Source organism: Bos mutus, chromosome 2 (assembly GCF_027580195.1).
Source record: "Bos mutus isolate GX-2022 chromosome 2, NWIPB_WYAK_1.1, whole genome shotgun sequence".
NCBI classification, from domain to species: domain Eukaryota; kingdom Metazoa; phylum Chordata; class Mammalia; order Artiodactyla; family Bovidae; genus Bos; species Bos mutus.
The window spans coordinates 124328483-124472661 of NC_091618.1; the positions used below are offsets into that span (position 1 = coordinate 124328483).

At 36.6% G+C, this 144179-nt stretch overlaps 1 protein-coding gene and 1 pseudogene across 1 annotated transcript; both read left to right on the forward strand.

Moving 5' to 3' along the window:
• Positions 1-16216: 16216 nt before the first annotated feature.
• ZNF804A (zinc finger protein 804A) lies at positions 16217-97972 on the forward strand. The gene is made up of 4 exons (XM_070360799.1): positions 16217-16444; positions 29724-29867; positions 92517-92647; positions 94346-97972. Exons 1-4 carry the CDS (start codon positions 16217-16219, stop codon positions 97584-97586), a joined length of 3744 nt encoding a protein of 1247 aa, XP_070216900.1. The 3' UTR covers positions 97587-97972.
• Positions 97973-142242: 44270 nt separating this feature from the next.
• On the forward strand, positions 142243-143142 carry LOC102277507 (non-homologous end-joining factor 1 pseudogene; annotated as a pseudogene).
• The last annotated feature ends 1037 nt before the right edge of the window (positions 143143-144179 follow it).

Here is a 144179-nt window from a genome sequence, read left to right on the forward strand (position 1 = left end):
AGTCTGACACAACTTAGTTCTGTTTCGCAGCATTATGAAAATATTTATTACTGAAAAAAGTAGTGGCCCTGTAAAAAAAAGAAAATACCGTCTTAAGTCACTAAAACTATGTTTCTTAAAGGAACATTAATGTAAACATTAGATTCAAACAAATTTGCTTTTCTTCAGTTCAGTCACTCAGTCGTGTCTGACTCTTTGCGACCCCATGAATCGCAGCATGCCAGGCCTCCCTGTCCATCACCAACTCCCGGAGTTCACTCAGACTCACATCCATCGAGTCAGTGATGCCATCCAGCCACCTCATCCTCTGTTGTCCCCTTCTCCTCCTGTCCCCAATCCCTCCCAGCATCAGAGTCTTTTCCAATGAGTCAATTGTATAACATGTGTGCTTAATTATCACAGAATGCTTTCTATACATACTGTCTATAAAACAAAATTTACTGATGGTAATTTTTTATTAAGAAATATTTGAATGCAAAAATAATGATAATAAAACTTAAGTTCACTAGCTCTAAGTAAACTGTAAACAAAATTATATTATAAGCTATAATACTGTATATAATAAATGGAGAAGCTATATAAATTCCACATTTCTAACATATTTTATTTCACTTTGGATTGTTTGTCCATGACATGATCTAATTAAGTAGCTACAATAAAATTAAAATCCTTTATATAATATTTTCAATAATGTGAAATATATTTTAAAATAAAGCATTTTAAAAGATTTAAGTATCACAAAACTCTCATATTAATAAACATAGAGACTTTAAATCACCTTTTGAATTTTGTACTGATCTTGTCACTGTATTTTTAAGATAAAAGTATAAGAACTGTCATATTGGATTTTTCAAGGAACATATTCCATCTATCAGAAGGCATTTCCTGAGATAGTTGGGACAGTGCCATACGAAATATCTACTCTCTCTTCTAAGATAATACTTATTTTTAGTTTGCTTCCAAAAGAGTTTCAGTTGGCTACCATTCGAATTGCAATTAAAAGAAAATCTAGATTTATATCTGACATAGACAAAAAAACAAGTTTTAAGGGACAAATTATTTTAGTGAAGTTTAGTTTTATTAGGCAATTCGTAGATAATCTTTTAATCTCTGGAAGTTAACTAATTAGACTTTTTCTTATTTTTAACTTTACAAAATAAGAAAAACATTTTTAATCCACTTGACAAAATTTTATATTTTGCAAATATTAATTATGTAGAATATAACTGTAAGTCTGTGGAGCTAATATATATTTTCAGAATTTACTTTCTGATAAAATGTGTCAGTTTATGATTTTTATCAATTTAATAGATAATTTTTGCAATCTACCTGTTTTTTTTATTGTGAGAATTCTATATTGAAACAAGCTTTAAAATATTTATAAACCAATTGTATACCTGGAGAATTATATCATACGTTTGCTTAACTCACAAGTCTAAAGTTTAATAATAGAAAATTTTTTCCAAGCATAAAGCCTGCAGATTCTTTTCACAAAGTGTTGGTTCCAAGTTTAACTGTTAGCTATTGGCTACCCACTCCAATAATTCTTGCCTGGCAAATTCCATGGACAGAGGAGCCATTGGGCTACAGTCTATGGTGTCACAAAGAATCAGACACGACTGAGCGACTAACACACAGACACATGATTAAAGAGAGAGGTTATTTCATTAATGTTAACTTGAATATTTTGTCCTTTGAGACAGACTTATTTCTTTGTGAGGTGATTAAGGTGAGAAATTTATGTGCATCAGTGATGCCATGAACTACTAAGATGGGCCTTCTGTTTTAGTTAGCAGTGACTAACTAAAGTAACTAAACTAAAGACAAGTAACTCTGATCCATCTGGCAATTCATGAGTAGTGAACTGAATTTAAAAAGAAAACTGTTAGTATACCATTGACAGCACCTTGCAGCATCTAGTCACTTTAATATGAGTCTTGTATGGACAGTCACTTTCTATCCTCTGTCCTCTCCTAAAGAACTAAATTGAGTCTCTGAGGGACTGAAAAGATTTCCATTGGAATGAACCTTTTTACTAGATGGAATGGAATCCAGTTTAGGTGGACAAATGGCTATAAATTTTACTAGATGCTCCTGAAAAACTTACATGACACAGTACAATATAAATTATCTTTAGTGGTAGCCTCAATTTGTAGGAGTAAGTTAGGAGGTAAAGAAGCAAATATGTAGTTATTCTGCTAGAATAAAACTCTGCTACAAAGTATGTTTTACAATCTTCAGAGTACATCTACAGGAAAAAGTGGTGTATTTCATACATTTTTGAAAGCTACTTTCAAAATGAAAAAGGACTGTAGAGTGTATTTGATTTTAAAAGTTGAGAAGTAAGAAACCAGATTTTCCTTTAAAGGTACAGCACCACCTATTTATATACCTGCATATTCGTGTATGCAAATTATTGACAAGTAAACTTGTATTCATCTTAATGGTTAGTGTTATGCTAATAACCCCTTTTGTTTAAATTTGGGGGCTAATATTAATTTAAAAATATTTTACTGTGTTATACTTTTAAAATTTAGAAAAACATCTGATTATTCAATTAATTGCTCTTTCTCTGAATGGAACTGACTACTGGTTATGCATGGGTTTCAGCTAAGGGAGATATTGATGTTATATTTGAAGCATTAATTTTTGGGTAATTTAAATTTCCACTCAAATTGCATTACAGTCACATTAGTGTTGCTTGAGAATGTCTTAACTATTCTGAATCCCAAGCCTCAACTAAACCTATTGAATCGAAGTCTGGACTTTGATAGGTGTTTCAAATGCATATTATTGAGATTTGAAGTACATATATTTGGTAGCCTCTCTGGAAAATCCCATGGACGGAGGAGCCTGGTAGACTGCAGTCCATGGGATTGCTAAGAGTCGGACACGACTTAGCGACTTCACTTTCACTTTTCACTTTCATGCATTGGAGAAGGAAATGGCAACCACTCCAGTGTTCTTGCCTGGAGAATCCCAGGGACAGGGGAGCCAGGTGGGCTGCCGTCTATGGGGTCGCAGAGAGTCATACACGACTGAAGCAACTTAGCAGCAGCAGCAGCAGCCCTAGCAGTTAGCTTAATAACTGCTATCTGAAGAAAAGGGATATCTCCATATGTGAAGTTTCCATTACCAAAACACTAAACAACCACCATGCCAGCAAAAAGACAGTGAGGGGGATGGGAAGAATCCATTTTGGAAACATTTTGCTTCCCAATGATAATATCCTATCTGTTTCAGATTCCTGAATAATGCCATGAACAAAAGCAGAATCTTGATATCTCACTGTAGAAGTCAATAACTCTTTCTAAACTTTTGACACTGACGGCTACACTTGACTGGAGAGAAACCTCAGTTTTTTAATCTTACATATAGAAAAATAACCAATTTCAGGGATACAATGTCAGTCAAGAATTCATTATACTCTTAAGGCTTTTAAGCAGCCTCTGTTATTTCAATGACCTATCAATTAATCAAAGTATACTGGGCTATGCCAATTAATTATGCAGTTTGTCCCTCTCTGTTATCCACATCATAATCATTACATCCATTCCTTCAGTCCATAAGAAATTATTGACAGTCTATCACAAACTGGTACTTTGGCTAGTGGGGGGTCCTACTAGCCAAAGAGCTCCTATTTTGGTAATTATTGACACAGCAGGACTTTACTGTGTGCTTAAAAACAAGTAGACTTATATGGTTCCTTTAGGATTCAACCCTATTTTAAGTCTGTACAGTACAAAAGATCAGTAGGAAAAATATAATTAGAACTTAATTTAGAGAAATGTCAAGTTCTTTCCAGAAGTTATTATACCGTCTTACTTAAATGCTCATTTTTACTGCATATTTCTGTCAGTAAAATAAATACTTTTTCTTTTTATTGTGACCACAGACTCTAATAAAATCAGTTAATACAGATAGCATGTAGGTTGTTTAGTCTTTACAGAGATTTTGGCCTAAATATTGAATCTAATTATTTTCTTTTTTATAATTTTGAGACTAGATGTCAATAAATGAGTTAATCATACTCCTGATTCATAGCACATTTTTAATCCTTCATTTATTTAATAGTTCACTGTTTTGTTCCATTGTTTTTATCTTTGATCCTAATTCCAAAAGGCATCTAATTCTAACTCCTTTAATTAATGTTCTTAAATGTGCATGTGTGCACAATACAGGTACATTTTCATAACTTATTTTGTTGCACTTTTCAGACATTGAAGTTTTTACAAATTGAGGGTTTATGGCAACCCTGAAGCAAGCAGGTCTAACAGCACCATTTTTCCAAGAGCATATGCTCACTTTATGTCTCTGCATCACATTTTGAAATTCTTACAGTATTTCAAACTTTTCCATTGTCATATTGTTACACTTGCTTATGATCAGTGATTTTGATGATACTATTGTAATTGTTTTGAGGTTTCACAAACCATGCCCATATAAGATGGCAAAATTGATTGGTAAATGCAAGTGTTCTGACTGTTTCAGTGACCAATCATTTCTTTCCCTCTTCTTAGACCTTCCTCTTCCTTGAGACACAACAATGTTGATATTAGGCCAGTTAATAACCCTAAAGTTGCATCTAAACGTTCAAATAAAAAGTGTCTCTCACTTTGAATCAAAACCTAGAAATGACTAAGCTTAGTGAAGGCATGTCAGAAGGTGAGATAGGCTGAAGGTTAGACCTTTTGCACCAGTTAACTGAGTTGTAAAGGCAAAGGGAAGATTTTGAAGGAAATTAAAAGTGCTACTCCAGTAAACACATGAAATATCAGACAGAGAAGGAAGCTTACTGTTGTTATGGAGAAAGTTTCAGTGGTCTGGATAGAAGATGAAACCCCCCACAACATTCCCTTAAGCCATAGTCTAATCCAGGGCAAGACTTTAACAGTCTTCAATTCTATGAAAGCTGAGAGATGGGAAAGAAGAAAGGTTTCTAGTTTACCATCTATTAATTTTAAATCATTCTCTTTTAAGTAGAAATCCCTTATTTTGATAATCCTGGAATCTTTCACAGGAGTGTCATGGAAGTGATGGAATGTTCTTTTCATTGCATCATATCAGGAGACACATGAGCCCAGTTGGTCCCATTATTGTGTATCCTAGTTCTAATCACATTTTCACTAATGTTTCATCGCCTTATTTTAGCATCTGTAAGTAATTCTTGCCTAAACCAATTATCACTGTGATGTTTGTGAAGTGGTGATTTTCCTGATTCCAAAATCATATTCCTCATCTAGCAGTCAGCATCACACTATCTAAAAACACTTTTCTCTTCTCAAACATTTTATAATCATATACCTATTTATATTAATATATAGTTATGGATTCCTAATTTATATACTGCTTACTATTAAATTTTTAATGCTAAATGTGTTTAATATTTAGCCAGTGGGTGACTGTTCAATTTGGCTCTGTTTATTCTGATGTGTCCCATAATTCTTCAGGCAGTTCCTCTCTGGCCAACTCCACATGATTTTCCCATCTTATCTTTCCTTTTCTTCTCTCAATCCTAGATCCTTCATTTACTCAAGACACTCTGGTGATCAATAAAGGCACAAATATCTGGGATCTAAGTGTGTTGTTTTCTACTGGAATGTCATTGCTTCTAAGCGTTCTCAGTGAACAGAGCTAGAAAATGCATGCTTTCTATCTCTATTTCTTTCTCTTTGTTTCTAATGTCTCTATCTCTCTTCAGTTCCTACAGATATATTGAACTCTAGTCCAGTATCCTGCAAGAGAGTGCTCAGTCATGTCTTAGTCCATGTTCTTTATTTTTTTAATTTTTTAATTTTATTTTATTTTAAAAATTTACAATATTGTATTAGTTTTGCCAAATATCGAAATGAATCTGCCACAGGTATACCTGTGTTCCCCATCCTGAACCCTCCTCTCTCCTCCCTCCCCATACCCTCCCTCTGGGTCGTCCAAGTGCACCAGCCCCAAGCATCCAGTATCGTGCATCGAACTTGGACTGGCGCCTTGTGTCATACATGATATTATACATGTTTCAATGCCATTCTCCCAAATCTCCCCACCCTATCCCTCTCCCATAGAGTCCATAAGACTGATCTATACATCAGTGTCTCTTTTGCTGTCTCGTACACAGGGTTATTGTTACCATCTTTCTAAATTCCATATATATGCATTAGTATACTGTATTGGTGTTTTTCTTTCTGGCTTACTTCACTCTGTATAACAGGCTCCAGTTTCATCCATCTCATTAGAACTGATTCAAATGTATTCTTTTTAATGGCTGAGTAATACTCCATTGTGTATATGTACTACTGCTTTCTTATCCATTCATCTGCTGATGGGCATCTAGGTTGCTTCCATGTCCTGGCTATTATACACAGTGCTGCGATGAACATTGGGGTACACATGTCTCTTTCCCTTCTGGTTTCCTCAGTGTGTATGCCCAGCAGTGGGATTGCTGGATCATAAGGCAGTTCTATTTCCAGTTTTTAAAGGAATCTCCACACTGTTCTCCATAGTGGCTGTACTAGTTTGCATTCCCACCAACAGTGTTAGAGAGTTCCCTTTTCTCCACACCCTCTCCAGCATTTATTGCTTGTAGACTTTTGGATCGCAGCCATTCTGACTGGCGTGAAATGGTACCTCATAGTCGTTTTGATTTGCATTTCTCTGGTAATGAATGATGTTGAGCATCTTTTCATGTGTTTGTTAGCCCTCTGTATGTCTTCTTTGGAGAAATGTCTATTTAGTTCTTTGGCCCATTTTTTGATTGGGTCATTTATTTTTCTGGAGTTGAGCTGTAGGAGTTGCTTGTATATTTTTGAGATTAGTTGTTTGTCAGTTGCTTCATTTGCTATTATTTTCTCCCATTCTGAAGGCTGCCTTTTCACCTTGCTAATAGTTTCCTTTGTTGTGCAGAAGCTTTTAAGTTTAATTAGGTCCCATTTGTTTATTTTTGCTGTTATTTCCAATATTCTAGGAGGTGGGTCATAGAGGATCCTGCTGTGATGTATGTCGGAGAGTGTTTTGCCTATGTTCTCCTCTAGGAGTTTTATAGTTTCTGGTCTTACGTTGAGATCTTTAATCCATTTTGAGTTTATTTTTGTGTATGGTGTTAGAAAGTGTTCTAGTTTCATTCTTTTACAAGTGGTTGACCAGTTTTCCCAGCACCACTTGTTAAAGAGATTGTCTTTAATCCATTGTATATTCTTGCCTCCTTTGTCAAAGATAAGGTGTCCATATGTGCGTGGATTTATCTCTGGGCTTTCTATTTTGTTCCATTGATCAATATTTCTGTCTTTTTGCCAGTACCATACTGTCTTGATAACTGTGGCTTTGTAATAGAGCCTGAAGTCAGGTAGGTTGATTCCTCCAGTTCCATTATTCTTTCTCAAGATAGCTTTGGCTATTCAAGGCTTTTTGTATTTCTATAAAAATTGTGAAATTATTTGTTCTAGCTCTGTGAAGAATACCGTTGGTAGCTTGATAGGGATTGCATTGAATCTATAAATTGCTTTGGGTAGTATACTCATTTTCACTATATTGATTCTTCCAATCCATGAACATGGTATATTTCTCAATCTATTAGTGTCCTCTTTGATTTCTTTCACCAGTGTTTTATAGTTTTCTATATATAGGTCTTTAGTTTCTTTAAGTAGATACATTCCTAAGTATTTTATTCTTTCCATTGCAATGGTGAATGAAATTTTTTCCTTAATTTCTCTTTCTGTTTTCTCATTATTAGTGTATAGGAATGCAAGGGATTTCTGTGTGTTGATTTTATATCCTGCAACTTTACTATAATCATTGATTAGTTCTAGTAATTTTCTGGTGGAGTCTTTAGGGTTTTCTATGTAGAGGATCATGTCATCTGCAAACAGTGAGAGTTTTACTTCTTCTTTTCCAGTTTGGATTCCTTTTATTTCTTTTTCTGCTCTGATTGCTGTGGCCAAAACTTCCAAAACTATGTTGAATAGTAGTGGTGAAAGTGGGCACCCTTGTCTTGTTCCTGACTTTAGAGGAAATGCTTTCAATTTTTCACCATTGAGGATAATGTTTGCTGTGGGTTTGTCATATATAGCTTTTATTATGTTGAGGTATGTTCCTTCTATTCCTGCTTTCTGGAGAGTTCTTATCATAAATGGATGTTGAATTTTGTCAAAGGTTTTCTCTGCATCTATTGAGATAATCATATGGTTTTTATTTTTCAATTTGTTAATGTGGTGTATCACATTGATTGATTTGCGGATATTGAAGAATCCTTGCATCCCTGGGATAAAGCCCACTTGGTCATGGTGTATGATCTTTTTAATGTGTTGTTGGATTCTGATTGTTAGAATTTTGTTAAGGATTTTTGCATCTATGTTCATCAGTGATATTGGCCTGTAGTTTTCTTTTTTTGTGGGATCTTTGTCAGATTTTGGTATTAGGGTGATGGTGGCCTCATAGAATGAGTTTGGAAGTTTACCTTCCTCTGCAATTTTCTGGAAGAGTTTGAGCAGGATAGGTGTTAGCTCTTCTCTAAATTTTTGGTAGAATTCAGCTGTGAAGCCATCTGGACCTGGGCTTTTGTTTGCTGGAAGATTTTTGATTACAGTTTCAATTTCCGTGCTTGTGATGGGTCTGTTAAGATTTTCTATTTCTTCCTGGTCCAGTTTTAGAAAGTTGTACTTTTCTAGGAATTTGTCCATTTCTTCCACGTTGTCCATTTTATTGGCATATAATTGTTGATAGTAGTCTCTTATGATCCTTTGTATTTCTGTGTTGTCTGTTGTGATCTCTCCATTTTCATTTCTAATTTTATTGATTTGATTTTTCTCCCTTTGTTTCTTGATGAGTCTGGCTAATGGTTTGTCAATTTTATTTATCCTTTCAAAGATTAAAATTCAGTCCTGCTTTATGTTAATGATTTTTCTTTTCTTTATTGGTGTCAAGACTAAGATAACCTCTGATTTACTCTGATACTGATGATAAAACTTGTTTGAATCCAGTCTTTGTGGGTGGTGGGTAACCTGTGAGACTTTAAACTAGGCAGACCCAGAGTGGTGATTTCTAGCTGAATACCTTGCTGAGGGGTCAGAGACTAAATCCAAGTTCATGAAATACCAAGAAATCACTCACAGTAAAAGTAGCTTTTTGCATTTACTTCCTCTCTGGGTTCTCAAGTTATTTTTCTGGAGATTTCTTATCATCCTATCAGCCCTGCAATGCTTCTGAGAGGAGATTTTGATATTTTATTCACCTTTTTAATTCATTTCCATTGGAAGCACTAGCCCTAATAATTTGATAGTCTTACTCATAGAAATAAAAGTTTTGATCTTAATTCTCCTATATGAAATTTTCTTGAAAGAAATTCTATTTACATAAGCCTATTCTATTTCCATGATTAAAAAATTACCTCTGAATGAAACTGGATTCTTACATAATCCAAGACAATATTTGGCTGTACTTTAATTTTCATCTTATACAATAAAGTTTTTATCAGCAGAACCAAAGTGATACTTTAAAGTTTGTTGTTGTTGTTGCTCAGTCACTTAATTGTGTCTGACTGTTTGTGACCCCATAGACTGCAGCACTCCAGGCTTCCCTGTCCATAAGTAACTACTGCAGTTTGCTCAAACTCATGTCCATTGAATCGGTGAGGCCATCCAACCATCTCCTACTCTGTAACCCCCTTCTCCTTTTGCCATCCATCTTTCCCAGCATCAGGGTCTTTTCCAGTGAGTTGGATCTTCACATCAGGTAGCCAAATTATTGGAGCTTCAGCATCGATCCTTCCAATGAATATTTAGGATTGATTTTCTTTAGCATTGACTGGTTTGATCTCCCTGCTGTCTAAGGGACTCTCAAGAATCTTCTCTAGCACCACAGTTCAAATGCATCAAATCTGTGGCACTCAACCAACTCTTTATGGTTCAACTCTCATATCTGTACATGACAGACGGGAAAAACCATAGCTAAAACTATATTGTCATATTAATAGTTTCATTGAGTAATACTTTGTATACTGTGCAAAGTTTGGTATTGTATATGCTTTGTATGCCATACAAAGTATGGATTGTATACAATCAATCCATACATTTATACATATATAGTTTATATTGAGTGGTTTTTAGTCTATTCATGGTGTTGTACAACCATCACTATAATCAAATTTTAGTACTTTTGATTCACCTCCAAAAAAGAAATTATATTAGCAGGTATCCCCTCTCACCAGTTACCCAGTCCTCAGCAATAACAGCACAATTTTTTTCTCTGTAAATTTGTCTATTCTAGACTTTTCATATAAATGGAATTATACAATATGTCATTTTTGTTGACATTTCACTTAGTAAATATTTTCTTCTATTTTGTAGGCTATCTTTTCACATTTATACTTATGGTTTAATTTTTGCAATAAAAAAGGAATTTTTAAAAATTCTGCTTATATCCAGCTTACCTATTTTTTTCTTGTTACTTGCGTTTTTACTGTTATAACTAAAAAAGCTTTAATCATGGTCATAGAGATCTAGTACCTGCTGGTTTTTTTACTAATATGTTATAAACTATGGGGTCACAAAGAGTTGGACATGACTGAGCGACTGAACTGAACTGAAATGATAGTTTTAAATCTTACATTATTGTCTATGATCTATTTCTAGTTTATTATTGTGTATGATATAACATAGCAGTACTGCTTCACTGATTTGCACATGAATGTCTGGTGGTTCCATTTCTTGAAAAACCTTTTTTTTCCACAATGAATTGTTTCTGCACTCTTGTAGAAAATCAAGATGAGGAATGTACTTATGATGAAGTATGAAATTTTGTCAAATCTTTGTTCCACATTTATTGAGATGATCTTGTGATTTTTGTCATTCATTCTATTAAAACTGATGCATTAAATTGATTGGTTTTATGATGTTAAACCAATCTTACATTGCTGAGATAAAGCCTACTTGGTCATAGTGTCCCATGCATTTTATATATTTGATTCTGTTTATTTCTACATAGTTTGTTGGGGAATTTTACATCTCTATTCCTAAGAAACATTGAGTTAACTTCAGTTCAGTTCAGTCAGTCAGTCATGTCTGACTCTTTGCAACCCCGTGAACCGCAGCATGCCAGGCCTCCCTGTCCATCACCAACTCCTGAAGTCCACCCAAACCCATAATGTCCATAATGTCCATTATAGTCCACCCGTGTCCATTGAGTCAGTGATGCCATCCAACCATCTCATCCTCTGTTATCCCCTTCTCCTCCTGCCTTCAATCTTTCGCAGCATCAGGGTCTTTTCAAATGAGTTAGCTCTTCGCATCAGGTGGCCAAAGTATTGGAGTTTCAGCTTCAACATCAGTCCTTCCAACGAACACCCAGGACTGATCTCCTTTAGGATGGATTGGTTGGATCTCCTTGTAGTCAAAGGGACTCTCAGGAGTCTTCTCCAACAACAAAGTTCAACAGCATCAATTCTTCGGTCCTCAGCTTTCTTTATAGTCCAACTCTCACATCCATACATGACCACTGGAAAAACCACAGCCTTGACTAGGCGGACCTTTGTTGGCCAATGTCTCTGCTTTTAACAAGCTGTCTAGGTTAGGATGTATTTTTCTTTGATGTCTTTCTCTGCCATGGGGTCAGAGTAATACTGGCCTCATGAAGTAAGTTGGGAAATTTTCATTTCTATTTTCTGGAAGAATTTGTGAAGTGGTGTAACTACATCAACGTCGTATAGCCTTCACCAGTGAAACCATCTGGGTCTGAGTTTTTATTTGCTTATTGTTTGAAAATTACTAATTAATCTCTTTATGTTTTACATATATTCAAATTTTCTATTTATTCTTGAATAAGGTGCAGCAGTTTGTGTCATCACAAGATTTTTTTTCATTTCAACGATGTTACCTAATATACTGGCAATTTTGTTTGTTGTATGAGTTTATAAGTGTTGATGTTTCTATAAACTTGGTAGTGATGTCTTCTCTTTCATTCCTCTCCATTGTCTTTGTAAATCTAGCTAAACATTTGCCAATTTCTTTTTTTTTTTTTTCCAAAGAACCACTTTTGGGGGATTTTGTTTATGATTTATCTATTTTCTATTCACTTAATTCTGCATTAATCTTTACTGTTTCCTCATATCTGTCTTGTTTAACATTTTTCTTCCTTACAAACTCTTGTTTTAGAAAACATAACAGTTTGTAATTATTTTCTTCTTGCAATTTTGAGCTTATTTTCTTCTTTTTCATTCATTCAGCCTCATTAGATTGTAAGCTCCATAAAGACAAGGACCATGTGTAACTTTTTCTCTATTTTTTTTTTTTCATCATTTCAGTGAGGGGGAAATTCAGAATACTACGGCACAGACTGGCCTAAAAGATTTCATCACCCTTTTCTTATGACAAATGTAATACTAGGCAGTATTTGTTAATTAATCTGCTTCTCTGATGGTTTGTGGCCTCAAGATCTCATTTCTACTTGGCAAATAAAAGCTGGCAAAAAGAATGTTACCTATGCCTTGCAGTTCAGCTCCCACAGTCAAAATGGGGAGAAGTTCAGAGTCTTCCGTTACACAGGTCAAAAACTGTGTCTTTGATAACACAGTCGTATCTCTCTTAACTCACTGGGGACATTCTTGGGTAAGTGTCCTATTTTTCTAAGATGGAGACCTAGCAATAAGCTAGCAGAATTTCTTTAAAAAAAATTTAAAAAAAATACTTTATCAAGAAATTTTCAGGCATTTCATACCTTATTTCTGCTTTATAACTATTTTCTCTTTTTTAAAACTTCTTTATAACTATTATGTAGTTTATTGCCTGGATAAAAAGTCATCATTTTCTTGTTTACTTTTCTTGTAAGTTGACAAGAGGCAAAGTTTATTGGTTCTCTCTGCTTCACTTTAAGAGGAAAAGTTATTACTTGTGGTTTTTGGAATATTGAAGGGTGCTGTTGAGGAGGAGACCTCATAGTATAGGCATTTAGTAAATACTTGTTTAATGGATAAATAACTGAGAACCGTTTAGAACTCTGTAACAAGAAACAAATAATAACCTTTGCAAAATCCTTTTACATGTCTAGATTTATGTTTTTCTCTTTATAATAAAGAGATTGGGTCATGTAATAGTCATATCACAATGATTTGCTTGTCAAAAATTGCTTTTAGTGATTTCCCTTCTAATTTAAAGACATAAAACTGTAAAATCATGCTGTACTGAGAACAACACATGAAGAATATTTTAAAATGATACATTGATATAAAAGGAAGATAGAACTTAAGCATATGAGCTATCCATTCATTCTGCAGAAAAGATTGAGTGCAACTGAACCCAAAGCAGAGGAAGCAGTTAGCTCCTCTCTGTTACTTTCCCTTCCTTTGAACTACAATTATTATGAAACATTTTCTGTCAGTTGGCAACAGAATCAAATTAAACCTGAAACCATCATGAAAAAATTATTTTATATAATATGTATGTATGTATGCGTGCATGTGTGTGTGTGTGTATATATATATATATGATTATCAAGGATACTTATGCATTTTAAAAATTACCTTGAAGAAAGAGGTGTTGAGAGTTATATTACCCACCCAGGTAGTTGTAATCATTTCTTTTTGCCGGTTTAAAACTTCTGAAGTTTTCCCTTTGTCTATAGGACAAAGATCTATATTATCAAGACATACAGCCCTTCCAAACCTTAGAGCAGGGTTGTCCCCAATTTTGTTTTCTGAGTATATCTTCACAAACTCTCTGGCAACTCTGAACAACTTGCTGTTTCCAGAAAACTCCAGGAATTTTCAACTCCATGTCATAATTCCTACTGTTCCTTCTGACAAATGTTCTCTTTCTGAGTTGGAGTCTCTTCTTCATTCTTTAGAATTCTGTTTAAAGCCATCTCCTCTTCATTCTTCCCTTATTTTCTTTCCTTGTTGAGTTAAGTAAGTGATTTCTCTCTCACTTGTGGTCTAATCGCAGTTGTGCCACAGCATTATAGCCATCTCTTTGGACTGTCTCCTACCCTACTAGTTTGCTGAGGAGAGAACAATTTGGTTTTATGTTTCCATTCCACACCTTCTTTTGGTCTCACACATAGCAGGTACCCGAGGATTTTTTTGGTATTAAATTGAATTGCATACCTTCAGGCTTACATATTAATGATCAGGGCTTCAAAGCTGAGATAACCAGGTGTGGTTTTAAATATTAATGCTGCGACCCAGTACCTCTGAAATTTGGAAGAGCTGCTTAATCTCTGGGCCTCCTTCCCCTTATCTATAAATTAAGATTAAGAATATCAATCTTGTAGAATTTTCATAAAGAATAATTCAGAAATGCCTAGCATGGCTCTTAGCACCCTGTAGCTGTTCTTTACAATGGAATTGTTTAGTAACAGTGAAATATCTCCTAAGGAAAAGAGAACAAAGCTAGACAATGATTGACAGTGTGGCAGAGCCTGTACTTCCTGGGATGCCTATTACTGAACACAAGGAACTTCTTAACCAAAAGTAGCCACCCAGGCCTGAAATCCACCCATGTTCACGAAGCTTGGAGAGTTGCTTGTGCACACGTACAGTTACAGACACTGGGAGTGACTCATGGCCAGCGGGATGCAGAGTCAGTACTTTAGAGAGAAAAGTAATGTGGAGTTGATTGATAGTGGGACTTCATGATTAAAACCAGTGACTGTGTACATTAAATCTATAGAACTATTAGATGGAGTCCTCAAAGTAAGATTTGATAAACTCATTGTTTATAAATTGTTTAGGTATAAATATATGATAGAATTGTATTATTAAAATCAATGTGACTTTTGATCTTAGAATCGAACAGTTTTTTACCTATAGGTTTTGTAACACAGGCTCTCACCATCTCTTGCTTGAGCAATTGTAAAAGTGTGTTACCAAGCTTCCCTATTCCCAATTTCTCTTCTTAATTATCATGAGTAACCCAAACAGCTGCCTGGTCCTTCCTGTGCCACAGACTTTGTGGTCACACTTTTACTTACTCTCCATGCTGTTTCTTTTAAGCGCTCTGCCTAGTGCTTTAAACCCTGTTAATAATACCCTGCTTTTGTTCCCTGACCTCATCAAGTTTGTTCAAACCTCTGTGACTATGTACACTGTATCTCGTTTTCTGGGAACCTATTCAGACATTTCTTTTCTTGGATAATTGCTACTGCTTCTTTACAGCTCAGTTCACTTGTCACCTTCCCCAGAAGCCTCACTTGACCCTAAAGTACTCCAAAGGGTCCTATGAAATCTTTACCATAGCACTTAATGTTACCAGGTTGACACCATCTCTTTATGTGGCCCTCTAGCTCACTAGCTCTTGTATTCCTCTACTCCAGGAACCCTGTTTATCCTTCTTCATAAGCAAAGAATCCATCTAGCATACTGCTTGGTCAACAATAGGTCACGCACAGAACTGGGTACTTGTGTGTCACGAGTAGTATAGCTTCTGAGGTAACATACCTAATTTAGTCTCCAAATTATAACATATTTTCCAGCCTTGTGGAAATTTTCCAGTTGCTCAGTAGTGTCTAACACTTTGTAACCCTTTGGACTGTAGCTCGCAAGGCTCCTCTGTCTATGGAATTATCGAGGCAAGAATACTGGAGTGGGTTACCATTTCCTCCTCCAAGGGGTCTTCTTGACTCAGGGAATGAACCCATGTCTCCTGTGTCTCCTGCATTGCAGGCAGATTCTTTACCACTGAGCCAGCAGTGCTTCCATTTCCAGCCTTAGTTTGACTTATTTTAATACTTTTTATAGTTACATCAGAAATGATAGTTTATTTTCTTTTAGAAATAGTTTTCACATTTCATATTTACTATCATTCTCATATTTTTTTCAGACTTTTATGGTTTTCCAGTCTGATAGTCTTGATATTTAAAAAGAGAAGGTTAAAATTGTTTGTGGCACATACTGATATAATAAAAGATACAATCTTCTTAGTGATTTGTTCCTAAAGACAGAGAGAGACAGACAGAGCAAAGTTGTTAGCAGTTCTCTACAGAAAGATTTAAATGCTGTAGATTAGAAAAAAAAAGACAAAAATAGTCTGAAGAAAAATATTATGTACTTTTCATGCTGAATTTATTTGTAAATACTTAATTGTACTTAAATGTCATCTCTGTGTTAAAAAAAAGCTGTAGATGAAAGCTCAGATCATATTTTACAAGGTATGAAAACATTTCTACACTTCCTACGTACTTGGAACATCAGACTCTGCTCTAACCCACAGCATTGGAGGCCTCCACAGTGGCTTTGATCATGACAGGAGTTATTACCCTTAGTATGATCACTAGGGCCTTTGGGAACCTGCCTGGGGAAGAACAGCAGGAAAAAGCTGGTCACACGGCTCAGTGGGCAGAGGAGCCCTGGCAGCAGACATTTCTGGAGGCAGGACTTCGTAAAGGAGAAAAAGAGCATGCCTGGGCACATAGGAGTTTCTCTCTGGGGAGTATTTGCAGGGAGGGACTCAGGCTACTGAAACAGCAGGTAGGAAATGCTTTTTTATTGTTGTCCTTATGATCCCAATTTTAGCTCTAAAGCACAGTCATTTGGACAATCATGAATTGTGCTGTGTTTTTGTTTTTATAGCTCATTGTCATCAGCTTCTATCATTATAATACAACAGTGAAGCCAAGCTTCCTACGTACAGATTTCCTATGTACTGATTTTGCCACCCACTAACTATCTGACCTAGGGCAGGTTCTTAAATTCTCTGTGTCCCTGTGACTTTATCTGTGAGTTGACAATAATAAGAGGACCGACCACATTAAGTTGTGAGAATTACATGATGTGAAATACATGCAGTATCCTGAAATGAGGCTGGCATGCAATTTGTACTATAGAAATATTCAGTTATGAGTATTGTCATTACTTATTCTGAAGATATCTCCAGAAAGTTTCTTTTTTTTTTTGGTAATAGAATTTTTCTTCCAGTTCCAGAATATATAGGTTCATTTCCTCATCAAATATAATTTAGAACATTTTCATATTTTTTCTCTTTGCCTTACTCAAATCTTTTGTCGTAGCATGAGTATGAACCCTATAGATATCTTTATCAAATTACAGCCATAAATAGCAGCCTGGGATTTTTAAAATAAAAAGCAGGGATATCATCTCAATGGTAGAAAATTTTCAATATTAACTAGCGAGTTCACTATTTATTCTTAAAATGCACTTGTATTATGTTTTCTAGAAACTGAATATATCAAAAACTTTGTTTGCATAGTATTTCCCTTATATTAGAAAACTAGAGTATAAATTTTATCCAGTGATGTGATCAAGTCACCTGGTTATGGTTTCATGTAGGTTACATGGTCACTTCCTTCCCCATTCCTTACATTGTTCAGAGCCTCAATCACTGAAGAATCATATCTTGCTCATTTTGTTATTCAAACTAGCATTGTCATAGTTTTAAGTATATATGTTCACTAAGTAATCCTAGTAGTATTAAATGTTTTACATCATCATATGTTTAAATTTTAACTAAATTTATATTTTAACAAAATATACTTTCTTTTTAAAATTTTAATGTTTTTAAAAATCTGTATCTCTTATGTATCTTTTTTGCTGGGTTAATTCTTTAGGCCACTATTGATTTATCCTAAAAGAAAACAATGTCAGGCATGGAAAGAGAGTTCATGGGTAGCTCAGCAAGAGTAAACAAAATGTCAGACTCCCCATCACATTGTATAGGATTGTGGGCCAATTATTCTTTCCTTCTAGTTTTGTTTTCATCATATGTAAAATGGGGCTAATAGTTTTCACCTGAGGATTAATATTGTCAAGCCTGAGATAATTTACGTGTAGTGCTCTTTTGAGGTAGTCAATATGTGTTAATGTTCTTACCTTCTTCATTGTGTCTTCTCCACCCAAATTTTAGTTCTAAGTTTTTCAAGTTAAAATGCTGTTCTTTGCAAAATGTCCCTTTTCTTTCGGATACCTGAAACATATGATTATTTTCAAACGGGCTTTCCCTGCTGTGCTAACAATATATCAAACACACAGAATATCACTCCCATTTGGAGTTCAAGACAAAGCAGAATTAACCGCAGGGGCAGAGCCTGCAGGCACTAATGGGAGGGACAGCAGGTCTCCATGTATTATTCCTCTTATTATGGAAGCTATGGTTGCATTATGATCTTCGCAAGGCATCTGGGGAACTCCTCCAATGCGACACCTACAGTGTCATGCTTGCTTTTGGGGAAAATATTTTCTAAAAATGCATAAGGCTAAAAGTTTGAGAACTATTATTTTACCTTATTTTCTTCTCAGCAAGACAATTTCATTTTGTAGCCAGGAAATGAAAAGAAAAGGGGGAAAAGGAGAGAAAACTGTTTGACTTTAGGAAGAAGTAGAACTAGTCTAAAATTAATTAACAATTCACCTTTCCTTCCAAAAATCTGCAGTTTATACATATCTGTATGCAATATACACATACACTCTCAGGTGCTCTTATCTCCTCTTTTCCATGTGGCCATCTTTTAAAGTAATACATACATTAACAAATATGCAAAACTTCTTAGATCTTCTATTCTCAAAATGCAGTATGAGAAAATACACAAATTTCTCATCTAATCCAAAAGAATTAATCTTGGCCTCTAAATAGCCTTGTTGAATGTTGTCGTGAACCCTTCCAGTTCAAGTTATTAGAGGGAAAATGGATATCTGTATTGCTATTATAAGCTTCAGAGCACTTGGAATTTTAAAATGTTTATTATTTCCTTTTAATTTTATTATTATGTAATAAAATCATATTTCTGACCTTTTTGATCTATTGTATAATGCTATGTTTAAAGTAGCTAACAATGAAAATAGAATAAACTGTTGTATAAGAAAACATAATTGGATGAAATTATGTCTAAGTAACAGAAAATATTAAATAACTAAGAAGGCAATGGTACCCTACTCCAGTACTCTTGCCTGGAAAATCCCATGGATGGAGGAGCCTGGTAGGCTGCAGTCCATGGAGTCGCTAAGAGTCGGACACGACTGAAATGACTTAGCAGCAATATCTAGCTTTAGGGAATCTAGATTGCAATCTTACAAATTATCCTTCAGAAAATTATAGTATAAGAAGCATTGAATTTTGCACAGGTACTTAGATAGCAAGAGTTATAAGTATTAATTATATTAGAAAAATAATATGTGTATTTTGGGTATTTCAAACATATTTTTTCCATCTACTCAAATAGTACACACCACCAAAATCATGATTCAAGTCTATAAACAATAAATGATATGTACAACCTCCAAAAATATAGTTAGTTTATTCACTTATTTATTAAACAACCTTTTTTAATATCTATTTGTTCTAGTCATTCTTCAGGCATTGGGGATATAGCAATAATCAGACTATAAGTACCTTGCTTTCATAGAATGTATAATAGTGAGAAATTACAACAGATGTTTCATGTAATTATAAGTAGTGAGTATATACATATATGTGTGTGTGTGTGTGTGTGTTTTCTATTTGCATCAGATCAGATCAGTCGCTCAGTCGTGTCTGACTCTTTGCGACCCCATGAATTGCAGCACACCAGGCCTCCCTGTCCATCACCAACTCCCGGAGTTCACTGAGACTCACATCCATAGAGTCAGTGTAACATGTGTTTATAATATAGGTACAGTGTTTTCTGTATATAGTGTCAGGTGTAAATGCCCTCCAAAAACTGCCATGGGCCAATACTTAAGGGGATTTGTTGGATAAATAGCTTTGGTCCCTGACCCTATAAATACAAAACTCCTAGGTTTTTGCTCTCCATTAGGGTCCAGGGTGCATTGGAGAAAGAAATGACAACCCACTCCAGTGTTCTTGCCTGGAGAATCCCAGGGACGGGGTAGCCTGGTGGGCTGCCGTCTATGGGGTCGCACAGAGTCGGACACGACTGAAGCAACTTAGCAGCAGCAGCAGCAGGGTCCAGGGTTTCCAACATGAACAAGCTTCATTTGCCCTTGTAGCAACTTCCTTCATAACAGTCTTTACTTTTATCCTGGGTCTTTAGAGCAGATTTCTTGTACATGATAGTTAGCCTGTTTTTTATGCAGTTTTTTCTTTTAATTGATGTAATTAAAGTGAGTTTTTTATGCAGTTGATGTAATAACTACCATGTTTGTCTTTGTTTTCTATTTGTTAAATTTATTCTTTGTTTCTCTCTCTTTTGGCCTTTTTTTTCTGCCTTCTCAAGTTTTAATTAAGCAATTAAACAATGTATATTATTCAATTTTATCTCTTCCCTTAGTTTAATACCTTTTTAGTGGTCTGTCTGGAGTTTATAACATGCGTTCTTACTAATCTAAGTCCAGTGTCACATAACACTCTACCATTTCACAGGCAGTGCAGGTGCCCTTTAGGAGACTCTTCCTTTACCCCAGTGCTTTCTTTTTTTTTTTTTTTATTAAGGTTTATTGGAATATAGCTGCTTTACAATGTTGTGTTAGTACCTATTGTACAGAAAAATGAGTCAGCTCTATGTATACATGTATCCCCTCTTTTTTGGATTTCCTTCCCACTTTGGTCACCACAGATCACTGAGTGCCTTGTTCTATACAGTAGGCTTCCCCAATGACTGCAATGCAGGATTTGATCCCCGGATCTGGAAGATCCCCTAGAGGAGGAATTGGCAACCCACTCCAGTATTCTTGCCTGAAAAATCCTATGGACAGAGGAGCCTGGTGGGCTACAGTCCAAAGGGTTGCAAAGAGTCAGACCTGACTGAGCAACTGAGCACACACTTTCCTTTCTGACATTGCTGTGACTCATTTTGCTTACTTATATGTTGTAACTACCCAATTCATTGATGGTATTGTTGTTTTAAACAAAGTTAACTTTTTAAATGTTTGGACATATCTATTTTGCATTAATTTGTTCCTTCTCCAACTTTTCCTATATTCTTTTCTTCTTGAAGAAAAAAAGAATTACTTACAGGCAAGATCTATTGATGATGATTTGGTTAGTATATCTGATAGAGGCTGAATCTGAAGATTTTCTCTTTGTCTTTCTGTTGTATAAATATGATATGTCTAGGTGTTTGTCGTTGTACTATTTATATCCTTTTAATGTTCTCTGAGCTTCCTAGGTCTGTTATTTGGCATCTCTATTAATAAGGAAACTTTTCAGCCAATTTTCTTCAAATATTTCTTCCACTGCATTCTCTTTTCTCCTTCTGGTATTTAAAAAAAAGTTAATTATACCTTGTGATATTATCCCATATTTCTTATACATTCCTGTGTTCTGGCTTCTTCTTTCTTTCCTTCCTCCTTAAATTTTAGTTTGTTTAAGATTTTGTTGGCACATCTTCAATTTCATTTTCCTCAGCTGTACCATGTCTATTGATGAGTCCCCTGAAAGTATTCATTTCAATTAGAATTTTTTTTTAATTCTTGCATTTTTAAAAAATTCCTTCTTGGAATTTCCATTTCTTTGTTTACATAACCTGTTTACTCTTGCATGTACCCTGTCTCTCCCATGCTGTTAATATAGCCTTCAGTCTCCAATGCCAAATGGTGTTCTATAACTGTTCTCTTTCTGAGTAAACTTTCTCATCCTAAATTTAAAGCTAAAGATAAAACAAGGAAAGAACTGAATAAAGTGTTCCTCTTATAGAAGGATGATAAGGGAAGTCATCTTTGAGGAAAGAACATTTTAGCAGAGATCAGCAAGAAGTGAATGAGTATTTCATGCAAGCACCTGGTATGAGAACATTCAAGGGAAAATAAATGATAAGTCCAAGTGTCAAAGTGACTGTATAATTAAAGTTTCAAAAACCTTAAGGAAATAAGAGTAGGTAAAGCAAAGTACCTACATCCATGAAATTAAAAGATGCTTGCTGCCTGGAAGAAAAGCTATGACCAAACTAGAGAGCATATGATAAAGCAGAGACATTACTTTGCCAACAAAGGTCCATCTAGTCAAAGCTATGGTTTTCCCAGTAGTCATGTAGGGATGTGAGAGTTGGACTATAAAGAAAGCTGAGCGCCAAAGAATTGATGTTTTGAACTGTGGTGTTGGAGAAGACTCTTGAGAGTCCCTTCGACTGCAAGGAGATCCAACCAGTCAATCCTAAAGGAAATCAGTCCTGAATATTCATTGGAAGGACTGATGATGAAGCTGACACTCTTATACTTTGGCCACCTGATGCGAAGAACTGACTCATTTGAAAAGACCCTGATGCTGAAAAGATTGAGGGCAGGAGGAGAAGGGGAAGGAAGGTGGAAGGAGAAGGGGATGACAAAGGATGAGATGGTTGGATGGCATCTCTGACTCGATGGACATGAGTATGAGCAAGCTGCAGGACTTGGTGATTGACAGGGAAGCCTGGTGTGCTGAAGTTCATGGGTCACAAAGAGTCGGACATGCCTGAATGACTGAACTGAAGTGAACTGAAAGCAAAGTAAAAGAGAGAGTGATAGAAATTGATGACAAAGACGTAGTACAAGTAACAGGTGGAGGAGGACGTGTGGGTCATTATAAAAGCATTTATTCTAATAATGATGATGGGCTATTAGGGAATTTTGAGCTGAAATATGGTATCATCTTATTTTATTCTAGAAAACGTGTCTTGTCAGAAAGACACTCATAGAAAATACCAGAAAACTGATAGTCTTCTCCCAGTTCATCTTAAAATCAAACCCAAGACAAAGGCTTCTATGCAACCAGTTATTTATTTTTTATTTGAACTTTTTATTTTATATTGGAGTATAGCCAATTAGCTATGTTCTGATAGTTTCAGTGAAGAGCAAAGGGACTCAGTCATACACACACACACACACACACACACACACACACACACACATATATATATATATATATATATATATATATATATATATGTATTCTCCTGAGAGTTGGACTATAAAGATAGCTGAGCACTGAAGAATTGATGCTTTTGAACTGTCATGTTGGAGAAGACTCTTGAGAGTCCCTTGGACTGCAAAAATATCCAACCAGTCCCTCCTAAAGGAAATCAGTCCTGATTATTCATTGGAAGGACTGATGCTGAAGCTGAAACTCCAATACTTTGGCCAGCTGATGCGAAGAACTGACTCCTTTGAAAGGACCCTGATGCTTGGAAAGATTGAGGGCAGGAGGAGAAGGGGATATGACAAAGGATGAGATAGTTGGATGGCATCACCAACTCAATGGACATGAGTTTGGGTAAACTCCGGGAGTTGGTGACGGACAGGGAGGCCTGGCATGCTGCAGTCCATGGGGTTGCAAAGAGTCAGACATGACTGAGTGACTGAACTAAACTGAACTGAACTGATTCTCCCGTAAACCCTCCCCCCATCCAGGCTATCATGTAACATTGAGCAGAGTTCCCTGTGGTATACAGTAAGCTCTTGTTGGTTATCCATTTCGAATATAGCAGTGTATACATGTCGATCTCCAACTTCTTAAGTCCCCTTTCCCCCTATCCTTCTCCCCTGAGACAAGTACTTATTTACTTGGGACATGAGCCCAGGAAGCAGAAATGAAGTTCCACAGAAATAGAAAAGGTAAGAAAAGCTAATATAAGGATACAGTTACTGTTTGTCACTAGTACAAGTAACTGGTGCTCCTTCCCACTGGGAATCTCTGTGGAATCTTAGAAATGTGTCTCAAAATTATCTGTCTGGTAGGTAAAAGGGGAAATAGTTTATCCTTGAGTTCTTACTGTCCATGAAGGTCAAGGGTGGACCTGTATGGTGTTAACTGCTCAACATTCCTGGGTTGCATATTTGTTAGTGCTAAGAAGGAATCTGCAAGCTCCTATATCATGAGTCAGAGAAGCCACTGGATGGGATGTGATGCCTCAACGCAGCCTGGGGACAACTGCAGCCAAGTGGTACTACAGAAGGCTGCTGGAGACTGTTTCAGAACCTGTCACTTTGATACTAACTGGGACAAGAGATATGGCCCAGAAGATGTGCAGTATTTTACAGAATGTGTAGACTATGGATTTTCTGATGAAATGCCTTCTATCAAATATCCTCTTAAACTAGAACAGTTTTGTGACCTCTTCCTTGGTTAATATTTTCATTACAATCAAATTTTAGCAAAGACTTTTTCTCTGTTTAGAGAACCTATAGTGAAATTTATGCTGGGTATAAATCACAAGGATACTTTTATTCTTGATAGGAGCAATAAGAGAGATAGAGACAGAGAAGAGAGATTTTTCCAAAGTATTTAAGTGTTAATTACATACAAATATTTTTTAGTATTGAAAATAATTATATACTGACAGTGCCTGATCTATTTATACCTTCACAACTTTAGCTACTTTAAATAGAGCATTCCTGGCAGAAATCTTGGATGTAATATATAATCACAACTATTATTTAGCAGTGATAATTTATATATTATTTGCTGTTAGCTCTAAAGATGTCCCCCAAATGACTGGATACTGAAAGCCCAAACATGAACATGGCTACTTTAATAACATTGTATCTCTTAGTGCTGCTCGTTTTTGTCATATTTGTTTTTTATACACATGTTAATTAAAAAGGACAGTTCTGGTATTCCTTATTATTATTTGTCAAGTGTCTGCTAGTGCTGGGCTCTGTTATAAGCTCTTGAGATACCACAGTCAACAAAGCAGGAGTGAATCCCTGCTCTCCTGGAGCTCATGTTCCTCAGGGAAGGTTACTGATGGCATTGAGTTACGGTTGACTCTTGCTGCTGCTGCTGCTGCTAAGTCGCTTCAGTCCTGTCCGACTCTGTGCAACCCCATAGACGGCAGCCCACCAGGCTCCCCCATCCCTAGGATTCTCCAGGCAAGAATAGTGGAGTGGGTAGCCATTTCCTTCTCCAGTGCATGAAAGTGAAAAGTCAAAGTGAAGTCGCTCAGTTGTATCCAATTCCTAGAAACCCCATGGACTGCAGCCTACCAGTCCATGGGATTTTCCAGGCAAGAGTACCGGAGTGGGTTGCCATTGCCTTCTCCAACGGTTGACTCTCAAGAGGGGCTGAATAGCATTTGATGCCATGTGTTATGCTGAAGCCAACATAAGTTGCATCATTTTGGAAAAGAGAGGTTTTCCCTTCAAAGTCCTACTGGGTGCTATAGGAGAAGGTAATGGCACCCCACTCCAGTACTCTTGCCTGGAAAATCCCATGGACAGAGGAGCCTGGTAGGCTGCAGCCCATGGGGTTGCTAAGAGTCGGACACGACTGAGCAACTTCACTTTCACTTTTCACTTTCATGCATTAGAGAAGGAAATGTCAACCCACTCCAGTGTTCTTGCCTGGAGAATCCCAGGGATGGTGGAGCCTGGTGGGCTGCCGTCTGTGGGGTCGCACAGAGTCGAACACGACTGAAGCGACTTAGCAGCAGCAGCATAGAATAGATGGAATGACCCTTCGACCCTAGATAAACTGTTAACTTGTATCAATTTGCTATTCTGCAAAAACTCTTGCCCTGAAGAATTGCTATAGTTGCATGTGAAAAGATTATTGACTTTGTAACTTGGGGATAAGGCTGAGCACCGAAGAATTGATGCTTTTGAACTGTGGTGTTGGAGAAGACTCTTGAGGGTCCCTAGGACTGCAAGGAGATCCAACCAGTCCATTCTGAAGGAGATCAGCCCTGGGATTTCTTTGGAAGGAATGATGCTGAAGCTGAAACTCCAGTACTTTGGCCAACTCATGTGAAGAGTTGACTCATTGGAAAAGACTCTGATACTGGGAGGGATTGGGGGCAGGAAGAGAAAGGGACAACAGAGGATGAGATGGCTGGATGGCATCACTGACTCGATGGACGTGAGTCTGAGTGAACTCCAGGAGTTGGTGATGGACAGGGAGGCCTGGCGTGCTGCCATTCATGGGGTCGCAAAGAGTCGGACACGACTGAGCGACTGATCTGATCTGATCCCTGAAAATAAGGATTCAACTTTTACTGGTTTTAGGTATATGTAAACTGTGTTCGGAGAAGGCAATGGCACCCGACTCCAGTACTCTTGCCTGGAGAGTCCCATGGATGGAGGAGCCTGGTGGGCTGCAGTCCATAGGGTCGCTGAGGGTCGAACATGACTGAATGACTTCACTTTCACTTTTTACTTTCATGCATTGGAGAAGGAAATGGCAACCCACTCCAGTGTTCTTGCCTGGAGAATCCCAGGGACAGGGGAGCCTGGTGGGCTGCGGTCTATACACAGAGTCGGACACGACTGAAGTGACTTAGCAGCAGCAGCAAACTTTGAAGAGTTTGGATGACTTAATAGCTACAAGAATTCATCCTTTCTTCACTTTCTACCATCGTACTTAGTGGGGCAATGGGAAATGTGTACATTATTGAACAGAATGTGTTTGCCAGATAGAGGGGAGAGTTTGAGTTTGAGGAGGAAATATGAGCAGCTGCGTTACTCTTTCATTTTATTCAATGCATTTCTTAACTTATGCAAGGAGGTAGCTGTGTTGAATGTCTGTATACTATGCTTTATGATACCAGTCAAGGCCTCTTTCGATACCATCCGCACTGGAGAAGGAGAGGGGTCATGGGCACTGGGCATGTCAACCTAATGAGGGCTGATTTTATCTACATACATACTTAAATTTTTTTTCTAGATACTAGAAGCCTTGTTCTCCATGCTGCTTCTCCCCATTTGCACACACAGCAGCTACCCTTTCCTCATCTTCCAGGATCCATCAGTTTACACACATTTTTAAAAATGTATAATCAATGAAAGTACATACGACTCTTTTCCCTTATGACACATTCAATAACCAGTCGTTCTGTTCTACTGATTTTTTATAAGACACAGCCCTGACTTCTTCCAGCAGTTTATATCAAGTTGAAAGTTCTAGCCTAAAAATATTTCTTACTGTGAAACCATTTGCAACCTTAACTGCAGCTATGCCATGCTGCTTTTAACATCTTCTAGGAAGATATAGAGAGAAAGCAAGAGAACAAACACATGCCAAAATATTAACAATTATTTTATTAAAGAGAAGGCCTTATAAAATTTATTGTCATCTTCTTGTAATGTTTCTATAGTTCTGAATGCTTTACAAAATGTAAGGTATAATCAAAAAAAAAAAATCTGAAAACTAAAATACCATGAAGAATAAAACAAAGAGTGGCAGCACCTATAGCATGAAAGAGACTGAGAATCATATCAGATGAAGGTAATGAAGGGCCTTATTTGAATCTTGTTTTGAACAACTATTTTAAAATATTAGATAATTGCAGTTATGTGAACAAACTGACTGGCTATTTGATGATAGTAAGAATTGAATGTAGTTTTTTCGTTTGTTTTTTTAGATCTGATATTGGTTTTCTGATTTAAAAAAAAAAATCTTCTATTTTAGAAATACACACTGAAAGATTAACAGGTAACATAATATGAATTTAGGACTGTCTTTAAAAATTATCTGAGGCAGGGGAAAGGATATGAGGTAGGAGTGGATAAAATGAAACAAGGTTGGCCCTAAGTTAAAGATAATTGTTGAAGCCAAGTGATGGGTATGTGGGAGCTCTTATATTGTTCTCTCTACTTTATTTTCTGCTTAAAAGTTTAAACATAATGAAGTGTTATGGATCAAATTATTTGTGCTCAAATATTAGCTGCACATTTATTTATTATATATCATTAAGCTAGATATTTACCTTTGCTTTGGTACTCTCACCTGTAAAATGAGGAAATGTCTAGAATGCATGTTTTTATCATTTTGATCATGATTGAATGAGTTAATATATGAATGAGTTAATATATACAAACCCTAATCAGCAACTGATCCTAAAAAAGTACTGAATAAATCTTGACTATTATTTTCAGATTTGTTTTCCTCTTTCAAATCTAGGCTAAGGCTTATACTTTTGAAGAATGCAATTTAGCCTAAGAATCTCGGTTTGCTTTACTCAAAAATTTCCCACATTTGAGGAAAGAAAAATTAGGAAAAATTATTGCTTCTCTGGAAAAAGATCAGTCTTAGGAAGGAAAAAACAACACCATAATAAGAAATAACCAAAAATTTAGAGAGAGGAAGTCGCTTAACTGTAATTATAATTAATAAGGAAAATCAACTAGTTTGCAAAGAAATTGCTGTTCAAAAATATTGTTTTGAAAGTTAATTCTGCTTTGAACCAGACTGTTGCCATTATAATATTAATGCAACTCATATTGATTAGAATTTTATCTCTTCTTTGCACACTTTTGCCATGAAATCATGGTACTTAATTTTTGTTTCATTTAAATTGGATGATCTACAAAGTATTATTTTGAAGATTTTGTAAAAATTCAGTAAGCAGTTTAGATCTGTATGAGTCATTTTCATCATTTTAAACTAACTTTTTAAAAAAACATATTGGATGCAAGCAAAAAGAATAATGGGGAATATTTCTGAAATCTGCTGCAAAATGGTAAATTATTCAAATTGACAACTCATATATGAACAATTTGAGTAATTTTTGCAATTTGTTACCTCTTTCTGTGAAGTTGATAAAATTAATCAAACATAATGACAAATCACTGTCTTTAAAGTAAGAAAGAGGACTATGCACATACAGATTATGCAGATGTATTATGCATTGCTACAAGACATACTACAAGTTTTACCAAGAATGATGGTGAACACTATGAAATGATGCATATACAAATATATAGCAAAATAAGGTAACAAACATATTAATCACTCATGAAATTACAGTTAGTAAATCACTTTCAAATTTTTTCGAATTTAAATATTCAAACTATGAGTTTTTCTAGCCTGTATATTTAGTGAGAGGATTACTGCCATTGACATAGAAAAGATTCGGTCGTTTCATCTCCACGTTCTAGTGCCTGAGGGAGTGTAGCACGTAAGAGGCTTGAATGTATAGTTGTTTTGAATTTAAATAAATTGAACATGAGACAATCTGTAAATTAGAAACAAATATATTCTATGGTAGGGACTGAAATGTAGGTCTTTATATCAGTACTTCAGTGAAAGGCCTGGACAGTGTTTCAAGCATTCAGTGTTTATTCATGTCTGACATCATTAACATTTAAGGAAGCATGAAATAGCAATTAAATTTAGATTTAAGGAAACCTAAGTGCTACACACATTTTCCTGTTTTATGCTTTGTAAATGAAAGCTAATGATAACTCACTGCATTTTTCATATTTTCAGGAGTTTGATTGTATAGTGATATTTATTTACTATCAGCATGATGAAAGCAATCTGTTTATACAGTTTAATTCTTTTCAGTTTAGGTAAATAGCTTGCAGGAATGAATTTCATTTTCCAAAGACTACTGAATTTTAAAAGTGCAACCTAAACAGATGTGGGTCAAGATGAAAACATTAGTCAAATGAAATCTACTTGGGATGAATAAATTGCTGTACAGATATTTTGGGGAAGCAAACAAAAATACCAAGTTTGAATATTTGCACACCAATATGGAGGACATATTTAGATGTTCATAATTTAGAAGTTTTATGTTAACTAAACATAGACAGTGTAGCTAGAAATTGACAGTTGAATTAACAGTTGTATGAGTTTCATATTTCTTCTGTGCTAACATAGCATAGGAACTTGTTCAAGCAAGGGCTTCTATTTCTTCTGCGATTTTTTTTTTCTTCTCCATATTTCTATATTCTTTCCATTATTTATTTTGATCTCTTCTGTTAATCTTTAATTTTCTTTAACTGATAATTTCTTCTAATTTGCTTTGCTTGTATTTGCTTTATATATCTCTTTGTCTGTGATATTCTTTTTAATTCTAATGACTATACTAAGCTGTCAACTGTCAGAAGGAAGGAACCTTAGAGGAAAACTAATTGCTTCCTTCTTCAAAATTTTATTTTTCAGGATTATGCTGAGAAGGAGAACACCATAGCCAAAGCGCTGGAAGATCTGAAGGCCAATTTTTACTGTGAACTCTGTGACAAGCAGTACTACAAGCATCAGGAATTTGATAATCATATTAATTCATATGACCACGCTCACAAGCAGGTAAGAAAGAGGTGTGAAAAAACCTCTAATATTTCTGAACTTTTGTAATAATTTTAATTATGTAGACTGTATGAATATAATATATTTATCTTGCTATGCAATTTTTAAAGATGCCAGTCTGGGGTGATAATTTAATGACTTATATAAAAGACATTAAAAAAAAAAAACCACCAAAAGTCAAGTCTGAAATAAATAACCAATATCAAGAAATGCTATTCAGTTGCCTTTTAGTGATTGACAGCAGTTTGAAAATTGTATTCTTCAGGTGGTGATCCTTTAAATAATTTAAAATTTATTAATTTCTAAATATGTCAATCAACTAAAGACATTTATCAAATATAAATGAATTTATTTATAATTCTTTAGAGAAGGCATTTCTCATTTAAGCTACCATTAACAAATGAAAGAAGTTTCGCTATGGTTAAAAATAATCTAGGGTTACTAGTTAAATAAATACATAATAAGTATATGATTTAGTTTATTTTAATACTATTCCATTTCTCTACTTTTTAATGGAAGGAACATAAATTTTATGACTTAAGTTTAAAAAACAAAGTACAGAATACCATTAACAATGTGAAATGAAACAATATTACCAAAAATGAATAAAAGCAACAACAGGGTGAGGGAAGCCAATTTTGACTGGGGGAGCACATTGATAGTGTATATCAGGGGTGGTGGCTGCAGACTTGGCTCTGCCCTTGGGCATTCTGCTTCCAGAAATGGCTCTGAGTCTCCTGTAAAATCAGATTCAGGTTCTCCATGCAGGGGTGTTTTAATCATTTCCCTATTGATAGAAAATCAAAGGTTATTTTTTGTTGTTGTTATTTTTTCAACACTCTATGTATAAAGTTCAGTTTAAAATAGATAGTGACATCAGAAATGACATTCATAATATAGATTCTGTTTTCCTCATATGCTTTACCTCTATCAATGCAATAGCATATGCTGTTTAGCTTACTTGATATGATACAGTGGGCTTAGTTATCAACTTAAAAATACTTTCCTTTTTAGCTATCACTCACAAATATCATCCAAATGTCATTTTGGTATTAATAAAAAGTACATTTTGACCCTTGAATTTGCACTAACTTTCCATTAACATTTACTGTAAATGTGAAAAGGGTAGGGAGAAATGATCACATAAAGTGCTTATGGACCAATGACATGTATTTTCTATTGTTGTCAATTCTTTCATTTCTCATAGCAACAAATCTGTGCTTGGGGAAACTATTGCACGGAGAACATTAGCCTCTATTTACATCTGTCACTAATTAATGCAGACTAAACTTAATGAGCTGCCCCTGTCTTTCTTTCCCTGGTAGTAGATCCACTGGCACACTAGTTAAGGAAAAGGTTTTGATGGAAATATCATTCCTCTTATATAAAAATGCATACATATAAGTATATCATTGCTTGATTTGAACATTAAAATCCATCAGCAAATGGCATGGATTTCATTCTACTGTAACTTGCATTTGTTTTATAAAAAGGTTCTGGAACATGGTTCCTGATGTGGTAAATTGAAGGCAGTTATTCCTCTGATTTTTCCTAATATCTTCCTGTATTCCTTACAAGAGTACAAAGTTAGAATGTTATATTATTATCAGGGTATTGAAATGTGTTTACAAATTCTTTTTGGCTTCATTCATGAATTAACATTTGATGTTAGCAATTAAGAGCAAACCTGTGTATATTTCATGGTTTAAACTAGGTATTTCAGAATGTATGTGTTTATGTATACATGTATTTTAAGAATATCTTACCGACTATGTATTAAATCCTTTACCAAAGAATACTTCATTCAGCCACAGGTTGTCTGGAAAATCAAATTCACTTAGATTATCAAGAGGACCTTTCTATCTCCATATTCTTAATGAAGTTAAGATACTATACACTGTACACAGATAAGGGAATTCAGGATAAACCTGGTTTGTTCTTTTGATGGTCGGGTCACTTGATACTTCTCAGGGACATAAGGCTCTAGAGACAGACTATCTAAATGACCATGAATTCTGGCAGATAGCAGAAACTTAACTGATTGATTTAACATTAGGTTATGTAACAGTAGCAGAAAATACTTAAAATCTATATGATGATCATATCCCTTCCCCATATGATAGTGGTACATGTTTGAGACAATCTTCCTAGACAATGCACTCTCTTTTCTGAACAGAGACCTCATCCCATCACAGCTAGCTCTGTTTTTACCACAGGATTCCCAAATCTTGGCCACTTCAAATTGAGTAGAGGGGGAACAACATTTAGGGATGAGCAATTCAGATTCTTTTTTTCTCTTGAAAACTGAAATCAAGATAAAACAAAACAAAAAATCTTTCTATTCTTTGATTATGACTGGACCTCACACTTGAAAAATGTAATCCTGTGCTATGGCTAAATGCATTAAAAAGTTGAGAAAACAGGTTTGCTTAAAGAAAGAACAAAACAAGCACACGGAAAATGAGATCTGTGTGGCCATGTGACAATTGAAGGAAACTTAGTATGGAAATAGCAGTTTTGATTTTGAAAGGCATTCAGAAAAAAAAAAAAAAAACAGTCTTTACAGTAACTTATATGCAGATCCTTTCCTTCGATTCAGAGAGATACTTCAGCTTGCTATTAATAAATGAACTTAAAAGGAAACCCTAAAACCAAACCCTAGCTTAATACTTACTATTAATTGTGACCTAAAAAGCAAAAAAAAAAAAAAAAACTCTTAGTAAAATATTTACCTGTCTCAGTGGCAGAGCAACATTTTTTATCTCCTGCTGTAGAAAACACTCACATAAGAAATATTTATATTCAAGGTCCATGTAACTTAACTTTCAGGTAAGAAAACCTACGCATGACTAGGACACTTCTTCAATGGAATTAGAAACAGACAAAGAGACCTCATATGTGATACATTCTCTTCCTCCAGAGATGTTTCTGCAGGGCCACCTGATGCAGGGTGAAAGGTAGAATGAGTCCTAGCCCTGCTACTCACTGCCTTGGGTAAAATAAACAAAGCCTCAGTTAACTCGATTGTTCATTCTTAGGAAGAATAAATGAGAGAATCACATGAACACACTTTTCAAAGTGTAAAAGAATAGTAAACATTAAATTAGTTTTTATTATACAACTTACCAAAATTTCATTTCCCCTAAAATGTTTGTTGGAGAAGACTCTTGAGAGTCCCTTGGACTGCAAGGAGATCCAACCAATCCATTCTAAAGGACATCAGCCCTGGGTGTTCTTTGGAAGGAATGATGCTAAAGCTGAAACTTCAGTACTTTGGCCACCTCATGCGAAGAGTTGATTCATTGGAAAAGACTCATGCTGGGAGGGATTGGGGGCAGGAGGAAGAGGGGACGACAGAGAATGAGATGGATGGATGACATCACCGACTCGATGGACGTGAGTCTGAGTGAACTCCGGGAGTTGGTGATGGACAGGGAGGCCTGGCGTGCTGAGATTCATGGGGTCGCAAAGAGTCGGACACGACTGAGCGACTGAACTGAATTAAACTGAAAATGTTTGAGACACTGATAGTTCGCCTTTGAGACTTTTCTTTATATAGGCTTCCCCAAGGATCTATTTTTACTTCATAAAGGTTAATAGAGTCTGAAACATAGGCAGACAATCTTGACCTCAGAGCTGTTTTGCCTGCCTCACGTATATTGATTTGCAAATTAATGTTATGGCAGGATGTTTTGCATTAGAATTCTAAGCTTCATAGAAAAATCTGTTTGTCTCATCCACATAATCTTTGGATAACTTTCAGGATTATTCTTGTGCTCTTACCACTAAGACTCACTAACAGGGAGTTAGAGAAAGGAAGAGGCACGGGTGTATGGAGATGATCACAGTAGCTCACGAATTAGAGTTCATTTTTGAAATATTTTCTCTTTACCTTAAAACTTGAAAGCCTTTGGATTGTTACCCTTTAATGGCAAGGATTGTTTCCCTTATATATTTATTCTTCACAGCATCTATTGCAGCATTTGGTACAGTTTACACACTGAATCAATGCTTCCCATATAAATAAATGTAAAAAAGGCTCAACTCAAATTCCTTTTGAGGTTTTGTACTAAACCACAGCTTTGAGGTAGGTAAGAGTTTCAAAAGAATAAAATTACTTATTTATAGATTTATACTTAGGTGAAACTAATTGTAAGGAGTATGTTATATAGGAGGATGAAGTGACTTGTAAATTGGATGAGTATTTTGAACTCTTCCTCATTTATGAGTATTTTTCCTTTATAAAAGTAATGTTGCTGATTATAATATAGCAACAACTTAAATAGCATATATTGTATATATTCTCTAAAGTTTTCCTATATTTAAAGCTTTTTTACTATCAATGTATTTTGGATTTGTATTGTATTTTTTTATGTGAAAAAATTATCAAAAGCAAGTAATACTTTTAGAACCACCTCAGAGGTTTCACTTTCAATAGGATAACACAAAATGCTTCAACGGACTCTTGTACCCTTGTACATGAAACAAATAGATCCTCTACATTATAAAATTTTTATTGAATTGCTGAGTTTCTAGGAAAGATGGTGCCTCTAAAAAGTTATTCCACCACCACAGGGTGGGGGATTGCTGAAGGGGAAGCTACTGGCTGAAACCTGGGCATATAGTAATAATAACCTACAAAAGGTGAAACTCAGTGAAGAGAAACTCCCACTATGAACTCTGCACTCTGGAAATGAACCACAGACAGCAGTTGGTAAACTTTGAGACTTCTGAATGAAAATGAATACTTCCCATAGTTCTTGATTGAAACATATAAAACCCTTGAAAAAAAGCAAATTTAAAATAGACTGTCCACTGAATACGATTATAAAATCAGGGATCATAATCAAACATCAGAAACTCTAATCAAAACCTCAAATTTTTAATACTGAACTTTACAAACTGATTGTACAATTTATATGTAAGAATGAATACAATCCTAAAAAATCAACTAAAAGTGGGAAGATTTGTCTTGGATACCAAGATTATATACATCTCTATTGGTACAGAGATGGAAAGATTGATTAATGGAACAGAATCTAAAGCTGTGATACAAAAATCCATTTATGTTTGGAAATTTGCTAAATAACAAAGGCAGGAAGAACTGGAGGTTAAAAATATGTACTTTTCAAAAAATAGTATGTGATGATTTATTATATTTCCTTAAAAAAGAGATTGATTCCTTCTTCACATAACAAGCAAAATCAATGTCAGTGAATTAAAGAGTTAAAATACAAATAAAAACTAAAAATTTAGAAGTGTTGAAAATATTTTTATGATTTCAGAGCAGTATACAATTATATATTAAATAAGACATTGAAAGCACAAAATTTATAGAAAAGATTGATTAGTTTAACTACACTGAAATATTTTATTATAAGAAATTTTCAGTAAAGAAATTGGGAAAATATATTTGTAATACATATACTAATAAAAACTTGGCATTCAAATCTTATTAAAAATATGAATGCAAAAGAAAAATGAAAACAACTCAGAGAAAACTGGACCAAAATAAGGGGGAAATTTGCAAAAAAAGAAAAGCTTAAGGCCACAAATATATTACAAGTTGTTCAACATGAGGAATAATTTTGCACCCACCAAATTTGATAAAGTAAGTTTAATGATATCAAGTAATAATGATGTATATCAATGGAAAACCTTATACATCATTTGTGCAAGTGTGAATTGACTTGGCTGCTCAGGAAAACAATCTTTCAAATTTGTATTAACATAGCGAAACAAAAAAGCCTTTTATTAATAACAATAATAATATAAGTGGACTACAAAATTTGTAAAAAAATTGTGATATATTCATGCAATGCAAAATTATTCTGCAGCACAAATAAACTAACTATAGTAAATAAAACATGAAACAAACTTAGAAATGTAATATTGGTTGAACAAAACAGTGTGAAAGACTACACATTTTTTATTTTATTCAGAGAAAAAGCAAAACTTGCTGTCATTATTTTTAAGATTTTAACTGTGATTTATTCCTCTTTGGGAAATGGAAAATGGTGACTATGAAACTCAGGATGGTGGTTCCTTTAAAGAGTATAAGGATTCCAAAGGATTCAGTTTAGTTCAGTTGCTCAGTCATGTCTGACTCTTTGAGACTCCATGAACCACAGCCCACCAGGCCTCCCTGTCTATCACCAACTCCCGGAGTCCACCCAAACCCATGTCCATTGAGTCGGTGATGCCATCCAACCATCTTATCCTCTGTCATCCCCTTCTCCTCCTGCCCTCAATCTTTCCCAGCATCAGGTTCCTTTCCAATGAGTCAGCTCTTTGCATCAGGTGACCAATGTACTGGAGTTTCAGCTTCAACATCAGTCCTTCCAATGAACACCCAGGACTGATCTCCTTTAGGATGGACTGGTTGGATCTCCTTGCAGTCCAAGGGACTCTCAAGAGTCTTCTCCAACAAGAAAGTTCAAAAGCATCAATTCTTCTGCGCTCACCCTTCTTCACAGTCCAACTCTCACATCCATACATGACTACAGAAAAAACCATAGCCTTGACTAGATGGACCTTTGTTAACAAAGTAAGGTCTCTGCTTTTTAATATGCTATCTAGGTTGGTCATAACTTTCCTTCCAAGGAGTAAGCATCTTTTAATTTCATGGCTGCAATTATCATCTGTAGTGATTTTGGAGCTCCCAAAAATAAAAGTCTGACACTGTTTCCACTGTTTCCCCATCTATTTGCCATGAAGTGATGGGACTGGATGCCATGGTCTTATTTTTCTAAATATGGGCATTAAGCCAACTTTTTCACTCTCCTCTTTCACTTTCATCAAGAGGCTTTTTAGTTCTTCTTCACCTTTCTGCCATAAAGGTGGCTTCATCTGCATATCTGAAGTTACTGATATTTCTCTTGGCAATCTTGATTCCAGCTTGCGCTTCTTCCAGCCCAACATTTCTCATGATGTACTGCAGAATGTACATCTGTACTTATGTACTGCAGTACACATTTAACTTACTGCAGAGTGTACATCTGTACATATGTACTGCATAAGTTAAATAAGCAGAGTGACAATATACAGACTTGACGTACTCCTTTTCCTATTTGGAACCAGTCTGTTGTTCCATGTCCAGTTCTAACTGTTGCGTCCTGACCTGCATACAGGTTTCTCAAGAGGCAGGTCAGGTGGTCTCTTATTCCCATCTCCTTCAGAATTTTCCACAGTTTATTGTGATCCACGCATGAGTATATTACATGAGTATATTAAGTATTAACATGTTCTAATTCTTAAACTGAATAATGGGATCATTATTATTCAACTTAGTATTATGTTTCATATAATTGCACATATGAAATACTACAGGCTAAATCATTTAAAAAAGAAATATCATAGTCAAACAAATATTATTAAAGTCTCTGAAATTATTCTATCATATTTACAGAACTGTTTTAATTGCAATGAAATCATCCAATATTAAATAGAGAATTATAATTGAAGTAAATTTTAGCTTTTCCAGGTGCCATTCAAATATTTCACCATTTTTTTTAAGTAAGCACAGATCTCCTTTAGTAATTTATCAGAATCTTCTTGTTTGTTAAACTTCAAACAGTATCAGAATTTCCAGGAGAAGATAAATAAGGTAAAGATACATTTCCATTGCTCTTTCTTATTATCATTTGACCAGATCACACCTTAATATTAATGTATAAAGTGCACACATTTTTAATTATACTTATGTTTTTATTGAATGCTTTACTCAAAAGCCCAGAGAAGCACAGGATTTTATTAGCATACATAAAACCTTATTATATACAGATATGTGACAGTTCAAATGCAAATCATTTTTTAAGCTACATAAACAAACAAAATAATAGTTAATTTATTATTTTAAAAACATAGAAATTAGTTTTTCATAACAGAAAATAGAGTGGTTAAGTAGAATTAACATCCCACTATCCTAGGACTGTCTCACTTTATATCTGTCATCCTAGTTGAATTTTTAATAAAGTCCTTATTTAAATAATAAATAACATGATTACAATAGATATGTTTATTGAACAGCAGTAACATTTTTGGCTACATTTTAGAAAGATGAAAGTTTAAAGGAAGTGCCATAGAAAGCCTGATCCTCCATGTTAGTTATATATTTACCCAAACTCAGAAATGTCAAACAGAACTTTTTAAAAAATCTAAAAGATCACATACTTAGCATGTCCATTTTATGCTTGAGGAAATCATATAAACATACGTTTGATTATGTAGCAAGTGCACTTAAGAGTCAAGAGGCCAGGCAAGCTCTATCATGAACTTCTGGTAAGGACAACGTTTTTTACCTTTTTTTAATCATCCCAGCCCTCTATTTCTGCATCTATATACAGACAGTTTAAACCAGATGACTTCATTGGCCTTTCTGGATCTAAATTTTGAGGATTCTGTATCAAATACAACACATAGTTAAAACGTATGTGTTCGTCATAAATAACCGTACATACTTCTTTCTCACTTCCACATTTTTCTAAGTGATTCTCTCATGTAAAAAGATTATTAGAATATTTTCACTGAAGTTGTTATTCTGAATTCTAGTCATTGAGTTTTTTTTTTTTTTTTTTTTTTAGTGTAAAACTCACTATCTGGTAAAAAAGAAACGTTTTCCTATAAACCCTTTTACCTGTTCATCCGCCGGAAACCAAAGCTGCACTCTCTGTCTTCTCACCTGGCGTCTGTGGGCAATTCAGAGTTATTTTCACTGTAAGAGATTTGTCACGCTGATGCTATGAAAAGATAGAAAAGGGAATGATTGCCCTATTGCTGCTGCCCCTCAAACATTTTGATTTTTACTTTACCGGTTTTAGTGTGGTTGAAATATCTCCCAAAAGGCATCGAAGTGACCTTCACCCAGCAAGTCAAGACTCTGTGCTTTATGGCCTGCTGTTTCATTCTGCTCCAGAGGAAGTCACTGTGAGGCCAGGTTGTTGGAATTCACTGTCCTGCAGGGACTTAAGAATGCTATAGCAATAGAGCCGCTTTGTTCTCAAATCTGAACGTTTACTAATCATTTAAGCTTCTGTTCGGTAATGTGACACTTGAAAAAAAAAATCACTTCTTGATATTTGGGTGTCAATTTTTGCTTGCAAAATAATATTGAAAGGTTAGTAAGAAGATATAAGATACAGGTAAAGCAATTCATGATTCAATCCTTTCACGCATCCTTCCTGGAATTTTTCCTGTGGGGTGTTTTCAATATAACTGCACTTATTTTTAACCATTTGGAGTATCAGAACAAAGGAAAAATTTTAAAGTTCCTTCTACAGAGCACCTTCACTGCCCAAAATGACTGCCCCAAGAGAAGGACACACATATGTCTTCATCTTCATTGAACTGTACTGTCTTGACATGTCATATTCAAAGCCATGATTTGAATAGAATTAAACTGAAAGTTTTGTCCTTTCTTGAGTCTGTGCCAGACTGGATAAAATACTCATTTCTAGTATCTGAACTAATGCCACTGTCCTACACTTTCCCTAGTGGAGCTCAGTCTCTTTCTCTCCTGTCTTCCACGATCTACTAGGTTGCTGCTCTCTATTGAGTCAGTTAATGTTCAGGGTAGGTGAAAAATACTACAACTTTAAGCAAAGGTTTCTGCTCCATGTCACCTAGATATAATTATGCCAAAAAGAGTAAAAGAAAAAGTAGGATACAGTAGAGAAATGCACCAAAAAAAAAAAAAAATCACACATTTATAAGCAGTGATTTCTATCATGTTTAAAACCTAAAATGTACCTAAATATTAACTTTCATACATACCTATATTTAAGGATAAAATGAACTATTACATTTAGAAATTACCAAATAGTATCTTGAACATAAGTCAATTTCAATATATCGATAATCTGTGTAAGAATGAATTATTTCTGTATTGCACAAATCAACCCACTCCAGTATTCTTGCCTGGAGAAACCCATGGACAGAGGAGCCTGATAGGCTATGGTCCACATGATTTCAGAGATTCAGACACAACTGAAGTGACTTAGCACAGAAATAGAGAACTATTAAAGAGACACAAAAATACTACTGCTAAGTCACTTCAGTCATGTCCGACTCTGTGCGACCCCATAGACAGCAGCCCATCAGGCTTCCCTGCCCCTGGGATTCTCCAGGCAAGAACACTGGAGTGGGTTGCCATTTCCTTCTCCAATGCATTAAAGTGAAAAGTGAAAGTGAAGTTGCTCAGTTGTGTCTGACCCTCAGCGACCCCATGGACTGCAGCCCACCAGGCTCCTCCATCCATGGGATTTTCCAGGCAAGAGTACTGGAGTGGGGTGCCATTGCCGTCTCCGAGACACAAAAATATTTATATACATATATATTTGTGTATATATGGTGAAAGTTGAAAGAAGTGAAAGTTGCTCTGTTGTGTCTGACTCTTTGCAACCCCATGGACTGTACAGTCCACGGAATTCTCTAGGCCAGAATACTGGAGTGGGTAGCCTTTTCCTTCTCCAGGGTATCTTCCCAACCCAGGGATCGAACCCAGGTCTCTCGCATTGCAGCCGGATTGTTTACCAGCTGAGCCACAAAGGAAGCCCAAGAATACTGGAGTTGGTAGTCTATCCTTTCTCCAGTGGATCTTCCCAGCCCGGAATCGACCAGGGTCTCCTGCATTGCAGGTGGATTCTTTACCAACTGAGCTATCAGGGTAGTTGTATATATTTCAATTCATCTTCATTCTTCCATTATCCAGGAATATAAATATTTGCTATCTTGGTTGTTTGAGGTTGGTAACAGTATGAGTAATTAATATCTATAGTTATTTATACCTATAAGTAATTAAAATCTCTTTGACGAAGAAGAATTCTGGCAATCTTTAACTCACTGAATTTTTGTAAGATTGGTTTTTATTATGATTATACCTTCTGATAGCAGAACATGGTGATGTTTGCAACCTTATCTCTAAGAAATATTTCCTCTTTTGAAACAAATGGCTCTTATTTTAATGCATATATGGATCATCTCTGCTTTATCAAGTTGCCAAAATTATGGCACCTTTTTCTTTTAAAATATGAACTTTGGAGAAGTCATATTATTGGCCAAGACAAGTTATTATGTAAGCTGGTATCCTCAGTTCTTCATATGCTGAAATTCTATTGTGTCACTGTGCTCATTCTATGGACAGACAACTTCTGAGATGTCATGTATGATTATGGTAACATAGTTATATAGACTTTACAGTAACTCTAATAGAAGTGTTTATTCCAAGAAAGACAAGAAACAGGCTAAAATAATATATATTGTCCATGATTGCATCTCAGAATGCTGCTGCTGCTGCTAAGTCGCTTCAGTCGTGTCCGACTCTGTGCAACCCCATAGATGCTAGAAACTTTCAAATGACCATGACTTGCAAATAGTAGTCACTCTTTTCATACTCCATAAGACAAGTTTCTAGTCATTTTCCCACTATTTTATTCTGAGCATTTAAGTAGATCCTTTCCTTCTAAAACACACAGTCATTGGGAATTTTAACACTTTGTATTTTCCAATATTCCCCCTTCTAATTTCAATATTATCTAATCTATTGGAAAATAGTACGTTTTCCTAATGATGATGTCCTGTTCCTAGTGTTGTAGAGAAGGACTTTTTTTTAACAGCTCCTTATTCTGTACTGTGTGTGTCACCATGGCTTTGCCTTCGTTTCTCTGAGTGCAATCAGGAGTATTCAAAATCTATTTTCCGAGTATGTAAAAAATTGTCTAAAGACAACTTAAAAATAGTTGATGCTATGTAAAGCTAGATCTGCATAAAATGTACCTTGGAATATATCCAGATACCATTATTTAACATTGCATTATGATAATTAGCACATAAAAGTAATGCTGAAATTTGCTCTAAGTGAAGTGAAATTATTCATGAATTCCCCCCAGCCTCCACCCTATATCCTACCTTTCATCTCCATCTCCTACCCAGATGTTGAATAGCAAATGCATAAGAAATATTATGTGCGTGTCCACTGGAGAATATATGCAGAACCCATTTTAAGATAGAGTCTGCTATCCTCTGAGCCCCACTACAGCAAGTTGCTCTTTCAAATCTTTTGCTCAATTTTTTTGTTTGTTGATTCTCTGCTTTTCTGTTTTCGGATCTGTATTATGACCATAAACACCTAAACCCAAAATGAGGTACACAAATTTTCAAGAGGTTAACCTCAAACTGTGCTGTTTTGCTTTAAATTTGGAGTAGCATTGTGTCAAAATCTTGGGGTCCAGAGTTTCTTACAGGTAAAACGAGCTGCCTTACAAATAGAGATCAATGTCATATACATATATGTGTGTATATATATACACATTTCCTTCTCCATTTAAGTATAGATAGATAGATATCACTGTAGGTGTGCAGTTTCCCTGGTGGCTCAGTGGTAAAGAATCTGCCTGCCAATGCATGAGATGCAGGTTCAGTCCCTGGATTGGAAAGATCCCCTGGAGAAGGAAATGGTTCTTGCCTGGGAAATCCCATGTACAGAGGAACCTGGTGGGCTACAGTCCATGGAGCAGCAAGAGAGTCAGACATGACTTAGTTACTAAACAACACAACAATACTAAAAGTATACACACACAAATATGTATGTCTATATGTTTTGCTTTTTTGTGTTGATGAGAAAAACACTGTCACTGTTATTTAATGTTGTTTCACATTCAGTTTCATGCCTAACTAAATGCATTGTATCTAATAGGCATTACAATGCATATAAAATATGTTTAATTAAAAAATCTGTCAAAATAAATATATTAATCCCCAAATCATTTTCTTTATACAGATTTTACTCTTTAGGAAACTTTGATATGATATGGTGCAATACCCCCTGATCTTTACTCCTGTTCAAAAGTTATCTTGGTGTTTTTGTAGCTATTTGGAAGAGTCCGCCTATGTACTCAGACAACTGCTTTATTTGTAGGATAAACAGGGATATTAATGGGGAAACAGTTGACACCTCTTATTGATATTTCCCCAAGGGCAACCGAAGCTAAAGTTCAAATCATCAGCATGATATTTTCAAACCAGGGAAGCATGATCCATGGCACAAAATCTGCTAAGAAAACCCTCTACACAATATTAAAAACTGCTTTTCTCAGCAGATCAGTGTATTTATTTAATATAAAAATAAGTCACTGTTGTCTTATATCAACAAATATCCATGTTAAAAGCTTAAGTGGTTCCTGATAAAAGAGAATATGCTAGATGTTAACCCCAACTTTGTTTTTACCCAATATTTCTGTGGGCTAAAGAAACTCGTTAGCCCTTGAATCTGTAATAAAAGTTATTACCAATGTTGCAATCTAAATGTGATTCACATAAAGGGAACTATAAAAAAAAATAAGGCATGATGTCAAAAAGTGTCAAGACAAAATATTTTAAACAAAACACCACACAGCTTTTATTTAGCTTATCGTTGGCCCCAATGTTTTTATAGAGATAAGACAAAGAAATACAACAAGCAAAATTACAAAAATTTTATTTGGAAAGTGTCATATATAAATTAACATATGCATGTATATGTGTATAGAAGTCTGGATATCTGCTACCTTCTTTCCCTCAAAAAGTAAAATTGTGACCATCATAAAATATAAAATGATGTGTTTAAATATTTTATTTATTAATTTAAAAAGCAGTAAGAAACTAAGACTTGTTCAAAGAATCATTTAAAGAACAAATCATTTAAAATTTTTCTGTATAGTTGAATACTACATAATTAGGCAGGAATGCTGATATTAATATTTTAATATATCTAAACTGGTTTATATCTGGTAGGAAAATAAAATATATTGGGGTTATCTTTTCTAGATGACAAAAATTAATTGTGTTTTTATTGCATAAAATATATTTGCATTTAAATGGACAATAATAATTGACATTTCTCTCCATTATCTACAACTAACTTCATAAGTTCTAAAATAGCCTTATCAATGGAAACAAAAACAAAGATGACCATTATAGATATCAGATTATCCCTGAAAGGTTCCTTAGATAATGACCAGCATTTAACTGAAAATACTGTATATACTCTTTTGACTTTCCAAGTTTTGGAAATCATAACTTTTAATGCAAGAGTGACAGTAACACCCACATTATAGGATTTTCAAGTAATTGAAAGAAAAATTTACTGTGAGTTTTTACAATGCTCCTTGGTTATGGTATGTGCAATGTCTCTCAAATCAGTAGCATGATATATCACAAAGCATCACTGTAATGAAAGCTGTGCTATAATTCAGGAAACTTCATTTTGAAATTGAGCTTTTATAATTTTACACTGTGATAGCTATTAAGGGAATTATCTTTTCTTTTTCTTTCCTGTGAGAACAATAATATTAAGACTGTCACTGGGGGATAAGAGAAGGGGATATATAATTTATATATGATTTTATTTAATTTCGGAGAAAGCAATGGCACCCCACTCCAGTACTCTTGCTTGGAAAATCCCATGGACGGAGGAGCCTGTTAGGCTGCAATCCATGGTGTCGCTGAGTCGGACACGACTGAGCGACTTCCCTTTCACTTTTCACTTTCATGCATTGGAGAAGGAAATGGCAACCCACTCCAGTGTTCTTGCCTGGAGAATCCCAGGGACAGGGGAGCCTGGTGGGCTGCCGTCTATGGGGTGGCACAGAGTCGGACACGACTGAAGTGACTTAGCATAGCATTATTTAATTTGCTGTAAATATAATGCACGTGTCTAATAAATTTATTGTAGCTGTATTGATTATGTGTATTTTCTAAAATTATAAAATTAACTGGCAAGGGAAAACAGGAACCAGGCAATGATTAAATCATAACTGGTTCAGATCTTAACTGTACATACATATGTGCAACTAATCTAGGTGAATACCAATAGTAAAAAAAGATTTTTCTTTCATAGAATTAAATTTTGGTGAGTCAAGAAGCAGACTCGAAACTCACTATTTAAGTTTAGATATTTACATCTTGGGAGAAAAATAAAAATATAGGAGTTAAATGAGGTATAGCTATTATTTTAGATAAGTAAATGAGTAAAGACCTCTCTGAGGAGATGACAGTCAAGTAGAAATTTAAAGTGAGTGAACAAGTGAGAGAGAGATGCTTATGAATACTTCCCAAAATAAACTGGGGCATGATTGTGTTTGGCTTCTTTCAATAAAAAATGGAAGTTATGTGACTGGCAAAAAGTGTAATCTAAGGAAATCTATAAGAGATGAATTTGGAAAAGATGCTTGGGGCCAGATTAGGTAAATTTTGGTAGGCCATTTGCTGTGACATTGACGATCTAGAGATTGTCACACTGAATGAAGTCAGACAAAGACAAATATATGATATTACTTATATGTGGAATCTAAAAAAAAATAAAAAGATACAAATCAACTTATTTAAAAAATAGAGTCACAGATGTAGAAAACAAATTTATGGTTTCCAAAGGGAAAAGGGGGAGGAGGAATAAATTAAGAGATTGGAACTGAAATATACACACCACTATACATGAAATAGATAACTAATAACCTCTATTTAATACTCTTTAATGACTTCTGTGGGAAAAAGAATTTTGAAAAGAGTGGTACATAAGCCTATATGTACAACTGAACACTTTCTATATAGAAGAAACTAACACAGCATTGTAAATAAACTATATTCTAATAAAAATTAATTTAAAAGAGAAAAAAAATGGTAGGCCATAGTGTGGATTATGGGATATACTTTTAATGCTCTAGGATGGTAAGTTTCTTTCTGGAAAGTCAGATCATGTGATCTGCTTTTTTAAAAAGAAATCCCTCTGGTTATTATGTGTAAAATAAACTGGGAGAACAAAAGTAAAAGTGGTAGAAAGGAAACCCTCAAATTGGCATGCTCAGACATGTCTGACTCTTTGAGACCTGTGGACTGTATGTAGCCTGTCAGGCTCCTCTATCCATGGGATTCTCCAGGCAAGAATACTGGAGTGGGTTGCCATTTCCTTCTACAGAGGATCTTCCCGACCCAGGGATCAAACCCACATCTCCTGCCTTGCCAGGTGATTTCTTTACTACTGAGCCACTTAGGAAACCCAGAAAGGAAATTAGTGGGAGGCTAATGCTACAAGTGAGGATACAGATGGCAGTTGCTTGAGTTAGGGAATAGTGATATTCACTGTGAGGAGTGGTCAGAATCTGAATATTAAATGTCATGGAAGTGCCAACAAATATGCTGATGCATTAGATTTTGAGTTTAAAAGAAAGGAGCTCAAGAAAGCCCTCAAGATTCTTATGAGAACATTTAAGTGAATGGTGCTGAAGAAAAGTGAAAGTGAAGTCGCTCAGTCATGTCCGACTCTTTGTGACCCCATGGCCTGTAGCCTACAAGGCTCCTCCGGCCATGGGATTCTCCAGGCAAGAATACCGGAATGGGTTACCATTTCCTTCTCCAGGGGATCTTCCTGATCCAGGGATCGAACCTGGGTCTCCCACATTACAGGCAGACGCTTTAACCTCTGAGCCACCACGGACCTAACCAAAAAATAGTGCAGGGTCAGAGTCAGGCATTTCATTGTGGGTATATCAGGTTTGAGATCCCTACTAAGCATCTAAATGGAGATAATGATTATGTCGCTAGACATAGTAATCTAGAGTTTAAAACTATAAAACTGATAGGTAGGTAGGGAATAAATAGAGAGGGATGAAACGTGGTAAGAATGAGTCCTTGGTATGTATTTACAAGTTGAGAAAATAAAGAAGACCTAGCTTTGGGGCTTGAACAACTGTGGCAGTGGGGCCAAAGGAAAACAAGACAGTCAAGAGCAGAGATGAACAATTGAGTCAAAAAGAGATGACTAATTGATTTTTCAATTTGGAAATGTGGAAAACTTGACAAGAGAGGTTTCATGGAATGGTTGAAGGCAAATGCCTGACTATAGCAGGTTTAAGTAGGAGTACAGTAAGTTCAGTTTCTGCTGTTCAAATACTTCTTAGAACTGAATGGCCTGCAGAATATATTAGCAGTAAAGAAAGAGAATGAAAGCAGATAGAGCTTTTATAAGATTTAGTGCAGTGTGAGATTTCACTAGCTTTGCAATAGAGTAATATAAGTCACTTTTTTTGTGAGTTCTCATATATCTCATATATTTATTTGACACATAATTCCTGATGTCTATAAGTCATTATCCTCTACAGGGACCTCCTATTGTTTTTTGTTTTTTTCTTGATTTCTGTTTTCAGGAAAGGGGTCCATTTTATTTCTCTGATTTCAAGGCAGTTTCCCATGTTTTTTGTTCCCAGAATCTAGGTACTGAAATCAAATGGATGGAAAAAAATTTTTTTCTTATTTATTTGTTCTGTCCAGGTTTTACATTTTCCTAACAATCTTCAAAGGTATACCTAAGATTAATAATTACATTGATATGCAGAATAGTATCCTTTTTGGTTGTATAGAAGCTGACTAATTCAAAGTTATACGTTGTATGACTTTGGCAAAACACATGCCAAACTGCAGTGCTTTTCCTAAAATAAAAAATGACTTGAAATCAATACCTCCAGGAAAACTCAAACTGCTGACAGATGAAAAATTTGCTGAAATTCTGGGCAGAACAGAAATAAGGAGAACAAACAATATTTGACAGATTACTCATGAATTCTCAGTAGGTCATCTTTATCTGAAGAAAGTTCTTTATTCTTTTCATCAGTTTATTTCATAATCATTTGTTTTGGACATCAAAGCAGGGTTTTCACACAAATTTTGTCTTTTACTAAGATTCTATTCCAAAGAATATTGGCATTTGACATGAAAGGGCATTTTTGATCAAATGTCCTTCACATTATAATTAGTGAAGCCAAATCACATGGTGTGCCTGTAGCTAGAGTCAGAGAAAAACAAGGTTAATACACAGTTCTTTGTTGATCAAAAAGCTGTATGGATTGAATGAAAGAAGATGCGAAATGATGCAAAAGGAAAGACGCTGTAAGAATATTTTTTTCTCCACCTTCTGCTTTTCATATGTTTCTTTGAAAACAAACCTGGAATTCTTGTCTCAAATATTTGTCTGCCACCATAAGGGGACTTTAATTCCACCTGGTTTTATTTCTCATTATATTTAATTCACTATTGCCTATGTTGTAATTGATAATGATGGCTTCATTCTTTCCTTATAAAGTGAAAATGACCAACAGGAATGCGATAGATGAACCTATTAAGTTAACACAACTAGGACATTATTTTTCATTTTAATTGAATAAATATAATTATAAGACTTTATTTTCATTAGTTTTAGATTTACAGTAAAACTGAGAGCAAAGTATGAAGATTTCTCATATATTGCTGTCCATGCACACGGCACCTTCCCTATATCAATGTTGCTCATCAGAATGGTACCTTTTTTACCAAGGACTGATACATCATCAACACTCACAGTCCATAATTCACATTAGGGTTTACTATTGGTGTTGTGCATTCTATGAGTTTGGAAAAAAGTGAATAACGTATATTCATCCTTATATATAACATAGAATATTTTCACTGCCCTAAACTTTCTCTGTGCTCTGCATATTCATCTTGCATTCCATCCTAACAACCATTTATCTTTTTAATGCCTCAGTAACTTTGCCTTTTCCAAAATATCACATAGTTGGAATCACACATTATGAAGGCTTCTCAGATTAGCTTCTTTCACTTCAGTTCAGTTCACTTCAGTTGCTCAGTTATGTTCGACTCTTTGCGACCCCATGGACTGCAGCATGCCAGGCCTCCCTGTCCATCACAAACCTAGGACTTTAGTCAAATTCATGTCCATTGAGTTGGCGATGTCATCCAACCATCTCATCCTCTGTTGCCCCTTTCTCATCCTGTCTTCAATCTTTCCCACCATCAAGGTCTTTTCAAATGAGTCAGTTCTTTGCATCAGGTGGCCAAAGTATCAGAGCTTCAGCTTCAGCATCAGTCCTTCCAATGAATATTCAGGACTGATCTCCTTTAGGATGGACTGCTTGGATCTCCTTGCAGTCCAAGGGACTCTCAAGAGTCTTCTCCAACACCACAGTTCAAAAGCATCAATTCTTCAGTGCTCAGCTTTCTTTATAGTCCAACTCTCGCATCCATAGATGACTACTGGAAAAACCATAGCTTTTACTAGATGGACCTTTGTTGGCAAAGTAATGTCTGTTTTTTTTAATATGGTCTCTAGGTTGGTCATAACTTTTCTTTCAAGGAGTAAGCGTCTTTTAATTTCATGGCTGCAGGCACCATCTGCAGTGATTTTAGAGCCCCCCCAAATAAAGTCTGACACTGTTTCCACTGTTCCCCCATCTATTTGCTATGAAGTGATGAGATCAGATGCCATGATCTTTGTCTTCCGAATGTTGGGCTTTAATCCAACCTTTTCACTCTCCTCTTTCACTTTCACCAAGAGGCTCTTTAGTTTTCTTCTCTTTCTGCCATAAGTGTTGTGTCATCTGCATATCTGAGGTTATTGATGTTTCTCCCAGTAATCTTGATTCCAACTTGTGCTTCCTCCAGCCCAGCATTTCTCATGATGTACTCTGCATATAAGTGAAATAAGCAAGGTGACAATATACAGCTTTGATGTACTCCTTTCCTGATTTGGAACCAGTCTGTTGTTTCACATCCAGGTCTAACTGTTGCTTCCTGACCTGCATACAGATTTTGCAGGAGGCAGATAAGGTGGTCTAATATTCCAATCTGTTTAAGAATTTTCCAAGTTTGCTGTGATCCACATAGTCAAAGGCTTTGGCATAGTCAATAAAGCAGAAATGGATGTTTTTCTGGAACTCTCTTGCTTTTTCAATGATCCAACAGATGTTGGCGATTTGATCTCTGATTCCTCTGCCTTTCCTAAATCCAGCTTGAACTGGATTTAGAATCTGGAAGTTCACAATTCACATATTGTTTAAGCCTGGCTTGGAGAATTTTGAGCATTACTTTACTAGTGTGAGATGAGTGCAATTGTGTGGTAGTTTGAGCATTCTTTGGCACTGTCTTTCTTTGGGATTGGAATGAAAAGTGACATTTTCTTGTCCTGTGGCCATTGCTGAGTTTTCCAAATTTGCTGGCATATTGAATGCAGCACTTTGACAGCATTGTCTTTTAGGATTTGAAATAGCTCACTGGAATTCCATCACCTCCTCTAGCTTTGCATTTATGTTTCCTCCATACCTTTCTATGGTTTCATAGCTCTTTTCTTTTCAGCATTGAATAATATCCCATTGTCTGGTTGTATTACAGTTTATTTATCCATTCACTCACAGAAAGATATCTTTGTTACTTCCAAGTTTTGGCAAGTATGAAAAAGTGGCTATATATTTGTGTAGGCAGATTTCCCTGTGAGTACGTTTTCAACTTCTTTGAGTAATTAATAGGGAGTGTTTCATTGCTAGATTTTATGGTAAGAATATACTTAATTTTGTAGAAAACTAGCAAACTGTCTTCCAAAGTGGCTTTGCCATTTTGCATTCACACCAGCAATGAATGTAAATTCCCTTTGCTCCATATCCTCACCACCATTTGGTATTGTCAATATTATGGGTCTTGGCCATTCTAATGGTTATGAGGTTCTCTCTCTCTCTTTGTTTCAGTTTGCATTGCTATGATGATACAGGATGTAGAGCATCTTTAATATGCTTATCTGCCATCTATATATCTCTGGTGGGGTGTCTATTAATATCTTTGGTTGATTGGTTGTATTCATATTGTTGAGTTTTAAGAATTATTTGTATATTTTTGATAACAATCATTTATTAGCTATGTTGTATTTTCCAAATATTTTCTCCTAGTCTGAGATTTGCTGTCTAATTCTCTTTTAATTTTAATAAAGTCCAGCTTATCAATGAGTTATTGCATAAATTGTGTTTTTGATGTTGTATCTAAAAAGGCATTACCAAAATCCTCTTGATTTTCTTTTATGTTATCTTCTAGGAGTTTTCTCTTATATGTGTTATGGTTAGGTCTGTGTTTTATCTTGGATGAATTTTTGTAAAAGGTCTGTGTCTGGAGTTTTCTTTTTTGCATGTGGGTGTCCAGTTGTTTCAGCATCATTTATTAAATAGATTATCTTTGTTCCACAGTGCTATCTTTCCTTTGTCAAAGAGCAGTTGACTATGTTTTGGGGCTTCCCTGGTGGCTCTGATGGCAAAGAATCTGCCTGCAGTGCAGGATACTTGGGTTCAATCCCTGGGTTGGGAAGATCCCCTGGAGAAGGGCATGGCAACCCACTCTATGTTCTTACCTGAAGTAACACCATAGAAAGAGGTGCCCAGCGGGCTACAGTCCATGGGGTCGCAAAGAGTCAGACACGACTGAATGACTAAGCAGAGCACAGCACAGGAGGCCCTGTTTCTGGACTCTCTCCTATGCTCTATTGATCTATTTGTCTTATTTTTTCACCAATACCACACTGTTATTATAACTGTATCTTTACTAAGTATAATTTTTCAAACCTAGTTTAAAGTTCAGAAACACTTTTTAAAAGTGCCCCAATAGGCAGTTAAGGATACATTTTCATTTTTTATTTGTTTTCATTTTAATATGTAAGGTACAGCATCAACAATTGTTTCTTAAAATAATCCAACATAATACTACATATTGTTAAATAGTAAGTGTATTTATCTAATAATATGTGTTATTTTTCCAGAAAATGTGAAAAAATTTGGCAATAATGTAACATACTTTGACATTAGAAATAATGTACTCAAAGTTACTTGTTACTTTTTTACATACTCAGTTGTTAGTGTTATAGTTTAAATATTTAGATTAAAATCTCTAAACTTTACATCCTAAACTTTCAAACACTGAGATTATATGCTCTTTTTGTATAGAAGTATACTATATAATGGTTTTTATTGTCTATAAATTGCCAAGTTGAGTTAAATCCTAGACTTGTCTAAAAGCGAATCATGTATCATGTTAAATTTTTCAAATGCATATTAATTACTTATAAACTCATGCTTTTCTAAACCTTTGCCCAACATGGCTTATAAAACCCTGAAGGAACAAGTTTTATCAACAATAGATACAGGAATTAAGATATTCTTGACTATCTAGTAACTTCATTATAGTTTTATTTTAAAACTACATAACAATGGGTAAACCATGAAAAAGTGTTTAATTCTGGTACTGTATTATATGAGTCTTTATAAACACTAACTTGAAATATCACTTGATGAGAATGTACCAGTTATTTGTTATATTGTATGATAATTTTTTATCATTTATAAAATATCTTTAATGAAATTTATTTCATGGAGTAGTATAGAACTGATGCTGACTATTTCTATAATCCTTCATGTTCCAGAAGGTTAAAATTTTTTTTTTTATGAATCACCAGTAGTTTCCAAGTTGTTAACTAAGGCCCATAATACCTAGTCCATAAAATTCATCCACTAAACAAACATTTATTTCTAAAACCTTCCTTCTTTTCTTCCTTCCTTTCTCTTCTTCTCCCTCCTTCCCTTTATCCCCACTCTTTTTTCCTTCCTTAGTATGTCTTGCTTCATGTTTATTGTTTAGTATTATCAGACAGTAGCATTGATTATTTTGCTATTAACGCATTTCTAATGAACTTTTTAAAGTGAACTTAATTAGCTGTGAGTTAATATCTGATTTAAAGTTAATTTAATTATCTCCAAATTAATTCCCAGATAGCTCAATTGGTAAAGAATTCACCTGCAATGCAGGAGATCCCAGTTCCATTCCTGGGTCAGGAAGATCCACTGGAGATGGGATAGTCTATCTACTCTAGTATTCTTGGGCTTCCCCTTGTGGCTCAGCTGGTAAAGAATCTGCCTGCAATGTGGGAGACCTGGGTTTGATCCCTGGGTTGGGAAGATACCCTGGAGAAAGGAAAGGCTACCCATTCCAGTATTCTTGCCTGGAGAATTCCATGGACTACAGTCCATGGGGTCACAAAATGTCAGACACAACTGAAAGACTTTCACTTTCAATAACCATAAAAAGAGTAAATTTATTAAATTTGGAAAATAATTTAAATCAAAATATTTTAGATATTAGATTTATTATTTTATTCATTTAGAGAGAAAAGTATTCGGTATTTACCATGATTACCAAAAAAAAAAAAAAGAAAATGCTTTAGAGGAGACAAGTAAATGAAATGCAGATGAAATGCAGATCTAGTGTAGACATTTAGAAAACCTTTCATTGTTTACATTATGTGGTAATTAAGTAATTTTAGAGTTTGCTTTATAAAGCTAATTTATAAAAGATGATATTGGTCATTTTTATCTCTTAAAATCATTGGATTATTTCATTCACAGCTTGAACAATTAGCTAAAATGTATGACTAGAGACCATTTGTGTTAGTCAAAATTTGGGGATAATATTTTTAAAATATTTTAAAATACAAATAAAGCCATCATCTAAGCTTTACCATTTTCAACCCTTCTTAGACTAAAATATTTTATTCTTTACCTTTTATCAAGTGATATTAACTGTTGAGACCAGCTCGACAAGAAGGGTTTCCGAAAGTGGGATATGGGAGGGAATGAGAAATGAGACACAAGAATTCAGAGAAAAGTGAGGATCAGGGGACCAACACCGTTCCAAGGTGAAGGTGCTGAAACTGAATCCAAGCCAGTTTATTAGACTTTCAGCCGTGAAATAAAGAGTGAGCGAGGAGTTAAACTATAGCTCATGTGGCCTTCAGGGCCAAAGAACAAAATGATCATTAACCATTGAGTAATTAGGAAACAGTAATCAATAACACGGAGAAGGCAATGGCACCCCAATCCAGTACTCTTGCCTGGAAAATCCCATGGACAGAGGAGCCTGGTGGTCTGCAGTCCATGGGGTCACTAAGAGCTGGACACGACTGAGCGACTTCACTTTCACTTTTCACTTGCACGCATTGGAGAAGGAAATGGCAACCCACTCCAGTGTTCTTGCCTGGAGAATCCCAGGGACGCATGAGCCTGGTGGGCTGCCATCTATGGGGTCTCACAGAGTTGGACACAACTGAAGTGACTTACCACCAGCAGCAGCAGCAATCAATAACAAATCAGTAACTAAGACTAATATTCTTATCTGTAGATTTTCCACCAGATATGTAAAACTTGTGACTCTGAGACGCCAGTTGAGAAACAGTCTGGGGTCGGTTTTCTGACCCCAGGACCAAATCTTGTTTTCAAGATTATGAACTGTTCCCTCTGGACTTGTTCCAAGAGTCTTATGCCTTATAGCATGCAGTTTATAAATAATTATAAATTTCTTTTGTGGCCCTTGCCAAGGCCTGCTTTTGTTCTATTCTTTTTGTCTCCTACATCTCCCCCTTTTTGATTTTGTACGTGATGAGAAATGGTGAGAAATGTTAGTTGTTGTTGTTGGCTTTGTTGCCTCTTGATCATTTTTCTCCAGACTATAGAGAAACAAAAACACATAATTAATAGCACTCTCATAACCAGAGCAATTTTGTATCCAAATGTCTTGACCTGTTTTAAGGGATTAAGAGAAGAAGGATTATCAGCAACGGTATCAAGAAAATCTGATCTAGAAATTACATCAAGATGTTTATTCACTTCAGTTCAGTCACCCAGTGGTGTCCGACTCTTTGTGACCCCATGAATTGCAGCACACCAGGCCTCCCTGTCCATCACCAACACCTGGAGTTCATTCAGACTCACGTCCATCGAGTCAGTGATGCCATCCAGCCATCTTATCCTCTGTCGTCCCCTTGTCCTCCTGCCCCCAATCCCTCCCAGCATCAGAGTCTTTTCCAATGAGTGGCCAAAGTAATGGAGTTTCAGCTTTAGCATCATCCCTTGCAAAGAAATCCCAGGGCTAATCTCCTTCAGAATGGACTGGTTGGATCTCCTTGCAGTCCAAGGGACTCTCAAGAGTCTTCTCCAACACCACAGTTCAAAAGCATCAATTCTTCAGTCCTCAGCTTTCTTCACAGTTGAACTCTCACATCCATACATGACCACAGGAAAAACCATAGCCTTGACTAGACGGACCTTTGCTGGCAAAGTAATGTCTCTGCTTTTGAATATGCTGTCTAGGTTAGTCATAACTTTTCTTCCAAGGAGTAAACGTCTTTTAATTTCATGGCTGCAGTCACCATCTGCAGTGATTTTGAAGCCCCCCAAAATAAAGTCAGCCACTGTTTCCACTGTTTCCCCATCTATTTCCCATGAAGTGGTGGGACCAGATGCCATGATCTTCATTTTCTGAATGTTGAGCTTTAAGCCAACTTTTTCACTCTCCACTTTCACCTTCATCAAGAGGCTTTTTAGTTCCTCTTCACTTTCTGCCACAAGGGTGGTGTCACTGCATATCTGAGGTTACTGATATTTCTCCTGGCAATCTTGACTCCAGCTTTTGCTTCTTCCAGCCCAGCATTTCTCATGATATACTCTGCATATAAGTTAAATAGCTTTGATTATCTTGTTGTAGATCTTGAATATCTACAGAAATATTATCTTGATTCAATAGCTGTTGTTTAACTTTATCCCAATTGAATTGTGTCTTACTGTATTTGAAAGCTGTTACAAAAAAGGAAGTATAGTTTTAATCACATCTTAGTCTCAGTTGTTTTTGTAAACTGACTAATTGATCTCCTAATAAAATAACAGATTGTTGAAGGTCGGCCACTTGGGAGGCCAGCTTTCTATCAATATTTTGTTGAGTGGTCCAAAGGACATCGGCATCTTTACACCATTTTTGTACAAAATGAACTGAATTTTGTACAGATTTATAAAGAGCCATTCCAGTTATGGCTGCCATAGTGGTAATAGCAATAATGTCTAAGATGGCAGCAAATTAGTAATCTCAGAAAATGTTTATCATGTTTAAGATTTTTCAGTAACATATAATGTAGGGCTTTCTTGTCAAGGTTGTTGTAAATCAACTGGAACCCATATGTCTGTTCTGGTTTTAAGAATGTAAATACTCTGCCAACTTTCATCAAACGGAATGGTATTATTTACACAGGTATAAAATGAACAATTAATACATGTTACTAATCCTAAATTAGGATCATATTTTGTTGGTCTAATCATAAAAACAAAAGGAATTCTTACACAAGTCTGAATACTACAGGTAGAGTTTTTTGTAAAATTAAAGGTAGCTTTTGGGTCATTTAAAATATATTCAGTATATCATCTCTTCCAAGCAATTAGTTCTTTTAATATCATGGGTATTTTCTATAATTCATCACGAATAGGATAATGATCTAGATGAGGCGCAGGGGGAGCTAATCCTACCCCATGCCATATGAGGGGTTGACTACCGTAAGTACTAATTGTCTTTTTATTATATATCCATGGGGAAGACACTTTAGATTCTATAAGTTTAGGGGTTCTTCAGGTTCCCCAATTGATAATGGAGCCTTCTGCAACATTTAATAATAAGTGACCTTTCGATCTTTTACATAATTTTCATCTTAACCAATTTTCAATACCATGGCTAATTTCAGCAACACAATCAGGAAGATCAGGTGGATTTATCATGCTGGAAGTTTCCTCTTTTTTAAAAAAAGTAAGGGCACCTAACAGAAAGTGGGAATTCTTATCCTCATTTGATTCTTTGACAACTGACAGCCACTTTTGATACCCTGTTTTAAGACATATACTTCCAAAACCAATACAAATAGGAGTGGTGTCAGAGCCAATAGTATAATTTATCAACTGACTACCTTCTTTTTTCTTTACAGTCTATTTTAATGTGTCCTAATTTTTCACATTGGTGACATTTTATATGTCTTTTTATTAGCCCTAGACAATGCTTGAGCTAGAAGTTATATTTTATATGGTTTTGACCCAATATCCTGGAAAACTTTAAGAAATTTTTCTAGAGGGGCACCCTGTGTTTTGAGAGGCTGAATCACCTTTTTACATTTTGAGTTAGCATTGTCATAAGTAAGAACTTGCATCAGCATATCTCTCAAACCTGGTTGTGAGATTATTTTATTTAAATTTTGACTTAGCCTGGCAATAAAATCTACATAAGGTTCCCCATTTAATTGTTTAATTTGGGTAAATGAAATAGAGGCTTGTCCAGGTGGGTTTTTTCTCTCTCGGGCTTTTCAACATATCATTCTCACTTGAGTGAGTAACTGATCATCAAATTGTAACTGAGCTTGAATGTCAAAATGTGCCCCACTACCTATTAATTGATCAAGTATTATAGCAACTGGCAAGTTGGCTGTCGCATTTCTGCTAGGTTGTTGATTTGTCTCATCTTGCCACCAGGTCCTAAATTGTAAAAATGTTGAGATGGATAGGCAAATTCTGGCTATCATTTCTCAATCATAAGGAATTAACCATTCAGCTTGTGAAAGTCCCTGAATTAGTCCCATGGTATAAGGAGAATTAGTTCCATATTGGGTACATGTCTGTTTCATCTCTTTTATGGTTTTAAATGGTATGGCATTATAATCATAATGCATTCTTCCTTGTGGGAATTGAGGATCTGGTGGGATTTGAGTTACAGCCACAGGGAGAACTAAAGTGTCTTCATCCCCCTGCAACTGCGTCATACGAACTCTCTTTTGTAAAGGCGTCATTTTATTAGGCATAGTTATCTATGGTTTAAAAGCAAATCCGTCATCCGAAGGGGTTTCAGGATTGAAAAGATGGGGCTCCACCAAAGGTGCAGTTGGTTGAGCGAGAAAGATCTGTTCTTGACTTTTATCATTCTTTTGGCTCTTATTTTTCATTTTTATTGATCGTTTCTCTTTCTCATCACCTATGTTATCATATAAATTCATTTCATCCATTTGTTCTACAGAACCTCCTGAATCCGAGGTTTCGGATTGCAGCAGTCTTAAAGCTGTGCTAATAAGATTTCCTACTGACCATACAGACAAAGGAATCTTTTTGCTGCATTGGTAGGCACGACGCAGCCAATGCATAACTTCTTGCCATTCCTCATGCCTCAAAGTCTCTTTATCTGGATCTAGCTAGTAGCAATATTTTCCAATGGCAAAAAACAAATTTTTAAAAGAAGAATGAGAAATCTCAACACCTGAACTTTTTAACAAAGTTTTTAACACTTGCATATAGTCACTATGTTTAGAAGGATTTTTCCCCATTGTTACCCTGATTGACAAATCCGCAGGGGTGTACTTACCAAGTACTTTCTTCCTCCGCCGAGCTGGCCGGATTTTTGTGCTTTCTCTGCCGCTAGGAGCTAGCCTCGGAGGCTGAATTCACTTTCGGGTCCCTGTTTGGGCGCCACTTGTCGAGATCAACCCGACAAGCAGGATTTCTGAAAGCGGGATACGGGAGAGAATGAGAAAAGAGATACAAGAATTCAGAGAAAAGCGAGGATCAGGGGACCAACACCACTCCAAAGTGAAGGTGCCGAAACTGAATCCAAGCCAGCTTTATTATACTTTTAGCTTCAATGAAAAAATAAACGGGGTGTTAAACTATAACTCATGTGGCCTTGGGCCAAAGAACAAAATGATCATTAACCATTGAGTAATTAGGAAACAGTAATCAGTAACAAATCAATAACTACGACTAATATTCTTATCTATAGATTTTCCACCAGATATGTAAAACATGTGACTCTGAGACACCAGTTGAGAAACAGTCTAGGGTCGGTTTTCTTACCCCAGGATCATATCTTGTTTTCAAGATTATGAACTGATCCCTCAGGACTTGTTCCAAGAGTTTCATGCCTTATAGCATCCAGTTTATTAATGATTATAAATTTTTTTTGCGGCCCTTTCCGGGGTCTGCTCTTTTTTTATTCTTCGCGTCTCCTACAATTAATATGTTAAGCTATTCATTCTCATTAGTCTACTTTGGGGAAATCTTAATATTGAAAATTTATTCTGTGTAGAATTGTATTGAAGCCAATATAAGTATTCAAAATATTTGAAGTTTAGACTGATTGTTTTTACCTACAAAGATTCATAGTTGAAATTACAGCAAAACTTTGGTTGTAGGATACAGTAATTTTATATCCCCCTATCTATAATGAAACCATTTCACTACATGATAATATGAGTGGTGAAAATTTAAAAAGATTATGCATCATTTACTGTTAAGTACTATGACCTTAATGTAATTTTTCTCTCATTTCTTCCATCATTTTGAGCATGAACCAATAGAATAAAGGTTTTATAAAATAAGAACTCTCTTATTTACAATGCATTTCAAGAAAATTATAAATTATCTGGTAAGTTACTTATCTCTGTTTAATTGGGTTTTTATGGTGTTTTATCTTGTTCTTTTATTTGAAAAATAATTCTCTATATTCTCATTTTGTTTGAATGAAATTAGCCAAATCAGTTACCTTGTGTAGAAAGATCCCTATTCAGTTTTGTGTGTCAAGTAATTTTCTTAGGTGGGTGACAGCTGAAGTGAGCACAGGTCAGCGCCTTTGCAGAGTGTGCCATTGTCCCCAGTGACTACAAGGAGGGGGTGGGGATAGAGCCAGAGGGGCTGGAGCCACAGATTGACCCCCAGGGACTTCTACTGGGGGTTGTTGACAATGGCTCCTGGGGAGTAGTGGAACTGAAGCCAGAGGGGCTGTAACAGGAACTTAGCACTGGCCAGAGCTTCTCCCAGTACCTTGGCAGCAGCTGACTTGAAGGTGGGATGGGGTGGAGCCAGAGACAGAGATGGGGTGGGGCATCTAGGGCTGTCACCTTACTCAAGGGAGATGGAGCAGGAGCTGGAGCCTGTTAAAGGCTAAGGGCATGCTGGGGGCAGTTGTCTAGAGCACCAGGGACTTTTCAGTCTGCTTTGTGCTAAGACTTTGCAGCAAGTAAATTCGTACACATGCCATTTAAGAGTAGAGACTCAGTTTCCTGCAGCCCTCCATTCTCCAGGTCCTGAGCCCGGCTGGTTTTCAAGACCAGTTAAGGGAATTCATCTTCACAGGGCTGGGTGCCATGTGCCAGGGGCTCAAATGTCTCACTTCTCTGGAGTATATCTGAGTTTGTGATTTCCCTTCCTTTTGTGAGTCACCTGCTGGAGTTGTGGGTCCTCATTAGATTGCTTCTCTTTCCCTCCTACCCATCTTGCTGTGTTTTTTCTTTATAGCCTTAATTGTAGAAGAGCCATTCTGCTAATCTCTAGATTGTTCTAAGAAGGAGTCCTTCTGTATGTTGTAGTTTTTGTGTGTCCGTGGGAGAACCTGAGCTTTGGGTCTTCCTACTACACCATCTTGCTCCTGCCTTTCTATTAGTAAACTGAGAAGTATTCTGACTGGTCAGTTCAGTTCAATTCAGTCACTCAGTTGTGTCCGACTCTTTGTAACCCCATGGACTGCTGCTTCCCAGGCTTCCCTCTCCATCACCAACTCCCGGAGCTTGCTCAGATTCATGTCCATCCAGTCGGTGATGCCATCCAACCATCTCATCCTCTGTCATCCCCTTCTCCTCCTGCCTTCAATCTTTCCCAGATTTTCTGACTGCTCAGCTAATCTAATAGAGAACTTTACCTTTAACACACAATAGTTGGTTCAATTATATGTATTAACTTGCTGTTTTCTAAAGTCTTTCATTGTTTATCCTTCTTCATCCTATGAACTGATCAAAATATTTCTGCAAACGTCCAAAATCAACTCTTCCAAATTATTTCCAAAATTTTTTATAATGTGGTTTTTAATTACTTCTTTTTCTTCATTAATTCACTGGGCCATTAAATACCTGAAAAGTTTCTTCCAGTCATAAAACAAATGAGTCCTTGAGATGTAATGTACAGTATGGTGCCTGTAGTGAAAAAAAAAAAAAAAAATCTGGTACTAAAAATGCAGATCATTTTTTTCTCCTTCTGTCTCTTATCAGAGTACCTCCTCTTATCTAAATTTCAAAATAATGTAAATACATATTGGATTTAGCTAATTTCCTATTCACACAGAATCTCTTCTACCCTGGTAATGACCCTCATTTCCTTTTACAGAGTCTTAATGTGGATAAAATATTATTTCATTTGAATTTTAAAAATAACATCAAACTAAACAGAAACATGATTAAAATTGGAATTAAGCAATCTTTCCAGATGCTCTGTTTGACACATAGCAATAAAGATGAGCTGAAAATGCTACTAAATCATTTGCAGAGATTTTTAAGTTTGAATATCCCAGTGAGATGTTCATTTTGAATGCTGAATCATTAGCAAAAGAAGAGAGATTACTAAAAAAAAATAAATTATGCAGCTAGGTATTCATTAAAACAGAAACAAATGTAAACAACAAGATATATTCATTCGAAGAGAATTTTGCTGACTGTTTTCTCATCCAATACTAGTCTAAAAGCAGTTTTAATTCTGCAGCTAATCTTTCCCAGTATGCTCTCAGGTCATTTAATTAAAATAATTCTGAACTAGTGAAAGAAAATGTTTTTAAAGTTTCCAACTCTCAAAAAGAAACACCAAGGAACTTAAACCTTCATTTTCTTCTGTGTCCAATTTTTAAATGTTCAGTAATCTCATTATGGTAAAGCAAATCTTAAATTTCACTTTCAGTTCAATTCCTTAAAAAAGTCCTCTTAAAAAAGTACATTTGTTTTTACTATACTCTTTACAATATGTGGACATTAAATCCCTCTTTTAAATCTGTAATCCTCTATTCTTTAGGGATGTAGCACAGACCCATTAGAAATACTTTCTGGTAATATAAAAATGCATGGTGTTATTACTACCATGAACATATGTGATTGGATACTGGAGAGATATCGTTTCTTCTATTTTTTTTAATTTATCACTTTTTTAGAAACTTCTTAGAGAGTTTTAGCCTTTCTCAGTTTTTAACATAGACAATTGTCAAAAACTGTCTTACTGCTTTTGCTTCATACTGAAGATTTTGCTACTTATTATATAACATTTTCATTTCATCTCTGAATATTTTCTAATAAAATGGATTCTTACACATAATTTATTTATATATTTTACAATTTCTAAACATAACATATTTTCTTCTGATTATCTTTTTTCCTCATCTGTTATCATTACTATATTATATATGTATATTTATTCATAACACAGTTTTAGATTTACAAAGAAAATTAACAAGATAGTACAGTGTATTCCCATATACATGCATTATTCTTGCAATATCTCCCATTATTACCATCTTACATTGGCACAATATATTTGCTACAATTAATGAATCAATGTTGATATACTATCTCAAAAACAACAGAATGATCTCTGTTCGTTTCCAAGGCAACCATTCAATATCACAGTAATCCAAGTCTATGCCCCAACTAGTAATGCTGAAGAAGCTGAAACTTAACGGTTCTATGAAGACCTACAAGACCTTTTAGATCTAACACCAAAAAAGATGTCCTTTTCATTATAGGGGACTGGAATGCAAAAGTAGGAAGTCAAGAATCACCTGGAGTAACAGGCACATTTGACCTTGGAATACGGAATGAAGCAGGGCAAAGACTAATAGAGTTTTGCCAAGAAAATGCACTGGTCAGAGCAAACACCCTCTTCCAACAACACAAGAGAAGACTCTACACATGGACATCACCAGATGGTCAACACTGAAATCAGACTGATTATATTCTTTGCAGCCAAAGATGGAGAAGCTCTATACAGTCAACAAAAACAAGACCAGGAGCTGACTGTGGCTCAGATGATGAACTCCTTAGCCAAATTAAGACTTAAATTGAACAAAGTAGGGAAAACCACTAGACCATTCAGGTATGAACTAAATCAAATCCCTTACGATTATACAGTGGAAGTGAGAAATAGATTTAAGGGACTAGATCTGATAGATAGAGTGCCTGATGAACTATGGACGGAGGCTCATGACACTGTACAGGAGACAGGGATCAAGACCATCCCCATGGAAAAAAAATGCAAAAAAACAAAATGGCTGTCTGGGGAGGCCTTACAAATAGCTGTGAAAAGAAGAGAAGTGAAAAGCAAAGGAGAAAAGGAAAGATATAAGCATCTGAATGCAGAGTTCCAAAGAATAGCAAGAAGAGATAAGAAAGCCTTCCTCAGCAATCAATGCAAAGAAATAGAGGAAAACAACAGAATGGGAAAGACTAGAGATCTCTTCAAGAAAATTAGAGATACCAAGGGAACATTTCATGCAAAGATGGGCTCGATAAAGGCCAGAAATGGTATGGACCTAACAGAAGCTGAAGATATTAAGAAGAGGTGGCAAGAACACACAGAAGAACTATACAAAAAAGATCTTCATGACCCAGATAATCACGATGGTGTGATCACTCACCTAGAGCCAGATATCCTGGAATGTGAAGTCAAGTGGACTTTAGAAAGCATCTCTACAGACAAAGCTAGTGGAGGTGATGGAATTCCAATTGAGCTATTTCAAATCCTGAGAGATGATGCTGTGAAAGTGCTGCACTCAATATGCCAACAAATTTGGAAAACTCAGCAGTGGCCACAGGACTGGAAAAGGTCAGTGTTCATTCCAATCCCAAAGAAAGTCAATGCCAAAGAATGCTCAAACTACCGCCCAATTGCACTCATCTCACACGCTAGTAAAGTAATGCTCAAAATTCTCCAAGCCAGGCTTTGGCAGTACGTGAACCATGAACTTCCAGATGTTCAAGCTGGTTTTAGAAAAGGCAGAGGAACCAGAAATCAAATTGCTGACATCTGCTGGACCATTGAAAAAGCAAGAGAGTTCCAGAAAAACATCTATTTCTGCTTTCTTGACTATGCCAAAGCCTTTGACTGTGTGGATCACAATAAACTGTGGAAAATTCTGAAAGAGATGGGAATACCAGACCACCTGACCTGCCTCTTGAGAAATTTGTATGCATGTTAGGAAGCAACAGTTAGAACTGAACATGGGACAACAGACTGGTTCCAAATAGGAAAAGGAGTTCATCAAGGCTGCATATTGTCACTCTGCTTATTTAACTTACATTCAGAGTACATCATGAGAAATGCTGGGCTGGAAGAAGCACTAGCTGGAATCAAGATTGCCGGGAGAAATATCAATAACCTCAGATATGCAGATGACACCACCCTTATGGCAGAAGGTAAAGAGGAACAAAAAAGCCTCTTGATGAAGGTGAAAGAGGAGAGTGAAAAGGTTGGCTTAAAACTCAACATTCAGAAAATTAAGATCATGGTATCTGGTCCCATCATGGGAAATAGATTGGGAAACAGTGAAAACAGTGGCAGACTATTTTTTTGGCTCCAAAATCACTGCAGATGGTGACTGCAGCCATGAAATTAAAAGACACTTACTCCTTGGAAGAAAAGTTATGACCAACCTAGATAGCATATTGAAAAGCAGAGACATTATTTTGCCAACAAAGGTCCATCTAGTCAAGACTATGATTTTTCCAGTGGTCATGTATGCATGTGAGAGTTGGACTGTGAAGAAAGCTGAGGACTGAAGAATTGATGCTTTTGAACTGTGGTGTTGGAGAAGACTTTTGAGAGTCCCTTGGACTGCAAGGAGATCCAACCAGTCCATTCTAAAGGAGATCGGTCCTGGGTCTTCTTTGGAAGGAATGATGCAAAAGCTGAAACTGCAGTACTTTGGTCACCTCATGCAAAGAGTTGACTCATTGGAAAAGACTCTGATGCTGGGAGGGATTGGGAGCAGGAGGAGAAGGGGATGCCAGAGGATGAGATGGCTGGATGGCATCACTGACTCAATGGACATGAGTCTGAGTGAACTCCAGGAGTTGGTGATGGACAGGGAGGCCTGGCGTGCTGCGATTCTTGGGGTCGCAAAGAGTCAGACACGACTGAACGACTGAACTGAGCTGATACCACTATTAGCTAAAAATCTGAACAGTAGATATGCTGGTTTATTCCAGTTTCCTTAGTTTTCACCTAATGTTATTTTTTGGTTCCAAGATACCACATTACGTATAGTTATCACGTCTCCTTAGGCATCAGTTGGTTGTGACAGTTTGTTGAATTTTGCTTGTTTATAATGATCTTTACAGTTATGAAGGGTACTGATTAGATATTTTGTATAATGTCCCACAACTGGGATTTGTCATATTATTTTTTTTTAATGACTACATTTAGTTATTTTTTGGAGGGGAATATATAACAAAGATAAAGTGTAATTTTTTCCAATGGTGCGTTTTATCATCATGAATTATCATGAGTTGGTTTTAACTTAATCCCTGGGTGAGGTAGAGTTTGTCAGATTTTTCCAATGTAAATTTACTCATTTTTTCCCCTTCTCAAACCTTAATTTTTTGGATGGAATAGGCCTGAGCAGCCTATATCTAATGAATGAACCCACCTTCTTAAGAAAATGTATCTACATAAATTATTTTGAAATTTTACTGCTTGGGACACTTGAGCCTTCTTCCATATTAATTTATTTAATACAGTCATTTATTTGCATCAGTATGGATACTTTATACTTTGGGTGGTAATCTAATACTATCTTATATTCCTGCTCATGTTATTCCAGCTTTGGAGATTGGGAACTCTTTTTTTCAATTGGCTCTTGTGTTCTCCCCACATACCCCCATTCTCCCTTATCATTTTTTTAAATTTCCTGTATGATTCTCCCTTTGTTTTTAGTACTACTTAACCTTCTAATGTCCATATTTTCTTTTATATTTATTGTCCCAAACCTAGAATCAACCATTGCCCCAAGGGACCGGATTACTGTTTTTGGAGAGTAGTTTTAGAAAGCGATATCTGGGCTCTAGTTCTACTTGTTGCCAGGTGACCATGAATGTTCCTAACCATTTCAGCTACAGAACAAAGGAGATATATTTGTATATAGTAATGCATGCTTCATATTCTACTTCTTTATATAATCATCTGTATTTACTGCGATCCAATTACAATCTATTAAGATGTGGATTGTTCTAGGCTATTCCTCTGGTTTATCTGTATATTCCCATCCCACATTGAGAAATTGGTTTCCACTATCTGTAATCCATTTACATATTTGTTCAGTTCCGAAGTACAAGTATGGCAGTGTCAGAATTGCTAACTCATACTCCATGGGGATCTGTAGTATCTAAAATAGAGTATGTATACAGTTTCTTTTACCTTTAATTTGTCAATTATCAAAGTTACTTAGGTCAGCATTTTTTCATACACCCTTTCAGTGAGATTGTTTCATGTATGTATAAAACAGTTTTCCTTATTTATAGTCTGCATTCTTTTATAAGATCTCTAACTTCCTAAACTTTTTAAAATTTGCATATGTTAAGATTTGCTCTGTATGTTTGAAGTTCTATTGGTTCTGGAAAATACATAATGTCATGTATCCACTGTTACAGTATCAAGCAGAATAGTTTGTTGCACTAAAAATCTCCTGTGCTCCATCTGTTTATACCATCCCTCCTTCCCTTGAATGCCTGGTGACCATTGATGTTTTCTTACTCTCTCTGTAGTTTTGTCTTTTGCATCTTATATAATTGGAATCAAACAGTATATAATATTTTCCAATTGACTTCTTTCATTTACCAGTATACATTTAAGTTTCCTCTACATTTTTAGTGACTTGATGGCTCATTTTTTTTTTTTAAATAACACTCTATTATGGAGAAGGAAATGGCAACCCATTCCAGTATTCTTGCCTGTAGAATTCCATGGACAGAGGAGCCCAGTAGGCCGCAGTCCATGGGGTCACAAAGAGTTGGACACAACTGAGCGACTATCACTCACTCACTCAACACTGTGTTGTATGGACATAACAGTTTTTCATCCATTCAGCCAGAGAAAGATATTTTGGTTGCTCCCAATTTTTGGTAATTATAAATAAATCTCCTTACAAATATCTGTATGTAGATTTTAAAGTGAACATGCACCGCAACTGAATTTGTTAAATATCTAAGAGTATTATTGCTGAATTGTAAATTATGTTTAACTCTCTAAGGAATTGCAAACTCTATTCCAAAATGACTGTATAATTTTTCATTCCTATCAGCAATGAATAACAGGTTCCAACTTTTGGGGCTAAATGCCTAGGAACACAATTGCTGGATTGTATTTTGAGTGTCTTTAGTGTTATAAGAAACCACTAAACTGCCTTCTAAAGTGACTACACAATTGTAAATTCCCAGCAGCAATGAAAAGGAGATTTTGTTATTCTATATCCTTGCCAATATTCAGTATTGTCAGTTTTGAGTATTTTAGCATTTCTAAATAGCGTGTAGTGGCATCCAGTTGTTGATTAGTTGCTAAATTGTGTCCAGCTCTTTATGATCCCATGCACTATAACCCGCTGGACCTCTCTATTCGTGGGATTTTCCAGGTAAGGATACTGGACTGGGTTGCCATTTTCTCTTCTGGGCAATCTTCCCAACCCAGAGATTGAACCCACGTCTCTTGTGTCTCCTCCACTGGTAGGTGGATTCTTTACCACGGCACACCTGGGAAGCCTATCACGCTGGTTACTAGTCCCTAAAGGTGTCAATAGGTTTTTATGAAAGATTCTGTGATTTAGTAAAACATCCATGACTATTTTTGCTCTAAATGTTATTGTAAAGTCTATAAAACTGTTCATACCCATAAATAATCATGGAAGTAATGAGCTTTCTTTATCCTATTATTGTTTACATTTTTATGGTTTGTTCAATACAAACCATTGACTTGGAACTTGCTATGTTATAATGGCATATTTTCAAATTAGCAGTGAGATTTGGGGTAATTTATTTATCTATAAGTGTGTGTGGCTGTGCAATATTGCATGACATTTTAGCTTATTTTCCATTTGTATACATATACTGATTTATTACATATCTTCAAATTATATACACATTTGTCTACCTTTCCCCCTCAATTGTACTTAAAGACAGTACAAGAATATGACTCATACAGATTTGGTCACCTGAAAGTGTATTGTTTTGTTTTTGTGTTGTTCTTATGTCTTAAGTGCCCCCTGAGTACTGAGCAGTGTTCTCTAGAAATTAGTCAGAGAAACTTCACTAGGAATTTTTCTGGGTTTCTTAAAGTATTATTAACAAAAAAGTTGTGTAACATGATGTTTTTTTAAGGTATATAATATGATGGTTTAATGTAGGTATGTATTGAAAATGATTACCAAATCAAGTTAATTAGCATATACATTATCAAATATAATCATAGTTATCAACCACAGTTACTTTTTTGTGGTGAGAACATTTAAGATCTGCTCTCTTAGGAAGCTTCAAGTACACAATATATTATTTCAATATTATTTATCTATAGTCACCATGCTGTACATTAGGTCTTCAGAACACAGTCATCCTACAGAACTGGATTTTTGTGCCCCCCTTGACCAACATCTCCCCATTTCCTTCAACCAATATTCTATTCTTTGCTTTTGTAAGTTAAACATGTTTTTTAGATTTTACATAGAAGTGATATCATACATACAAGGATTTGACTTTCTGTGTTTTCTTACTTCACTTAGCATCATGTCTTGGATGTCCAGGTTTATCTATACTGTTGCAAATGACACTATCACCAGGGAAATGCAAATCAAAAGCATGATAAGATATCATCTCACAACTGTGAGGACAATTATTATAAAAAGGACAAGAGATTACAAGTATTGGAGAGGGTATGAGGTAAAGAGAACCCTTGTACACTGTTGATGGAAATGTAAATTGGTGTAGCGAATAGAAAAACAATATAGAGGTCCCTCAAAAACTAACAGAACTGCATATGTCCCAGCAGTTCCACTCCTGAGTATATATATGAAGGAAGTGAAATCAGTCTTTCAAAGACATATCTGTCCATTGCAGCATTATTCACAATAGCCAAAATATATAGAAACAACCTAAGGGTCCATTGACAGATGAATGGACAAAAAAGAAATGTGAGAAACAATAGAATATTATCCAGCTATAATGAAGAAGGAATCCCTGCCATTAGAAACTATTTTCAAAAGAGTTGTCAACTACCACTAGCTATAGCTTGGCCAAATGGCAAAGCCCTAGCAGGTCAGTTTCCCGGCTCTAAAGATCTACAGTCTTCTGGCTTTACCAGCTCCTTCTATTTTTCTTGTCCTCTACTTCACCATGCCAGCAATTCATATGTCTGATTTAATGCTAATTAAATAAAAATAACTAGATACCCATGTTTATGGCATATGAAGGTTATTAAAGGCTATTATAAAGGTTATTAAAACTTCCCAGGTGACACAGTGGTAAAGTGGTAAAGAATCCTCCTGCCAATGCAGGAGATGTGAGTTTGATCCCTGGGTTGGGAAGACCCCTTGAAGGGGGAAATGGCAACCCACTCCAGTATTCTTGCCTGGACATTCCCGTGGACAGAGGATCCTGTCACAAAGAGTTGGACATGACTGAGCAATCAACTGAGCACACATGCAGACACATAGTTTAAAAATTTGTAATAATTCAGGGCTCTTATTCTAAGCAAGAAATTATACTAAATGTTTTAGATGCTTTAGTTCGTTTAATGTTTACCACAACTGTATCAAGTAGTTATAATTATTATGTCCATCTTATAAATAAGGAAACTGATAAAACAGCTAAAAAGTGGTAGAATGGGGAGCTTGAACAAAGATCTGACTCCAGTCCCATATTGTCAACTATTGCCCAAATATAATTTAGAGGTGTAGATAGTACCTTTTTCAGTCAATGAGGAAAGGCTTTATCAGCTTAGAAAGAGTTCAGGTTTTATAATCATGTATAACTCATCTGCATACCTAAGGTTATTGATATTTCTCCCAGCAATCTTGATGCCAGCTTGTGCTTCATCCAGCCTGGCATTTCACATGATGTACTCTCCATATAAGTTAAATAGTAGGGTGACAATATACAGCCTTGATGTATTCCTTTCTCAATGTTGAACCAGTCTGTTGTTCCATGTCTGGTTCTAACTATTGCTTCTTGACTTTCATACAGTTCTCTCAGGAGGCAGGTAAGGTGGTCTGGTATTCCCATCTCTTTAAGAATTTCCACAGTTCATTGTGATCCACACAGTAAAAAGCTTTAGCATAGTCAATGAAGCAGAAGTAGATGTTTTTCTGGAATTTTCTTGCTTTGTCTATGATCCAACGAATGTTGGTAATTTGATCTCTGGTTCCTATTAGGGACAATTAAATTATGTTCCTATAAAATCTTTCAGTTTATTTTAATTATATGTTAAATGTTTTCTCCTGACCTTTTAAATTTGTGAGTTATTTTTTAAAATGTAAAACAAGTTTTAAATTTTAATAGAAGAATATATACAAATAGAATGATCCAGAATTATATATAAAAATCCTGTCCTTATCTCTTCATTGTATTTCCAGATCTAAGAGGTAAGCTTAGATCTGTAATTATTTATAGATCATTCTTATTAAAAGTATATATTCAAGTATTATATATCTTTTGTTGATTTAGACTATTTAAGATAAGAAATTAGTATTTTTATTTCCTACTTTGCCCCATTCACCTATAATTTTTATGAAATATACTATTATCCATATGATACCTAGTAGTTTTCTTATAATTTTAAATAATATTTTCTTCCTTATTTATTTCTTCATACCAACTTTAGGCATTGTATATTGCCCCATTGATGTAAAAGATAAAGAATTTAGTCTGCCTGCACTTTAACTTTTTCCTTACTTCCGTGTTTTTTCAAGTTAAACAATTCAAAACTATTAAAGAATACCATAAAATTTACTCTGTTTCTACAACTGTAATTAAGTCTTCAGCGCACTGTTTTTCTGTTGAATCACTTTATGCCCCACATGAATGTATACATTATTATGATTAAGTCAGTACTTTTTACAGAACCAAGTCTTGCCTGAACACATAAAGAAGGGAACATAATCCTTTGTTACTAAATCCTGCTGCTTGAAAGAAACCATCTCTGCCTTCAAGTTTCAAAGCCCTCCTTTTAACTTCTTGTAAGCTTTCTTCGATTCTTTTTGATAATACTCAATTGCTGCTGATTCGTTTGGTTCATGTTGTCCTTTCTTAGGTATTTCTTTTTCTTTTACTGTGGCTTATCCTGACAAAAGATCATATTTATGATAATCAGATGACAATTTTTTTTTTTTTTGCTCTGGCATGTTTAAAAGTACTTTTTTTTCTCTTTACATTTGCCTGAGTATATAAAATTCTGGGTTCAAATAATCATCCCTTAGAAATTTGAATTAGTAAGTTTTTAGGTTTTGTTTTTCGACTTTCTGTTATTCAGTATTATTGTTTATGTCAGTTTCAGTATCACTTTTCATAGGTAATGTGTTACTTTTTCCCTCTGGAAGGACTAAGATAAATCAGTACCGAGAGCTGAGTGCAGATTCTTGGTGGGTTTTGCGTTTATTGGCAAAGAGTGCTTATAGGCATGTTTTCATGGGGGTGGTTTTGTGGTGAGTAATCTAGCTGGAGAAGGTAGGTGCCCCTTTCATTGCTGAAGTAGGAGGTCCTTATTTTGCTGGATGAATCCACTGGCCTAGCTATTCAGAATTCAGTGTTTAAATTAGTCTAATAGCTACATCAGGGCCCACTCCTCTCTTTTGTATTTGCCCACCCAGCGTGCATATTCTCATAATTTCCCTTTGGAATCACCACAATTATCTCAGTGTTCTGAGCTGCCATATTCCTTACATGTATTTCCTGTCAATCCAATCTCTTTGGCCGTATAATCTGGATTTCTTCAAATATTCAGTTCCAATTCTGACTCATTTTCTGGGTTTGAGGAACATTTATTATTTTTCTTTTTTCTTAATTGTGTTTTGTCATCTCTATTTGATCACTGAAAAGACAAGGAAGGAAAATAGTTTCTGGATCATACATTTTTCAACCTACTTGAAATTTTGTTTTCCTTAAAAACTTCATAAAATAATATATAGAAGGGTCGTTGCCCCAATTTTGTATAATTGTAGAATATAATCTAAGCATATTAACATAACATTTAGGACTTTCTGCCCTTAAGAATAGTGCATTCCATTTTAATATCATCTTTATAGCTTCAATGCTTTATTCCTAGTCAGGTGGGATTCTATAATGACCCTCAAAATTCCTGGCCCCTTATGTATACACATCTTCTCCCTATTATTCAATTACAATTTAATCTCTGTTCTACTATGAAGTGATTTTGCATGTGCAATTAGGATCCCAAATTAGTTGACTTTAAGATGATCTCATTAGGCTTAACCTAATCTTATAAGCTTCAGCAGCATGTGAACCAAGAAATTCCAGACATACAATCTAGATTTAGAAAAGGCAAAGGAACCAGAGGACAGATTGCCGACATTTGTTGGATCATAGAGAAAGCAAGGAAATTCTAGAGAAACATCTACTTCTGCTTCATTGACTACATTAAAGCATTTGACTGTGTGGATCACAACAAACTGTGCCAAATTCTTAAAGAGATGGGAGTACCAGACCACCTTACCTGTCTCCCGAGAAACCTGTATACAGGTCAAGAAGCAACAGAATCAGACGTGGAAACAAACTAGTTCAAACTTGGGAAAGGAGTATGTCAAGGCTGTATATTGTCACACTGTTTATTTAACTTATATGTACAGGGAGTGCCTATGTGCTAAGTTGCTTCAGTTGTGTCCAACTCTTTACAGCCCTATGGACTGTAGCTCGCCAGGATCCTCTGTCCATGGGGATTCTCCAGGCAAGAATACTGGAGTAGGTTGCTATGACCTCCTCCAGGGTTTCCTCCCATTCCAGGGATTGAACCCACTTCTCCTGGGTCTCCTGCATTAGCAGGCAGGTTCTTTAGCATTAGCGCCACCCAGGAAGCCCAAATATAGAGTACATGCTGGATTGGATGAATCAAGGTGGAATCAAGATTGCAGGGAGAAATATCAACAACTTCAGTATGTAGATGATACCACTCAAACAGCAAAAGAGAAGACTCTCGAGAGTCCCCTGAACTACAAGGAGATCAAACCAGTCAATACTAAAGGAAATTAACCCTGAATATTCATTGGAAGGACTGATGCTATAGCTGAAGTTCCAATATTTTGGCCACTGGATGTGAAGAGCTGACTCATTGGAAAAGATCCTGATTCTGGGAAAGATTGAGGGCAATGCGACAAGGAGGTGACAGAGGATGAGATGATAGGATGGCACCACCAACTCAATGGACATGAGTTTGAGGAAACTCTGGTAAAGAATGGAGGACAGTGATAGCCAGCTGGCTTTGAAGTTGTACGGGGCTCTATGGAAAGAAATGCAGCAAACACTAATAGTTCAGAGGTCTCTGAGTGACAGCCAGCAAGGAAACAGTCCTATAGCCACAAAGAACTGAGTTTTGCCAACAACAAGATTTAACTTGGGAACACATTCTCCCCTGATGGCTCAGATGATAAAGAATCTGCCCATGATACAGGAGACCTGGGTTTGATCCTTGGGTTGGGAAGATCTACTGAAGGGAATGACTACCCATTCCAGTATCTTTGCCTAGAGAATTTATGGACAGAGGAGCCTGGCAGGCTATAGTGCATGGGATGGCAAAGAGTCAGACACAACTTAGTGACTAACACACTTCTTTCTGGATGAAAACTCAGTGCTAACTGACACCTTGATTTCAGTTTTGTCTACCCTGAGCAGAGAGCACAGTCACTGTGTCTGACACTTAACCATAGGAACCATAACAAATAAAAGTGTGTCATTTTAATCCCTTAGTTTGTGTGATTTTTTCCAGAGAGATATAGAAAATTAACACATTCTCTCATCATTCTACATTTCTTATTATAAACTCTAAACATTCATTCTATAGCTCCATGTCTTTGTTTCTGATTTGAAAACTACCTGTGATGTCCTTTCTTCTATCTCTTAAAGATTTTCATTATATTTCATTATATTGGGTGTTTTTTGTTGTTGTTTTATTTTGTTTTTGACAAGTATCCAAAGCTTTTACATTTCTTCATAAATCCTTTTTGGGAAACGAAATCTCTTATCTTCTGGAAAAAAAAAATGGCTCTGTATCTCATATATGATGTATTTTATTCTGCCAAAATTTATATTGCTGAGAGCAAACTATACTCTTAAATTAACTTGTGACACTCCAAGTATTGACACTAACAAACTAAGAATACTCCTTTAAATGGATGAAATATTTTAATAGAAAATATCATATTGTTGACTCTCAAATAAATGAATGATGATAGAGGTTTAGGTTTTCAAATTCAAACTATCAGACATTTCATCATCTAAATAATAAAATAACAATATAATGTCATAAAACATATAATGTTTCATAGTTTGAAAAACATTATATTTTTATATTTATTATTTTATTTTGATCTTTTAAAAATTCTAAAAGCTGGAAAGTTCATATTTAATAGTTGAGGACATACACTTTTAACAATATGATTCATAAAATCATAGAGATAACTACAGATAAATCATATCCAATCTATCTTGTAACTTAAACCTAATCTTTCCCCCACGTATCTTATATTCCCCTGTTTTGGTAAGCTTCTGCTAGAAAAAAATAATTATTTCTTAGATGAGTGAGTAAGTGAAGTTGCTCAGTCATGTCTGACTCTTTGCGACCCCATGGACTATAGCCTAACCAGGTTCCTCTGTCCATGGGATTTTCCAGGCAAGAATACTGGAGTGGGTTGCCATTTCCTTCTCCAGGAGATCTTCCTGACCCAGGGACTGAACCCAGGTCTCCCACATTGTAGGCAGACGCTTTACTGTCTGAGCCACCAGGGAAGATTTCTTAGGTACTGTGTTAATTTTCTATTGCTGTTGTACCAAATTATTACAAATTTAACACAAATTGTCAGAGTCCTAAAAGCAACATGTCATCAGGGCTTTGTTTCTTCTAGAGGCTGTGGGAGAGAATCAATGTTCTTGCCTTTTCCAGTTTTAAGAAGCTGCCTTCATTCTTTGGATCATAACCCCTTCCCTCATCTTTAAAGTCAGCAAGAGGATACTATCTTCAAATTTCTCCATCTCTCTCTCTCTTTCTTTCCCTCTCTTCCTATCCATCACCTCTGCTTCTATGATCAGATGTCGTGTGACTCTGACTCTCCTGTCCCCTCTTTCATTTCTAAGGATGCTTGTGATCATATCTGGCCTTACCTGGCTAATCCAGGAATATGTCCCCCTTTTACAGTCCTTAGTTTAGGGATATCTGTGAAGTCCCTTTGCCATGCAGGGTAGTATATTTGCATATTCTGGGGATTAAGATAGAAACATTTTAGGGAACCAGTTTTCTTTCTATCAAAGGTACCTTTGGTTAGAATTATAAGAGAGCTGTATCAACGGTTTTATCTAGTATTAAGATTAGCAGACTTTAGGGACTTCCCTGGTGGTCCAGGAGTTAAGAATCTGCCTTGCAATGCAAGGGACAGGGGTTCGATCCCTGGTCAGGGAACTAAGGTCCACGAGACATGGAGCCGCTAAGCTTGCACTATAACTTCTGAAGCCCGCATTGTCTGGAGCCCATGAAACACGACTAGAGTTGTGCACCACAGTGAAAGACCCACATGATGCAATGAAGATCTGCCTTCAGAAATTATTTAGTATTTGTGTTACACAATTAAATACCATATATGTTAATAAAACTTTTATTTATACATTAAACTGGCTTAAATAAACTTTCTGATATTTCTTTACACAATTATGCCTCTTGATTAATTAGCATTTTTTAAAAAGAGTTTTTTGGTGCAGGTTTGCAAGATAAAGTAGTCTTTGGGTCATTGAATTCAATCTCAAATGAGATCCCTATAGAATACATAAACTTCTACCCTTTAACTTTTGGATTAGAATAAGGAAGAGAAAAAAAATGGATATTTACTGAGTGAAAGGAAATAAATGTGCTTTGCATATTTGTTTTCTTCATTTTGCAAATGGTGGAAGGATCACCAATGGTCACACAGACAGCAAATGGTGAAGTCAAATTTCATCTCTTGAAGTATCCTCAAACTCGTAATTTATCCTTCCTGTAGAATAATATGACATATGTTTACAGTGAAACTAATGTTAACATATGAGTGTAGAATTTGGGAAGTTTTCTGAATACCTTAAATTCCAATTTTTTGGGGATAGTGATGTACTCAATTAAATACTGAAAATCTAGCCCCCTGGAGATTTCCTACATTTTCTTAAGACCAAGTGGCAGGAAATGAAGTCCCTAAAATCTGTCTGTAGTTCTCAGGAGTCTTCTGAAAATCACTAAGAGATATCTGTAGTTATTAGATTAGATATTATCCTAAGCATTTTGAATTACCTGCCCATAGGCTAGTGAAAAGCAGTACTTTGGAGTGTAAAATGCTTATTTATTAAAAAGAAGAAAAGAAAACAATGTAGTAGTTTTAATGTCAATGATTTTTAAATAGATCAGATAAATGAGTAAGTAAGCCAAAACAAAATTTTTTGTTTTATATTATTATTACTTTTTCACATCTTCTGATCCTCTTATTTTTACCTTCTCCAAACTGGCAATTTTGCTTGAGGGTCTTAAAACTAACTCATTTTGTTTTAACCAATTAAGGAAAATCTTGGATAAAATGTTGATTATATAAATAATACGAGAAAAATCAATGCATATTCTACTTTTTAGGTGAAATTCACATAGAATAAAATTCACCATAATAAAGTGAGCAATTCACTTTATTATACAAATTGCTCATAAATTCAATGGCATTTAGTACACTCACCATTCTATGAAACTATCTATCTAGCTTGACATTTTCATCACCCATAAAAGAGACCCCATACACTTTAAAGAGTCATTCCCCATTTTCCCCTACCCCAACCCAAAGCCACTCTGCTTTCTATATCTATGGGTTTTGCTTTATAAAAATTTCATATAAATGGAATTATATAATATGTGACCTTTTATGTCTGGCTTAATTTAGCACAACATTTTTGAAGTATATCCATATTGTATATTCCTTTTCATGGGTAAATAATGTTCCACTGTATGGATTACCATAGTTTGTTCATTTATCAATGGACACTTGGATTATTTTCCTCTCTGACTATTGCAAATAGTACTTATGTGTTCATTTGTGTGCAAGTATTTTTTAAATTTGATTTGAAACACTTTATGTATACATGTAGGAATGGAATTGTTAGATTATAGATAATAATATGTTTAATTTTTGAGCATTTGCCAGAGAATACTCAATAGCAACTGCCCATTTTGCATTGCCAATAGCAATAAAAATGAGTTCCAATTTCTCCATATCTTTGCCAACATATGCTATTTTCCTTTTAAAAAAGTATCCATCCTAATAATTATGAAATGCCATCTCATTGCTAAGCATACTTTCCTGTCCTTGTTTGCCATTTTCATAGCTTCCTCAGATAAATGTCTGTTCAAACATCTTGCCCCATTTTTAAATATTTGGTTGTTGAAATTTTAAAATTATAAAACATTGGCTATATGTGTTCATTATCTTTGAGCCTATCTTACTTACACCCAAAAGTTTGTGCCTTCCATCCCTCCCACCCTATACTGCCCCTCCCCTGCTTCCCACTGGTAACTACTAATTTATTCTCTATGAGTCTTCTTTTTTGTTATATTCACTAGTTTGCTGTATTTTTTAGATTCCATATACAGTTGGATAATTGACTGTTATTTTATTTGCAAGTATTTTTCCCATTCTATAGGTTATCTTTTCACTTACTTTGTTTGATGCATATAAGTGCTTAATCTTAATTTATTCCCATTTATCTATGCTTTTCTTTTGCCAATCTTGCTTTTGGTGTCATATGCAAGAACCATAGCCAAAACTATGGTTGTGAAGATTTAGCCCTATGATTCTCTTCAGAGTTGTGTAGATTTAGCTTTTATATTTAGTTTTTGATCCATGTTGAACTAATTTTTATAAATGGTGTGTTGGGTGTCTTTGATTGTGTTCAAAACTCTGCCCTGATAGAGCTCTGTGCCTTACCCTTCATGTAGTTATTGTTATAAGTTACATTTTCCTACATTATATACACAATGCATAGATTTATAATTACTGAATTATGATTTGTATTTTAAAACACATATAAGTAAAAGAGTAGTTACAAAGCAAAATACAGTCATACTGGCTTTTATATTTACCTATGGAGTTACCTTTACCAGTACACTTTATTTTTTCATATGACTTTAGGTTACTCTTTCGTGTTTTAACTTCAGCCCAAGGGTCTCCCTTTAGCTTTAAAAATCTTATAAGACCAGTCTATTAGCAGCAACTCCCTTAGATTTTGATTATTTGGTAATACCTTGATTTTACTCTTTATTTCTGAAATATTATTTTGCCAGATACAGTATTTTTGATCGACAGTTTGTTTTTCCCGCAGATAGGTAGGAAGGACAAAGGTGAATTAAAGTGCCAGAAAGCTCTCCTACTGTGTTTAAATCATCTTTTTCTTGATTGACCAGTTACTTGGTTGCTATTGAACCTTGACAGTTTTCCAGAGTTTTGACAAAGAGTTTGACAATTTTGATTCTGAAAATTTTTACTTATTTTTTTGTTTCTGCATAGGGTCAGCTTCCCAGAACTTTTATTCTGCCATTTTCGCTGACATCACATAATAATAGTTTCTAAACATTTGGAAAGATTTTTAACTTGTATCTTCATGTAGGGGGCTTCCCAGGTGGCTGAGTGGTAAGGAATCTGCATACCAATATAGGAGACACAGGAGACGTGGGTTTGATCCCTGGATTGGGTTGGGTAGATCCTCTGGAGGAGGAAATGGCAATTCATTCCAGTATTCTTGCCTGTGAAATCCCATGGGCAGAAGAGCCTGGTGGGCTAGTTCATGGAGTCACCAAAAGGTTGAACAGGATTGAGTGACTAAACAACAATCTTCACGTAGCCATGTAGCTCTAAAATCCCAGCATCGCATTCCTGTAATGTTTCTCCTGTGATCTAACTGGCCAGTGTTCATTTCTATGAGATCTGCCATCTATTAGGGTCTCATAGATCCCTCACCTTAAGACTCCTCAAGCTGATTTCATCCCAGATACTCAAGTATTGCTTTCATGTTTGTTCTCTGGCTCTTGGCTGCCTCTGTCAAGATCTCCATGCTCTTGATATGTGAAGCAGAATTCAAGCAGCCCCCAGGGTGCAGGTCAGCAAGATCACAATGCCCAGCTCTGGTCTCAGTGCCTAGAACATAGCTTATCCTGGGCAGGCCTGTCCTGCCACATATAAAGTTTTGAATGATTATTCAGCATTAGGTTCACTTAGAAAGTTATATTGGAGAAGGCAATGGCACCCCACTCCAGTACTCTTGCCTGGAAAATCCCATGGACAGAGGAGCCTGGTAGGCTGCAGTCCATGCGGTCGCTAAGAGTCGGACATGACTGAGCGACTTCACTTTCACTTTTCACTTTCATGCACTGGAGAAGGAAATGGCAACCCACTCCAGTGTTCTTGCCTGGAGAATCCTGGGGACGGGGGAGCCTGGTGGGCTGCTGTCTGTGGGGTCGCACAGAGTCAGACACGACTGAAATGACTTAGCAGCAGAAAGTTATAAGCCAGTATCCCACACCAGGTGTTTTGTTTTGTTTTGTTTTGTTTTGTTTTTCTCTCCAGCACAAGTCCTTACATTTCCATACAATTTGGAGGCTCTATCCCTTGGAATTTCAAGTTACCATTTTATTGCCAAGAGACATCACAGGGATGAATGTGAAACCCACTATGGCTTAGAAGTTTGCATATCTCACAAATTGGAATGATTATACCTAAAAGGCTCTGTGGGTATAATTTCAATGGTCCTGGCAAGGGACAAACCTGGTTTGTACTCAAGGAAGTCACCAGTTATGGCTTCCCACCAAGTATTAATAAATCCTTCACACTCTTCTCAGCTCAAATGCAGTTTTCAAAATAGGAGTTATTTCCAGTTATAAGCAAAATTGTCTAATAACACAATATTCCATCTTTATTATATGCCTAAGAAACAACTATAAGTTACACCAAGGTTAAATTACTCTATTGAGAAGATGTTTGCCAACTCTTTGATCATTTTTTATTATAAATACATGATAAATCTTTCATAATTATATATATATATATAAATATTATTAACAGAGAGAAATAGAAAAAGTATATATCTATTTCTATATAATGTGATACTGTATTTCTCACAGATTTTTGAGTCCTACTTTCCATGGCAACCCACGCCCGTGTTCTTGCCTGGAGACAAGGGGAGCCTGCTGGGCTGCCGTCTATGGGGTCACACAGAGTCGGACATGACTGAAGTGACTTAGCAGCAGCAGCAGTCCCTACATATTATTTTCCCACCATACATATGCTAAAAAGATGATTAAAATATTAACCAACCCACAATTATTCCATGATGTTAAAGATCATGTATGTAAAACTCCACCAGATTTGTTTTATCATTTTGTATTACATATAATGATTTATCTGTGCATGTTCAAAGATCTTGGAAGTATTTGGAACACTCTAATTATTTGTGTGATAAGTCACTTCAGTCGTGTCTGACTCTTTGCGACCCTATGGACTATAACCTGCCAGGCTCATCTGTCATGAGATTCTCCAGGCAAGACTACTGGAGCGGATTGCCACGCCCTCTTCCAGGGGAGCCTGCCAACCCAGGAATCAAACCTGTGTCTCATGTCTTCTGCATTGGCAGGTGGGTTCTTTACCACTAGCACCACCATTTATTGGGCCATCAACATGAATGTGGGGTTCCCAAATAGCACTAGTGGTAAAGAAACCACCTGCAGCTTCAATCCCTGGGTTGGGAAGATACCCTATAGAAGGAAATGGCAATCAACTCCATTATTCTTGCCTGGAAAATTCCATGAACAGAGGAGTCAGGCGGGCTACATTTCGTGGGGTCACAAAGAGTTGAATGCAACTAAATGACTAAGCACATAAAGATGAATGTATGATAGGAAGATACAATGGTAATTTTTGTTTCAGCCTTAAAGTATATTTATTATTTATATTTCAAATTGAAATTTAAAAAACCTCATAGTAAAACAGGCTAACAAGGAAAAAAATGGCAAAATAGCATATAATGGAAAATAAAAGTATAATACTTCTGATTTTACCTTACAAAGAAAAATATTCATTAGCATTTATGTATTCTAGCATTTTTAGTCTTCTATAGCTACTGATGTGCTGTGCTCAGTCATTTCAGTTGTGTCTGACTCTGTGCAGCCCCATGGACTGTAGACTGCCAGATTCCTCTCTCCATGGAATTCTCCAAGCAAGAATACTGGAGTGGGTTGCCATATCCTTCTCCAGGGGATCTTTCAGACCCAGGGACCAAACCTGTGTCTCTTACATCTCCTGCATTGGCAGACGGGTTCTTTACCACTAGCACCACCTAGGAAGTCCTCTATAGCTACAGATACCTTTATATTGTAAAATCATAAGCATGCCATTTTAAAAACTAGCATTATAATACAACAATATTCCAGATATATTAAACTCTTAGCATTACTGGTGGTTCAGTTCAGTTCAGTCGCTCAGTCATGTCCGACTCTTTGTGATCCCATGAACTACAGTACGCGAGGCCTCCCTGTCCATCACCAACTCCCGGAGTTCACCCAAACCCATGACCACTGAGTTAGTGATGACATCCAACAATCTCATCCTCTATCATCCCCTTCTCCTCCTGCTCTCAATCTTTCCCAGCATCAGGGTCTTTTCCAATGAGTCAGTTCTTCGCATCAAGTGGCCAAACTATTGGGATTTCAGCTTCAACATCAATCCTACCAATGAACACCCAGGGCTGATTTCCTTCTGATGGACTGGTTGGATCTTCTTGCAGTCCAAGGGATTCTCAAGAGTCTTCTCCACAGTTCAAAAGCATCAATTCTTCAGTGCTCAGTTTTCTTCACAGTCCAACTCTCACATCCATACATGACCACTGGAAAAACCATAGCCTTGACTAGATGGACCTTTGTTGACAAAGGAATGTCTCTGCTTTTCAATATGCTATCTAGGTTGGTCATAACTTTCCTTCCAAGGAGTGAGCGTCTTTTAATGTCATGGCTGCAATCACCATCTGTAGTGATTTTGAAGCCCAGAAAAACAAAGTCTGACACTGTTTCCACTGTTTCCCCATCTATTTGCCATGAAGTGATGGTACCATATTCCATGATCTTAGTTTTCTGAATGTTGAGCTTTAAGCCAACTTTGTCAGTCTTCTCTTTCACTTTCATCAAGAGGTTCTTTAGTAGATGCATGGTATTTCCTCATGAAATTGAACCATAATTCTAAATATACTTTTGGCTACTGAAGTTGTTTGTGTATTTTTTAAAATAAAAGTGTCAATATTTCTTAGACTCAAGTTTCCATTGCTTTGTCTGTATACCAAAGATCTTATTGAGATTTTTGCTAACAAATTTTCAAAGCCTCCTATTGTATGAGAAGTTAATCACTGCAATCCTGTGCCAATTCAATTTGACAAGCATTCATGAGTACTTACAATGTGCAAGGCGCTTCTGCTCCAGCACTTAAGAAAATGAACTGAATGGTTGGAAAAATCAGTTTTAGACATAACACATACAGATTGCAAAGAGTTTTATATTAGAAATAGAATGAGTTTTTGTCCATAAAGAGAAACTTCAGTTAATGGAATCCAAAGAATGAGAGGCCTTGGGGAAAGATATTGTTCCGATCTGATATGCCATTAAGAGATTAGATGCCTCTAAAGCTGCCAAGAGAAAAGTCCAAAAGATATGTATTCATGATAGTAATGGGAAAAGAAATTTTAAAAAGAAGCTTCCACAGGTTCACTCAGCTTAAAACCATTGATTAGATAATGACTAGAAGGAAATTACACATTGAAGTGTGATACCATTCACTTGAATATCCTAACCTCCCTGAAGAAATATATTTGCTAACATTCTAATAGAATCCAGTGCATGGAGTCTTCCAAGAGAGATAAATTGATTAAGGAAATAGAGATGGTGATTGAGTTGTAATTCTTTGAAGGTATTACTCTGTATAAGATAGAAAGCATACTTAGATTTTTCAAAAACCATTAAAAATAGTTCGTTATAGAAACAACTCTCAGGAATTTAAAGGAAATCTTAAGCCTGTGGAAACAGTAATACTGGGCAATATATTGACTTACTAAGGTACATGAAAATAGGAACAGAAGTATTGAACCAGTTTAAAGGAGTAATGCATTTACTTGTAGTGGAGAAAACACAACAAAGTAATTATTATTATTGTTCTAAATACACATTTTATTTGGTAAAAACTAAGTCCATCTTAAAAGATGACATTGAAAACATCAATCTTGAAATGTAAAAACTAGAATGAACTTTAGATATCATCAGCAACTTTATCTGAGGGAACAAATTTCTAAGAATATGAAAGTAATTATCCAGTCATACATCTAGTAAGTCAATATATAAAGCTAAGATTTCATTCAGCTGCAAATAAAAGTAAAATCAGGTAAAGTTGGATTTTATTTTTTTTGCAAGCTACATAGGTAATCCATCCTAGTATAATACATAATTCAATGATGCTTTTAGGGGAGGGGGAATCTTTTTTATTTTTTGCTTTGCTAGCTTCAGAATCTAGGCCTTCTCTGTCAAGCTGACAGATTTGCAGCTGAAAAGATCGTTGTTTCTCATCTAAGACTCACAACTGCACATGGGTGGGAAGTGAAAAACATAGTTAAAAAAACATATATATATATTTTAATGAGACTTGTTTTTTTAGGTACATGCTCCTCAGAGGCATCTGCTTACAATTCTATTAGTGAGGTTTGTGTCACATACCCACACATTTCAAGGAGGTTGAATTTTTTATTATTTTAATTGAATATCCTTCTGTCCCTCCCCCCAAATTGGAATTCTATTAATGAATTAGAAGGATGTAGGGTATAATGTGAAGGCAATTTGCATTGTTCGCCACAAATATCATATCTAGATACCCACATTTTGGTGAAAACCTGTATTAATGAGGGTTTGCCAGAGAAACAGAGCTAATCTCTCTCTCTTTAGTCACTAAGTCGAGTCTGACTCTTGTGACCCCATGGACTGTAGCCTGCCAGGCTCCTTTGTCCATGGGATTCTCCAGGCAAGAATACTGGAGTGAGTTGCCATTTCCTTCTCCAGGGAATCTTCCTGACCCAGGAATCGAACCGGGGTCTCCTGCATTGCAGGCAGATTCTTTACCACTTGAGCTATGAGGGAAGCCAATAGAGCTAATAGAATATCTATCTATCAGTCTCTCTCGGTCTGTTCACTTCTTTTGAAGAATTGGCTCACACATTGTGGGAGCTGACAAGTCCAAAATGTGCCAGATTGGAAACCTAAGAAACAGCTAATGTTGTAGTCTAAAGTCTAAAGGCTGTCTGCAACAGGCTGAATGAAGCCCACCCACATTATGGAGAGTAATCTGCTTTACTAGGATTTAAGGAATAAATCTTATTACTTATCTGATTTAAAGTTTATCTCATGTAAAAATGATCTTAGATGAGATTTATATCTAAAATATACTGATTTAAATGTTAATCTCATCTAAAAAATTTCTTCACAGTGGTATCTGACATCTAGTCTGGTATTTGACCAAATATCTGGGTTCTATGGCCTAGCCAGATTGACAAGCACAGTTAACTATCTTAAGTCTTTCCCTCATCAATTTGGCAGATATCTCCTTTAGTTCAGTTCACTCGCTCTGTCATATCCAACTTTGCTACCCCATGGACTGCAGCAGTCCAGGCTTCCCGATCCATGACCAACTCCTGGAGCTTGCTCAAACTCATGATATCCCCTTGAAAGTGAAAGTGAAAGTGACTTCGCTTAGTTGTGTCGGACTCTTTGCAACCCCATGGACTGTAGCCTACCATGCTTCTCCACCCATGGGATTTTCCAGGCAAGAGTACTGGAGTGGGTTGCCATTTCCTTCTCCCCTTAAATTATACTTAATGTCTAAACAAAGACAAAAATAGGTACTTTGCTTCCTAAAATAAACGCATCCTGTATACAACTGAAAATGCACTAATTTGCTCCCTAGAAGAGGATTAAAATTCTTTGGTAGTGTTAGCTCTTCTTGCAATCCTGTTAGTTATATACTATGATATAAATTCAATATATCTTATATGGTAACAGAATAAATGAAGAAAGAAAATGTATATGTATTTCATAACTAAATGAGGAAGAAATACCCATGACAATTATATTAATTAATATAGCTAGTCATGTGATCATAGTTGATATTTATAACTGCTTTATTCCACTACTCATTCCCTTTGCTCTCAACAAGCATCTTAGCTGATCATGGTATTTTGCATGATGGAATGACTCAAACCTTCATTCCCGAGGGGACTGGACCATTACTAGTACTGTCTGAATTGAGTTGTTGTAGTTTTCCATTGACCTTCTTTAATCACAGGGCATGATAACTCTGGGACACCAAAAGGGAGCTCCTGTATTCCAGACAACTTTCCTCACCACTACTGTGGCTAGTAGTTCATTGTCTCCTTGGTGATCAGGATCAGTCATCTCACCCAGCACAGTGCCACCCTTCTTTGCAGGTTGATTCAGTATAAAAAGCCCAAAGCAGCAAAGTAAAAAATTTAATTCCCAGTTCAGTGGAATAATCGATGTATCTCCTGGGTGGAATTATCCTCCGATTTGGAACTAAGACTTCTAGGACAGAAAAGCGTAAGTTTGTGGGGACAGAAATCAAAGATTTTGCTAGTGGACCATTAGGGATAGTAGTGAGTGATGCCACCTCAGTTTCTACCCCTTGCTTTTGAATCCTTCAGTCCTGGTTATGAGAAAAATAACACTATATATTGGACACTAATTCAGAGGACATACAGCCTCTTGGACAACATTGCTCCAGCCCTGCTAGGTATCGACACCTAGCAATTTAACTCTAGATATAACTGAGCCTTCTAAAGGTCATTCCTCCCTTCTTTCAAACAAGCTACTTCAAAACAGTGGGGAACATGATAAGACCACTGAATTCCATGAGCATGGGCCCACTTCCACACTTGTTCTTTCTTTGCTGTGAAGAGAGTTTCTTAATCAGAGCAATGATCATAAACGTGGAGTACCATAATGATGGAAATGGCATTCTGTAGGCCCATAGTTTGCAGTTGCTGTTGTTTTTAATTTTATTTGTTTATTTGACTGCATTGGGTCCTAGTTGAGGCACACGGGATCTTCATTGCATCATGTGGCATCTTTTCCTTTCAGCTCACAGACTCTCTAGTTGTGATACACAGGCTTATTTGCTCTGCAGCATGTAGGATCTTAGTTCCCCAGCCAGGGATTAAACCTGCATCTCTGCATTATAAGGCAGATTCTTAACCACTGGACAACAAAAGAAGTCCACATAGACTGTAGCTTTGACAGAAGTGTTAACAGGGAAGGTAAGTTCATATCCAGAGTAAATGCCTATTGCAGGAAGAGCAAAACTACTTCCTCTTTTTTTTTTTTTGGAAGGTTGCTGCCCAGTGTAATTAACCTACCACCAGCTAATGGCTGATCACTCCAGGGAACAATGCCATCTTGGGGACTCAGTGTTGATTTCTGTTACCAGCAGAGTGGGCAGAGTGTTAACCAGAGTAGCCCTGGGTTATAGCCAGTATGAAGCTGGGGTTCTCAGTCCCACAAACACAAGGAAATTAACTCTACCAACAACCTTAGGGAGGTTGTGAGATGATTTTTTTCCAACACAAGTCTCCAAATGAGAAAAAATCTTGATCAACAACTTCACTGAGCACAGAAGAGGCATATTCATCTACAGAAATATGGAGATAATAATGCATGCTGTTTATAGCTGTTAAATTTGTGGTGATTTTAAAAACAGAAATAAAGAATAAGCCTAATAAAAAAAACCTTCCCTAATCACTCTATTTGAAATTGTGGCCCCATGGACTGTAGCCTGCCAAGCTCTTCTGTCCATGGGGATTCTCCAGGCAAGAATACTAGAGTGGGTTGCCATGCCCTCCTCTAGGGGATCTTCCCAACCCCGGGATCGAATGCAGGTCTCCCACATTGCAGGCTGATTTTTTACCATCTAAGCCACCTGGGAAGCCCTTACTTCCTACACCCTCAGCTTAAATTCATTTCATCCATAGCCCTTTTCATTATCCACCGTACTATACAACTGACTTAATTATAAGTTTTAATGTACATTTCTCTCAACTGTGACAAAAAATTCATGCAACGAACAGAGCTTTTATCCTCCTTTGTCACAGATATATCAACAGTGCTTAGAATAACAGCTGACAGGTAATGGGCATTCAAGAAGTATTTGCTGAAAGATAAATGAATATTTGCAATACATCCCAATGAACCTGACCTAAAGAGTTAGGCATCTTGAATAACATATTGCAGAGTAAACATAGGAGATAAATCACATGAAATGTTCCCGGAAATCCTGATTCCAGTCCGGTTCTACCACTCGCACACATCTGTGAACAAGTTTAAAATTTGCTCAACTTTCGTTTTGTCATCTCTAAATATGGATAATAAGGCTAGCTCTGTTTGCTTTCATGCTTATTTTCAAAGTAATGTATATAATACTGTGTAATAAATTTTAAGGAACAGTATTAATTTTAAATGAAGAGATACAGGTGGCTGTTATGTATGTAAAAATATTTCCACTTCCTAGTAAGTAAATGAATCATAGCAAAACATTAAATCATATATCACTTATTGACTGCCAATAAGTATATCATAATATATATAATATATCACTTTTTGTCTGTCATCTCTCTAAACTAAACAAATTTAGAGGGATGCTGCCCAGTATTGGATAAGGTATATATTCTCATATGCTGTTGGGAACAGTACAATGACAGTATAAGGCTGTGTACAGCAGTTTGGAAAATCTCAAAAAGTGCATTTTGATCTTTTATTTTAGTGTTTCTTGTAGAAACCTGTCCTTTGGGTGTAATTAGACAGGTGTACACAATATACATATAAGAATGTTCATGAAAGTTTGGTTTGCAATTGTAAAACAATGTAATTTATCTAAATGTTTGCACAGAAACTGCTGAGTCTTTTAAGTGCTATTTTTCTCTCTCTTGCTTTTTCTCTATTTCTCACATTGATTAAGCCTTTGCCACTTTCTAAACACCATCACTAACTTGAGGCCAGTATTGTTATAACTTTACCAATCATCCAATTCCATGGGTTTTCCTGAGACCATATCTGAGGATTAATGACCTTGGGTTGCCCTTGTGACATTCTGTTTCTCTATAGACTAAGAGAAGTAAATCAGTGGGAAAGTAGAATAGACCCTCTGAGATGGTATCATAACCAAAGAATATTGATTTCTGTTTTTTCTTTCTTTAGTGCATATTTTCAAAGTATATGTTGAATTATATGTGAGCATATATTACAATTTGTTTTACAATGCAGTAGACAGACCACATCCACCCACAAGTTCCTTTTAACATACTTTTAATTTTCTAATTCTTGCTGACTGTCATACCTGTCTTGACATTTATCACCAAGAATTTTTTAAGAGTGATTCTCAATAAATTGTTGAGGAAGCTTTTGAAATAACATTGATATTTCCATAAGCCTCACTGGTATAATCTTGTATATTCCTTTGTGTGGAACTTAAGTTTTCTTTCCATTTGGCATTCTCAGAAGAATTCACTTGGTTTCTATTTTTTTACCTTTCAAAATTACTCTTATAGTTCTAAAATATTATTTAGGACTTTATTTTGCTGCAGAAAAATGCAAGAAAGGATATAAAGACTGATAAATTCTATCCTAAAACTGACCAAAGTATTTGGCCAGACCTATAACCTCTGCAGTTTCCCAGGTGGCTCAGTGGTGAAATAATCTGCCTGCCAATGCAGGAGATGAAAGAGACTCCAATTTCATCTCTGGTCATGAAGATCCCCTGCAGAAGGAAACGGCAACCCACTCCTAGTATCCTTTCCCAGAGAATTCTGTGGACAGAGGAACCTGGCATGCTACAGTCCATAAGGTCAGAAAGAGTCGGACGTGACTGAGTGCACACAGCATATATAACCTCTACAACTAAGTAGTCCCTAAATATTAGTCAAGTTTATTTACCTTGATATTAGGAAGTCTATCACCGAGATAAGAAAAGTTTTATGTATATAGAGGGAGATTGAGATCAATAGATTCAGTACATTACTTGAATGTAATTTGGTGGACCCAACCAGTCCATCCTAAAGGAAATCAGTCCTGAGTATTCATTGGAAAGACTGATGCTGATGCTGAAACTCCAATATTTTGGCCGCCTGATGTGAAGAACTGACTCATTTGAAAAGAACCTGATGCTGGGAAAGATTGAAGGCAGGAGGAGAAGGGGACAACAGAGGATGAGATGGTTGGATGGCATCACTGACGCAGGTACATGAGTTTGAGTAGGTTCCAGGAGTTGGTGATGGACAGGGAGGCCTGGCATGCTGCAGTCCATGGGGTTGCAAAGATTCGAACATGACTGAGTGACTGAACTGAACTGAACTGAACTGACAACCTCTGCAAGACAAAAACAACATCTGCATTCTTCTCTAAATCATCATTTAGGAGTTGATTCTGCCATGTCAATCACTCAGTTATTTCACAGCTATACCACAACTGTTTTGGCATTTGAAAATTGACAGACTCCTTGATATTTGACTATTATATCAGTAGAAATGGATTAAGTAAAATCATAATGGTTAATTTGAAGCTGTAAACAGTGGATTCCTAGCAATTTCATATACTTGCTTTAGAAAAGCTTTGCTTTTTGTTAGAAGCATTGTACATTTAACTTGCATATATATATATATACACACACACAACATATATATCAGAAATTAACATTTATTCTAAAAATCTTATTTAAAATAGTCATCTATTTTTTTTTATTGTATCAGCTTCCTGAAGGATCTAGTAGGAAAAATTATGTCTGATTGTTAAAATATTGCTATATATAAATAGAACTTCTTAAAAACTTTGAATGTTAGTTGTTAGTTCTTTCATTGATATTGCAGCATTCTTGCTTTATTTCACTTGGCACTTTGATTTTAAAATGTTTATTTTAGAGAATTTATCTTCAAATTCTCTCTTAGCATCCACCTCTTAACCCAAACCCTCTCTTGATTGACTGTCTGTTTGTTAAAATGGCAGGTGTTATTTCTCAGTAAAGGTAATGCATATTCTTTAGGTCATTCAATTATGCACACCTAATAAATCACTAATTCTACTTTTTCTCTCCACTGCGATTCCTTTAGAAAAGGTTTTTAATGTTTTTAACTGGTTCATTGTAAAATTCTATTTATTGGTCACTTTGTCTTTAATTTTACTACATGGCAAAATTTCATGCATACCGATGCCAAAAGAATCTTAATAAAATGAAAATTGTATCATGGAAAAACAAAATAAAAAGAAAATGGTATTGTGACATTGAATTGTTTAAACTCCCTTTAATGTTTTCTACAGTTACATTAAGTCATATGTTAGACAGGGTCCCCCAGGAAATGGTTGGACCTTATAATTCATTAAGTCTTGCTACTTCCACACATACACTCTGCTGTAGCCATGCTTCATTAAATCATGCATTTTTTCAGAATCTGCATGCTCTTATTTCTATGTTTTACAAAACTTTTATTTCTCCTGAAATATCCTCCCACTTCCAACATTCAACCCTTCTTCTTCATGTTTTTACATCCATTAAAACCTAGATCAGATGTGGCTTTTCTCAGGAGCCTACCTAGGGAATTTGGGTGCACCCCTGTACTGTCCTCATAGGTCACAAAAAGATTTCCTCAACCACTGATTGCCATTATCTTTTACTGTGTGCCTTTTCTACCTATTTTTGTGAAATGTATATAAATATACACTCACTTGTCCACACATACAGTCACAGAAACACACACACACACTAACACACTAGATAAAGGTAAAAACACATCTTTTACCTTTTTAAAAATATCCTAGACATTTAACAGAGTAACCATGCTGGTGATCAATAAGTTGTTGAATGAATTTTGATATGACCTCAAGATTTTAGGAGACAGAGATAACCAAAACTTTCTTGCCCTATTATACTCTAATTCTACATATTTTCAAAAACAATAAATGGTTGAATATGTGTTATACAATTGAAGCCACTTTTGTTATATCAATGCGATAATATATCAAAATTTTACTTTTATGAATGGCAACCCACTCCAGTACTCTTGCCTGGAAAATCCCATGGACGGAGGAGCCTGGTAGGCTGCAATCCATGGGGTCGCTAGGAGTCGGACACGACTAAGCAACTTCACTTTCACTTTTCACACATTGGAGAAAGAAATGGCAACCCACTCCAGTGTTTTTGGCTGGAGAACCCCAGGGACGGTGGAGCCTGGTGGGCTGCAGTCTATGGGGTCGCACAGAGTCAGTCATGACTGAAGAGACTTAGCAGCAGCAGCAACACAAGTTAGACATTTATGACATGGTCTTTATTTTATTTAAATTCAGCTCTAAATAATCCCCTTCACAAATATGTCAATGCAAATTATCTCAAAAGTTTTTGTTCAATCACTTCATGGAAATGTGATTAGTATATGCTTTATTCTCTTAAATTCCTATTTTAAGACTCTGATATGTCATGATGGCATGACATGAATTCCACAGGAAAATATAGTACTTTAAAATCTTTTTTTAAAGTTTTTAATGGCTGTATACTGTTTCTGTGAAAGACTATAGTGAAAATATCTGGGGCATGGGACCGCTTTGGTATCTCTTAAATCATGCCACATACATGGCTATTTATCAGTTCTATTCAACTTGACATGTTATTTTTCTGTCCTTCAATCTCAAACCTCAGCTCCTTTAATTAGGATGAAACATATGCTCAATGTAACAAGAATTTTCACAATAATACTGCTAATTTTCTTCCTAGATCTTGAATTATTTGAGAAATATGCCTGATATTTGAGGGATGGGATTATTTTAAATCACATTTTTAGTGGGAATTTGCCTCGTAGATTCATGTAAGACATTTACTCTTCTTAGAAAATATGAAAAAGATCAGATACCTTTCTAATGTAGAGCATATCAGCAGAAATAGAGATACAGACATAGAGAACAAATGTAAGACGCCAAGAAAGGAAGGAGGGGTGGGATGAATTGGGAGATTGGAATTGACATATATACATTGCTATGTATAAAATGATTACTAAAGAGAACATTTCGTATAGCACAAAAAACTACTTACTGCTCTTTGGTGACCTAAATAGGAAGGAAATCCAAAAAAAGAAGGGATATATGTATACAAATGGCTGATTAATTTTCCTGTACAGTAGAAAGTGACACGCTATTGTAAAGCAACTGTACTCTAATACAAATTTTAAAATGATGGAATTTATTACACACAACTAAAATACACAAGCTAATTGGATTTGTTTTAAAAATTAGTTTGTTTTTTTAAGACTCCAACAGTTTCCCAGATGATGCTAGTGGTAAAGAACTTGCCTGCCAAAGCAGGAGTCGTAAGAGATACAGGTTCAGTCCCTGAGTTGAGAAGATCCCCTGAAGGAAGGCATGGCAACCCACTCCAGTATTCTTGCTTGGAGAAGACCATGAAAAGAGGAACCTGGGGGACTACAATCCATAGGGTGGCACAGAGTTGGACACGACTGAAGCGACTTAGCACACATACACGCACAAGACATGTATGAATTAGGCAGAGAACCTTGGCAGGCAACAATCAGTAGGCAAAGATCAAATTTCCAGTTTATTAAGGCATAGGTATACCTTTTAATACCATGTAATGATGTGTTTTGGCACTCTTTTTACAAGCCAAAAGTGCAAGAACATATTTTGTTAGAAGTAGATTGTCACAAATGCTGTACTTTCCTTAGATGAGATCAAAGATGATGCATTAGAAAATTTCAATAACAATAATAATGGCTTTGACATTACTATAGACTCAAATGCTATTAATCATTTTCATATTTTTTAATAGAGGCTCAAAGAACTGAAACAAAGGGAATTTGCTCGAAATGTAGCATCTAAATCCAGGAAAGATGAAAGAAAACAGGAAAAGGCACTCCAACGCCTGCACAAGCTGGCCGAGCTAAGAAAGGAAACCGTATGGTGAGTGTGCAGTGAATGTTTTCTTAAAACATGATGACAAATAAAGGAAATGAATAAAGGGCACAAATCTATTTATTTCTGTACCCAGAATAAGACAATCACATTTTCATAACTTTCTGTGGCCTGTGAACAGTAAATTGAATTTGAGATTTAGGCAAACACCTTTTTAATGCACATTTCAATAAAAAACCAAATTGCTGCAATTTTCCTTTCTAAAAATTAATTTTACATTATTAATCAAGTTGTGTTAATAGAAAGCCATTCTATTTCTTATTGAAATTCAAAACATTTGATTGAAGAAGCGATGTAAACACCATCTCATAGCCCTTGTTATAAGTAGAAGTTATTTTTTAATTGAAAATTTGGAGAACTTTTATTTGAAATGATCTTTAAGAATATATATGGAAGGAGAAAAAGAAATAGTGTTAGGGAATACTGACATATCAAAACATTGTTTGAGATGTCAGATTTTAAAAGTCAAAATAAAGTGTAAATATATCTGGAATCCTATAGTGAACTGTTAAAACCAAACGAAACTGCTATTCAATTATACCAACCAGGTATTTTTATTCTGTGCAGTAAAAAATGAAAAATTATACAAGTGCAAGTTTACATTTCAGACTATTATAGTACCTATGTAATTTAATGCCCTATAAGTAGCCTTTGCAAATGTAAAGTATAATATTTTAAGGGAAATAGACTTGATAATAAGACATGTACAGAAGAAGCAAAACTTCTTATCTAAGTTACTTTTCTTAGCATATAGTACATATTTCACCTTACATACACACACAGTTTTTCCCAATAATTTGGTGACTCTAATGAGATGCAAATTAAGAATTAGTAGTGTTTCTTACTGTCATACAAGACAGTGAACCAGTACATTGTATTATAGTTTAAAGAAATAATTTGATTAAAACATTTGAGACCATTTATTACCTCTCAGAAACTAACATCTTAGAAAAGCAGGGGAAACTCTGCACAGCGTGATTCTTTTGGGGCAAAGATGATATTTAGTTAGTTCTTTGTTTATGTGCTGGACAGTATAGTTCTTTTTTATAAAAACTCACTATTTATGGTATCCTGTGATGCCAAATAAATGGAAACCACAACCTATATTTATTGTATATAATGGTATAATGGATAACTTCAGGATAATTTTTAAATATTAAGAATGGCAATTCCAAAAGACTTAAAGCTCTCATTGAGCATATCACAGAGTCTTGATAGACAATCAATGAGCATTGATTGAATTGTTGGACTGAATTCCCAGTCCTGTTTACATCATGACTGAGAGTTTTTCTTTTAACTTCCTTCATATTCTCCATATAGAGAATATGTGGAGTTAAGTATTTGTGAATTAAAAGTATTTTTTAAGAGAATTCTGTATCCCAAAGTGTCACTGATGGAGGTAAAGAAACATTTTTATTTTGGAAACACTGGCTGAAAATCTTTGACCATTGCTGTTAATAGCTGTAAAAGTAACTTCAAGAGGTCATCTCCAAGTGATCCCAAATGATATCCAATAACTAAATTAAATTGCGATACTATGGAAGTCAATTGCACTACATGAATGTAATTATCTTACAAAGATTTACGAACTTGAAAGAAATCTTATGATGACATTTCTAAGATGTAAATGCTTGTTTTTCCTCAAAAGTGTCTTATCTGAAAACATACTTTTGTTTCTTTCTGTAGCGCTCCTGGAAGCGGTCCTATGTTCAAGTCAACAACTGTTACTGTGAGAGAAAATTGTAATGAAATTTCCCAAAGAGCTGTTGTGGATTCAGTTAATAACCAGGAAGATTTTAAATGCACTTTGATTCATAGTCAAGAGAAGGCTAAAGATGTTACCACTCTTGCTGCAGATCCAGAAAGTACAAAGAGTTATATGGCCAAAAATAACCAACTTGAAGATCAAGCCCAGGGGATTCACAGACACAAAATTGGCTTTTCTTTTGCATTTCCAAAGAAAGCATCCGTGAAACTGGAGTCCTCAGCTGCAGCCTTCTCTGAATACAATGATGATGCCTCTGCGGAAAAAGGATTTAGCAGAAAAAGTAGATTTGTCCCGGGTGCTTGTCATCTTCAACTATCTTCACCAACAGATGTGCTTTTGAATTCCGTGGAGAAAGCAAACTCTTTTCATCCACCAGAGGGAATGTGCACTGACAAAGAAACTACTCAAACTCAAGAGATGAAAAAAGTTTCTAGTGAAAAAGATCCATTATTATTACCTCCATTTTGTCAGTTTCAGCTCCCTTCATCATCTGATGCAGATAATTGTCAAATTTCAGTCCCTTCAGCAGATCAGATTTCACCAGAAGATATTCTTATTAATGAAGACACACCTATAAACGGTAACACTTCTGAATTGCTAGGAAATAAATCCATAGTTCTTGATATGGCTGATGACAACATGTCTTTGCAGACTACCACCAAGGAAACTGTTAAGGGCAATGTGACATCCATGATTGAAGTTGAAAATAAAAATCATGGTCTGGACGTGTTGACCCCTGTAAATTCTGAAGAGGATAATATAACCTTACACACAAAAAAAGATTTATATAAAAGACCATGTGAGCCATTTATACCCGTACTTAACAAAGATGGATCCACAGTTCTTCAGTGGCCATCAGAAATGCTGACATACACCACCACTCAACCATCAATTTCCTATAGCTGTAATCCTCTCTGTTTTGACTTCAAGTCCACTAAATTAAACAACAAGCTAGATAAAAATAAGCTGCCTTTAAGTGATCTTTCTTCTCAGCAGAAGGGAGAAGAAATTTACAAGAACCCAGTTTTGGATTGCAAGGATACGTCTATGGCAGGACTCACTGATTATGAAGTTGGAGGTAGCAGAAATGGACATACCCAAGTCACTTCTCATTTGACTGATGATACTGTCTCTAATAGCTGTGATTCTGGAAAAAATGAGACTATGGGTCAGAGGTATAAAAATATTTCCTGTAGGATCAGAAAAACAAAAAAATATACTTTTACTAAAAATCAGATAAAGCCAGATGCTATAGATGGGAAATACAACAAAATAAGATTGAAAAATACTCATGAACGTTGGTTCCATAAAAGTAGACGAAAGAAAAAAAGAAAGTTATGTCACCATAATTATGGAGAGAAAACCAAAGAATCAGAAACACGCTTCAAAATGGAAACAGAAAATAGTTACACTGATACAACTAGGAAAAATCTACTGGAAATAATTTCAGAAAAACAGTATTTAGCTGCAGAGCAACTATTGGACTCACAGCAATTACCTGATAAAAGGCCCAAATCTACATCCATATACTTAAGTGAAAATGAAGAAACGTGTAAAACCTGGAACACTGAATACAATAATAATACTTTTATCAGTTCTAAAAACTACTGTAAAAACAGCTCAGTTGTCTTAAATGGACAATCCAATTCAACAATGATACATTCTGCAAAACATAATTTAACATACTCCAGAACATACTGTAGTTGGAAAGCTAAAATGTCCAGCTGTGGTCATGATCACAGATGCCTAGTTCTTCAGAATGAAATGAAATGCATGAGTCAGAGCCAGGCTGTTAAAAGAGGTTATAATTCTCTCATTAATGAATCAGAAAGATGCCATCGAAAGCGTAGACAACATTCATATTCTTATTCTTCAGACGAAAGTTTAAATCGACAGAATTATCTACCAGAAGAATTCTTGACATCACATCATGCTTCTGCTCCTTGCAAACCTAAGAGGAAACAGAGGAGAAAAAGAAATAGATTCCACATGCGTTTTGAAGCTTTGGAACTCAAAGAGAAAACAGATTATCCCAAGAAAGGCAATTCTTCCTTACATCACCAGGATAAAATTGTAAGTGAAGAGGGAAAAGACGAAGTAAAACCACAGGAAACTGCAGATGTCAAAAGGAACTCAGAACAACTAGACCAAGTAGAAAATAAACTGGCTGTGCCCACCAGCAGCCCTCTTCCTTCTGAAGCCAATGATGAAACTCAGCAGGTTGTAATGGAGACCACTGCTGGTGAACCGTCAGAGATTTCCAGTGAACCCACCACATCAGCCTATACAGTTAGTGCCCCAGCAAAAGGAGAAATAGACAGTACCTCGCTTGAACACAAAGAAAGAAGTGAGGATACAAATGTCAATGAAAAGCAAATTCCTTTCAAGGTGCCTAATAGTGAAAGGAACTTTAGACAGTCACAACCTAAATCGTTCCTTTGTCATTATGAACTGGCTGAAGCCCTTCCACAAGGCAAGATGAATGAGGCATCAACGGAGTGGCTGTGTTTTAATTCAGGAATCCTTAATGCACAACCACCATTGCCATTCAAAGAAGCACATGTCAGTGGCCATACCTTTGTAACAACAGAGCAGATCCTGGCTCCATTAGCTTTACCAGAACAGCCATTATTGATTCCGATAGAAAACCATGACAAGTTCAAAAACCTACCATGTGAAGTATACCAGCACATCCTACCGCCAAACATGCTGGCCAACAAGGTCAAGTTCACTTTTCCTCCAGCCGCCCTCGCACCCCCCAGCACACCTCTGCAGCCTTTGCCTTTGCAGCAGCCCCTGCGTTCTACCTCTGTCACCACTATCCACCACACTGTTTTACAACAGCATGCGGCAGCGGCAGCAGCTGCAGCGGCAGCGGCAGCGGCAGGAACCTTTAAAGTGCTTCAACCACACCAACAGTTTCTGTCCCACGTCCCAGCTCTCACCAGAACATCATTACCTCAGATCTCAGTAGGACCAGTAGGGCCGAGGCTTTGTCCTGGGAGTCAGCCAACTTTTGTTGCTCCTCCTCAGGTGCCAATCATCCCAGCTTCCGTCCTTCATCCTAGCCATCTGGCTTTCCCACCTTTGCCCCATGCCCTCTTCCCTTCGCTGCTCTCCCCGCACCCTACCGTCATCCCACTGCAGCCCCTGTTCTAGTCATCACCATGAGAGGGAAAGAAAATATCCGTGTGAAAACTACTGCCATATGTGTTAATGCTCATTAAGTGGATAATAGCCTATTTAAATGGTGGAAATAAACTAGCTAAAATATGGCTTCATTGATATGAAATCACTTACTATAAGTGTAATGATGCAAATAAATTCTTAAGCTTCTGATATATAATATTATTAAGGCACTGAATAGTTTGAAAATCAATATAATCTATGCTGTATATCAAAATGATGTCTTAAGAGTATGTATAATGTATATAAAATATATTTATAGTACTGTAATTTATGTTGTAAAGTATGCCCGTCACTTTTTTTAATCTTTGTGTATTTGCACCTATTTAATGTTTAGACAAAGCTGATGGCATTATGTTTTGTACCATGCTCCTTGAAACTGTAAATTCAGTGAAAAATATCTCTTGCAATAAATTTTTGTTAAATATTTAAGTAAATCAAACCCTTGTTTTTAGTTGGTTTTCACTGGGGATTGTATAGTAACAATAGGTTTTGAATTTATATTGTTTCCTCTGTTTATTGACATCTCTGAACCTTAGAGGCTCAGCAAATCATCTTTGCCACTCTATCGGTACTTATACTATAATACTGTCTTTCAGAAAAAGTATAACAAGTCTATTTACTTTTCTGTTTTTCATACTGTTGCATATCCTCAGAGTTTACTATATTTCATGAACACTTGATCTAAATAATGAGCCATGGAAATTCTTGTTAAAGTAATGTTAGTATTTGGTGGAGAGGAAGCAAATAACTACAATATGCAAAGTATTTAGTATTCTTCCCGGGACTATAAAACAGTACTAGTAGATAAGACATAGAAAGTAACCAATATAAGTTCTTATGACATTTTTGTATGTCAAAATTACCAAATGTATTGTGTTTATTTTTAATTATTGCAGGGAATATACATATATAAGAATGTTGGCATGGATTAAGGAATAAGTTTAATTAACCACTAACCATTATATAACACCTTGCGAAGAATGGTATAAACACAGCCTGGACATATTCTTAACTGAGAATCTTGAAGTGGGAAAAGAGTAAATAAATAGCTCTTCCTTCTGCAAATCTTTCTAGTATACATGTTTCTATCATATTTCCAAATCACCAAGAAACAGTTAGAAAGTCTTCACATTACCCTTCCAGATTCTGTTCTATTTTTAATGACCTCTGCATTTTCATTCACTCAAACGCTGCTTCTGTGTGTACTCAAGAATATAATTATTTAATAGAAAAATAGAGAATTTCACACTTCCCATGACAGTTTTCTAACATGTACCTGCCCCAGTGCATGCCACTTGTTAAGACAAAGTCTACATGCCTGATAGAGAAAATTCAACTCACTAAGTGCAAACAATGAAGGATTACGGTAGCCTAGCAATGAATCCAAGGAAAAGAGAGACCAAATGAGTCCATCTAAAGTGAGAGCAACTTTTAAGTGATCCTGCACTGAAGAAATGCTATTTCATAAGTTTGCTGTAACAAGTGGGTTACCCTAAAAATATTTAGTGCAAGCATATATTCCCAGAGCAGAATAATATATTGAATTCTACTTTAACAGGAGAAATAAGAGAGAAAAAATCTGTTGTCTACTTCCTTTATTATGTGCAATAATAATCATCATTTAAAGGTTTTGCTGCAAAATACTTGTGTAAGATTGTGTGATTGACAAATAAGAATGCAAAATAATGAGAAGAAATTTTATTTCAAACACTCTAGATAACATGTTCTAAAAATGATAATTAAAATTGGAACGGGTGTTTTTTCCCCAAGCAAAATATTTGAAACTATATTTGAAGATAATATATTAAGAGAGGGGAATATCTACTGAGGAATGCTGACCCAGTTTGTTTTTAATAACAGAGCAGAATTGTCGCTTCTGCTGTTTAAAATCAAACCAAGTGTTTCACTTCAAAATATGCAGATTTCCCCCTTCTTTCTGTCATCTTTTGACAACCATCCCACACATTCACCTCCTACCTTTTGTTCTCATTCTTTAGTTCTTTTTCCCCCTGATCTTTTCCTTCTTTATGCCACTATATAAATCATTTGTATTTATCATGTGTGGGTATCCTCTGCTTCTTTCTCCATTATCACCCTTTTAGTTTGTCTTCAATTCTGCTGCTCACTTACATTTATTTTTGTTAAATAACACATTTAGGTAGTCTAACTTTAGTTGTAGCAGAATATATCTGTTCAGTTACTATATAATAGATATTTCTAGAAAGTTTGAAGAGGAATGTTCTCACTTAAGACTAATTGAAACTCACCTTGGTAGACAAACTGATTTGTTTTCATGGATACCAGTGACTGAACAACAAAAGAATGTTAGTTGAGTATGTTAAAGCCATTCTTACTGCTAAGAATCCATTTAGATACTTGATATCTTTGATAAGATATTGCTTATATAGTCTGGGCATCTGTTATACTCTCAGGACTCAAAACGAACCTATGGTGACACACTTGTTCATCTGTTCTGATAACACCAACTCCAAAATAAAGGTAATTATAAGCCGACTGAAGATCAGCCATAAGCAGAGCAATTACACAGGTTTGTCAGAGTGGACTTGTCAAGCAATGAGGCTATGACAGGATTATCAGTCAAGCACATATTAGTGGTGGCAGGAGTCAGGCCAGTATAGCAGCATTATTCCGGGAGTAGCTTTGGGCACTGTCTGATGGCTTGTCCATAAATCCTGGAGCTAAAATCCCAGTCCCATCCAGGTATAAATTACTTTACATTCTATCTAATTGGGAAATTTTATTCTAACACCATCTCTTTTCATTTCATGCAAACATTTCATCCAAAGATGAAATGTTTTCATTTCATGCAAGGAACATTTCATGCAAAGATGGGCACAATTAAGGACAAAAATTGTATGGACCTAAAAGAAGCAGAAGATGTTAAGAAGAGGTGGCAAGAATACACAGAAGAACTATACAAAAAAAGATCTTCATGACCCAGATAACCATAATTGTGTGTTCACTCACCTAGAACAAGACATCCTGGAATGAGAAGGCAACTGGGCCTTAGGAAGCATCACTATGAACAAAGCTAGTGAAGGTAATGGAATTCCAGTTGAGGTATTTCAGATCCCAAAGGATGATGCTGTGAAAGTCCTGCACTCAATGTGCCAGCAAATTTGGAAAACTCAGCAGGGGCCAAAGACTGGAAAAGGTCAGTTTTCATTCCAATCACAAAGAAAGGCAATGCCAAAGAGTGTTCAAACTATCATAAAATTGCACTCATCTCACACGCTGGCAAAGTAATACTCAAAACTTTCCAAGCCAAGCTTCAATAGTATGTGAACCATGAACTTGCCAACATCCTTTGGATCATCGAAAAAACACAAGAGTTCCAGAAAACCATCTACTTCTCCTTTATTGACTACACCAAAGGCTTTGACTGTGTGGATCACAACAAACTGTAGAAAATTCTTAAAGTGATGGGAATACCAGACCACCTGACCTGTCTATTCAGAAATCTGTATGCAGGTCAAGAAGCAACAGTTAGAACTGGACATGGAACAACAGACCGGTTCCAAAATAGGGAAGGAGTTCATCAAGGCTGTATATTGTCACCCTGTTTATTTAGCTTATATGCAGAGTGCATCATGCAAATGGTAGGCTGGAAGAAACGCAAGATGGAATCAAGATTGCCGGGAGAAATATCAATAACCTCAGATATGCAGATGACACCACCCTTATAGCAGAAAGTGAAGAAGAGCTAGAGAGACTCTTGATGCAAGTGAAATAGGAGAATAAAAAAGTTGGATTAAAACTCAATAGTCAGAAAACTAAGATCATGGCATCTGGTCCCATCACTTCATGGCAAATAGATGGGGAAACAATGGAAACAGTGACAGACTTTATTTTGGGGGGCTCCAAATTCACTGCAGATGGTGACTGTAGCCATGAACTTAAAAGATGCTTTTTCCTTGGAAAAATGCTATGACCAACCCAGACAGCATATTAAAAAGTAGAGACATTACTTTGCCAACAAAAGTCCATCTAGTAAAAGCTATGGTTTTTCCAGTAGTCATGTATGGATGTGAGAGTTGAACTATAGAGAAAACTGAGCACCGAAGAATAGATGCTTTTGTACTGTGGTGTTGGAGAAGACTCTTGAAGTTCCCTTGGACTGAAAGGAGATCCAACCAGTCAATCTTAAAGGAAATCAGTCCTGAATATTCAATGGAAGGACTAATGCTAAAGCTGAAGCTCCAACTCTTTGGCCACCTAATGTGAAGAACTGACTCATCTGAAAAGACCCTGATGCTGGGAAAGATTGAAGGTGGGTAGAGAAGGGGATGACAGAGGATGAGATGGTTGGATGGGATCACTGACTCAATGGACATGAGTCTGAGTAAGCTCTGGGTGTTGGTGATGGAGAGGGAAGCCTGGCATGTTGCAAGTTCATGGGGTCACAAAGAGTTGGACATACCTGAGCGACTGAATTGAACTGAACTGAACCAATCTCTTACTCTCTTATATCTGGTCTGCTATTTATAGGAATTGCTAACAGCATTTGTTATCAAAAAGAAGAGTGATTTGGGGTATACTGAAGAGAATAAAACCTTAACATGGAAAGTAACAAGTAATTACTATAGCCAAATGACAAAGAACTCACACTGCATGACAGGAAGGAAATAAGGAAACTCATCCACAACTAGCACAAATTTTTTGCCTCCCTCCTCTCTCTCAGAGTTTTGCATATCAAGTGTTGAAGCCCTGTATAACATGTGCACAAGACATCTCAACCTATGTATCTGCTACGTATTTTGAACCCATAACTCAAATCCATGATCTTCCATTATAGGCACCACTGGAACCTATTATTTGTCCTGTGTTCCAAAGCTCCGTGAATGTTATTATAATAAATGAAAACTGTTCCAAGTCAGAAGCCAGGCTGTTAGTATGCCCATGTAGTCAATCAATGAAGACTTATGCTTTGTTTCCTTAGGTTTTTCTCAGATACTTCTCACTAGTATATTCTATATGGTTCTAGTCCTAGTAGTTCATAGCTGAATTGCTGAATTACTTTTATTAATTAATGTCTCTTCCCAATTTCCCATTTATACACTCTGTCCCCCATTGCTGCCAGGGCCCCATTTTTTGGGCTTCCTTGATGGCTCAGTGAGGAAAGACTTTGCCTGCAATGCAGGAGCCACAGGAGATATAGGTTCAATCCCTGGTTGGGAAGATCCCCTGGAGTAGGAAAGGGCAACCCACTCCAGTATTCTTGCCTGAGGAATCCCATGGACAGAAGAGCTTGATGAACTACAGTCCACGAGGTTACACAGAGTCAGACACAACTGAGCACATGAGCACAGCAAAATCGTATTATGACTCTCCTCTACTTTGATGGCTCTTCTAGCTTCTCAGTTATTCTCAAGATGAACATCAAAGTTCTTAGCATGTCATAGAAAATCTATGGGGAAGCAGGTGCCAGCTTTCCTACTTAGCATCATCCATTCCAGAATTCATCTTTCTATTTACAATCACCTTCAAGTTTGTGTGAGCATATTCTATGTCCTGCAATGCCTTCCTGCCTGTATTTCTTCACTTGGCTAGCTACTATTGAGCAACAATTTGTTTCAGTTTTTTTTAAGGGATTCTTACCCAGATTTTGGCTGTCTCCACGTGTTACCCTCCCATCCTCTATCTTCACCTAGAATTTTTGTGCTCAGATATTGTTATGATGGTGTGATCACTGACCTAGAGCCAGACATCCTGGAATGTGAAGTCAAGTGGGCCTTAGAAAGCATCACTACAAACAAAGCTAGTGGAGGTGATAGAATTCCAGTTGAGTTATTCCAAATCCTGAAAGATGATGCTGTGAAAGTGCTGCACTCAATATGCCAGCAAATTTGGAAAACTCAGCAGTGGCCACAGAACTGGAAAAGGTCAATTTTCATTCCAATCCCAAAGAAAGGCAATGCCAAAGAATGCTCAAACTACTGCACAATTGCACTCATCTCACACGCTAATAAAGTAATGCTCAAAATTCTCCAAGCCAGGCTTCAGCTGAACCCTGAACTTCCTGATGTTCAAGCTGGTTTTAGAAAAGGCAGAGGAACCAGAGATCAAATTGCCAACATCTGCTAGATCATGGAAAAGCAAGAGAGTGCCAGAAAAACATCTATTTCTGCTTTATTGACTATACCAAAGCCTTTGACTTTGTGGATCACAATAAACTGTGGAAAATTCTGAAAGAGATGGGAATACCAGACCACCTGATCTGCCTCTTGAGAAATCTGTATGCAGGTCAGGAAGCAACAGTTAGAACTGGACATGGAACAACAGACTGGTTTCAAAGAGGAAAAGGAGTACGTCAAGGCTGTATATTGTCACCCTGCTTATTTAACTTATATGCAGAGTACATCATGAGAAACGCTGGGCTGAAAGAAACACAAGATGGAATCAAGATTGCCGAGAGAAATATCAATCACCTCAGATATGCAGATAACACCACCCTTATGGCAGAAAGTGAAGAGGAACTCAAAAGCCTCTTGATGAAGGTGAAAGAGGAGAGTGAAAAAGTTGGCTTAAAGCCCAACATTCAGAAAACGAAGATCATGGCATCTGGTCCCATTACTTCATGGGAAATAGATGGGGAAATAGTGTCAGACTTTATTTTTGGGGGCTCCAAAATCACTGCAGATGGTGACTGCAGCCATGAAATTAAAAGACGCTTACTCCTTGGAAGGAAAGTTATGACCAACCTAGATAGCATATTCAAAAGCAGAGACATTACTTTGCCAACAAAGGTCTGTCTAGTCAAGGCTATGGTTTTTCCTGTGGTCATGTATGGATGTGAGAGTTGGTCTGTGAAGGCTGAGCGCTGAAGAATTGATGCCTTTGAACTGTGGTGTTGGAGAAGACTCTTGAGAGTCCCTTGACTGCAAGGAGATCCAACCAGTCCGTTCTAAAGGAGATCAGCCCTGGGATTTCTTTGGAAGGAATGATGCTAAAGCTGAAACTCCAGTACTTTGGCCACCTCGTGAGAAGAGTTGACTCACTGGAAAAGTCTCTGATGCTGGGAGGGATTGGGGGCAGGAGGAGAAGGGGACGACAGAGGATGAGATGGGTGGATGGCATCACTGACTCAGTGGACGTGAGTCTGAGTGAACTCCGGGAGTTGGTGATGGACAGGGAGGCCTGGCATGCTGTGATTCATGGGGTCGCAAAGAGCCGGACACAACTGAACTACTGATCTGATCTGATTGTTATGAAGTATTCTCAGTGCTGAATATATTGTCTTGTTATTGAAATCTACTGGATTAAGAGTTCCTAAAGTCCAAGTGCATTTGATGCATAGTAAACATTCAATAAATTTTTTTAATGAGTTGGAAGAATGTAATTAAAAGCTATGCAGATTGTATTGCAAAGTTCCAGAACCATTACCCATTTCTACTCCAAACTGGTCCTAAATCAGTCATAAGTCCAAATTAAAATATATTTTTCCAAAATAATTAGGGTTTCAAAACACGACTTAGCATGAAGAACTTATTTTTAATGGAATTTTGAATTATTTAAAATAGAAATAAGCAATCATGAAAGCATGATTTGAACACTTTTCCTACCCTTGGAAGAAAGCACAACCTTCTACCTATTTTTCATCTTTCTATTTGTACTTGTCATTAGACATTAACATATCTTGTCAGACACAGAACTAGATATAGGTGTAAGTAAATGAGAACATAACTACTACTCAGACATTCAAATCCAGTAAAAGAGGCAGACATGCAAAATCTTATACTGAGCTACCCAAAGTGTGCTCTGTCAATACTGGTCTATCAAAATGTGTTGATTTATATTTACCAATGCCTTCCCCCACCCCACCCCACTGTACTGTGTTTTCCATTTCTATTCTTGCTTTTACTTTTCTTCCCCTCTGTTTATTTGCCTAGCTGAGCCACTGTCCTTGGGAGTGAAAGTTGTCACCAGGGATGCTTTCTAATAAGCTGTTTACTTTCTCTTACAAACAAAATGGTAAATGTTTAAGGCTTATTTAGGTTATTAGTTGAGGTCCAAGTCTTGATTTAGAGGCTTCAGTAAAAGGCCGTGCAATTTGTTCTGAGGTGTTGCGTATGACTGAAACCTAGCTCACCATCTGGCAGCCCTGTGGATTCTGTCCCCTTCCCCAGACCTAGCATGGGCTTCATTGCTACAGAGAAAGCAACTATTTTTCCTTCACTCAAAGGCACCATTGCTCACTAAGCCAAATGCCTAGGGCAATATCCTTTTATTTATTCATGTGTGCATGGCTTCTCAGTTGCTGAGTCATGTCCAGCTCTTTGAAACCCCATGGACTGTAGCCCACCAGGCTCCTCTGTCCATGGGATTTTCCAGGCAAGAACAATGGATTGGGTTGCCATTTCCTTCTCTAGGGGATCTTCCCAACCTAGGAATTGAACCTATGTCTCCTGCTTGGCAGGTGAATTCTTTACCACTGTACCACCTGGGATGCCTCTTTATTTATTCATAGAGCCATCTTTTAGATTAGCTCAGGGCTTTCAACACTTGGGAACATAGGCTATGGAACATACATGAGCCTGAAAGCTCCTGGTATAAAACTATAACAAGCTTTTCTTTTCTTTTATTCTCCTAAATCTTATTTTTAAGTAACCTATTTTCATTTTTTTACCCTTTTTGTGATAATATTTTGAATATATTACTTACATATTTCATAATATTTTCCTTTTTAGGATTCTGGTTTTAACTTATATGTTTAAACTTTTTATAAATTACTTTCTAACATTTTTATGGGATATATTTTCTATTTTTTAGTATATTCATGCTATTTAGAATATTGTATATTTTAATTTTAAGAAATAAGTCTCATTACATTCAGTGGAATTAGTCATACTTTGTGGTTTAGTATTATTACCTTCTATATCTAGTTTGTATTGATTATCTCTAAGACTATCTTAATTCCCTCATGGAATATTAATTTCACTTCATTTCTCAGTATTTTTATTGATAAGGAGCTTTGATGACATGCCTTACATTAACCCTTCAAGCTCTTCCAAAAGTTCTCTTATTCTCTTCAGTACATAATTCCTATAACCAGGACCTATAGCCAGAACTGAATTTTCATTTTACCAACAAGAACTAGGATTAATGCTCTTGGAAACAGCTCATTTCATCTTGCTTTATGGGCTTACTTCAACAAATGGGCTTCTAACAGGAAAATCCCCTCAACATATAAACTTCTTGGTCTCCCTACTTAGTCCATGATCTCCTTTAGAATAAAACTAGATTTTCTTTTAAAAGATGTTGGAGAGTACTTGCTTTACAATGGTGTGTTAGTTTCGCCTATATAGCAAAATAAATCAGCTGTACGTATATCCAAGAAAAGAGGGATATATGCTCATGCAAAACTAGATCTTAAGCTTGTTCCTAACTCCTATCAGCACTACATCATGTTCCGGTGTTTATCTATTTCTGTTATCCCAATTAATTCAACATTTTGTTGTTCCCTAAACTTGCTACCTGGACACTGTACCTTGACCCTTCTAGTTGTACTTGTTGAAGCTAACCTCTGTACTTGAGTAAATTATAGGGAGTCCAAAATGCTTATTGACTTACATATCGTGTTCCTTTCTTTGTTGCAAATTCCAACATATTCTTGGTCTGAGCCTGCCCAAGTTGTAAATTCAAGGAGAGTGAATTTTTTTAAAATCCAGCATTTCAGTTGGGTTACTATTGTGGGTTATATTAAATTTGCCATATACTTTTGAAAACAACTAAGTTTCAAATTAATGCTTTGAATTTCAGCTAATCTTCTGATGTTTTTAACTTAGTTTTAATCTAAATGATTTTATAAGTGGATATCACTTTAACTTATATAAGTTTATAAGCCATTAATCTTCATATTAAAATGGTACACCCAAAACTGATTATAGATTTTATTAAATGGCTTCTATCTCTAGAACAATTGTACTGAAACAAAATTGATAGGGATATTAATATGTTCTACTGAGATGAGAAATCTATTTTTTACTCTGAAATGCAGTTCTCCTGACCATGATCTTTGAGAAGACATACCATTTGATAGATAGTGTGAAACATAATATTTTAAATACATTTTAAACTTTAGCAATTTTAATTGCATTTTGCATTTCCAAAATTGCCAGTGAACTTGCTTATCTGTTCTTCTAATAGATAATAGTAGTTTGACGCTATCTTTTTCAAATGCTAAACAAAGATTTATTTGTAAAATTGAAATCAGATGGTTTCTCTAGTATTCAGATAATGTAACAGTGTTCTTTTATAAAGATAATCTTTGCCTAAATGTGCCAGCATAGAAAGGATTCTACAGAAATGTTTTTGTATACTGATAAGTGTAGCTACTATTCTAGGGTAGCCAGTAAAGCTCATTATAGTTATATTGTCAAGTTGTTAGAGTCACCATCTATATGAACAGCAATCATAGTTTACTGAGAGTAGAGATGCTTCTTAAGTGGCTTTGAACATAGCATTTTAGATGGAGTATAAATATAATACTCTCTCTACATGAAAGTAATACACTGCAATGTTTCTATACACAAATTTAAATTGAATCCACCTATAAACTCTGCTTTCACTGCTTGGAGCTTCCCTGGTGGCTCAGATGGTTAAGAATCTGCCTGCAATGCAGGAGACCCAGGTTTGATTCCTGAGTTGGGAAGATTCCCTGAAGAAGGAAATGGCAACCCATTCCACTATTCTTACATCAAGAATTTCAAAAACAGAGGAGCCCAATAGACCACAGTTCATGGGGTCGCAAAGAATCGGACATGACAGAGTGACTAACACTCACTCACACACTCTGAACTCAGAGTGAGGGAATGTATTTCTGGTTTTTAATCTCATGTTATTTTTTAATCGAGTTACTTGGAAACTTGGAAGCTCTGTATAGTAGCGATTGTGTTTCTCTTCCCTCTGGTCCCAGGCGCACTGTCCAGCATTCTAGGTCACTCCCTGAAAGTCTTAGACATTGACCCTTGGACACTGCCGCTCTCTCTTTTCAGCCAGTCAAGAGGGAAAGTGGAACAGGCCACACTGATTCTATGTCGTGCTCTCCTTTCAAGCCTTCCAAGAAGAACACATGGAACTTTCTGAATGGAAATATTGGGACATTTTAAAGGGGTGGAGGGGTTACAAAGTGAGAAGGTAAATGTTAAAATCAAGTGCTGAATAGACTTTCCTTAGAAATAAATTCAGCCATTAACAAGAGGTTAGTGTTTTAGTACCTCCTCAGGCTCTTTGCACTCAGATATGCTGCATTCCTCTCAAACTCCCTTCAAATCTTCATCCTATTTTGAAAACCACTGTCATTCCTGCTTCAGCAAGGCCTACATTTTCTGAAGTTCAAATCATTCAGTTAGGATTAGCACTTAGGGAGGGCACCCGGCAGAACGTTTCAGCTGGTCATGATGGTCATCACTCCTAATTCCATAAGAACACAGAGCTAGAGACATTGGTATTCCAAACTCCAGGCCTGAGGATGATTATTATGTCTCCAGATATACATTGTGGAACACACACACATACACATGTGTGCACACGTGCACACACACACATACCACACACCTTTCAAGAACTGCCTAATGGCTTCTGCCTGGAATTCCTGGATGTTGGCTCCTAAGCAAGATGCTATCCTCTCATCTCTCCACAGTCACAATTAGGACGTGAGAAGGGACATAATCTCAGATACATAAGGTGAAGATAAGAAAAATTTTCCTAACTCCTTGGAGGACGGTAAGAGGCATTCCTTTCCACATTATCAATAAATCTCATGTTTCTTTAGGTCTTCCTGGTAAATGCCATGGTAATTATTCTAGTAAATTATTGAATAAATAGATAGTAAAGTTGCTTGTCTTCAGTATTGATCAGCAATGAGAGGGCTGACTAATCGATTTTTGCCTAATATAATTCCAGGCTGTGACCTCAGTATTTTTACTTTGAGATACTCCTTCAATTTAACTTATTTAGGCTGATGTGTCTCTTATGATCATTTATGTCTGCTGTGTTCTAGGGCTCTACTAGGTGCTGGACAGGCAGAGACAGAAAAAAAAAAAAACTTTCAATAATGAGTTTAGAGTTGAAAGGAGGAAGTAGATAAGTAAATTGGCAATTTTAATATGATGGGCTGAATATATAATAAACATGATAAACAATATGTTATGAAAGAGACTATGACACATTAAGGAAACAAATGAGCAAAAAGGGATCTTTTTGCTAGATGAGGCTTGAGAGATAAACAAAAGACAGATCATTAGGATTTTATAGTTGAGGATGTCAGAAAGACAAAGTTTTCAAGCAGCAGCAAGCAAATAATGTTGAATGGATATTCTAGCAGTTAGATAACCTAAGGCTATTTAAGAGTTGACTTTATAGGGGAAGTTTTCAAAGAGAGTAAGAGAGGATTTAAAAATAAAATTGGAATCTCAGGTCTGATCCATTTGGCCAATGTGATCATTTACCAATAATAAAAGGACAATACAAGAGTGGAAAAAAGTGTACAAAAGTCGGAGAGCTTAGCAGAAAGGAAAATAACATATTCAATTTTTTGATACATTAAATTTGAGACAGCTAGAATATATCCAAATGGAGCTGTCTTGCAAATACATAAATATGTAGTAAAAATTCTCATATCTGAAATAATCAGAGCTGGCTTATGGTCAGTTATTTGACTGAAGTGGAAAGCACACATTATGGAACGGATGCACACTGGGACAGTCCAAACATCATATATTAATCCATTATCTTATTGGGTAATAAATTCACCAATATTGTATTATAAGCCCAAGGCATTTTCTCTGAATATTTTTTTACCCATTGAAGTTATGAAGTCATCTTTTCTTGTATAAGTAAAGTGTTAGTCACTCGGTCATGTCCAGCTCTTTGTGATCCCATGAACTGTAACCTGCCAGGCTCCTCTGTCCATAGGATTCTCCAACAAGAACACTAGAGTGTGTAGCCATTCCCTTCTCCAGGGGATCTTCCCAACCCAGGGATTAAACTGGGTCTCCCGTGTTACAGGCGGATTCTTTACTGTCTGAGCCACCAGAGAAGCATCCATTGTAAACTATGGGCTTTAGTTAATAATAGTATATCAATATTGATTCAATTGTAACAAATATACCACACTAATTCATGCTGTTAATAATTGGGAATTGTGTGATAGTGAAGGGATCTGTATGAGAACTCTCTGTATCACCAGCTCAATTTTTCTGTAATTATTTAACTGTTTTATAAAAAGTCCATTAATTAAGTACAGACACACACAAGCACAGCACACACACCTTTACAACTAATTTAGCATGTGATCTTGGATAACTCTCTCATAACTGCAATTTACTTGTCAATAAACTTGGATTGTTAAACAGATTTCATATAAAGATTAATTTAAAATGTAAAAATGTTAAATATATCAATGTAATATAAAAGAAAATTACTGAACTTCACTTAATATTAATTCACTCCATACATGTCCATATACTTATTACACCCATTTATCTCTATCATGGAGAATTTATTCAACTGAAAGTTACCATGCCAAAAATAAAAAACTCAATTTCATAAGATACAAACAATAAGGAAGATTTATTATCTCATAAAGCAGAATTAACATGGATAAGAATTATTCACCATAAAAAAATGGCTATTGGATAGACATCTAGGAGGTATCCTATAATAATTTTTGTTTCATGCAACCTTTTGGCATTATGTGAAACATGGTTTTATCACTATAATTTGTTTTAAAATTGGCTCAAGAATGAATATATTTTGCCCCTTGCTTGATAACTTTGTAGGGTCACAACATCTATAATGTTCTTTACTTTAATTTCCCCATCTATTTTTGCCACCAGAGAGAGAACAGTGCTTTTGTTGACACACAGGTGTACCTGATTTTCAATCATATTATTTCTGCAGGATCTCAGTTGGGGGTACCAGGGATTTATGGCAAAGACAGAAATTATTATTAAATCCATTCCACTTTTCTAGGAGTATCATGAGACTACAGATAAAAAGAGTAAAAGCTACATTGTTTTTCTTATAAACAATAATTTTTCTAAGTGACTATGACCAATGCTATTATTGCGACTCATTCATAATCTATTTTATGCCCAGACTGTCAGGGTACAAAATTGCTTCAGGTCAAAGTTAGTAAGTTAGAATTGTGGAATACATATTTATATTTCAGATGAACTGAATCACTGTTAAATTCTATATTTATAAATTATAAATGGCAACAAAAAAAATCACTTAATATTTACTGTAGACAAGTAATCATTGTACAAAGCATCTAAGGTAGCCCATATCTTGAATCTGGAAGGTATCAGAATGTAATATGTATTATGTGCTAGCTGTTATTCCAGATGTATGTTCTCTTTAAAAAAAAAAAAAAAAAACACTGCAGTCAGTTATTTTAAATTTAAAATTTCTTATTGAGTGTTCCAGAATTAGGATATACAGTGATGGATGGAGATATAATTTAGAGCAAATAATGTAATTTCTTACAAAATATGGTCATTCATTTAAAGATCATTTAATTCAGCTGTCTGATTATAATAGGGAAAATCTCTAAATCACAGGAAGATTTCCTTGTTAAATATCATGGGACAAGTTACTGTAGTAGCTAGAAAATAAACATTATGTTCCTGACCCACTCCAAAGTTAGTTTTTTTGTTTGTTTCCCTACAAGAATATAGCCTACCATACAAAAAAATGAATGAAGAAAATACATTAATATGTGGTCAGTGGTCTGTAAAGGAAGTTTCCAAACATCTCAACTATCTTTGCCTTTTCTTTCATTGTTTTTATGTGCTATTTCCTCTTTCTATCTCTGTTCTCATATATCTATTGGCATTTTTAAAAAGTGAGAGCTCTTCAACAGGCTTCAGAAGTGACCATTAAGGAAGAGAATCTGAACACAATCTGTTCTGACATGTCTGCCAGCCTCTACACAGCAGTGGATGACATGTGAGCTGTGTGTGCTCAGTCACTCAGTCGTGTCTGACTCTTTGTGACCCCAGGGACTATATCCAGCCAGGCGCCTCTGTCTATGGGATTGTCCAGGCAGGAATACTGGAGTGGATAGCCATTCCCTCCTCCAGGGCATCTTCCTGACACAGGGATCAAACCCACGTCTCCTGCGTTGTCAGGTGGATGCTTTACTACTGAGGCACCTGGGAAGCCCATAGTAATGGACAGCAGAGTCTTATTTATCTATAAATAAGATAAATATTTACCTTTAAATATTTTGCCTTGGCCTCAACATTACTTGACACCTTGGAATTATTCGGCCTGTTATTTATAAACATATAAATGTGATTAAAGAAAAAGTTACATTAAATAACGTTATTTTTTGTAAGTTTCTTCCTGTTGTGAATAAGCAATGTATTTATTCTAAGACAGAAATAATTTTTGCTCAAATATTTTAGGTTAATATTTTCTTTATTTTAATTATACTTTATTCATGGAAAGTGGAGCAAAGATGATTAGAGAAAGTGACTAAAATAAACAAGAATAATGTAAACCAAGAATAAAATAGTTTACACAAAATCTTTTCAGTCAAGGGCTGTGAAAGGTCTGAGATTTAACCTACTTAAAAGATAACAAGGTAGCCTGTAACAGGTTCATGGATTCTGGTGGAAGACAGGAGACTGTTAGGTTAGACATGAAGGGCAATGCTTCTCATTCAGGGCAACAGCATTAGCCTGAGTATCAGCATTTTGTTGCAGCCTTTCCCACTCCCCATTCTGGCAGATTCATGTGAAACATAGATGTATAGATTTATCTGCTCATAGTTGGTTGCATTGAAGAAGAGGAACACTGAGCTTAGAGAAACAGATTTTCTTTTAATGATCAACAGTAAGCATGCTTACTCTTTTCTCCAGGGAGAGGAACTATAGTTCTTTTCCAAGTTTGTTTACTATTCAAAAATTATTAAAAAAAAAAAGAATTCAGAAACAAAAGCACTCTCTACCTCACTTACAAGGCATACAAAAATGTGAGAGATACCTGGAGAATTGTTTTTCAACACCTTCTACCTTATAAAAATGTTTTCTTAAAATCTCCTTCTAAGATAGAGCAATTCTTTGAAACTTTTGGATGCGGAGAGTGGGAAAGTCAAAGAAATCCCACTTGAAGAATAACTAGTGCTATACGATTCTAATGAGGTAAGCTACAAAAGAAAAAATAATCAGTGTTCCAGACACTGGGATTTCTTCTTTTCCTCTTTATATGTCCCACTCCCCTGGCTTCTCTGTAATTTTATTTCTAAAGGTCTGCACTGGCAATGCTTTTCAGAAAACTTCCTTTAGGATACTGATGCCGCTTTGCCTCCACTTGCAGAGAGTTGAAAGAGGCTGAGAGTTTGCGTTTCCTCATGGCTGCTCTTAGCCAGTGACTGACTGGTGCTTGAATTGAAAGCTCCCTATGCTGCTAATCAAGAAAAACACTGAAGTGAAGCCTATACTTCCAAGTTTGCCTGAGGGATCAGCTATATTTGCCCTCCATAAGATTTTCTGGAAATAATATTCTTTCTAACTTCTACTTCCCTTTATGTTTTCCCCATTACCTGCCTAGGTTCTCCTGAGAGCCCTTTTTTAGTAAATCATCTTCACAAAAATTTTTGTTTTAGATTTTACTTCTTATTAACTATGCAATAGCAGGGAGGAAAGATTAAAGAGAATGATAGCTTGTTGTTTAGTCACCAAGTCTTTCGACTCTTTGCGACCCATGGACTGCAGCATGCCAGGCTTCCCTGTCCCTCACCATGTCCCGGAGTTTGCCCAACTCCATGTCCATTATTAGCTACCACTGCTGCTGCTACTGCTGCTACTAAGTCGCTTCAGTCGTGTCCGACTCTGTGTGACCCCATAAACGGCAGCCCACCAGGCTCTGCCATCCCTGGGATTCTCCAGGCAAGAACACAGGAGTGGGTTGCTATTGCCTTCTCCAATGCATGAAAGTGAAAAGTGAAAGTGAAGTCGCTCAGTCGTGTCCGACTCCTAGCGACCCCATGAACTGCAGCCTACCAGGTTCCTCTGTGCATGGGATTCTCCAGGCAAGAATACTGGAGTGGGTTGCCATTTCCTTCTCCAGTGCATACATGCATGCTAAGTTGCTTCAGTCATGTCTGATTACTGACTGCTTATTATTTTCCAACACTGTGTAAGCCCTTGGTTTGATTGTCATAACAACTCTGTGAGGTAGGTATTATTATTCCATTTTATTTAGGAGAAAGAGAGATTCAGAGAGGTTAATTTGCCCAAGTCCCATTGATTTTAAGTGGTAGAGCCCAGTTCCAATGCCATCTTCATCCACTGTGTGTCTAAATGCTATGGAGATTAGGAAATCTAGTTTAAATTTCATTCTTCTGAATTTTGCTCTTTAACTAAAAAAGCAGCTCTGAATAATATTTTCATGAACCTCTTTGTTAAAATATTAACAGTCAAGCATATGCCCACAGAGGTATTTTTAGCAGTGACTCTGTTCATAGATAATGCTTCCTAGATGCTACTGATGTCACTCTATTCTATAGTCACATACCCCAACTAAGAGCAACTTTATAATCAGTGTTCCTCAAATGTTATGGTGACTGAAAATGCAAGAATCCTTGGGTCCACCAAGAGGTAGGAATTCTTGAGTCAAACTTATAGAAAATCCAGATCTACTGGTTTTAAACCTACTGGTTTTGATGGGATGAGTTCTCTATACAGCTCAGACAACTGCAATAGCATTATGGAACTGAATTATGGAAAGTCAAATGAGGTGAAAGAGAGCAACAATTAATACTTTAAAATAGATATTAATTTATCCTAATATAGTGATGTATTAAAAATATTTGTAAATTCAGTTTCAGTATTCCAATGTTGTTCTTTTGCTCTATACTCTCATTGTGTTTTCTCTTTTTCCCTTATTTCCAGTGTAGATATACTTCAGTAGGGGGTGCAATGATGGATCCTTAGGAAATGTTAGATCACCTAACCTATATTTGAAAGCCTCTAATGAGGTCCCCAACTTTCCTGTATACTGCAATAGATGTAGCTCTGTGAGCAGAGGCTACTCTGATGCACTGCTGTAAAGTGTCCAAGAACTCAGACTTTGAGCCCAGGGATGCTCCAAACATGCATTCATATCTTTAAGTTAGTATGTAAGGAATGTCGTGTGCTCAGTCGCTCAGTCATGTCCAAATTTTTGCAACCCCATGGACTGTAGCCTGCTAGGCTCCTCTGTCCATTGGGTTTTCCAGGCAAGAATACTGGAGTGGGTTGTCATTTACTTCTTCAAGGGATCTTCCCGACCCAGGGGTCAAACCCATGTCTCTTGTGTCTCCTGCACTGGCAAGCAGTTTCTGTACCACTGAATCATCTGGGAAGCCCATGTGAGGAATGTAAATTGCAAACAGTTCAGTTCAGTTCAGTCGCTCAGTTGTGCCTGACTCTTTGCAACCCCATGGACTGCAGCATGCGGGCTTCCCTGTCCATCACCAGCTCCAAATTGACTAATATATGACATAATTAATTGACAAACTGTCAAATTTTCAACTATTTATCATAATATAGGACTTACTCTTCTATAAAATTTATTTTTATAGTTTTTTACATAGCTTTATTGTTTATATAATGAAAATCAATGAATCTATAGAAAGATACATTTAATCAAAAATAACCATTTGCAATTGGATTGTCTTCCGATAATATGCAGAACAACCTATCTTTTTTTTTTAATAGTCTTTACAACCATAGTTGCAATTTTTTTTTTTTTTTTTTTTTGCATTTCATAGATATTCCAAAAGCATTTGCTTACCCTTTCTTGCCCACAATTTTCTCTTAAACTTAGTGCAATCTGGCTTCTAGGCTCACCATTCTAGTAAAATTGCTATATTCAAACTGATAAAAATGACTTAGGCCATTAAATGAAAAATGCATGGTTCTCTTTAATGTAAGCACCTAGTGACGTTGACAATTCTTAGCATACTTTATTTTTTACTTAAAATTGTCTTTTGCCATTTTTCCCATGGTACTATGTTTCTCTAGTTTACACTCTATGTCTGTGGAATCCTCTCTGTTTCCTCCATAGTTTCTTTTTCCTCTTTCCAAGCTTCAATATTGCCTGTATTCTAATTTCAGGATCCATTTCTCTCTTTATACATTCTCCTTGGGGCTAATTTCAAGACTTCCAAGACTTTAATTAAAATCATCAGGGTGAAAATTTCTAGATAATTTTTTAGTAGATATCTCTTTTGAACTTTAGACCTGCATAGTAGTTTCTCTTTTAAAAGATTCGTATTTCCATCTCAGAGTGATTAAATTCTTTATTTTCTATGAAACTGAAGCCCAAGGCATAATGGGAACCTATTCTACATGATGCCATTGTAGTTATCCTCACTGCAGTTGATAATTTTCTTACCAAGATTCAAATTTATTTGTTCTCAAATCACATCGTGCACGTTGCATTTACTACTACAAGTACATAATTTAATTCAGTGGTAAGTCAAATGACGAAACTTGAGTAGAAGGAGATGAAGTTTATTCCCACAACAATGAAATTTAATACTTTAGAAATTCCAAATTAAGGTGAGTTGCTAAATAAATGATGTCAAGTATGGCATGGGTATGGTAACAATGTAATACTGGAGAAAAATAAATAGGTAAAAGAAATATATTGTTTTGTTCAGGAGTGCACTTTAAATAAATGTCTAGAAGTCATGGATTGTTTGACCGCAGATTATACAAGAAAGGGCTTCTCTTGTATTCTCCAGTATTCTCTTGTGGCTCAGACAGTAAAGAATCTGCCTGCAATGTGGGAGATTTACACACCATTATATGAATATACCACAGTCTGTTTATAGTGCTAAGTCGCTTCAGTTGTGTCCTACTCTTTGCGACCCCATGGACTGTAGCCTGCCAGGCTGCTCTGTCCATGGAATTCTCCAGGCAAGAATACTGGAGCAGGTTGCCATTTCCTTCTCCAGAGGACCTTCCTGACACCCAGGGTCTGTTTATATAGCTAAGGGCATATTAGTTGCTTCCTGTTTTGGGTGATTATACTGCTGTAAGCATTCACATGCAGGTTTCGGTATAAACAGATCTTTTCAGCTCCATTGGCTTTCTATTCTGTTCTATTGATCTATATGTCCATCCTTTTGCCAGTACCACACTAGTAGATTACTGTAGCACTTCTCTGATAGCTCAGTTAGTAAAGAATTCACCTGCAATGCAGGAGACCCCAGTTCAATTCCTGGGTCGGAAAGATCCCCTGGAGAAGGGATAGACTATGCACTCCAGTATTCTTGGTCTTCCCTTGTGGGTCCACTGCTAAAGAATCTGCTTGCAATGTGGGAGATCTGGGTTTGATCCCTAGGTTGGGAAGATCCCTTGGAAAAGGGAAAGGCTACCCACTCCAGTATTCTGTACTAGATAATTCCATGGACTACATAGACCATGGGGTCACAGAGAGTTGGACACAACTGAGCGACTTTCACTTTCACTTTAAGGTCAAGTAGTCATTTCTCCAACTTTCTTCTTCAGGATCATGCTGACCATTCTGGATCTTTTGCTTTCCATATAAAATGTAGAACAACATTGTCAACATGCCCAAAATAACTTGCTGATATTTTGATTGCAGGGTGCTGAATCTATAGATCAAGAAGGGGAAATTGACATCTAAATAATATTGAGTCTTCCTACCCATGAATATAAAAAACCTATTTATTTAGACCATCTTGATTTCTTTAAACTGGGCTTTGTAACTCCCATCTATAAATCCTGTATTTATTTGTCAAATTTATACACAGATATTTCTATTTGTATTGTGCTAATGTAAGTAATTGCTATTGACTGAATCGTGTCTTTCCAAAATTCATAGGTTGAAACTCTAACACACACTGTGACTGTATCTGGAGATGGTACCTTTAAGGAAATAATTAAAGTTAAATGAGGCTATAAGAATTGGGTCTTCTTCCAACTAAACTGATAGCCTTATAAAAATTGGAATAAATGTCAGTTTAAATAAATAAATGGAGTATGTACACAAAGAGAAAAGGCCATGAGAAGACACCTCCCAGTCAAGGAGAGAGTTCTCAGGAGAAACCTACTCTCCTGGCACCTTGATCTTCGACTTCCAGCCTCCAAATCTATGAGAAAAAAATTTATATTGTTAAAGCCCTTCCATGTAGTATTTTGTTATGGCAGCCCAGATGTCTAATAAATGATGTTTTGCTCTTAATTTCAAATTCCAATTACTCATTGCTGGTATTTAGAAAAGCAATTAATCTTTTTTTTAATTTGTTGATTTTTAATTGAAGGATAATTGCTTTACAATATTGCATTGGTTTCTGCCAGACATCAACATGTATATGCCATAAGTATAAATGTCTCCTCCTCTTGAACCTCCTTCCCACTTTCCACTCCATCCCACCTCTCTAGGTTTTCATAGAGCCCTGGTTTGAGTTCCCTGAAGCTGCTGCTGCTGCTAAGGTGCTTCAGTCGTGTCCGGCTCTGTGCGACCCCATAGACGGCAGCCCACCAGGCTCCCCCGTCCCTGGGATTCTCCAGGCAAGAACACTGGAGTGGGTTGCCATTTCCTTCTCCAAAGCATGAAAGTGAAAAGTGAGAGGGAAGTCGCTCAGTCATGTTCGATTCTTAGCGACCCCGTGGACTACAGCCTACAAGGCTCCTCCATCCACGGGATTTTCCAGGGAAGAGTACTGGAGTCATACAGCAAGTTCCCACTAGCTGTATGTTTTACATATAGTGGTGTGTATGTTTCCATGCTACTCTTACCATTTGTCCCACTCTCACCTTCCCTGCCCTCTGCAATTGACTTTTATATACTAACCTTATATCCTACAATCTCACTACAATCATTTATTAGAACCAGGAATTTTTTGTGATTGATAAGTATCTTCTACATACACAATCACGGCATTTGTGAGCAAAAAGTTTTATTTCTTCTTCCCCAATCTTCATATCTTAACTTCCTCTCCTAGCCTTATTCCATTAACCAGAACTAGTGGTACAATGTTGACTAGAAGTCCTAGAGGGGGTTATCCTTGACTTGTTCCTGATCTTAGGGGGGAAAGCATCCTGTTTCTCACCTTAAATATAATGCTATCTACATTGTTTTAAATAAGTGTACCACAGTAGTGGATTTAATCTTCATCTTTCCCCATCCTTTATCTATTTACATCTCATGTTTCAGGTTGGAAATTTACCATTGACATGTTTTCAAGCTCATTGGTACTTTCTTTTGCCATTTCCAGCCTACTACTGTGATTATGAACATCGTATTTTCATTTCCATTAAACGTTTTTTGACTTTTTTAGCATTTCCTTCTGATCTTCACTTTGAGTTTCCAGCTCTCTGCTTATATTACCTGTTTGTTTGCATGTTGTCCACGTTTTTTTCATGAGCACCTTTAGCATATTAATCATAATGATTTTAAATTCTCTAAATTCATTCTAAAATCAGTTTCATATCTCACTCTGGTTCTGACACTTTGTCTCATGTCTTTTTATCATGTGTTATATTGTGCTGTTGCGGTTATTGTTGAGAATTGCACATGATTTATCAGGTAATGAGACTTTATGTTAATCTGGGAAGGTGCTGAACTGTGTTTAATATTTTCTATAGATGTAGGTGCCAGAGGACTTAGTCTCTTCATATGTAATTTTATCTCCCTATTTTCTTTGAATTTTCATATCATACAGCTCTTTCAGTAATAATTCACTGTTATTATTCTGAAGCCCTGTTGATGTGGTGTTAAGATATGGGCAAAGAGAAGCATAAAAATGTCTTATAGTTAAATCTCAGTTTTAGTTGGCCTGAGTTACTGGGCTAAGATGCAGAAGCATTTCACAACATTTTTCTTCCCCCTGTACATAAGCTATGATGGACAGAGGAGTTGGGAGCTGTCTAATTGCCCTTCCTCCAGGTTAGATAATGCTCTGGTAAAGTAGTTCCCCCTGCAGGGAAAACTTTTGTTATAGAGAGAGCTCTAGGCATATTTCAAAATGCTTACTTATTTTCTAGGTGTATTTCAAAATAGATACTTTTCTCCTCCTCCTGACCAAAATATTAGAGATATTTCTCCAGTTTTTACAATGAGCTACTGGTGGGGTTGCTAGAGGTAAAATTTATAAAGTTTCAGGGAGACCCCTCTAAGATTGGCCCCGAGAACTTCTAGTCAAGCTACTGTCAAGTCCATGGGGTTGCATAGAGTTGGACACGACTAACCAAGTACCACTAACACTGTCAAGTCAGTACATCCTCAGCCTGCACAAATTCTTCAAAGTGACTGTAAAAGTGTTCCACCAGTTAATGGCCTCAGCTGCTTCAGTTCCAGGTAAGCTAATCCTGATCGTAGCTGTTCTTGTCTTTATCTGGCTGCTTCTTTAGATTTCTGGAAGATGTTTGTCCCATGGCCTTAATTCTCCAGAGGATCTAAACAAAAGTTGGTGATTTGGGGTCTGCTAAATTTTTATCTTGTTGTAAGAATGACAGTGAAGATACATACACACACAAAAAAAGAAAAAGCAACTTAAAAAAAAAAAAAAAACACTAAAGATTGTTATCAAACCACAAGAATTTCCAACTTTTAAATTGATGGAGCTCAAGCCAGAAGTCTGTAAAAGGGTGTTTTAATCTCAGTTTTATCAGTGGTGAAACTATGCCCAATAACTCATGAAGAAATCATATGCGAGTAAATGAGCTTGCATGGTGGCTCAGATAGTAAGCATTCTGCTTGCAATGCAGGAGACCTGGGTTCGATCCCTGGATTGGGAAGATTCCCTGAAGAAGGGAATGGCAAGCCCCTCCAGTATTCTTGCCTGGAGAATTCCATGGAAGAGGAGCCTGGTGGGCTACAATCCATGGGGTTGCAGAATTAGACATGACTGAGCACACACACAATTAGACTGTGACTAAGCACACACACAAGTCCATTGAATCTGTGATTCCATCCAACCATCTCATCCTCTGTTGCACAAAGGCAACTCAGCTATAGCCAAAGGTCAATATTCTTCATATGACTTGGAAGTCCCAAGGCTAAGCTTATATTAGGCTTGACTGGAGTCCTTGTCTCAAGCACCATAGTTAGGGATTTCTTTCTGCTATCCTAGTAGGATGGGAAATGAAGCATGATGTTTGGCATCCCAAAAGGACCATGTGCGTGCAAAATTTCAGTTTATTATCTCAGCTTCAAATCCAGTGTTTTCTCCCCATTTTGCGATAATGGAGCTAGATTCTGAACATTTTTCCTTGGCATAGAGCAAGATGTTTACTTTTGTCAGCACATGGTGATGTAGATATAGAACTAGAGAAAGGGCATCTTCTCCTATTCCAGTGAACTTCCATTTTTATTTTTCCTCCTCCTCTCACTACTGCCAGTATTGCATATTGGGGAACATTCTGTTATATTCCACCTGGCTGGAAGCCTAGAGAAAGTAGTCCCTCAGGGAAATTACAGCTTTGGCCTTAGCTCAGTGACACCCTCAGTGAAGCTATCCCTGAACTGATACTGCACATCCAAACTACATGTCACCCAGCCAGCACATGAGCTCTTGACACTTCCATTTCTTTCTTGCATCTGCCCTCCAACCTTGGCCTACCTCAGCCTGGAAGGGTTTTCTTCTAGTTGGCATCTCACTTGCATCCCAGCAACAATCCACCTATAGCCTGAAGGTTGTTTTCTATTTTCCAGTCAGTTTCCTGTACATAAGCCTTGCCCCATCTGCACACTAGAGGCTATTTCTTGCTTGTTGATGACTGCACACCAACCAGTTCTTACCTGGAACAAGTCAGAAAGCATCTAGTGAAGTAGGTTGTAGCCACACTTCTCCAATGAGGTCTGAATCCCAGCTTTGGAACTAGGACTCCACTCCAAGTTTGTTCCATTTTTGAGGTACTCTCTGGGATTCCTAGGCTATTCATTAGAGCCCCTAGAGAAAGTTCATAGTCAACCCCTGTTATAGTTAAATAATTTTTCTTCTTAAACTATCCCCATATGAATTTGTGATTTATGTCTTCTGGTTGTGCTGTCATTGATACAATGTATCATGAAGATGAAGTAATTCCTAAAGTATAAGTTCAGGAAAACTATAATGTAATTTTTACATAATTTCAGATTTAAAAGTCACCATTATATGAAAGGGCTTCCTGGGTAGTTCAGCTGGTAAACAATCCACCTGCAATGCAGGAGACCCTGTTCTATTCCTGGGTTGGGAAGACCCCCTGGAGAAGGGCATGGCAACCCACTCCAGTCTTCTTGCCTGAAGAATCCTCATGGACACAGGAGCCTGGCGGGCTACAGTTCATGGGGTCATAAAGAGTTGGACACAACCAAAGGACTAAGCACAGAATGTTATGTGGAATTATTAGATTATATATAAAGGAATATTATGTTATTTCTTTCATATATTGTTTTCCTGTTATTGATATACTTTAATCATAAGTTTGTTTTTTCAGTGCTAAAATCAAATGTTTTTTTGAATACCTTTTCTCCTGTGAATGCCATGTTTTAACAATGTTCCTTTCTGTTGTATCCACTATAAAGAAAGAAAGAAGGACATGTTCACAGCGTCTGATCAATATTTATTCATAGCTAGACACAAACATTTATGAAGGGTATATATGGGAAGAAATAATTGAATCTCTAAATTCCTGAAAGTCTGCATATTCATATAAAATCCATACCTATTTGGACAATTCTGTTGAGAATCATTTAATCAATTTTCACACATTTTATTTTTTGTCATGGGCTATTTTGTTGAATAGTTTCACAAATTACTTTTTCTTAATTCCTGACAGAGTAAACAATGAAAAATTGCTAAATTTTTCATTGTTCTTTTTCCATTTATACCAAATTTCTATTGTATATTTAAGAATCATCTGTTTCTTAGTTTTTTTTTTTTTTTTTTGCCATCTCATTTATTTTATTAACAATCTAGTAATCAGATATTCTCTTATGATCATTTTAAAAGAAAGAAAATTGTGTTCTCCACCCTTCCCCCATCTAGGGGATAGCCTGCAGAAAGGGAGACATGAGGGCAGAGCCTCCCCTGTCAGGGGGTTGATGTCCAGAGGCGTCCTGCAGCTCTGTGTTAAAGGGGCAGAGCCTAATTGGACAGTGGGTGAGGAATCCAGATTGGCATTTTTTGGAAGCAGGAGGTAAGTGAGGATCACCAGCAGGTACTTGGGGGAATGCTTGGTGTTACTGATATTTAGAAAAGTTAGTTTTGGGGCCTTGGTGGGATATCACCTCATGCAGCTCAGATGGTTGTCATCTAGAGGTCCACAGATGATAGGTGCTGGGGAGGGTTGGGGGAGTCGTGTACTGCTGGTGGTGAGTGTGAACAGGTGTAGTCACTGTGGGGCAGTGTGAAGGTTCCTTAGAAGACTGAAGGTGGAGCTGCTATGTGGTCCAGCAGTCCCAATCCTTGGTTCATATCCCGAAGTAAAGAGGACTCTACTTGTAGGGAATTCATGCACCCCGGTGTTCTGTGGCAGTGTTAGGGGGGGCTGGGGGATGGGAGTAGCCAGAACTCTTCAGTACCTGGTTGGCTGGGGATGATGTGGTGTAGGGGTAAGGGGAATGTTACTTGGCCATGGGAGGGAATGGGGTATTGCTGTTTGTGGGGCATGAATGGACCCAAAGTGTATTTGCTTGGTGGGATAGGTCAGAAAAAGAGGCGCAGTGCAGTGTCTTTGCTTGTGTGTGTGTGTGTGTGTGTGTGTTTTTAGTCTAAGAATGATACAGATGAATGTGTGTACTGTTCAAGAGTGGACTTGGAGACATGGAGGGCAGGCTTGTGATTGTGGGGTGGGAAAGGAGAGAGGGACTGATGGGGAGTGTCAGGTTGACTACTGTACATAAGGTGGATGGGTGGTGGGCATTTCCTGTAAAGCAGGGAATCAAATTCAGTATCTTCTGATGACCTATAAAGGAACAGGGTTTGAAGAAAGAATGACTGGGTTGTTTTGCTATGCACTTGATCCTAAGACAGTGTTGTATAAGTAACCTTTAAAAAATAAATCTGTGTTTTTTAAAATTAAGAGGTTTCCTACACAACAAGAAGTTTTCACATATGTAACAATGAATTACAAACATTACAAATATGTGTAATGATGATTTATAAACATTACTTGAATCCCTTACAAAATCTAATGAGGAAATTCTCTGCCTTGCCTGCCCAAAGAAAGTTCACTCTGATAATATAGAGGGTTTTTCTTCTATATTTCAATAGCTTGCAGACTAAGTTTCTGAGTTATTAGTCATATAGTATTGACAGAAATAATCAAGAATCCAAGATGCCATTTCATAAAGTATTAGTAGAAACTGACATGATATGTGCATGGGTGTGTGAGAAAGTGATTTTTTTTGGCCTCTAACTTGTCTGTCTCCCACCTCTGCAGAACGTCTACTGCAAGATGCTTTCTCACTGTAATCCGAATTCAGTGATTATCTTGACATATGGCACAACAATAATTTAACATTTCAATGGCCATCCTGGGAAGGTTTTGGCATCTCACATATCAGACACCTAACAAAACCCTTAGAAAAGAAGGGAGAGCAAGTGAGCAAGTATCAAAAGAAAGTTAATTTTTTGTTATTATGCTGAGGCTTTAAAATGAAGCTCTCAATCTAGAATATCTTCCCTCAAAGACTTTCTAGTAAGGACCAAAGAAAAGAAACCCTTTAAATTGTTTGGAACATGTCTCTTGTGTTCCAAGTTCTATACCTGACTTTAATCCTATTCATATGGCTTATGGCCCTTTTCCTACTCTCCTAAGTACACATGGGAACTACCCTTTTACTCAAGATTTTCTACAGAATGATCCCACTTTGGTGGTTGACTTCAGAAGACTTTCAAAAAATATTTTAAAGTATCTCTGAGAGCTGACATAAAAGTAATCACTGTCCTCTATTTTCATAAATGAACAGAGACCAGAAATAAAGTACTTAATAGGAAAATAAATTGGAACCAAAATATTCTGACTTGAATACTCATTATCTCTCATAAAGCCAAATATTTTCTGAGGGTCTTAGAAAACTAACACACTAAGAACAAAACCAAACTCTGGACAACAGAAATGATCTTTATATATATAAAGATCATTGTATACAAAACAAACGTTTCTTACTAAGGGTACTTACAAATATTGCAAGAAAAAGGTCTCTGTCTCTGAAAGAGCCAATACTCTATATCAGAAAAACAAAGCACAAAATGTATAATGGCACAAAACTACTGTCTAGGAAAAACTCCCTGCCTCTCATTTACTCACTACACACAGAATACGTCCAAACACTCAATACTACCTTAACTCTCATCACCAAATGTGTGGGTTTATTCCCACACTGACCATATCTCAGACACCAGGTGTCTTATAATATAATTCAGTTTTAATGTTAACTGGAATTAGTAAAGACCCCTATGACTGCCCCACTACCACCACCACTTCAGATGCCAATTGAAAGTCCGGGTTCCTATCTGTGTTTCTGATCGACTGGTTGTAAATCAGAGATTCCCACATCCCTCTAATTGCGTCTGATTATTTGCTACAGTGGCTCATAAAATTCAGGAAAACAGTTTACCTACTAGATTACTATCTACCATAGGGGATACTAAATGATACGAATGAAGAATCATGTGAAGAGATACATACACGAGGTTCAGAAAGGTCCTGAACACAGCAGCTTCTGTTCCCATGGAGTTGGGACGTACCACCCCTGCAGCACGCGGATGTGTTCACCAACCCCATACTCTCTGAACCCCATACTTGTGGGATTTTTATGGAAGTTTCATCAGGTGCATGCCTGTGTGTGTGCACGCTAAGTCACTTCAGTCATGTCAGACTCTTTGCAACCCCATGGACTGTAGCTCACCCATCTCCATCTTTGGGATTCTCCAGGCAAGAATACTGGAGTGGGTTGCCATGCCCTCCTCCAGGGGATCTTCCTGACCCAGGGAGCATACCTGCATCTCTTCTGTCTCTTCTGCATTATCACGGGGGTATTTTACCACTGTGCCATCTGAAAAACTCCCTTTCATGGAAGATGGTACATTAAAGATTGTTGGATATTCAAAATTATCCAAAACTGATAAAAACTTAGGGAATTTCTAGGACTGATTGGATACTGTAGACACTGAGTACTCGAATTTTCTGAAATAGTAAAATTTCATGTGATTTGACTAAGTACATTTTTTACACTTTGCCCATGTAATTTTAATATGCAATGTGGATTGAGAATCTCTGTATTAGAATACAGTCAAAAGAGGACAGGTGAATAGAACAATGAAGCTCCAATTCCCAAAGACAGAATTTTCCTATTATATGTTTTTGTTTGTTTTTTTTTTAAATAAAAGAACAGTTATAAGATGATTGCCTAGCAGTAAACATCTGAATGTTTTCCTGTAAGACATGAATGTTTTGGTTCTTCGCCTCAGATTCAGCAGGTGAGTTTCTAACATTTGAGAGTTTTGAATAAGATTAATTTGTAGAATTTACCCTGTAAATGAACTGCAGATTTCTATAGCAAACAATGATTTTGCTATGATATTAGTTGGATCTATCACTTATGAAAATGAAACTTGACTTTTCAAAAATGGAGTTTCCTCTGATTCTTAAGAAATAATGAGAAGTTTTTACTTTTACTACATAATTTTTTCCCAAATTATATTGTACACTGTAAAGTTTTTTTTTAAATTTTTTAGAGGTTTTTGCTGGTGATTCTATGTGCAATATATTACCCATAAAGAAATAATAATATTAGTAATAATTATTAAAAGTAATATTAAATAATAATATTAATAATTATTATTAAAAGTAACATCTCTAAGTATAAAATGCTGCTGAGTAATTTAGCTATACATTTTAGATTTATTTTTGTTGTTAATGTGTCTTTTTATGAATTAAAAAAGTAAAATAAATTTTCCATTTAATATAGAAAACAAAATGTAATGGTCAGTTCTTCTCCTTGTCAAAACCTACCACTAATACTTCAATTAAAAGTAAATACAATTTTAAAAATATCTAACCACTTGTCAAGTATTTAAGATAATTTTTGTTGCTTTTGTGCCTATATATCTATATTTGATTCTGCATATATACAAGACACACATATACATATATAATCTCCATAAAAACAAATAAATAAATCTCCAAAAAAATAAATAATCTTACATTATTTAAGTAATAGTAGACTAGACTATTGGAGAAGGCAATGGCAACCCACTCCAGTACTCTTGCCTGGAAAATCCCATGGACGGAGGAGCCTGGTAGGCTGCAGTCCATGGGGTCGCTGAGGGTCGGACACGACTGAACGACTTCACTTTCACTTTTCACTTTCATGCATTGGAGAAGGAAATGGCAACCCACTCCAGTGTTCTTGCCTGGAGAATCCCAGGGACAGGGGAGCCTGGTGGGCTGCCGTTTATGGGGTGGCACAGAGTCGGACATGACTGAAGCAACTTAGCAGCATCAGCAGCAGACTAGACTATAAATGTTTATCATATTTAATTTTATAGCAAATATATTTTCACACTGTAGATCAATTATTATAACTTAGATTTTTAAATTATTGACAAAATTTTCTCATCTCTTTTCTTTGAAATATTTTATTTTTACCTATATAGGTAGTTTAATCCCATTCTCTATCCTTGTAATTTGCTTTTACTCTCTCTCACCCTCTTTTCTCCCATTGGTTAATTCTTTTTAAGAAGAAATGTTTTTTTCAATGTAATCTATGGGAAACTCCACAGAAAACTCTGAGGCCCTCCTAGGCACAAAAACCTTTCTGGGTCTCCAATTTCTTATTTGCAGATTAAAGATTTTAGCCATCTAGACAAGCCAGGCTTCAGCAATATGTGAACCTGGAACTTCCAGATATTCAAGCTGGTTTTAGAAAAGGCAGAGGAACCAGAGATCAAATTGCTAATATCCGCTGGATCATCGTAAAAGCAAGAGAGTTCCATAAAAACATCTAGTTCTGTTTTATTGACTATGCCAAAACCTTTGACTGTGTGGATCACAATAAACTGTGGAAAATTCTGAAAGAGATGGGAATACCAGACTACCTGACCTGCCTCTAGAAAAACCTGTATGCAGGTCAGGAAGCAACAGTTAGAACTGGACATGGAACAACAGACTGGTTCCAAATAGGAAAAGGAGTACGTCAAGGCTGTTTATTGTCACACTGCTTATTTAATGTATATGCAGAGTATGTCATGAGAAATACCGGGCTGGATGAAGCACAAACTCGATGGACATGAGTTTGAGTAAACTCCGGGAGTTGGTGATGGACAGGGAGGACTGGCGTGCTGCAATTCATGGGGTCGCAAAGAGTCGGACAGGACTGAGCAGCTGAACTGAACTGAGACCTTCCCTGAATTCCAAAGGTCCGATTCAAATAGCTACTTATCATGGAAATAGGAAATTTGGAGCCTGGTAGGCTGCAATCCATGGGGTCGCTAAGAGTCGGACACAACTGAGCGACTTCACTTTCACTTTTCACTTTCATGCATTGGAGAAGGAAATGGCAACTCACTCCAGTGTTCTTGCCTGGAGAATCCCAGGGACGGGGGAGCCTGGTGGGCTGCCGTCTATGGGGTCACACAGAGTCGGACACGACTGAAGTGACTTAGCAGCAGCAGAACAAAGGCAGAACAACCAAGAAACTATTCAGTTCAGTTCAGTTTCTCAGTTGTGTGAAACTCTGAGACTCCATGAACTGCAATACGTCAGACCTCCCTGTCCATCACCAACTCCAGAAGTGTACCCAAACATATGTCCATTGAGTCAGTGATGCCATCCAACCATCTTATCTTCTGTCATCCCCTCCTCCTCCTGTCCTCAATCTTTCCCAGCATCAGGGTCTTTTCAAATGAGTTGGCTCTTCGCATTAGGTGGCCAAAGTACTGGAGTTTCAGCTTCAGCATCAGTCCTTCCAAGGAATGCCCAGGACTTATCTCCTTTAGGATGGACTGGTTGGATCTTCTTTCAGACCAAGGGGTTCTCAAGAGTCTTCTCCAACACCACAGTTCAAAAGCATCAATTCTTCTGCACTCAGCTTTCTTTATAGTCCAACTCTCACAGCCATACATGACCACTGGAAAAACCATAGCCTTGACTAGATGGACCTTTGTTGACAAAGTAATGTCTCTGCATTTTATTATGCTGTCTAGATTGGTCAAAACTTTCTTTCAAGGAGCAAGCATCTTTTAAGTTCATGGCTGCAATCACCATCTGCAGTGATTTTGGAACCCCAAAAAATGAAGTCAGCCACTGATCCACTGTTTTCCCTTCAATTTGCCATGAAGTGATGGGATCAGATACCATGATCTTAGGTTTCTGACTGTTGAGCTTTAAGCCAACAATTTCACTCTCCTTTTTCACTTTCATCAAGAGGCTCTTTAGTTCTGCTTCACTTTCTGTGATAAGGGTGGTGTCATCTTCAATTTAAGGTTATTGATATTTCTCCCAGCAATCTTGATTCCAGCTTGTGCTTCATCCAGCCCAGCGTTTTTCATGATGCACTCTGCATATAAGTTAAATAAGCAGGGTGACAATATACAGCCTTGACATACTCCTTTCCTATTTGGAACCAGTCTGTTGTTCTGTGTCCAGTTCTAACTGTTGCTTCTTGACCTGCATATAGGTTTCTCAAAAAGCAGGTCAGATGGTCTGGTATTTCCATCTCTTTCAGAATTTTCCACAGTTTATTGTGATCCACACAGTCAAACGTTTTGGTATAGTCAATAAAGCAGAAATAGATGTTTTTCTGAGACTCTCTTGCTTTTTCGATGATCTGATATATGTTGCCAATTTGGTCTCTGGTTCCTCTGTCTTTTTTATAATGAGTTTGAACATCTGCAAGTTCATGATTCATGTACTGCTGAAGCTTGGCTTGGAGAATTTTGAGCTTTACTTTACTAGTGTGTGAGATGAGTGCAATTGTTTGGTAGTTGAACATTATTTCGCATTGCCTTTCTTTGGGATTGGAATGAAAACTGACCTTTTTCTTCTGTCCTGTGGCCACTGCAGTTTTTCCAAATTTTCTGACATATTGAGTGCATCACCTTTTAGGATTTGAAATAGCTCAACTGGAATTCCAAAACATCCACTAGCTTTGTTTATAGTGATGAATCCTAAGGCCTACTTGATTTCACCTTCCAGGATGTCTGTCTCTAGGTGAGCGATCACACCATCGTGATTATCTGGGTTGTGAAGATCTTTTTTTATACAATTCTTCTGTGTATTCTTGCCAGCTCTTCTTAAGAGCTTCTTCTGTTAGGTCCATACCACTTTTATCCTTTATTGAAGCCATCTTTGAATGAAATGTTCCCTTGGTATCTCTAATTTTCTTGAAGAGATCTCTAGTCTTTCCCATTCTATTGTTTTCCTCTATTTCTTTGCACTGATCACTGAGGAAGGCTTTCTCGTCTCTCCTTGCTATTCTTTGGAACTCTGCATTTAAATGGGTATATCCTTCCTTTTCTCCTTTGCTTTTCACTTCTGTTCTTTTCACAGCTATTTGTAAGGCCTCCTCAGACAGCCATTTTGCTTTTTTGCATTTGTTTTTCTTGGGAATAGTCTTGATCCCTGTCTCCTGTATAATCTTCTGAACCTCCATCCACAGTTCATCAGGCACTCATGAATAGTATGAAAAGGCAAAAGGATATGACACTGAAAGATGAATTCCCCAGGTCAGTAGGTGTTCAATGTACTAGTGGAGATCAGTGGAGAAATAACTCCAGAAAGAATGAAGGGATGGAGCCAAAGCAAAAACAATATCCAGTTGTGGATGTGACTGTTGATAGAAGCAAAGTCCAATGCTGTAAAGAGCAATATTGCATAGGAACCTGAGATGTTAGGTCCATGAATCAAGGCAAATTGGAAGTGGCCAAAGAGGAATTGGCAAGAGTGAACATCAGCATTCTAGGAATCAGCCTACTAAGATGGACTGGAATGGGTGAATTTAACTCAGATGACTATTATACCTACTGCTGTGGGCAGAAATCCTTTAGAAGAAATGGATTAGCCATCGTAGTCAACATAAGAGTCTGAAATGCAGTACTTGGATGCAATAAAAAAAAAAATGACAGAATGATGTCTGTTCGTTTCCAAGGCAAGTCATTCAATATCACAGTAATCCAAGTCTATGTAACACTGGAGAAGCTGAAGTTGAACGGTTCTATGAAGACCTACAAGACCTTTTAGAACTAACACCCAAAAAAGATGTCTTTTTCATTATAGGGGACCGGAATGCAAAAGTAGGAAGTCAAGAACACCTCGAGTAACAGGCAAATTTGGCCTTGGAGTACAGAATGAAGCAGAGGAAAAGGTAATAGAGTTTTTCCAAGAGAATGCACTGGTCATAGCAAACACCCTCTTCCAACAACAGAAGAGAAGACTCTACACATGGACATCACCAGATGGTCAACACCGAAATCAGATTGATTATATTCTTTGCAGCCAAAGATGGAGAAGCTCTATACAGTCAGCAAAAACAAGACCGGGAGCTGACTGTGGCTCAGATCATGAACTCCTTATTGCCAAATTCAGACTTAAATTGAAGAAAGTGGAGAAAATCACTAGACCATTCAGGTATGACCTAAATCAAATCCCTTATGACTATACAGTGGAAGTGAGAAATAGATTTAAGGGACTAGATCTGATAGACAGAGTGCCCGATGAACTATGGATGAAGGTTCGTGACATTGTATAGGAGACAGGCAACAAGACCATCCACAAGAGAAAAGAAACTATAATGCAGAGATTAAAGAAGGATCCTGGTTCTTCCTGAAGGAACATACATAACAATATCTTTGGGTTCTTCTGCCAGAACTAAGGCCTCCACCCAAGTGGAGGATGATAACTTCAGGCTGAGTCCAAGATTCCTAGAGCATCACCCTGTTACCTTACCACCAAGGAATCAGAAGAAAGTCACACACCCTACAGCACTCACCCCAAATTTTGCCTATAAGAATTTCTTCCATAACCACCAGAGTTTGGGGGTTTGGGGACACACGCCAGAGGTTCTCACCTGCAATAAGCCTTTCTCTGTCCCAAATGCCTAAGTTTTGTTTGTGTGACCTCACTTGAGCACAGGCTTTTGCATTCTGTAACACTTGTATCCTTTTACAACCAGCTTTGAGGATCTCTATCTAGGTCTTTTTTGGTCAAATTTTTAATATATGGTAATTTGTTAATTTTTCTTTTATATTTATTAGCGTCTTAAACTTTAATTTTTCTTTTTGTTTCTTTCATTCAAAATTTAATGGATTTATTTATTTATTTATTTTTTAGGAATAAAATCCGTTTTCATGACATCCATAAATCGAATTTAAGTCACGATAATTTTCAACTTTCACCATATGTTTTTAATGTTCATTTATTCTTTCATGCAGAAATTATTTTAGAAAAATGATGCTCAATTTTTTATATATCTCTAAATTGAGCTTCTTGTTTTATTACATTTTGATCAGAATGGTCTTTGCAACATGTTTATTTGGAACTTACTAAGTGTGTCTTTGTGACAGTGTATGATTTTTAAATTATAAATTAAATATCAAAATCAAGATTTTTATACAAATGATTTATAAAACTATGATGCACTCAATCCTCTGCCAAGTCAGTCAAAACAGTATTGCAGAGGTACAGTGTAAAATACTATGGAACTTCTAACCTATTTTTACAGCTCTCTATGATGACCAACTAGTACTTTTCATGTAAATACTGTAAATGTGAGAGATAAAAGGTGATGCTTGATAGACATTTGATCCTTTCTGTAGATTCTGATATTTTCAGAAATCAGGTTGTATATTTAAAGAAATAACTGGTCTATGATTATGTCTGAAATGTTAAACTTTTCCCTTTTCTTCTTTTTGAAATTTCTTCATCAGAGAGGGGACTTTCTACTAACACTAATACTATAAATATCCTTTGCCCTTTTTTGTGGATAAAAGCAGAGATAATTAAGTTTAAGTTGTTCATCACCTCTCTTTATGTGTGCAGCTTCACAAGCACCCCATTATTGGTTAACTGCCTAATGCTGGAGGATGGGAATTCCTGACACCAAGTGACATCTCATTAGCATGAACAGCTGGAGCCTGAAATGGAAGGCACCACAGGGACTAATTACCTGAAAAGATTTAAATAGCAAATACCTACCAGAGTCTTTCTCACAGAAAGCAAAGCTCTGTTCACTCGCATGTAAAGCCTCTGTATGCCTTAGACTAATATTTGTTTGAAATTTAAATGTTTTAAAGTCTCTTCATTGTAATGTCCTCTGAAAAACCTATCCAGGCCTGTTGCTCATTCCCTCTGTCTTATACTGTGGTATTATGAGCTTAACCTGGCTGGTGTATTTGACGTGGCAGAACTCAGGATCTGTGTCAGTGGAGACCTCAGAGAAGCCCACACATTTTCTCATCACTGCTGTTGTGAGGCAGAAGGAAGCCAGTTGAATGTATTTGACTAGAAGATAATTAAACATTTGTCAGCCACATTTAAACAAGATTTCTGGTCCCAGGGTCTCTGGGCTCTAGAGGTTCTTTGAAGCCCCTGAAATTATAGGTAATATTTTGTGTACATATATCTATTTTTTTTCAGAAGTAGATTCTCTTGAATTATACACATCCTGAAGTATTAAGATGTCCCCAAATAAGTATTACTGTTATATATCCTACCCTCCTCCAAGTATTAAGGACCATTCACCTTATTTCTTATTTTTTCAAATTAGAGAAAAATTATTTGCATTTTCAAAGAAAAAAAACAGATGTGACATATTCTTGAGGGGAATGAGCAGGCTTATCTGATAGAAAGGAAGAGAGAGAGTGGTTATTAGTTTCATAAGGCAGAATTCACTGATACAGGTCTATAATGTCAGTGGGGGAATTTTTTAGCATCCTGTGATAAAATGAGAAAATACAATGTTCTCAATTTTAATGATTGTCTTTTAATCTGAGATTATATTTTGCTGTATTTAAAATTTAAACTCTGAATTCAATTAAATTGCTTTAATTGAATGATAGTAAAGATAGTTGTATAGGGTTTTTGTATATTTTTGTACTCTTATATGGTAAAATTCCCTTGTGGCTCAGCTAGTAAAGAATCCGCCTGCAATGTGGGAGATCAGGGTTCGATCCTTGTGTTGGGAAGATCCCCTGGAGAAGGGAACGGCTACCCCGTCCAGTATTCTGGCCTCAAGAATTCCGTGGACTATATAGTTCACGGGATCACAAAGAGTTGGACATGACTGAGCGACTTTGACTTTCAGGGTAAAATTCTAAAGAAAAGCCATGCCTTGTTTTTCAATCTTTTTTTTTTTTTTTAAAGCTGTGAAACTTGAAGCTTGGGCATTATTGCTCAATGTTCTTCCCACTCCTATATCCCTCCTTTCATATTGGGAGTCACTGTCTTAATCAGTCATTGGTCTTATGGTGATGAACCCTCATTTGCCCAAGAGTGAGTGGTTTCCTGGGACACAGGGCATGCATTTTTCAGAAAAAAAAAAACACTCAATGAAAACCACAATAAAACTAGTCAGTTTTTTCACTGAGGGGGGAAAAAAAAACTTGGTGAAAATTACTGAAATCCACTGATATTAATAAAACTTTATGATTTAAACAATCATCTAGGTGATAGGCATATACGGCAGTGCATGAGAAATATATATCTGTATTTCAAGACAGCAGTATTATATAATGATGTTTTTTTTTTCTGACTTATTTTATGACTTCTAAGTCATAATTTTGAGTGTGTCTGTGTGTGTTAGTTGCTCAGTCATGTCCAACTATTTGATGATTGCTCAAATCACATTGCATTTTATACCCTCATCTAGGCTGATTCTGGGGCTTCTCTAGTGGCTCAAATGGTAAAGAATCTGCCTGGACTCGGGGAGATCCAGGTTCAGTCCCTGAGTTGGGAAGATCCTCTGGAGAAGGTAATGGCTACCCACTCCAGTATTCTTATCTGGAGAATTCCATGGACAGAGGAGTCATGGGGTTGCAAAGAGTCGGACACAACTGAGTGACTAACACTTTCACTTTCTGTTTGTTTGTTTGTTTGTTTGTTTTTCAAGCTGATTCTAATGGTACTCATTTCCTAAGCTTTCAAATATTGGATGCTTATGCTTGGGTCATTTTCATGGGAAAAGATAGAAAAGGCAGCAGTGTGATTCTCGATAATCTCCTACCTGTGATTTTACATATTACTCAGTCATCTAGTATAGCCTGCTAACATATGTAAAAAATGCTTGCAAAACAACTTGGTGCTCTTTCAACGTGTGACTATGAAAAAACAGCCTTTGCCATTTTAAGATTGAAAAGATGAACTATTATGTCCTATGATTCACATTATTTGAAGAACTAATGTGTGTAGATACATATAATTGCCATATTTACATAATTATCTACACAGTATAATTTTAAGGTGTAAAGGGTTTCAGAGGAATATTAAGGATAATTTTGTGTGTCAACTTACCTGGGCCATATTACCAACTATTGGAAGAAGTGAAATTTTAGTCTCTCTGTCATGTCCAACTCTCTGGGACCCCATGAACTATAGCCCAGCAGGTTGTTCTGTCCATGGAATTCTCCAGCAAGAATATTGGAGTTGGTAGTCATTCTCTTCTCAAACTCAGGTCTGCATTGTAGGCAGATTCTTTACCCACTGAGCCACCAGGGAATGTCGACTATTTGGGGAAACATTTTCCTGGATGTTGTTGTGAAAGTGTTTTTGAGTGAGATTAACATTTAAATAGGTGTACTTTGGATAAAGGAGACTAGCCTCTGTTATGTGAGTGGGGCTCATTCAATTAGATGAAGGCCTTAACAGAACAAAGACTGCCCTCTCCCAAGCAAGAGGGAATTTTTCCTGCATTTTGTCTGAAAAATGCCTGTGGACTTGGACTGTGGCTCTTCCTTGGAAATCAAAACTGTCAATATGCTCTGAAGATTTTAGACTTGACCTTCACAATTATGTGAGCAGCCAATTCCTTAAAATAAATCTATGAAAACACATCTTGCTGGTTCTATTTTTCTGATGAACTTTAACTAATACAGCAAATATATCTTTAAGTCATTGTTGTTCAGGAACTATTTATCTTACCAGCTCCCCATATTAAAGAGAGGGGGAATTTTTACAATGTATCAAAAGTGCAAAGTTATAATTAAAAATTACTTTAAATTTGCTGTCCATTCACCTAAATAATGGGATAGTTTGACTGTCTCTTGGGTAGAGTGCCTGAATAGAACTCGCTAAATATAAGAAAATAATGATTAAAAATCAAATATAAAAAACTGCAAATCTCAGGATAAATAAGTAGCAATTTGTTGGTATATCAATACCACACAGAATTTATGTGGACTTAACAGAGGTGTGGTTAGTGAACTTCAGCAAAGATTAAAGTTGGTGTTAATCCATATGAGGACTTAATGTATGAAAGAAACTGAGAATAAGAAAAGACTCTTAAAAAGGTTAGATTCAAACAAAGTTCAAAAACAAAGTATTCATCAACTATAAAAAAGAAAAAGGAGTATATTTGAAGGATGAGAATTCTTAATGATTATTCTTGAGTATAGAAACTGAAAACTAACAAGACAGAATTTAAGCTCTCCAAAGTATCAGTCTTGGTGATTGGAAACCTACTGGAAATACTTCAAACCATATTTTCAAGTCATGTTTTTACTATCCAATTACCAAGAGAGCTGATTCATTGGAAAAGCCTCTGATGGTGAGAAAGATTGAAGGTAGCAGGAGAAAGGGGCTATGGAAGATGAGATGGTTAGATAGATAGCATCACCCACTTCAATTCAGTTCAGTTGCTCAGTCGTGTCTCACTTATTGCGACCCCATGAATTGAAGCACGCCAGGCCTCCATGTCCATCACCATCTCCAGGAATTCACTCAGACTCACTTCCATCGAGTTGGTGATGCCATCCAGCCATCTCATCCTCTGTCGTTCCCTTCTCCTCCTGTCCCCAATCCCTCCCAGCATCAGAGTCTTTTCCAATGAGTCAACTCTTCACATCAGGTGGCCAAAGTATTGGAGTTTCGGCTTTAGCATCAGTTCTTCCAAAGAAATCCCAGGGCTGATCTCCTTCAGAATGGACTGGTTGGATCTCCTTGCAGTCCAAGGGACTCTCAAGAGTCTTCTCCAACACCACAGTTCAAAAGCATCAATTCTTCCGTGCTCAGCCTTCTTCACAGTCCAACTCTCACATCCATACATGACCACAGGAAAAACCATCACCTTGACTAGACGGACCTTTGCTGGCAAAGTAATGTCTCTGCTTTTGAATATGCTATCTAGGTTGGTCATAACTTTCCTTCCAAGGAGTAAGCGTCTTTTAATTTCATGGCTGCAATCACCATCTGCAGTGATTTTGGAGCCCAGAAAAATAAAGTCTGACACTGTTTCCACTGTTTCCCCATCTATTTCCAATGAAGTGATGGGACCGGATGCCATGATCTTCGTTTTCTGAAAGTTGAGCTTTAAGCCAACTTTTTCACTCTCCTCTTTCACCTTCATCAAGAGGCTTTTGAGTTCCTCTTCACTTTCTGCCATAAGGGTGGTGTCATCTGCATATCTGAGGTTATTGATATTTCTCCCAGCAATCTTGATTCCAGCTTGTGCTTCTTCCAGCCCAGTGTTTCTCATGATATACACTGCATATAAGTTAAATAAGCAGGGTGACAATATACAGCCTTGATATACCCTTTTCTTATTTGGAACCAGTCTGTTGTTCCATGTCCAGTTCTAACTGTTGCTTCCTGACCTGCATACAGATATCTCAAGAGGCAGGTCAGGTGGTCTGGTATTCCCATCTCTTTCAGAATTTTCCACAGTTTATTGTGATCCACAGAGTCAAAGGCTTTGGCATAGTCAATAAAGCAGAAATAGATGTTTTTCTGGAACTCTCTTGCTTTTTTGATGATCCAGCAGATGTTGGCAATTTGATCTCTGGTTCCTCTGCCTTTTCTAAAACCAGCTTGAACATCTGGAAATTCATGGTTCACGTATTGCTGAAGCCTGGCTTGGAGACTTTTGAGTATTACTTTACTAGTTTGTGAGATGAGTGCAATTGTGTGGTAGTTTTAGCATTCTTTGGCATTGGAATGAAAACTGGCATGAATGAAATGAAAACATTGGCATTGGCATTTGTCTTTCTTTGGTATTGGAATGAAAACTGACCTTTTCCAGTCCTGTGGCCACTGCTGAGTTTTCCAAATTTGCTGGCATATTGTACTTTCACAGCATCATTTTTCAGGATTTGAAATAGCTCAACTGGAATTCCATCACCTCCACTAGCTTTGGTCATCCAATTAATGGGCAACAATTTGAGCAAACTCCAAAAAATAGTGAAGAGCAGAGGAGCCTGGTGTGCTACAGTCTACAAAGTCGCAAAGAGTCAGACACAAATTAACAACTGAACAACAACCAAAAGAGGATAGGTAATGTTGGTTTGAGAGAAGAGTAATGGTTAAAATAGAGTAATTGAAGAACACATTCTTTGATCTGCAGAAAAAGATAATCAAGAAAACCACTTGACTATTGGGAAAATTTTCCAGGCCCAGTGCATAGTCTCAAGGACCTGAGTCAAGAGCATGCTTTGTGTGTTGAAGAACAAGGAAGCTGATTTTTGGAATGGAGTGAAGAAATAGGAGATGTTGTCAGACAGCATGGGAAGGAAAGAATATATGTTAGGTTTTTTGAAATTTTTAGGGGCTTTTACTGTCAATAAAATGAGAAATAGCTGAGGGTTTTGAGTAGAGGTGTTACAGATCTTACTTTTTAAAAATGTCTATTCTGAACATTTTTATATAACATAAGTAATGATAAATGACCTGCCTCTTGAGAAATCTGTATGCAGGTCAGGAAGCAACAGTTAGAACTGGACATGGAACAACAGACTGGTTCCAAATAGGAAAAAGAGTAAGTCAAGGCTGTATATTGTCACCTTGCTTATTTAACTTATATGCAGAGTACATCATGAGAAACGCTGGGCTGAAAGAAACACAAGCTGGAACCAAGATTGCCGGGAGAAATATCAATAACCTCAGATATGCAGATGACACCACCCTTATGGCAGAAAGTGAAGAGCAAAAAAGCCTGTTGATGAAAGTGAAAGTGCAGAGTGAAAGTTGGCTTAAAGCTCAATTTTCAGAAAACGAAGATCATGGCATCCGGTCCCATCATTTCATGTGAAATAGATGGGGAAATAGTGGAAACAGTGTCAGATTTTATTTTTCTGGGCTCCAAAATCACTGCAGATGGTGATTGCAGCCATGAAATTAAAAGACACTTACTCCTTGGAAAGAAAGTTACGACCAACCTAGACAGCATATTCAAAAGCAGAGACATTACTTTGCCAGCAAAGGTCCGTCTAGTCAAGGAGATGGTTTTTCCTGTGGTCATGTATGGATGTGAGAGTTGGACTGTGAAGAAGGCTGAGCGCCGAAGAATTGATGCTTTTGAACTGTGGTGTTGGAGAAGACTCTTGAGAGTCCCTTGGACTGCAAGGAGATCCAACCAGTCCATTCTGAAGGAGATCAGCCCTGGGATTTCTTTGGAAGGAATGATGCTAAAGCTGAAACTCCAATACTTTGGCCACCTCATGCGAAGAGTTGACTCATTGGAAAAGACTCTGATGCTGGGAGGGATTGGGGGCAGGAGGAGAAGGGGACGACAGAGGATGAGATGGCTGGATGGCATCACTGACTCAATGGACATGAGTCTGGGTGAACTCTGGGAGTTGGTGATGGGCAGGGAGGCCTGGCATGCTACGATTCATGGGGTCGCAAAGAGTCGGACATGACTGAGCAACTGAACTGAACTGAACTGAACTGAATGGTAAATATTTTATTGTACCTCTCACTTGACATTTTCAAATAGAAACATTACAACAAACAGATTAACTCCAGAATTGCCCTCAAGAGTAACACATTTAGAAAAGAAATTTTGAATCTGTCTTTCCTATAAGTCATCCTATGTCCCATAAGAATCTTAATATTGGGCTCTATGCATGCAATTCACTGACTTAAAAAGTCACTACTAATTTCTACAACAGTTTACTTACATTTATTTGCCTGATTTTCAACTACCACCAAATTAGTTTTCTCCATTATGTTTCCAAGATCAGGACATTTTTCCACCTTCTTTCCCATCCAAAGACTTGTAATTTCCAAGTTTTCTTTACCAACTACTCCAGTTCTCACCAGTACTGTTGTCTTTCAGCACTTTTATAACCATACCATTTGGACCATACAATATTATAGAAATCTTTCTTCTTCTTCTTTTTGTTCCTCCAGCTCTTGGCTTAACAGAGGGAAGGGAGACAGAGGTAATTCTCCATAGTACATGTCTCCCATGTTGCCTAGCAAGTTTCAGTCTCCCTTATGTCAATATCTTTATTATAAACCTGTTTTACCATCTTAGTATAAACATCACTCTTCCCTATGAATACTATTTGTTGTGTTCCAGTAAAATACTTATATGGTTATTCTTAAATATTTAGAAGAATTAGGAATACATGCCTAATATGATTTCAGTCATGCCCCCCTCTTTCTACAACATAAAGAAAATATAGGTATGGAAACAATAACAAAACAAGTCAACACTTTATTACTGGTTTGCTTTCAGCCTCATAATCCAATTCCAGAGTACTGTCAATTTGTCTAGGCCATTTGAAGGAAACCTTAATTAGCTAACTTAATCAGTTTGCATGTCCTAAAAATAAAAGTAGTACAATTTCCCAATTTATGCTGCTGCTGCTAAGTTGCTTCAGTCGTGTCTGACTCTATGCGACCCCGTAGATGGCAGCCCACCAGGCTCCCCTGTCCCTGGGATTCTCCAGGCAAGAACACTGGAGTGGGTTGCCATTTCCTTCTCCAATGCATGAAAGTAAAAAATCAAAGAGAAGTCGTTCAGTCATGTCTGACTCTTAGCGACCGCATGGACTGCAGCCCACCAGGCTCCTCTGTCCATGGGATTTTCCAAACAAGAGTACTGGAGTGGGTTTCCTTTGCCTTCTCCCAATTTATACATTTTGCTAAATCCAAACATGAGACTTAAAATTTACTCAGTGAAAAAAACAAGTATGCCTATTAATAAAAATGTGAGAGTTAGACCTAAGAAAGCTGAGTGTGGAAGAATTGATGCTTTTGAACTGTAGTGTTGGAGAAGAGTGATGGAGAAGACTCTTGAGAGTCCCTTGGATTGCAAGGAGATCAAACCAGTCAATCCTAAAGGAAATCAGTCCTGAATATTCATTGGAAGGACTGATGTTGAAGCTGAAACTCCAATACTTTGGCCACCTGAGGCAAAGAACTGACTCCTTAGAAAAGACCCTGATGCTGGGAAAAGTTGAAGGTGGGAGGAGAAGGGGATGATGGAGCCTGAAGTGGTTGAATGGTATGACTCAATGGACATGAGTTTGAGCAAGCTCGGGGAGTTAGTGATGGACAGGGAAGCCTGGCATGCTGCAGTCCATGGGGTCCCAAAGAGTCGAACATGACTGAGTGACTGAACTGAAACTGAATTAATAAAAACACACTGACCTTTTCGTTTGAGCTGGCAGGCCAGCCTGCCATGGGGAGGGTGAGAGCTCCTGCAGCCACTCACAATGGAGGAACTGGAGCAAGGCTTGCTGATGCAGCCATGTGCACGGCTACAGCTTGCCGAGAACTCCCTCCTGGCCAAGGCCTATATCACCAGGCAGGGCTATGCCATGCTGGTTTCAGATCTTTAACAAGTGTGGCAAGGACAGGTGTACACTAGTGCGATCAGTCAGCGAGCCAAGGAGCTGAACAAGCACCTGACTGCTCCTCCCGAGGCTTTTCTTTGACATTTGGATGATCTGCTTTTCCCACTGTTGAAGGATGCTTCTTGCCCTGGCATAGCTGCATTCTCCTGTGACTGTGTGGCAGAGGCACTGACACTATGGAGGCAGAGTGAGCTTTCTGGTCTCCCATTCTACTGGAATTTCCACTGCACCCTAGCTAGCCCTTTGGTGGTCTCCTAATGTTTGATTTGTCCTCTGATGGGCATGAGTCTGGCATTGCAGTGCCAGGTGAGTGACCTAACAATGATGCTTCACATGATAGATCTAGAGATCCAGGACTACCAGGAGAATGGGGCTATGCTGAGCCAAAACTGGTTGAAGACAGAGCCATTTGAATAGACTTTCTTCTTGGAACAATTTATGGCGGAGAAACTACCAGAGGCATGCGGTGTTGGTGATGGAAGACCCTTCATCACAAATCTGCAGAGTCTGGATATGGCAGTCACCAGATAAAAGATCCAGGTGGGACAGAAACATCAGGGTGCTGGAGATCCCCAGACCTCAAGCAGTGCCTTCTCACAGGGAACTGATAACCAACTTCTGAATCAGCCAGAAGAGCCTATCTCCTCAGCACCATCCCTCCCAGGACCTGAGAAGGAGCCCACAGTTCCTTCAGCCCAATGCAGAGACCTCAGCTGTTTGAAAGTGCAGAGGAAGAAGCTAACAGGGCTCTTCAGTTAACCTGTCTCCATCTCAACTGCTCTGGATGGACGCAGAGAGGAGTTTCCTAGTATCACCTTGGAAGGAGATCCCGTGGCAGCAGCATCTCTGACACAGAGTTATCCAGTCAGGGACTCCACCATAAGGGCCAGAAAACTGAAGCTCATGTTGACAGGAATGGCTACTGTTAACAAGGGAATCCTGGCTCCAACCCATTGGGCACTGGCCTTTCTTGTCCAAGTGGAAGACTGTCTCTGGGAATCCCGCACCCTCCCTTCTTTTAGTGAAGGTTCTCTAGACTCAGGATCTACCATGGACTTTAGGTATATGGGGCAGGTCAGCAAAAAAGGCACAACGTACTCAAGAAGCCTTGTCTGTCTTTCCAAAGAGTCCCTAGCTACTCCCAGATGCTCCTCAGAGACCAAGTACTCACTTTCCTGAAAAAACAAAACAACAAACAGAAAAAACACATTGAAATCAGAAAGGAAAGAATGTATGGGCAAGTAGTACTATTTAATGCTTCCAAATGGGTAACTTAGATGTCAGTACCAACCTTCAACCAAGTATAGGCAGCCAGCATACCCCAGTAACTTCTTGAATGACACAAAATCCAAAGGAGAAAAAAACCAAGCCTGAACCAAGCCTGACCCTTAATCAAGATCTTTTTACCATAGATGTGTATAATAAAGAGAGCTAAGAAAAAATATGTTATTAATACATGCTGACTTTGTAACAAATTTAAGATCTCTACCTTTTAAAAATGGATTTGACCACCTGTGCTTGAATCAAATTGATCAAAATTAGTTCTTCACTTCTCCTGTTTTAAAATGGGGAGGATTTGCCTTTAATCTTCACTGGGGGTGAATTAGAGTGGGGGCAATTAATGAGGAGTGGAGGAAGATGAAAGAAGACTTGAGTGCTTCTTAAAAGCTAATTGTGTATTTATTCAATCACATGTTGATTAGTTGTCATTAGAGCCTGTTATTTATACTTCAGGATAAACTAGATTTAGTTTTTTTAAAAAGTCACCAAGTCATCAATAATAAATATTTAATTCA

What these genes read in the sequence shown, in the direction of transcription:
- ZNF804A (XM_070360799.1), top strand. Translation starts at nt 16,217, where the DNA reads ATGACAGGAGTTATTACCCTTAGTATGATCACTAGGGCCTTTGGGAAC. An exon ending in ATGACCACGCTCACAAGCAG is followed by an intron (nt 29,868 to 92,516) that starts GTAAGAAAGAGG and finishes ATTTTTTAATAG; the next exon opens with AGGCTCAAAGAACTGAAACA. An exon ending in CTAAGAAAGGAAACCGTATG is followed by an intron (nt 92,648 to 94,345) that starts GTGAGTGTGCAG and finishes TTCTTTCTGTAG; the next exon opens with CGCTCCTGGAAGCGGTCCTA.